Source organism: Schistocerca serialis, chromosome 5 (assembly GCF_023864345.2).
Source record: "Schistocerca serialis cubense isolate TAMUIC-IGC-003099 chromosome 5, iqSchSeri2.2, whole genome shotgun sequence".
In the NCBI taxonomy this organism is placed as follows: domain Eukaryota; kingdom Metazoa; phylum Arthropoda; class Insecta; order Orthoptera; family Acrididae; genus Schistocerca; species Schistocerca serialis.
In genome coordinates this window covers 510,503,266-510,647,444 of record NC_064642.1, presented here as the reverse complement: position 1 = coordinate 510,647,444, position 144,179 = coordinate 510,503,266, and the positions used below count along the sequence as shown (strand labels likewise).

The window sequence follows — 144,179 nt, the reverse complement described above, 5'->3', positions numbered from 1 at the left end:
AGTCAAGGCGAAATGGCTGCCGGAAAAGTGCGAAGAAATCTAGAAAGAAACGGTAGTCAGAAGGACAGATCCAGAATGATACAATACAAGACGAATTTTCATTTTAAATTCAGAAGAGATATCGAGTAGGCGGAATGGGTACATTAAAGGCCTTCATGAGTCGGAAGAATTGTCCAATGACATGATAGAAGAAATGGCAGTCGATATAGAGCACCTAGACGATTCATTATTAAGAGTCAGAGTTTAACAGAGCTTTGGAAGACCGACGATCAAATAATGTTGAAGGTACAGAAAACATTCCTTCAGAATTTTTAAAATCATTAGCAACCAAACAGCTGCTGAAGTTAGAATCTATGAGTTTGGAGACATATCACTGGTCCTGCACAAAAATATCATGTACACAATCCCGAAGATAGCGAAAGAAGATAAGTGCGAGAACTGTCTCACAAGTAGGTTAATATCTCATGCTTCCAAGTTGTTGACAAGAATAGTATACAAAAGAATGGAAAAGAGATTTAAGCACCTGTTAGATGAAGCTTAATTTGTCTTTAAAACAGACAAGAACACCAACGAGTCTTGGCGGTTCGGTTGATAGTGGGCGCAACATATAGGAAAAATGAAGGCACCTTCATACAATTTGAGGCCTAGAAAATGTGTTTGACAATGCAAAATAATTCTTATGTTAGAAATTTCTAGTAAATTGGAGTAAGCTATAGGAAAGGGTGGGTAATATCAAATATGCACAAGAACCAAGTGGGGAAAATGAGAATAGAGGCACGAACTGCTCAGATTAAAGGGGGAGAGGTTAGGCTAGGATACAGTTTTTCGTCCCTACTCTTCAATTTGCAATTCACGGAAGTAATTACGCAAATAAAAGAAAAGTTCCAGAGTGGGAGTGAAATTCAAGGTGAAGAGGTATCTATGATAAAATGCGTTGATGTCATTGCCGACCTCAACGAAAGTAAGAGGGAACGGTACACCCAAAGATAGACGAAAGTAATTAGGAGTTTCAGAAATGAGATTAATGATAACTTAATATCAAAATTGTGGAAGGAATTGTGCTATCTTGGAAGCAAATTTCCCATGATGAACGAAGAAAGGAGGACATAATAAGCAGACTTTCACAGGCGAAGAGGCCAGCCCTAGCCAAAAGAAGTCTTATGGTATCAAACATTGGCCTTAATCTGAGGCAGAAATTTCTGATAATGTACGTTTACAACATGGCATCGCATGAAAGTTGAAAGTTATTTTTTATTATTGTCAGTCTCGTAGTTATGTTTTACGTGTCTGTCAACTCACGAGCAGCGTTCACTGTGATGTCTGTACCGAGTATTCGATATCTGTGTAGTCGCTACTGACGCCGCATGGGTGGTTTGTCTTAACTATGGTCTTTGATGTGAATGGTGGATATGCCAATGAGAAATATAGGCGGCTAGAGAAACGGTATGGTCTGTTAATTTGGACATGACAAAGTTTCATATTCTGTTCAGGCACAGACGATGTTCGGCTCATATGTACCAGATGGTTTGGTACAAAATGTGGCTGCTCTGAAATAATTTTCAGAAGGAAGCAGAGGGATGTGTAACTGTAGTCTGGATTATTATTTGTGATAAGATTATGAGAAATGCTAACAATATTTATCTGTGGGCAAGCGACGACATGCAGGGTAACACTTACTGCAATCGTGTGCTCGGGAAGACATATTGAAATAAGATGTTATTTTCTGAATTGAAACATTATGAGAAATAAGGTGAGACTTGCAATTTCGACTCATATGGAGTAGTTCTTGCTTCTTCTATACAGTTTATCTGATTCTTAACCAAACTGAGTGAAGACGTTCACATGCACCTGGCAGTTCTTTGCATTTTCTATGGTTCCCAGAGTACTTTGTGTATGAAGTCTTTATCTTGCCATGGTATAAGTATCATGTGATTCTTACACCAGTGATACTGGTATTTCATATAGAACAATTATATCTTTCGTGTTCTAATAATTAGCAATTGGTAGAAAATATTTTTACTTTTATTTATATATCTCCCCCACCCTTAAATTGAGAATGTGTGTACTTTTATAACGATCGTCTTTGAAAAACCATGAGGCTGTGCACTTAGATATCAATCAGCAACTGTGGTCCTGTGCCTTCAGTACAATCATTATTGAATGAGAAATATTGCTTTTCATGTCTTACAGACTTTTCGACAGTGTACGATTGCTTCCACATACTTAGTAGATTTTTTCCAATTACTGGAAAGTAAGTTCTCATTTACATCGTCAGCTACATTTATTATGGCTAGGAGCACTATGGGACTTGACATCTGAGGTCATCAGTCTCCTAGAACTTAGAACTACTTAAACCTAACTAACCTAAGGACATCACACACATCCACGCCCAAGGCTGGATTCGAACCTGCGACCGTAGCGGTCGCGCGGTTCATGACTGAAGCGCCTAAAACCGCTCGGCCCTATTTATTATGCCAGGCCTCATTAAATATTCTATTAATGTTCAATATTATTCTTGTCCTTGTAGAAGAGAGCTTTGTGTTAATGTTGTAACTTAATCACTACAGAGAAGTTATCAGTACAGATGGCCAATTTAACCGCCATGCTAAGAAAGAGTGGTTGTAATAGACCATTCACAAAGACAGATTGCATTATAAAAGTATTTTGTTGCGTCTAAATTAATAGGAAAAGGGGCGTTTTCATCACGGCAAATTTCCATGGGAATTTGAACCTCCACTCGGTTTGTTTCTAACTGACAGGTAGCTTACAATGTGAATCATGGACTGTGGGAATACTAAAAAATGAGACAATCGAAGTGTCAGATGTGATGCTATGTTAATATTGTTGCACAGCACAATAATCTTATAGGGCTGGCTTAAAATTACGTCAAAGTTCTAATAGACGAGCTCGGAACAGAGTAAGATAGCACTGGGCTGGTGCTTCAGTCGTTATGCCAACACGACATATTGCCTATGCCACAGACCTCGGGAATAGGGCAGACAAACGCAAGCACCGCTGTACTACTTAAAAAACTTCACTGACCGAGCACGGCTATGAGGTCAAACATAGACAGAAAGAACCGAGCTCAGTGACCCAGAAACATTATCGAAATTACCACTCGGGGTAAGAACGCTAATGTGTCCGATAAATGGAGACATATGCATTCACTGAACTAAGGCCACTATGTCATAGACGCAGGCTTGACCTGTTAAATAAAGAGGCTTTCGGAACTCAAGAACATTCTACCATGCTATCGTCCTGTCCATGTCACTAGACACTCAGGGAACGACAGTCTGTTGAGTTCAAGTGAAAACATGACAAGCTGATTGATGATCGCCAACCTGCCAATTGCTTGCTGACTTAGCACCGAGGGGCAGCCAACCGATACATACTACAGCTGTGGTCTGCCACCTGCTGCTCTGAAGACAGTGCAAACTCTGCTCGACCAATAACACATCATTACAGATAATGCTATATCACTGACGTCTCCAGGCGTATTCCGGACCACCCAGCCAGTCTTCACTTGACCTCGTGATTGCAATGGGTCGCTTCAATATTCTGAAATTTAAGTAGAGCGTTAAGTTAAGAAATGTTGAGGTTCTCCGTAACAGGACAGGAACATTTGGGAGGCACTGACAACAAGAATGCACAGAATATAGCTCATGTGTTAAGATGTCAAGGAATGACTTTCGTAATGCCTGAGGGAGGTGTAGAAGGTAAAACTGTAGTAAAACTGGAGTATACGCAGCAAAATGCTAAGGACGCTGGGTGCAAGTGCTGTTCTGAAATGAAGGGGCTGGCACAGGAGAGAAATTCATGGTAGACTGTTTCAAACAAGTCAAGTGACTGATGTCGACAGACTATCACCGACGCACTTGCTAGGCTGACAAACTCAGTACATTGTGACATGTGATGGTAGAGTTGACACTACAGAATAGTCAGACAGTGGTAGTGTGTTACCGAGATATTTAAGCTATTATTCAGACCATCGACTGAACAAAGAAATGTTTCATAAGAGAGGATAGAAATCTACTAAATAAAACTAAGGGTTCAGCTGAGGAGGTCTCCGTCGTCGTCGTATTGTTGTTGAGTTTTAGGGTGCCCGACGTTGGGCTCATGACTGCCATAATGCTTGTTCTACAACGTCAGCTTAAAATTACGTTACACAAGTGGTACTGCATTGGTCTGGCATTCTTAGTTGCCACAAGTAACAGATTCCAAAATAATGTGAAAAATACCACTGCACTCAAAAAAAGTGTCACGTCACTTTTCATTATTAAGGCTAAATTGCCAAGTTTCGCATCATACAGATATCTTTTCAAAATTGTTTTGCGATTTGTTTTGATATTCTGATGACTTTACTCAACGATAAATGAAAGCATCATCTGCAACAAATGCGCAGAGAAGGCATGGATTGCGTCTTGCCTCTAACATACTTTGCATATGAACAGAATCTCTTTGGACTTTCTACCCGTTTTCGAGACAAAGTTTCTTTGTGAAAACTATTATAAGCATCTCGCATTGAATTCCGTGCTAAATTTCAAGTTTTGTAAAAGATCGTCAATCTTGGGGATTTTGCATTCGTTTAAATTTGGCATGCTTTTCCGTTGTTTCTGCAACAGTGTTCTGACCCGGTTTGTGTAGCAGCTCCGTTGTTTGTTAATTTATTTGGTGTAAATCTCTCAATTGCTGTCGTTACTATTTCTCTGAATTCAAGCCACGTCTGGTCTGCACTTACATTGTTAACTTTGGAGGAGCGGAGATTCTCTCTCAGCAAGGCGTCAAGTGAGCATCAATTATGAGAAGAAAAACATGTAAAAATAAATGTAAGCAAACGCAAAGTAACGTAATACGTAAACAGTACTCACGGATTAGGCCTTCGGCGTGATCCAACTGACAGAATGACTACTGCCACAAAGCAGTTCTTGGAGTGATCTACGATCGTGGTACATGCGATTGGCAATTCGCCAATCCCTCCAGCTATTATTGCCAGTAGATGATCCTTTTATCCAAGTAGCTCTTCATTTGGCCTGGCGAAACAGAGGGTACCCTGTTCCAGAGTTCCCTAACTCAGAAAAAATTGAAGATTTATAGAAAATCGAACCCAGGTTCTTCCATACCGAAGGCAGCGAAGCTACTTATTAACGAATTTATCTACGAAGTGTGTGAGAAAAGTAATTAAATTTGTTTTTTGTCTACCAAAGTTTTTATTTTTTTCAAACCATATTATCCCCTCCAAAGTATAAAAAACGAACCGGAAGCAAAATTACAGAAACCAATGCCTGTATGTTGAGTCACTTGTCCCACTGTGACACAAGGCAGTGAAAGGCCGTGTCATAAAATTACCAAGGCTGCGATGTTGACCAGTTCCGTTCGTGCAGCTGGAGGTCGTCGTCCGAGGTGAATCGTTGGCCCCTATGCTGACGTTCTTCTATTGACCAAGATGGCCCCCTCCTGCACCACGGGACAACAATGAATGCCCAGCGTTACTCGAAAATCTAGACTACTCTTCGTCCAAGCGATCAATTCAAAACGACCAGGCAATTTCACCCATGGGATCATTCCGCTCCACGACACTGCAAAGCCTCATACGGCCAACACAGTCGCGGCACTCCTGCAGAAATTCAAATGGGAGGTTCTCGGCCACCCTCTGCACAGTGTGGACCTCTCTCCCTGTGATACGTCATTTTATTGTCCCATTAAAAGGGCTCAAAGGGGTAAACGATTCGCCTCGGCCGATGACGTCCAGCTGTACGTGCGGAACTGGTCAAAATTGCAGTCCGGAAGTTTTATAAGACAGCCTTGTGTCACAGTGGGACAAGTGTCTCAACAGTCAGGGTCAATACTTCTAACACACAGGTAGTTGTTTCTGTAATTTTGCCTCTGGATCATTTCTTTTTGAACGCCCCTTGTACATCTATACAGCGGCGGAGCCTTGGTAGCTGCACTGAAAGGCTTGAGCAGGTAGGGTTTTTAACATGTCTGTCATGTTAGAGCACATTTTATTACTTCTCTTCAAATTACATTAATCATGGAATGGAAACACATAGCAACAGAACGTACCAGCTGACTTCAAACACTTTGTTACAGGAAATGTTCAAAATGTCCTCCGTTAGCGAGGATACATGCATCCACCCTCCGTCGCATGGAATCCCTGATGCGCTGGTGCAGCCCTGGAGAATGGCGTATTGTATCACAGCCGTCCACAATATGAGCACGAAGAGTCTCTACGTACATTTGGTACCGGGGTTTCGTAGACAAGAGCTTTCAAATGCCCCCATAAATTAAAGTCAAGAGGGTTGAGGTCAGGAGGGCGTGGAGGCCATGGAATTGGTCCGCCTCTACCAATCCATCGGTCACCGAATCTGTTGTTGAGAAGCGTACGAACACTTCGACTAAATGTGCAGGAGCTCCATCGTGCATGAACCACATGTTGTGTCGTACTTGTAAAGGTACACTCTTTGACATAAAACTTGACCGGCGGCCGGCCGCTTCAGAGGCTAAGTCCGCGCCGATCGCGACATGGGACAAAAAAACTGGCCAACTCGCTAATTCTCTAAGTCCGGTTATCTGCACAATCTGGCAACACTGTAGACTGCGGCACTTCCTGGAGGAAAACTTGTCCCATGTTAGAGACACTCTAGGCTGATTACGCCTGTGGTCTAGCGGTAGCGTGCGTTGTTTCTGTTCATAATGTCAGTGGATCGAGAGCAGCTAGCATAAAATATTTTTATAGCCTCTTCTGTCTGAATGCTGAAGACGTGAATGTAATGGTAGCGCAGATTCAATCTATTTCGCTTTGTGACACACCGATATCAAAATTTTATCCAGTAACGATTTTGCGGCAGATTTCCTGCAGACTGTCCTCCTCTGGACGCCGTATGCGGCAAAGCTCCGGGATCCATTTGCTGGCTACTGGCAGCGGCCGTGGCGACAGCAGCGGCGCTGCACTCCCCCGTTCTTTATCGAAAGCGCCTGCTACCGCCCATCGCTTTTGATGATTTAAAACGCTTTATTATTAAATATTGCTCCATAGAAAATTTCTACAATTTCCATTCACGCTCAAAAGCAACGGAGACAGACGCCCTGATTAGTAGGCGGGTATTATATTACATTAATCGGCAAGAGCTGAGTATGGCCCGAAATTAATTTTATAGACTGGGACGAAATTAAACCACCTCACTACATTCGATGAATTTATAAATGCTTCATACCTCGTTTCTTTTCCTTTCAAACTCAATTATTTATGCAACTTTTGGTCAATGTTTGGATGTTTTCGTCAAGCCAGAGTGAGCGTCTGTGGTGTAAAGTGTATTACAGTTCTTGTTTCATTCCTTATGGTAAGTTGGTTGGTTGGTTTGGGGAAGGAGACCAGACAGCGTGGTCATCGGTCTCATCGGATTAGGGAAGGATGGGGAAGGAAGGCGGCCGTGCCCTTTCAGAGGAACCATCCCGGCATTTGCCTGGAGTGATTTAGGGAAATCACGGAAAACCTAAATCAGGATGGCCGGACGCGGGATTGAACCGTCGTCCTTCCGAATGCGAGTCCAGTGCTTATGGTAAGTCTATGCGATAAACTGTGTGAATACCTTGCAATGCATGCTCTGTAGCAGTGCAGGAACACTGCACATTTGGAGTTCCATGTATGGGTTCATGAAGTATTTATTGTTGATCGGAAGTGATAGTTAAGGTCATCAGATTTAAACCAGAAAGATTTGTCGTTTTGAAGGTTTCAGAGAACGGAAAGGAATTGCTAACGCCGGTGTTAGAAAACGTCTACAGTTAAATGCTATTGCAAAAATTTAGAACAAGGGAACTACATTAATGAACATGTGCACTTCATAAACAACCTTCTGACATGTTAGACCTATATGACGAACAAAGCTCAAATTTATATCGTTGACAGTCGGTTTGAATCTTTTCTGGGTCTATTTTACAGTGAAGCACCTTGGAATTTGCAAAGCAGAAATCCATGACATTAACTTAATTTACTAAGTCGAAATCGGACGAAGATTGATGTTTAAAGACATTCTTCAGATTTCGCATAAGAAATTTTTACTAGCAGTTTGCAACTCCATTAATTAAAATGGAAAATAAAAGGTTGTAGTCAGCGGCTTCTACCGTGATTCGAACTGCTATGTCTTATAGTACAAGCACTGCAACGCACAAGGGAACCTCTGAGCTAACGACACACAGGCGGCCAGAGGCGGAATATAGTCACTGCGATGTTGCCTGAGCCTCAAAACGCAACCTTAAACACACGAATAGAGGAGATGGAGATTACTGTTTTAACGTCCCGTCGACAACGATGTCATTAGAGACGGAGCACAAGCTCAGATTAGAGAAGGATGGGGAAGGAAATCGGCCGTGCCCTTCCTAAGGAACCATCCCGGCATTTGCCTGAAGCGATTTAGGGAAATCATTGAAAACCTAAATCAGGATGGCCGGGTGCGGGATTGCACCGTCGTCCTCCCGAATGCACGCACAAACAGGTGTTACTTATGTGAAGAACGCAGTTCTTTGAGTCCAGAAATTAAATATACTTTCTAATTGTGTCATCTTGCAGTGGATTATATCGTACGAGTCTTCGATGTGGAAAACGAATGTCAAGTGAATTTAGCGAGTTAACGCCGACCTACACCCGGAAGTAAATGCACTATCAGAGTGTTGACAAATACTTGCTACGACGCTGCCATTTCTAGGCTCTCTGACGAGGCAGCTCTTCAGCGAAATGCTTGCGTGATTCTCCGATACGGTTGTTCAGAGTGGAGACGCGCGCGCACGTTTGGTTTTTATGCGGCGTTCTCCCCTGATGGTTTCTGACGTCGCCTTGTGGGCTATGTATACATATGAGACATTCAATTATCATTAATCCGGAATGATACAAGTTTCAGCTTGCGGCGTGGAAGAAGGCTGTTGACGCCGACATTATATCATTTCAACGTAGGGAAAGCAAAACGGATCATTCAATGTTTCTCATTCAACATAAAGCATGTGAGATAATTTTCCGCAACGTTCATAATCATCTAAAAATTCAAACGAAGTAAAAATACACCGGAAGCTTATTCGAATTGAATATAACGCTTTGCACCTCGGTGTCGAATTTGTCCACTTGCAATCTTTTGCAGCATACACATAGAATGTCATGATTACCACGAGAATGAAGAAATATGTTGGTAAGGATGGAAGCAAGAAGAGACGCAGTCAACAAATATTCTATTCCTCATGGCATTCATTTCTTTTGACACGTAAGAAGAGGTAAAGCGGGAATTTACTTTCGTTAACACGAAAGATATGCCGCACATATTGATAACGAAGAAGTCTGCGTCTTCATACGTTTCCTCCTTGAAATCTGTATGCTCTATTATATACTAAGTAGCCCGATCATTGTTTCAGTAATGTTACCCTCTTGTTTGACCCCGTAACGATGAACAGATTCCAAATGCATGTCTCCCTTCCTGGGTTGTTTTTTGTGTTTTATTGCTTGGAATTCCTGAAGCAGACCACTGTGCCTTCCCCCCTCGTGGGTTAGGTCTCAAAACTAAACCGCTTTGTATCCAATGGCATAATTTATTCAGACAGCATCAGCATAAGACTATCAAACAAAGCCTTCCATTTACAGTTGCAGCACTCTAACCAGCACTGACCAAAGTGTAATCCACGGTCATGGTCCTAAATTACCAGCTGTCTGCTACTGTGGCAAAGTCCGTACTACACTGTCGATTCCGCAGCACCATTTTATCTGGTAACACTGTGTAGTTGCACAGTTGTGCTACCAGGTCTGTCCTCACACTGTCAACTTTATGTATCTCACTTCTCCTGTAGCGTAGATCACGAGGAGCCGAAGTAAATGAGTGTATTCTGCATGACGTAACATTCAGTATTCCCTTCTTTCATAGCCACTCTTCTTGTGCATCGATACCAAATAGGAATGCGAAAACTCTTGCGAGTGAGAGAATGACAATAACAATCGTAACAAGAACAAGCAAATAATGAATGATGTTTATTCCAACGCAGAACGAGAATGGCTTTAAATATAAAAATCTGTATCTATATCTATATCCATATCTATTGATCTTTGAGTTGGCACAATGCAAATATATTCTTAGCATTTAGTTACTGAATTTAGTTCTGGATGTTTGCAGAGAAAAGGAAAAGTCGGTACTTCTCGCTAGTGTAATATAATGTGAACCAGCAACTACCCTTTCCTTAGAACACGACTCAAGCAGGTCCTCAAGTAGGTAGCAAGGCACTGCAGCATTCTGTTCCCTGACATTGCTCTGATGACGGTTAATGCAGATAGTTCCGATTATGAAATACAAAACGTATTGCAGGTTAGTTTCTAGGATAGTAACATTAAATTTGCGTTGTAGACGGCACATGAACGTGACGACTATCCACATTACTCATCAATATAAAAAGACAATATTTTGGGAATTTAGCAGGATTACTCAAAATGAATTCTGAAATTGGGTGACTGACTGCACAGGTGCTAAACGTCGTCAAGAGTATACGATGTCCTAATCGCATTAGGAATATGAAGATCGTCTTCGACAGCTCGCAACTTTCACATTGCTATCTCCACCCTACTCCAGACAGCCCTCGGTGGAGTTGCACTACGTTGCCGATGTTATGGAAGGCCTTCAAACCGACAACAGACCACATATTGAAAAATACAAGCGAATTCTCTTGAAGCGTAAGCTTATTGTAACTAATCTAAAAATTATTGGAGAGGAACATTGTCCTATTCAAAAAAAGTAAAATGTTACACACTGTTGACGTCAAACGGACATTATCTATGTCCTGTCTTGTGTCCTACTCATCTATAATATCAAGTGTACTATGAAAATGATTATATATAATGGATGATAGGGTAATGCATTGATACCAGATGGTGGGGGCCGGCCGGTGTGGCCGTGCGGTTCTAGGCGCTTCAGTCTGGAACCGCGTGACCGCTACGGTCGCAGGTTCGAATCCTGCCTCGGGCATGGATGTGAGTGATGTCCTTAGGTTAGTTAGGTTTAAGTAGTTCTAAGTTCAAGGGGACTGATGACCTTAGAAGTTAAGTCCCATAGTGCTCAGAACCATTTGAACTATTTAACACAAAATGATATTAAAAATTAAAGTTATTCACGAGCAGCTAGTTGAGAATATGTATGAACATTAAATGACACGACGAACTGAAATAATATGACGAAGAGTTCAGCGCTCACTGGGAATAGAGCCCCACACATATCGTTGTTGACTACACACCAAGAGACGTCAGCTACCGAATTTTTCTCCACCAGCTGCTCAGAATAGCATCTTGAACTTACAGTCATCTCGCAAATAGTTCTGTGTCTCACTGGGAGTTAAAAACGTCAGTTATCGTTAGTGTTGACAACGAATGAAAATACATTAAAAATCAAAATTATTATCCACCAGCAGATAGGTATTCTCATGATAGAGCTTGATAATACATAATTAAATCTTTAGTGCCGGGCCAGGATTCGACCCCATTCACGCGTAATATGTGAAGGTGTTGAGGAATCTGCAGTTTTGAACAAACAACAAATTGTAGCCGAGCTGTATTGCCACGAAGGGATCAAATTCCGCGTTTATGGGCGGTCTGAGTTGCATTCCCAGTTTAGAACCAATTTTATCGACATACAGAAGCTCAAATAAAAGATGGAATAAGTGTCCTGTGACCATACATAGCGTTTGTGTCGTCACTTGAAATAAATAACTAGTATAAGAAAGGTTACTGGTGATAGAGTTTCTACATGTCGCCACTCCAGACTTTATTGTGGTTCAACCTACCGTCTACTTGGTAAAGAAGGAATATCATCTTTAATGTGAATTTTCAGACCACGCAGCCATTATACCTCCTTCACTTGGTGTAGCCAGGAGAGAATGGAATCTGTCTCTCCCTATCTAAAATCATCGACGGAAGTGGGAATCGAACCCAGACCATAGGTATAACAACCTACCATCCGTCCAACAGACCACGAAATCCTCTTCTCTGCGAGTCATTTTTCTATCGTAACGCAGTTGCGCCACACTGGATGAGAATTCTGACACACAGGCTCCCTGTAGTAATTTGCAGCATGTTCAGTAAATTCATTTACTTGGTTGAGCGAATCACCATGAACTAGCTGCCTCGGCTACCCAGTGCATACATTCGACTATTTTGTAATCACAGAAATAAAATCACGTAACTGCCACCTACACACAACTGCCAACAGTGTAGGATGCAGAAGTTTAAATAGGAAGTGTTCCTTTCCACTTGAGCTATTCTATTGCGCTATCTGTTACTAGAAAACGTCGTTCAGTCCAAAAGAAAAGCTGTAACTTTTTGTCTCTCAGAAGTCAAGACCTGGCCATATGCATAATCTCACAGTGCTGTGGAATCCAAAAGTTCTGGAGGAATAGTTGCCGAGCTCTGGAGCTGCTGTAGCTACGTGTCAGCTTGTAGCATAGATAAGATGTCGCGAGTTCGAATACATTCAGTGCTACATTTTTTAAAACGCAATTCTGCTCTCTGCTGAAGGTATCAATCTAATGGAACTTTGAACATAATTCCCTTCACTTCTCAACCCAAAGTAGTCGCATGTGGAAAAAGGGCTAACTACTGTGACATTTTGTTCTATTCAGGTTTAATAGACAGCAGGCAGCAGATGCATCTCGAAGATGTGCAGGGAGAGCGCATCGTGCCATAATATGTCAGAAAAGTATTTTCTACATTAGTCGTCGTGTGATAGTGATATTTTATTCTTCTTCAAACTTTGTTTGACAGCTTTAACTCAGAACAAGTTTTCTACATGCATGTAATCAATAAACTGCATGTGCATTGTCAGACTGTCATAGGTAACATCTGAGAATTCGCATATATCGTTGATGATTAATTTCTCTCTCATGTTTACTATTGTTTTAACGACACTAAAGGAAACCTTACGAAAATTGTGCACTGTATTATAAGAAATGAAATAAAACTAACCATGATAACCTTACGACGAAAGTATCTGTACACAAGCATTCCTCTATCGACACGAATTAGTAAAATACTACACACTTAGATTTTGATTGGGTCTGTGTTTAATTGGTATGCTGTGTCATACTCAAGAGGTATGCAAATGTGGCATTTCATAAATATAGTTACGTATTCCTAGAAACCCAAAATTCGCTTGTCAGCAGCGGAAAGAGGCCTTACCTGTTGTGCAGCATTGTAAGTTTTTCAACATTGCACTATGAGCTGAAAGCATTTTCTTGCGATTTCCTTATTGATGTTTGATCTGACTGCTTGTAGCTCTTTCACAGAAGGGATAAAAACGTTACAGTCAGTGAGACTGGAACTGTGAACCGTAACAGACGCTTTTTCACAGGTCAGCACGTTACCACAGAGCTGGCGAGGAGGTATGGGTCTAAGCTTCCTATTACGAAGGTAATAGTAACTAGAACTCGTAAACCGCTATTTGAAGGTCGAGATTAGTTGCGGTTTCCACCTGCAACGACTTTCCTGGGCTGAAAACCGTAAATTTTCAATCTTTTGTTACCCTTCAAGCGATAATAACTCAGATTATTCAATGGAAATGACAGGTAAAATCAAGTGAACTTTGAGGCTTAATTCCGTGCACACCAGGAAGTAACTCGTCGATCACAGAGTTGCCAAACATACGTTGCCTTGTTGCCAAATCTCAGTTACAGTACCAGCAGGAAGAAGACGAACCGATGTGATCCTACAGCGGTCTGGGAAGTGACCATAGCTGGTGTCTCCAAGTCACGGCTGCTACGGCCTGGAATACGTAATGCGTCTGATTCGCTTTCTGTAACTAGGTTTAGGGACTGGAGCGTAGTTACTAATAATAATCAGAACTGACTGCAAACTTAGCATCATAAATCAGTAACTCTCATTGTTGTTTTTATATTTCTTTCGTAAGTGTACTCAAAACTAAGAAAGTCATTCACAGGCGTTTTCGTGCCTCGCCAATAGTCGAGCAAACTGCTAGTAAAAATTTCTTATGCGAAATCTGAAGAATGTCTTTAAACATCAATCTTCGTCCGATTTCGACTTAGTAAATTAAGTTAATATCATGGATTTCTGCTTTGCAAATTCCAAGGTGCTTCACTGTAAAATAGACCCTGAAAAGATTCAAACCGACTGTCAACGATATAAATTTGAGCTTTGTTCGTCATATAGGTCTAACATGTCAGAAGGTTGTTTATGAAGTGCACATGTTCATTAATGTAGTTCCCTTGTTCTAAATTTTTGCAATAGCATTCAACTGTAGACGTTTTCTAACACCGGCGTTAGCAATTCCTTTCCGTTCTCTGAAACCTTCAAAACGACAAATCTTTCTGGTTTAAATCTGATGACCTTAACTATCACTTCCGATCAACAATAAATACTTCATGAACCCATACATGGAACTCCAAATGTGCAGTGTTCCTGCACTGCTACAGAGCATGCATTGCAAGGTATTCACACAGTTTATCGCATAGACTTACCATAAGCAATGAAACAAGAACTGTAATACACTTTACACCACAGACGCTCACTCTGGCTTGACGAAAACATCCAAACATTGACCAAAAGTTGCATAAATAATTGAGTTTGAAAGGAAAAGAAACGAGGTATGAAGCATTTATAAATTCATCGAATGTAGTGAGGTGGTTTAATTTCGTCCCAGTCTATAAAATTAATTTCGGGCCATACTCAGCTCTTGCCGATTAATGTAATATAATACCCGCCTACTAATCAGGGCGTCTGTCTCCGTTGCTTTTGAGCGTGAATGGAAATTGTAGAAATTTTCTATGGAGCAACATTTAATAATAAAGCGTTTTAAATCATCAAAAGCGATGGGCGGTAGCAGGCGCTTTCGATAAAGAACGGGGGAGTGCAGCGCCGCTGCTGTCGCCACGGCCGCTGCCAGTAGCCAGCAAATGGATCCCGGAGCTTTGCCGCATACGGCGTCCAGAGGAGGACAGTCTGCAGGAAATCTGCCGCAAAATCGTTACTGGATAAAATTTTGATATCGGTGTGTCACAAAGCGAAATAGATTGAATCTGCGCTACCATTACATTCACGTCTTCAGCATTCAGACAGAAGAGGCTATAAAAATATTTTATGCCAGCTGCTCTCGATCCACTGACATTATGAACAGAAACAACGCACGCTACCGCTAGACCACAGGCGTAATCAGCCTAGAGTGTCTCTATCATGGGACAAGTTTTCCTCCAGGAAGTGCCGCAGTCTACAGTGTTGCCAGATTGTGTGCAGATAACCGGACTTAGAGAATTAGCGAGTTGGCCAGTTTTTTTGTCCCATGTCGCGATCGGCGCGGACTTAGCCTCTGAAGCGGCCGGCCGCCGGTCAAGTTTTATGTCAAAGAGTGTACATGTTCTAGCAGCACAGGTAGAGTATCCCGTACGAAATCATGATAACGTGCTCCATTGAGCGTGGGTGGAAGAATATGGGGCTCAATCAAGACATCACCAACAATTCCTGCCAAATGTTCACAGAAAATCTGTGTTGATGACGTAATTGCACAATTGCATGCGGATTCTCGTCAGCCCACACATGTTGACTGTGAAAATTTACAATTTGATTACGTTGGAATGAAGCCTCATCCGTAAAGAGAACATTTGCACTGAAATGAGGATTGACACATTGTTGGATGAACCATTCGCAGAAGTGTACCCGTGGAGGCCAATCAGCTGGTGATAGTGCCTGCACACGCTGCACATGGTACGGAAACAACTGGTTCTCCCGTAGCACTCTCCATACAGTGACGTGGTCAACGTTACCTTGTACAGCAGCAACTTCTCTGACACTGTCATTAGGGTTATCGTCAACTGCACGAAGAACTGCCTCGTCCATTGCAGGTGTCCTCGTCGTTCTAGGTCTTCCCCAGTCGCGAGTCATAGGCTTGAATGTTCCGTGCTCCGTAAGACGCCGATCAATTGCTTCGAACGTCTTCCTGTCGGGACACCTTCCTTCTGGAAATCTGCCTCGATACAAACGTACCGCGCCACGGCTATTGCTCCATGCTAATCCATACATCAAATGGGCATCTGCCAACTCCGCATTTGTAAACATTGCACTGACTGCAAAACCACGTTCGTGATGAACACTAACCTGTTGATGCCACGTACTGATGTTCTTGATGCTAGTACTGTAGAGCAATGAGTCGCATGTCAACACAAGCACCGAAGTCAACATTACCTTCCTTCAATTGGGCCAACTGGCGGTGAATCGAGGAAGTACAGTACATACTGACGAAACTAAAATGAGCTCTAACATCAGGGCCGGCCAAACGCTGCACAGTGTGCAGACGTGCGAAAGTGCTGCACATGTGCGCACGTGTGCGCCAGCGAGCGACAGTGACATCTGTTATTAGACATGTGTCCTAAATGAACGGCGGCGGCTCCACTTCCCTGTGTATGTGGTACAAGCAAGAGCGCAACAAACCCAGTCTCGTTACCGCTGGTAACCGTAACCTTAACAGAGAAGTACTGAGAAATGGCAGGTACGGTGAAAAAGCAAGGGAAGGGAGATCTATGTTCTCAGTCGTTTAAACATGCCTGGGAACTACAATTCTTTTTTGTAGCCGTTGGTGAATACTCACTATGTTTGCTGTGCTGCCGAAGAATAGGCGGCCAGCGTAAGTTTTCAACATCTAGAGGGTTGGATCCCCTCCTTCGAAAGCGTCAGATTACAAAGCCTGGGCTACTCTCAAGGTGGAATCTCCGTCATCGAAGATTGTGTCTGTCTGTCTGTCCGCCCGCCGCTTGCTGCTGTAGCTGTTTCGTCCGTCTGTCCGTCCGCCTGCTTGCTCGCTGTCCGCCGCCGCCGCCGCCGCCGCCGCCGCCGTCTGCTGTCCGTCCGTCTGTTCGTCGCCGACCGCCGCCACCGACACCGACGCCGCCGCCGCCTGCTGCCCGTCCGTCTGTCAGTCGCCGTTCGTCTGCAATGAGTACTCCCACCTCCACTGTCATCTACACCTCCCCCTCCCCCTCTCCCACAGTCACTTCCTGGAGTGCCGCCCCTGGCCTCCCTCCTCACACCTCCCCTCCTCTTTCCTCACTTACCCATCCCCCTATCTGCTCCCCAGCTGTATACCCACACCTCTACACGCTTCCTCCAGCCTCCACACCCTCAACAGCTCCCAGTACTACCCCCGCCCTCACGTACGCTTCTGTTGCCGCCTCTGCTGCCGCCCCCCAGGTGGTCGGCTTCCCCTCTCTCACCCACCCCGTCACTTCGCCATCTGCGTCTCCCGCACGCATCACGTCGCGCCGAGCCACCATCGCCACCACTGGACCGGCTGCTTCTCCCGGTGCCTCCACTACGCCACAGGGATCAGCCACCCGCCACCTCCCTCTCCTCCCCGTTCCTCTCCCCTCCTCCCAGCCTCCAGTCTCCAAAAAACCCCAAAAGCGCGTCATTTCCGACCCTGCTCCCGCCACTTCCCACAAAAAGTCAACACCACCTCCCCCTCCCCCTGCCGTCTCCATGGACACCACCCCTCCTCCTGCCACACATACTTCGGCCCCCACGCTCCACACCTTTGTCCTGTCAACTCCCGATCCTAAGTTCCTCGACGCTCGTACCTGGTGCTCCCATTTCCCAACTCATTCCCCGCAGGGACTCAGTCCTTACCAAGTCCCCGTCCCCATCCTTTCACACAGACCTCCTGCGAAAACTCCCAGAAGTTATGTTTGGCCCCCACGCCTCTCTGACACCCTTCCTTTCCACTTCCACTCCTCGTCAGCCCCAGCCTCCCCGTCGCCCCCCCACCTACACCGCTGTGATCACCAAGCTCAGCCCGGTGATCACAGAGGATGAAGTGTTGGCAGAACTGAACTCCCACCCGGACTTGGAAATCCGCTCTGCCCGCCGTATCCACAATGCCTCTGGTCCCACCTACCCCATGCGGGTGTTCTCTGAGTCCGCTCCATCCATTGACCATCTCCTCACCCAGGGTGCCCTGATATACCACCGTCGCCACCCTGTCGAATCCTCCAAAACGCCTCCCCAATCCTACCGTTGCCAGCGGTGCCTGATGTACAATGACCACCTGACTCCCAACTGCAAAAACCCCCCCACCTGTCCCCATTGCAAGGCCTCCCACTTTCTTAAGAACTGCCCCAACCTCGCTGCTCCTCCTTCCTGTAATACCTGCAATGGCCCCCATCCCACCTACTCCCACAAGTGTAGAGCTAAACCCCCTCCAGCCACCCCTGAGCTTACAGTCCCAGTTCGTCCTGTCGATCCCCCTGTCCATCCCAACAATTCCCTCCGTTCACCCCCCACGGCCAAGGACATCATCCGGTTCCTTACCATTCTCCTCCAAAACATTCACCCTTTTCAGTGCCCACACACCTTCCAACAAATCTCCCTTGCCGCTTGCTCCGTTTTCCAACTGAAAACCTTTGCCACCTACTCCCACAACCAAGCCCACTTCACCTTCACCTGCCTCGACACCCTAGTTTAAGTCTCTTCCCTTCTCTCTCTTCCCCCCCTCCTTCCCGCCATGGCGCGGCACAAGTATCGCATCCTCTTCCAAAACATTTGCTCCTTCCGCTCCAACAAATACCTCCTCATGCACACCCTCTCCCACCACCAGGTCGACACCTTCCTCTTGAACGAAACCTTTCTCCAGCCCCACCATTCTATCCACACCTCTCCTTATATCCTCCACCGCACTGACGCTCCTGGCCCTTGTGCGCAGGGTGGAGTCGCAATTGGCCACCTTAAGCATATCCCCGTCCGGCCACAACCTCTCCTCAATGACCCCACTGAACACCTTATCCTTAGAGTCTTCTTCCCCTCCCTCACCATTTCCTGTGCCACCATGTACATCCACTCCACTGCTCCTCTTCCTTATGACTTCATCTCGCACATTGACCGCACCTTCTCCACCTATGTGATTGCCGCCGACGTCAACATCCATAGCCGCACTCCTACTGCCCTTCGGCGTTGGCATGAGTTCCTCTCCACAATCCAAGGTGACCTTGTTCCCCTTCCCCAGCACACCCGACCCGAAAGTGACACCACCCCCGATGTTGTCATTGCCTCCGCCAACCTCCTTGGGCATATCGCTGTCGCCGTCCTTGACCCCACAGGTAGCGATCACCTCCCTGTCCTTCTCACCATAACGTCTGCTCACCGCCCCCCTCTGGCTCCGCACCCTGCACCCCCTCCCAAGGTCGTCCATGACTATCACCGTGCCAACTGGGATGCCTACCAGGACTCCATCTCCACCCAGGTCGAAAGCCACCCTCTTACCTATCGCCATCCTGACGACATCGTCCACGCCTCGTCCTTCCTTCAGAAGGTAATTACTGACGCCATGGAGGCCCATGTTCCTACTAAAACCATCCACCCACACTGTCCCACTCTCCCTCCGCGGGCTGTCCTCCTCCTCCGTGAATCCCGCCGCCTCTATCTCTCCTTCCTGCGCACTCGTGACAGGCATACACTTCAACGCAAATACAGCGACACGTACGGAACCCTATTACAGCAACGAAACGCCGAGACTGGCGCCAGACCTGCACACGACTCAACACCACCCTCCCTATCAACTCCTCCAAGTACTGGACCGCCTTCCACCGCCTTACTGGTTCCCTTTCCACTCCCCACTACTCCCTTCTCCATAACGATCGCCCCCTTCCTGCCAACCTCAGTAAGGCTAATCACTTCGCTTCCCACCTTTCCGAGGTCTTCTCCATCCCTGATGATCCCCACTTTAATTATTCTCTTTCCCCACCATCATGGAACGTGCCGATACCTCGGTCGCTCCACTTGCTCCTAGTCTCCAGTACTTGGGGCAGTTGCCCCCCTCCAACATAAACACTCCCATCACAGCACAAGACATTAAACATATCCTCCGGTCCAAACACAACACGGCCCCTGGCCACGACTGTGTCACCTACCGTCACCTTCAAGAAAGCGCCTATTCCTTCCTGACTGTCCTCACCCATCTCTATAATGTCATCCTCTCTACTGGCTTCTACCCTGACCTGTGGAAGACCTCCCGCATCCTCTTATTCCTCAAACCCAACAAACCCCCTTCTGCCACCTCTTCCTATCGTCCCATCTGCCTCACCTCCATCTTCAGTAAGGTCCTTGAATCCATCCTCTCCCACCGTATCCATCAGCACCTTGCTCAACACCACCTCCTCCCCCTAACCCAGTGTGGCTTCCGACCCTCCTTCTCTGGTGAAGACCAACTCCTCAACCTTGTTCACCTTCTGTCCCTCCAGCTCAACTCCCATCGCTCCTCCATTTTTGTTTCCCTTGACCTCCAAAATGCCTATGACCGTGTATGGCATCCCGGTCTCCTCTTTAAACTCCAAACCTACGCCTTGCCTATCAATTTAGTCCATCTGGTTGCTTCCTTCCTCTCACACCGTCCTTCCTATGTCACCCTCCACAACACCAACTCCCGTACCTTTTATCCCACAGCTGGCGTCCCCCAGGGTTCTGTCCTCTCCCCTCTCCTTTATCTCTTGTACACAGCTGATATGCCCAAGCCACTCCCACCAGTCCACCTTCTCCAGTATACTGATGACACTGCCTTCCTGGCTCTCTATCCTACCCTTCAACGGTCTCAATGTATCCTCCAAACCCACCTTAACCAGTTCACCACTTGGTGTAACCAGTGGTTCCTCTGTCTCAACCCCTCCAAAACCCAGGCAATCATCATAGGCCGCACCACTCGCTCCTTTCGCCTCCATTATTTCTACCTCACCCTTTATGGTCGTCCTATCCAGCTCACCCCCACCCTGAAATACCTTGGCCTCACCCTCGACCGACACCTCACCTGGACCCCTCATCTCCAGACCATCCAGCAGAAAGCCCATTCCCACCTCCGCCTTCTGAAACTCCTGTCTGGCCGGACATGGGGATTGCATCCTTCTACCATCCTCCACACCTACAAATCCCTCATCCGTCCTATCCTCTGTTATGCCAGCATTGCCTGGATTTCCGCCCCCACCCGCTTTTACAATGCCCTCCAAATCCTTGAACACCATGCGCTCTGCCTTGCCTTCTGTATCCGCCTTCCTTCCCCCACACGGCTCCTGTATGAACTGATCCCCTTCCCCCACCTCCTCCTGTTCCTCCAACATCTCCGCATCCTTTACATTGTCTGCAGGCTTGATCCCCCCCACCCTCTGGTTTCCTCCTTCCTCTCCACCCCACGCCTGTTGCCACGCCTCTATCGCTGTATCCCTCCCTCTCTCCACCTCCACACCCTGAATCTCCTTCATCAGGGCAATTTCCAACGCCTCCCCCTCCCGGATGACGAACTTCGCCGTGACATCTACCCTTCCTTCCAACTATAACCTGGCCTTTCCACCCCCCCCCCTCCCCAGGCCTCCCTTTTTTCCTCTTCCCTCCTTCTCCCAAGGCGGATTTTCCTCCTTGCCCCCCCCCCTCCCCCTGAGACCCTGCACCCCATATGTGCCTCTTTCCTTCCCACGTCCCTCCCTACCTGGCCCTCTTCAGCGCGCCCCCCGCTCATCTCCCCCATCTCTTCCCCTCCCTCCCTTCTTCCAGTTTCCCTCCTCTCCTTGCGCCTGGCAGATCCTCTGTCTTGATCATCGTCAGTGTGCCACATCAGTGTTGTGTTTAGTGCTGTTTCTCCTGTGCGTTAAGAGGTGTGATTTTATTTGTGTACTGCCTTGAGGTTCGCCATCAGCGTTTGTTATGTGCTACACCATCCGTCGATACCTTTCATGCTCCAGTCATACTGTGCCTTGTGTTCTTTTAATTGTCACAGTGTGTGGCTTTTTGTGTGTGCTACTTTTAAACAGTTTTAACAGTATTTATCTCCATTTTACGGTCACCCCATTTTTTGTCTATTGCCTTCCATAATGATCCCCCTTTTTTATATCTATGTTCACCATATTCTCTCCTTTGTTCTTTTCAAATGTCTTCTATTGTTTGTTCTATGTCTTTCGGCTGAAGAGCAGCGCATATGCTGCTGCCAGCCCGCCCCGATGGGGAATTGAAATACAATAAAGAAAAAAAAAAGTTTTCAATCGAAAGACACTACAATACACATCACAAAGATGAGTGTAGTGTACTCAACAGTGAAGAACGGCAAGCAAAATTAAATGTCCTTCAGAAAATGGATGAGACGCACCAACTCGATTATCATTTCTCATGACCAGTGATAAACGTGTCTGGATTTATTCCTTTCATAATTAAAAATTATTGTTTACTAACTGTGCATTATTGCCTCATTCTGCTCCATGTTACATTATTATCGGGAAAGTTAGTCATTAAACCGATTGTTCCAATGTATACTTACATTTAGGGTTTTTTTTTTTTTTTTAATGTGTGAAGGGCTACGCTCAACTGAAGCCGATAAAACATAACATTCATCTAATTGTCGGTTATTAGCAGATTTCAGACGTAACTGATGAAAGATATAGCAATAATGGTATTGAAACAACAGGTGATCATCGAGACGTCTGCGGTTATCATTCTGTTCACAGGTCAGTGAGACAGAAATTACGTGGGTGTAACTGAGGGCACCGAGAATTAGCTATAGGAAACCTAGCATTAGTTTAATGTTATTTGAAATCATGAATAAGGTTCGTTGGAAGTCGCTAAGTGCTCTCTTTCTTAAATACTAATTCAAAAACATTACTCGTATTTACGTGCCCATCAGACAAGCTGCCTTAATAAAAAAACCACGGCTGTTAACTGAATTACTTGTCGTACTGGGTTAAACTGTTAACATAAAAGTAGATGTCGCAATGAGTAGACTGTGACAGTATTACAGAGTATCCCAGCAAGTGGATAAAGCGACATCTGTGCGTAGAAACATGCACTACATGAATGCTGACGGCTGCGGCGTGCACACTGTGACCCGGAAGTTGCACATGTGCAGGAGCACCGCACACGTACAGAATGGAAATTAAGCGTTTCCGGACACATGTCCACATAACATCTTTTCTTTATTTGTGTTTGAGGAATGTTTCCTGAAAGTTTGGCCGTACCTTTTTGTAACACCCTGTATAAGGGACTTTAACAACACAGAACGTTGACTGTTTACTATGAACGACAGGAAATGTCTCGTATTTCTGTGAGACAGTTTTGTCAACACCTAACAGTTCTCAAAAGGGGCCTGATTTTTAGTCTCCTTTTGACAAGTTAGGTGAATCATGCCTATGCAGTTCTGTCTGCATTTGGATATGAGTGTCTCATTGTCGGACTGCATGGGAACGTGATGGTGTGCATATTCGTCACCAAAGTTCGCTTATACGCCGGGAATAAATTCAGCCTTTTTGGACGAATAGTGTAGATACGCTGTGAAACTTACTATCTGAATTGAGACACACCGCAAACAAACAACAGTCCACTGCTGAAGAACCCGATACTCGCCTGTATACATTACACACAGCATTTTCGACAAAGGTACAAAGTACGTGCCGGTCATTCCAAGTTGAGTGATGAAAGTTTCACTAATTGAAGCCGGAGTCAAGGAGTGAATGGAATTTGTTTACTATAATTTAAATCAAGTAGACAAGTGCAGCTGATCAACATTGATTTTTATGGAGTTCTGACGAAGAATGATTATGTAAGCACATTGACTGATGTTAAATACACTAACACAATAGACTGATAAGGAATGTACAAGGACAACGGGGTTATAGTAAATATCCAGACGCGACGGAATTAATTTACTATTACTGAAACAAAAACATACATATAGATAACGTTTTTGATTGCACACGACAAACATACCATGTTCTCTATTGTCTCTAACCACACTTTTAACAATCTAGCTGCCCTGTTGAGATAGCGGAAAGAAAGCGACGTTTCATTATGCCTTTCAGCCAGTAACCGTGCCAATGGACTAACTACACGGCTATCGAAACTTCAGCATTTTATATCTGAATGTTTTGCTAATCTGCTGCTAAGATAGATGTTTAATCTTCACACGAATGTTCTACGAGAAGCAGTGGATGCGGACATAGACGGGGTGAGATGAATAAGTGCGAAACAAAACTTGAGTCCTAATTAATAAGACACTATAAATAGAAATATGATCGCATTATCTACATGTAACAAGTTTATACCCTAATTAGTCTTAACTAAATGCTAACATGTTCATCACACTTTATATATAGTTCGCCCCAGGACAATTCATTCAGGAGAAAAGGCAGTCTCATTCTAAAAAAATCTCGGGAAGCACACTTTCATGTAAATATTGTGAAACAACATGAGGAACAAGCTACGTGAGATACAATATAGGCGTAATCCTACAAATTGTCGTTCCAGAAGCTCTGTCGTTTTCTACATACGTACTCGGTATGACAGTTACGATTTCCCCAAATCAACAAAATAACACCACTCGAAACTGTCTCAAAGAGCTATACATTTCTACACAACATCAGACAGCATCCTTATTTCATAAAAGCCGCACAGATTCTGGCTTCATTAGTCTGTCGGTGCAGTCATGGGTTATCCGTCCAAACATCTATAACTACGCGTCCGTAATACTCAGCCAGGTGTACGAAATATGAACTTCAATGTAGCAGGAACGTGTAACCAATATTTATTCGCCAATAAACACAGGAAAGATACTTGGTAATACTTGAGACTAGTTAGCACTGGAATAGAGCTTGATAAGATTCTGTCAATTTCAAGAAACAGTCGTCCTATGTATCGCTCATAGAACGTCGCAAAGCAAACAGTGAACAGACCACAACCAAGCACCTCTGGCGACTGGAGCGCTTAAATACAGCATCTAAAGATAACTAATGATTTTGTTCACTACAAGTCACAACCTGTTAGAAAAAAGGCTGGTGCTAAATAGCCTACGCAAAACTAAGAAAATTTCCAACAAATCACGAGCACACCACACATTTCATCGTAATCAATGCCGAAACAGTTACAAAATATTCTGCTGGAAAGACCTCACAGTAATAGCATATGAATTCACATAAAGTCTAGAAACTCCAATCAACATCTTGGGATCCAAATCTACGAAATATAATAATTACGTGCGGAATACATGATAATAAGACACTACAAGGCAAAGTAAACACGTAATGAATGAACAAGATAATATCAAAAGTGACTGGTTACAGGGGGCATATGGGCACCGAAAAAGACTTAGTCAAGGAAAGATCAGTAATAACAAATATAATAAAAAGCTAATTCACACTCTGTCACAAGTGCTCAGTATACAAAAGCTCGTATCACCATAGTAGTCCACGAGCAGTAGCGAGGTGAATCGCCTGTCAAAGAGGGCGTGAGTGTGTTCAGAGTAAATTGATATATAAAATAAATGAGCAACTGTGAAAGCCAATAAAAAGTATTGTAAGTAACTGATGACGTTAACGAACCTTCGTTCAAGGGTTTTCATCAAGTCCTTTACCTGAGGACCTAAAACCACTTGACGGATTGTACTCAGTTCAACAGTCATTTGTCTTGCTTAACCACAGCCAATGTAACGCCACTGACCAACACGAAAAAAAGAAATCATATAAGATTGTAAGAAATATTTTTAAAATAATGTGTACGTCTAACATGTGAAACTGACTGAAAAATTCTGCAAGATTGTTCAGAAAAAAATGTCCGTAAAGGACGTTCTGTTCAACCACAAAAAATGGACTGTTGTAAAATAGAAAAAATAGACAAGGAAAACACATAGGGCACATAAGTTTCTGAGATATTAGGTGGGCACGTTCTTGTAAATTTTACTGGATCATTTCATAACGATTTCTCTATATCGAGAAATTTAAACTTTTTTGCGACATATGCAGTATCGATGTAAAATGGAATCTTCCCGCCTTGTCTGAATGATGTTGTGTCACCTTTCTTGTGCCTGTATCAGGTCACGTGTCGGACAACTTGATGACTAGCAGACACAGTGCAGAGGCTGTTAATTTTGAAATAGGGTTCAGTTAAAATTGAAATATAAAATAAATGAGCAACTATGAAAGCCAATAAAAAGTATTGTAAGTAACTGATCACGTTAATGAACACTTTGAATCTAAAAATTATATGTGTTGATTAAATGGAATCTATGAGAACCAATAAGGGACAACATATAGTGCAGAAAATGGCTTGGCATTCTCTTACGGGGAAGTTGCTTGTACTTGGGCTTAGTGACAACATAATCGGAGACAGTCAGCAGGCGTCAGTGGTGTGTGGAAGCCACATCGCATGTTGGCTGCAGACGTAATGGTGCCCATGACTAAGCAGTTTTTTGAGTGAAATACAAGTGACAATTTGACAAGCTGATAAATTTAGTTTTGTGCCTATTAGATTGTCCAGAATCGGATGAGTCGTCTCGCAGTGTACTGTCACGTGAAACAACTGTTGGGAATGATGATGCAGCGTCTACGAATGCAGCCAATACTGTCACGAGGCTGTGTCGCTACAATCAGTGTTGTGGAAACTGTTTACAGCATTAGTAACTTCATGTGAGTTGAAAGCGGTTTCTGAAGCTAAAAAAAATCGGTTGGAAGACACGCAACCGGTCTGTGATGACGGGTTCATCACTAAAATAGTAGAATAAATTCATGAACCACGGACTTTGCCGTTGGTGGGATGACCTGCATGACTCAGAGGTACAGGCATCCGTACCGCAGGTGCAACCACAACGGAGGGGTATCGGTTGAGACGCCAGAAAAACGTGTGGTTCCTGAAGAGGGGCAGCAGCCTTTTCAGTAGATTCAGAGGCAACAGTCTGGATGATTGACCGATCTGGCCTTACTGTGCTGGTTTTGCTAATGGCTGAAAGCAAGGGGAAGCTACAACCGTAATTTTTACGAGGGCATGTAGCTCTACTGTATGGGTAAATAATGATAGCATTCGCTTGGGTAAAATATTCTGGAGGTAAAAATAGACTTCCATTCAGATCTCCGGGCGAGGACTACTCACGAGGATGTCGTCATAATGAGAAACAAAACTGTCGTTCTACAGGCCGGAGAATGGAATGTTAGATGCCTTAATCGTCCACGTGGGCTAGGACATTTAAAAAGGGAAATGGATAAGTTAAATTTATATCTTCTGGTTAGGTGAATACAGTATTACGAGTGCAAAGTGAAATAGCGGCTATATAAGAATATGTTTGATAATGAATAAGAAAACAGGAATGCAGGAAAGCTCTTATGAACACCATAGTGAACACATTATTGCAGCCAAGATAGCCTACTAGCTCGGCAGATGAGGAAGAGATTGAAGAAATGTATGACAAGATAAAAGGAATTATTCAGATAGTTCAAGGGAAACGAAAATTTAATTGTGATTGGAGCTAGAATTCGAGAGTAGGAAAAGGAAGAGAAGGGCAAATTGTAGATGAATATGGACCGGAGGAAAGGAATGAAAGAGGAAGTCGCCTGGTAGAATTTTACACAGCCAACACTTGGTTTAAGAATCATGTGAGAAGGATATATGTGAGGAAGAGGCATGGAGACATCACAAGGTTTCAGACTGGTTACGTAATAGTAAGGCATAGGTTTAAATTGTAAGACATTTCCAGGGGCAGCTGTAGACTGACCACAATTTGTTGGTTATGAAATGTAGACTAAAACTAAATAAATCGCAAAAAAGTAGGAAACTAATGAGGTGGGATTTTAATAAGTTAAAAAGAACCAGAGGTTGTTGACAGTGTCAGAGTGAGCATTTGGCAACGAGTGACTACAATAGGGGAAAGGAATACGATAGAAGACGACTGAGTATCTTTAAACGATGAAACAGTGAAGACAGCAGAGTATCAAATAGGTGAAAAGAAAAGGCCTAGTAGAAATCCTTGAATAACACAGGAGATATTGAATTTAATTGATGAATGGAGAAAATATAAAAATCTGCAACTGAAATGGGTGAAAGGGAATACAAAAGTCTAATAAATGATAAGATACCGTAGGAGATATCAAAGTTAATTCCATTGCAGTAAATGAATAAAAGGAATACAAATGAAAGTAAATAAATATATGAACAAAAAAGAAGGAAATATGAAAAAATCTGCGAATGAATGTTATGACCGAGTATGTGCGCGGCCTATGAGCTACGAAACATAATTAGTTTTCAAGTTAGTTATAAGTTTTTTACGTTGCAGCGACCTGTGCATCGACACGGCGCAGAAGAAGAGATTTACGACGGGTGTTATGGGTACCAAATGAAAAAACAGGCCGCACCTCAAAGAAATGATTTAATTATTAATATGGGTATGTGTATATTTTGGTCATCAGACAAATGAAGAATAAGAATATACATCGTCGCAGTGCAACTACAAAACATTTACGCCTACCTACTGACTACAAAGTACACACAAACACGGAGGCATGTGACGTCAAATAAAACTAATCAATTCATATCGCGTCACAGGCGGCGAATATATAAACGACGACATTTCCGGGTAATCGTAAAGAGGTAAGCATGAGGTAAAGCAAAAACTTTTGCGTTACGAACACAAAACTACACGTAAACATTTATAAGCAACACAATTGTATATACACTCATGCTCATAAATTAAGGATAATAGCAGAATGTAGTGCCACACAACGTAGTACTACACAAAACTGGAGCTAATAGCATAGGCACATAGGGGACACACACGACACAGATCTGTAAGTCTACAGTATTGGTGATAAGTTGAGAAAACCGTCCCGAAACACATGTGCTACATAACGCCACTGTTTCCTGCGCATGTACCCCTACATCAATGCGGGATATGATCACCACGCACACGTACACAGGCCGCACAGCGGATTGGCATATTCTGGATCAGGTGGGCGAACCCCTCCTGGAGTATAGCCTCCCATTCTTGCACCAGCGCCTGTCGGAGCTCCTGAAGTGCCATTGGGATTTGAAGACGTGCAACGGTACGTCGACCGGGAGCATCCCAGACGTTCTCGATGGGGTTTAGGTCTGGAGAACGGGCAGGCCACTCCATTCGCCTGATATCTTCTGTTTCAAGGTACTCCTCCACGATGGCAAATCAGTGGGGCCGTGCGTTATCATCCATCAGGAGGAAGGTGGGACCCACTGCACCCCTGAAAAGGCGGACATACTGGTGCAAAATGATGCACCTGACCTGTTACAGTTCCCCTGTCAAAGACATGCAGGGGTGTGCATGCACCAATCATAATCCCACCCCACACCATCAAACCACGACCTCCATACAGGTCCCTTTCAAGGACGTCAAAGGGGTGGTATCTGGTTCCTGGTTCAAGCCAGATGAAAACCCGACGAGAATCGCTGTTCAGACTATACCTGGACACGTCTGTGAACATAACCTGGGACCACTGTTCCAATGACAACGTACTGTATTCTTGACACCAGGCTTTACGGGCTCTCCTGTGACCAGGGGTCAGTGGAATGCACCTTGCAGGTCTCCAAGCGAATGAACCATGTCTATTCAGTCGTCTGTAGACTGTGTGCCTGGAGACAACTGTTCCAGTGGCTGCGGTAAGGTCTCAAGCAAGGCTACCTGCAGTACTCCGTGGCCGTCTGCGGGCACTGATGGTGAGATATCGGTCTTCTTGTGGTGTTTTACACTGTGGACATCCCGTACTGTAGCGCCTGGACACGTTTCCTGTCTACTGAAATCGTTGCCACAATCATGAGATCACACTTTGTGGCACACAGAGGGCCGGTGCTACGACCTGCTGAATTCGACCAGTCTCCAGTCACCCTAGTATTCTACCCCTCTTAACGTCATCAATATGTGTTCTTTGAGCCATTTTCAACACACGGTCACCATTAGCATGTCTGAAAACGTCTGCACACTTACTCGCTGCACCATATTCTGACATGCACCAACACAATTCTGCGTACGTGGACTGCTGCTAGCGCCACCGTGCGACGACCGCAGGTCAAACGCACGGCATGGTCATACCCCGAGGTGACTTAAACCCGCAAACCGCCCACCAGAGCGTTGTTTCTCCATATATCAGCATTATCCTTAATTTATTAGCATGAGTGTAGTACATGAGTCGTTAATACGTTTCGGTTCCCTGAAAAAGGAGTTCCCTGGTAAGTGATTTAAGAAAGGACGAATAGCATTTCCTTAGTAATCCATAAACCAGTAGAATAGTATTCTTCATTCCGTCCCCAACGCAGGAGGCGGCGCCAAAGCGTAGTTAAGACAGCAACGCGTAATGTAGAGTCCTGATGTAAATGTTTTTCTCAGTTTCTCCCTAGGAAAATATTCAACTCTCATAACTGATGTATGTATGACTGGAAAATAAAATGTGGATGCATTAAAGGCATATATGGTAACACAGTGTAAAGGAATGTAAATAAGTTATTTGTATTTCTGTACAAAGGAATTTTTTTTAAGCTAACAAACAAACTATACCAGCCAGCAACTGTAATTGAAGAAGGAATACTGCACATCAATATCCGATGTCAAGGTAAGTGGTGTTTGCACTACTGAAGTTTGCTGATTAATATATCAGACATTGCGTAGCATGATATTACCACAATTGATTTGTTGCACTATTGCACACGCGTTTGGATACCACCATCTATTTCGTCGTTAACTTTAGCGTGAGATTTGTTTTTAGTCCTTCAGAATTTTCTACGTTTGATACAAATAATGGGTAAAATGTCAGCCTTAGATATAAGCCATTGTAATATGCATTGTTATGTCAAAATGTTTATGTGAATTTTAAGTGTATATCGAGCCATATGTAAGAGATGAACTTGAAAAACTAACAAAAAAGGAAAAACCCTCAAGGACTAAAAACAATTCTCAAAAAAAAAAAAAAAAAAATGGTTCAAATGGCTCTGAGCACTAGGGTCATCAGTCCCCTAGAACTTAGAACTACTTAAACCTAACTAACCTAAGGACATCACACAACACAAAAACAATTCTCACAACAATGTGAACGACGAAATAGATGGTGGTATCCAAATGCGTGTGCAATAGTGCAACGAATCAATTGTGGTAATGTCATGATACGCAACGTCTGATATATTAAACAGCAAACTACAATTTTGCAAGCATCACTTACCTAGAAGTTGGGTGTTGATGTGCAGTATTCACTCCACTGAAAATGGGATACGTGGAGAAGATCCTTCCCGGGCCATATCAAATGTGAATTATCTGCCACAGCATCGGTTCTTGAAGAGTAAATGCACATGCACCGCACTCACAATGGAAGACCACGCCACAGCAAATTATTCGACGGACAGTACGGCACTCAGTGTGAAAGTGACACTAAATCGGGAGTGGAAGCGCGAACGACTATACACAATAATGAGTGGAGTATTAACCGCTCTTGCACAGCCAACAAACCTATTTCGTGCGCATGCACACAGAGACTGGTAATGTTGCCAAAAGGACAAGTACCCGCTCTCGCAGCACTCTCATGTAAACACTTAGTGAATTATCATTGCGTATGTAAATTGTGTATTTCCTGTAAGATAATGTGCAAGACAAGCTGACATCTCCAACCCGAAATACAAAGAAAAATACGCCGACAAATAAAGGTCATTGTACCCCTTTCGCCAAAAATTTAGATTTAAGCTGTACGGGTGTATACGAAACACTGCGCGCCTCCATTGCTTGTCACCGCACAGTGTGGGGGCAATTGTATAGGTACATAAGGAAAATCCCCGACACATTACGATAAAAGTTATTACCAATGACAATAAACACTAGCGCGGCCACTGTAAGCGTTGGCAAAGAGATATTTTGCTACGCTGGAAGGCGAAAGACAAATGTTGGAAACTTTTTTTTTTTTTTGACAATTATTAGAGAGACTCTGTCTCTAGTTCTTGTGGCGAGAAGACGAATTTCTTGTGATACAGTATGTTGTCTGAATAATAATTTTATGAAAATATGAAGTCTGAGAGTTCGTTTTTGTGGAAAACCACGAAAGTTTGCTTATCTTCCACGCATTATCCCAATGTCATGTCACTATAGCTGCCTGCATCAGAAGAGGAAGTCCGATTAAGAATCAATATTGTACACACGGTCAAGAATGAGAACTAATTATGGCGGAAGGAGAACCATTTAACCAACTTGTGTAAATCTCAACAGCAAAGCGAATACAGTAATCGATGCAAGATAAAAGTGAAAGACATTGAATTCGCTTAAAAATCTATAACGAATAAAAATGATAAATAGTGCAAAAAATCAATCAATTTGTTTAATTAATTATATTATATTTCAGTAATTAAAACTTCCGGGCTAAGAGGCCGTGGTCCAATAGCAGAAATACTTCTCCCTGACGTTTCGTTGCCAGCTGCGGGCAACATCATCTGAGGTGAGTCTACGACTGGCTGCTAGGCCGTGGAGGTCCTGTTTATATAGAGCGCGTAGAGGGCGCCACCACTCGTCACGTCGTAGACTCACCTCAGATGATGTTGCCCGCAGCTGGCAACGAAACGTCAGGGAGAAGTATTTCTACTATTGGACCACGGCCTCTTAGCCCGGAAGTTTTAATTACTGAAGACGCCGGCCGTGAAAGCCTACACGCTATGATTATATTATATTTTTTAAATATAAATTTGCACAATGCTTACATTAGTTGTTAGAATCATATTTTTTGTAAAAAAAAAAACAAAAAAACAGCAGAATGCAAACACTGCATTTTTCGGTTATGTATAAAGTATTTAACTTTTTAAGCTGATTTAAATAGCAAGTGGTTGAGAAAATAGTATTAAAATATCGATGTGAGAGGCTTCTCATCTTTGATATAACATCTAAAGTACACACAACTCATTTAAATAAATAAGAAAAAGAAACTGACATCATCATAAAAATTTATAGTCTTCACTTACGGAAGCCAAGTAAATCAGTTTTTGTTTTTGGGGAAGGAGACTAGACAACGAGGTCATCGGTCTCATCGGATTAGGGAAGGATGGGGAAGGAAGTCGACCGTGCCCTTTCAAAGGAACCATCCCGGCATTTGCCTGGAGCGATTTAGGGAAATCACGGAAAACCTAAGTCAGGATGGCCGGACGCGGGATTGAACCGTCGTCCTCCCAAGTAAATCAGTAACAAAGCTAACCATATTAAAAATTGAAGTATACAAACCAACAGAATTAAATACAGTGAGGACTAGACCAAGTGACTGACGAATATTCTATGCTAGAGAAAAAGTATAATTTTTGACTGACTTAGACAGCACCTCAACCATTGTCTAACTTCAGTACAAAAATTATCGCAGAGGGGTGGTGATATGTAGTGTGTCAAACAAATAACACACCTTACATTGAATACCTGAAACAAGTCTGGTTAACTCGATATGTCACACAACACAGTTATGTGAAACTGAACGAATTTGATTAATATGCAGATGTAATAAATTAGCCATCATTTCATGAATATAAACCACTAACACTCACACTAGTAATTGCATGCAAGTAATTTTCGCAATACAAGTTACGAGACGCAGTTATGAGGGAAAGGAGAATTTTACGACAGCAATGCTCATCCCATGTAGACCGAGACCTTCGCCGTGGGGCACCTAGCGGACAGAATGAGATACCGTAGGCACTGCATAGGCCATTGGCAAAAGTCGCCCCTTGTCGCTACTTTTAAAGACGGACTTTCAGAGAGTCCTTCTACAGGATCATGGCGGAAGATGCCGGATAAAACGTCCGGAGAAACCCAACTCAAAACTTCAGTGACTCTCTGTACCCACCTGGGTTAAAATCTCACATGAAAGGAAAATCTGTTTATCTCAGTATTACATAGCAAAAGTTAAACTCTGACCTACAAAGGAAACGACGGCTGTGGTAGGCTACAAAAACTCTAGTTGGTGGAGTTATAACAAGTAAGAACACTCTGATTGGCCAGAAAGAAAACGTGGGACCACCAGCTTTTATACAGGCAAATTCCAGACAGAGAATACGCTCTTCTCTTGCAGAAAATCGTCGAGTGTTTGAGCAAGACGACTCGCGCTGCACTGAGACGATTGCGAGAGCCATTATGTGAACAACTGTTCACAGGTTCGTCTTAACTCATAAGGAGGTAAACTGCAAAGGCTCCTAGTTCGGTAAATCGCACTGAGCTCACACAGTTAATGATTGCGAGCGATTCGGGGGCAATGACATACACGCTATTCCAGCCAAATAGCATGGCAGTTAAATTAGCTAGGGAATAACTGGGAGTTTCGGCTTCACTGAGGACGTATAAAATATATCCGACTGGTGTTTAACAGTCGAGAGAGATTTAGAATAGATTCTCAGGTTCGAGCTCGTGCCTTCAGCCGCCACTGCCACTGCTGACGTAAGGTAAACAAATCAATTAACACTCAGAACTGCGCTATACTATTGTGGAATTGTTTTAACTGAGTATTTCTTTTTGATGGGTCTTTACCGACCCCCATTTAATTTGGGTATATTCATTGAGCATTTTAGCGTAATTGATATCTCTGCCCCAATTGTATTCAAATTGCTTGTATTTTTATCGACCCCCAGACATGGTCATAAACGATCTTACCATTAAAGAACCTTATAATAGAAATTTCGCTTCACAGTTTTGAACACCTAGTATCAATATTTTACCATACTATATGTAATTTCGATAACATTGTGTGGGGCGGCAGGTGGAAATTAATTGTTGTTATTTAAAATGTTCCTATTATTTATGCTGTCTTTTGCCGTTCTCAACACTGGCTCTCTAAGTACAATATTGGCAACCAGAAGTGATTAGCAAAACGTGAAGCCTGTAATTAGAATTCCTAGTGCCCACTTCATCTGAGAAATACATTTATGAGGCAGTTAATTTTCATAGGGAGTTAAGCTGTACTCTTCCTTCCCTTTTTGTAATTAATTTTTTTTCTTTCTTTTTCCCATTTACATTTAAAAAAATGAAGTAGAGGGTGATGTAGGGAAGCAGCCTACTCACGCCGTATAAAATTCACATCAGTCTTTCCATTGTGTGCCAGCCAGTCCGCTGTAAGTAGCTCTGACGTCATAAATGTTGCGCAATACTTTAAAAGTCAAGTAAATAACCTGAAACGTTTCTAGCATGTCAGGAGTAATACTAAATCAATACATTTATAGCTACAGCTTATAGCTCTGAGGCATTAGGAGATTTTCTGGGCTTCATAATCAAAAACGATTCTCTAAAAATTTTCATTATATTCTGAAAGTCACAGACCAAAAAGAATCCACATAATCTAACTAACAGAGCAGTTCAGAGTCTAATGCGCTGATGCAACTATAACTGTTCAAATTAAATGTTTAAGTGAATGCTCGCCATAATTTGATGATAATGTTCATCAAACGCCACGCTAAATAATGGTAGAATGTCCGTCCCGCGGCGGCACGTGAAAATACGACATACGCAAACTGAAGATAGATCATCAAAGTCATCCTAGAATTAACACTTCACTCGAAAACGATTTCATGGTTACGTGTATTCCGAGTAACTTATTACGGCATCCGAGGCTGTTTATAGCAATGATACCGATGCGACGCGACCCCCGGCACAGATGGTGCGCTAATCAGCGTCTGGAGAGAACTGGGGCCTTTTTTCTCGCGCAGCGTTCTTATATATAAAATCGCGGTGCGGACGGCTAAGGGAGTGCCTGATCAAATCCTCTCTCCCAACTAGCCGCGGGGCTAGTAATGCACCACTTTAAGTTATTGAATAAATCATTGCTTCCTTTGCTGATGGCCGATGAAGCTCTCAATTTAAATGTGCAATCAGCACACAGGTAAGTAATCACAATAAAAGTCTGACGTGGCCAAGTCAAATATTTTAGGCGAGAGAATTAATTTAATTACACTACACACAGTAGACGAGCTCTGAACTTGCCCTTTGGAGATACGCTATCGCTATAGTTTTATAGTTATTCAGTTGAAACTTCTCATATCTTTATGATTATAGCGGATCTCCCTTCTACGTAAATTTAAACATCCTAGCTTTATTTATTCGCCTACTTAATCTATCTTGCTTCCTTAATTTTTTAAGACAAAAACCAGAAAATCATGAATTTCAACTAAAATTTTAATTTGTGAGATCCAGAATACTGTTTCTACTAAATTATTATGAAAAAGGAATCTAAATATAAATTTTTAAGTTTCTAACTCTTTTCTGTTGCACCAACGATTTTTACAGAAAAACATCCAAATTTCTAAAATGGTTAAAGTTATTGAACTGATATTCAACACATATTGATTTAGTATTACTCCTGACATGCTAGAAACGTTTCAGGTTATTTACTTGATTTTTGAAGTATTGGGCAACATTTATGACATCAGAGCTAGTTACAGCGGACTGGCTGGCACACAATGGAAAGACTGATGTGAATTTTATACGGCGTGAGTAGGCTGCTTCCCTACAATTGCTATGTCGTAAAATCATACTTAGAGTAAAAATAAACCTTAATCTCAGATATTTATTATTGCTAACATATAGTTACGTCTGAAACTATACACTAATTTCTGTTTCCTTAACATGGAGTGTAGTGGAACCCACATTGAGATTATTGTGTGATTACGTCACTCTCCGTACTGCTGCACTCTTCTGAACTCCGCATGCATGAGATGGTGTCTTCCTACCTTGTAGGCCATAGGTTCAACACCAAATTCCTAAAACACTCACAGAGCGTCCTTTCACAACTGTGGTAGGAAGACAGATCAGAACCAGACTCACATGTGTTATAGAGCATCGATGTGGTGACATCTTGCCGGTACAGTGAAATCAATTTTCACAGTCCTTGTCATTTCCTGAAACACTCTTAACAAAAGTTTACATGAATGCATTTGTATGGAGTGATACTATACACCATTTCCAAACCATTTTCTGAAAGGTAAATTCGAAAACGAGACATCACTGTGAATTAGTTTTATAACAGCAGGAGCAGCGAGCTAGCCAGTGACGTCACAGGCATCACATGACTCGAATGGAGTAGTGTTTCAGCGGGCTTTCAAATTATTTGAATTTCATTTCCGTTTTTATGAAAGAATACTGAAACTAAAACAAAGAAAAAAGCTTGTTATGAGCATAAAATGACGTAATTAACAATTTAATACGATTTCCGGGAAACAGTCGAATACCCTATTCCAGCGCTGTGACGTCACCCCCTATTACACGCGTTTTTTCTATCTCAGATCCCGGTGGATAAATGTATGTGGGGCCGCAGCCTTGTCATTTACATACCCGCCGATAGCGTGTACGGGTTTCAAGTTACAGAGCGGTTCGACGATGGTTTCTGCGTGCTTCACCTTTCCTGTCAGGCAGCGTAACACCAAAACAATAGAGGATAACCGTAACTAAAACTTTTATGCTCAGGGATGCACGACATAATTAATTTAAATGTCAACACCGGTCGCAACTCCGTATATTTCAGTTACGTTGCCAAAATCACTTCGATTGAAAAAGTTTCAAATAAAGTAGAATTTACAACAATAACAAAACGTGACTCATATACTCAAGCGTTTATGTAAGTACAGTTACTTGTCATTCATACTAATACACACACACACACACACACACACACACACACACACACACACACACACACACACACACGAAATTTGCAAATCATATCTTGGATATAGGTACTTGAACAACAATAATTACAGCAACAGCGCAGTACCGCAGTTGCTTTTCCTATCTAAACTTGTTTGCCCAGTGATACACAGCACAAAAAATCTTTAGCAGTTTTACTAATGAATTTAAGAACTAGGTGTATTTTTCTAACTATTCTAAATATTACAATGATTCTTAAGGACGAAGAAATTACAGCAGAACGTAGCCAATCCGTCCCCTAAAGGATTGCAGAAAAGTTGGAACCCAAGAAAGGTCAGATTATCAGAGTACCACTTTTATTAACCCGTAACATCACAGTTCAGTAGATTACAACTTTAATTTTCTACTGGAAATACTGTCTGAAATATTGTTCCGAGTTAAAACAGTAACAAAACGAAATGAAAACGTTCACACACTAAAATATCGTACACAAAAGGGTAATGTACAGTAATGCCTGTACTGTAAAATACGTCTCTACCGTACCGCAAGTTGTTGTTACTTTTAGTGAAAGTATTACGTCTCTGGCCTCAACGTCCGGCTGTAAAGACAGCGTTACATGTTTACTTTTACTTGGTGCCATAATTTAGTTTTACACACTTTAATATGTAAGAAAAACACTGTAACTGATCTATAAAACAAATGAGTGCACAATAACACTTATTGATCGAGTTATAAACAAGTTCTTTCTTACTAAAGCTGACTGAACTATACACCTGTCAATGGTCAACTGCTTACTGATCGACGTTGCTGATGATAGACTGTAGCAGCGGCCCGTGTGCATAAACAAACACCGAACATGGGATGGTTTGACTAAGCGGGGAGTCGGACCATCCGAGGTCGCATTAGCGAGATTCTACTGTCTTTCTTGTAGTTGGTAAATCATTCTACTCGAAAGCAAGTTTTAACTTTTTTATTATTAACGTTCTATATACTAACTTTAATCTCTGTAAATGAAATAGATGGCCAGTTTGCAGTTCAGATTTAATTCTTGACGTGGAATTTGTTCATAGGCGCTGTACTATCTGAACGATGTGGTGATGTAGTTGCAGTCCGTGGACACTGCCTTGCGTTTTGAGCGCACATCATCTCATTTACATCTGCGGTACGTCTTATCTGGCTGTACCCTCTGCTCATATCAGTGGACAGTTAGATGAGCTCATCGCAACTTCGGTCTACGACAGATTACAGGACACGTAACGACAAGCGTCGCCACTTCTCTTTCAACACGAGCGAACCGTACAGTTCAGTGTCCCGCGCCCGATTCTTAATTGCGCGCAGCGCTTTAACTATAGCTTTCTCAAACTATCAATACTTGTCCACTTCTACAGGCGACAAACAGAATGATCACGAAGTCCCGTTACCCCCCTATGTTCAACACAGATGTTAATGAACTGCTGTTTCGTATTGTTGCATGTGCTGATACACATCTAAATTGTGACTGAGGAGCCCTCTTACACTATGGAGGAGCAGACCGTAATGAGTACGTGGGCTGACGAACGACCCCATACCGGAAGAGCAATGAGAGATATTCGGTGTGATTTCACTATAAGGTTTCAGAAACCTCTCCCACCAAAACCAAGGACCTTGCAACTCGTTGCATAAAAAATAAGCCCCGCCCAGAACAAACACCAACATGACTGGAAACGTGTGTGGCGGCTGCAGCTTCTGTAGAATGTTCGGCGAAGAAGTCTATTTGTAAGCAGTCACAGGAACCAGGAGTCCCATCCTCGACATTACAAAAACATGTGAAGAGTGATTGAAAACTAACTGAACTGTAATGACATGCAAAGCGTCACCAGGCTTGTGGGCGAATGCTCGATGTCTTCACAGCACTTCCTTAAAGGGGGAAAGTTTTCTTTTCCCTCGGACGAATGTGTAGTATATCGCAGTGCAAAAACGAGAAACCATTCTGGAGTATAGAAAACCAACATTTGAAACACTTGAACCACGGATTATGCTCTCGGCTGCAATGTCTGCAATGCGCTTGATAGGTCCAGATTTCTTTGACGGTGCTGTGAATCACATTGCGAATCTCACTTATCTCACCTCGTAACGTGATTGGCTTATTCCACCTCTGAAAGATCTGGGACTGATCGGTCGTGTAGTTCCAACAGAGTGCAGCACCAGCCCACTATACAATTCTATTGCAGTTAGATAACAGCTCAGTGAGGTGTTTCCTAATAGATGGGTTGCATGTGGTACTGTCCATTTGCCTGCACCTTTGGCGTGGCAACCTCAAAGTCCTGATCTGTCACCTTACTAAAATTCATAATGGGGATTCATTAAACACGAGGTTACTGCCACACGTTACGAGACAGGTGACGAACTTCTGGATGCATTTACTTCTATCACGCCAGCAGTGTTGAGGAGAATTTTGTTTCGAACAAGGAGGAGAACCATAGTTATGAAAACGATGCTCTACACACAGACACTCTGGAATTAATAATAAACAATAGTCACACTACTTCAAGGTTGTCTTCTGCGTTGATCCCACATTAATACGGTTCAAAGCGACCATCTATGAACCAGAATGAAAAATGCATTTATTGTAGCACAAAAAGAGGAAAATTTACTGGCTAGAATTGGGGATGTAAAAGAACGGAACTAGCTTTCCGACTTATCTGGCAGCTTCAAAGACATTTAAATAAAAACATCTTGACGTATTCCCGATTTTTTACTTGTTGATATTAGTAGCCATGTCAAGTAAAGTAACACGAGACATGATGTCGAGCAAATCCACCCCCAGAAAATTTGTCCGCTCAGAAAATCCTTTTTAGCTATTAAGTTTATGCTCTTCAGCCATTAATATTATACACCGTTTATTATGAGTAGCAAGTCTTCTGGATTTTGGGCACAGGATCAGGAACTTTAGCTTATAGATTTCAAGATGCACATGTTCCAACACCTTGAAGCTGAGATAGCTCACTGCGCTGGGGAAGTAGGGTTACTTGTAAAAAATCGCAAATATGTCAAGACCATTTGATTTAAAAGCCTTTGAAGTTGCCAGATAAGTCGAAAAGCTAGTTCCCTTCTTCTACATCCCTAACTCTGTCCAGGACATATTAGCCTTTTTTTGTGCTATGGTAGTAGTATTTTTCATTCTGCTTATCAACTTTTACTTTAGCATAATTTTGACATTAGGCCGCCATACCTTGGCGACCGATGTAGATTTTTGTTAACTCGGCTGACGACTGATCCGGTATGGTTTTTTTATTGTCTGTCGAATCATGTTGCTTTTATCGTGGTAAGGATAAAGCTTTCCCAAAACAATACGACAACAATTAACTACACGTATTTGTGCACCTTCCACAAAATTTGAATCGAATCGCGCAAGTCAGAAACATGTTACTGGCACACGTAAAAATCTAACAAAAACGTGTTTTTTGAACGTAAAATCCGGATGAAGGTAGGTTTTGGAAAGCAAATTTCTAATTTTATCTAAAGAATCAATTTTTTATTTATTTCACTTTTAATCGTTTCTGCGCATTCAGTTCACGTGAGAATTTATCTCCACTTTACACCACCGTATTTCGACAACGGATGAAGATTGCTGGATAAAAAGTATTCGTTTTGATTTTATCCATATATCTACCTTAGTGAAAAGTTTCGATCGATTCGTAGAAGTGACGTTCTTCAATAAATCCTAGGAAATCGTGGTTTTAGTAAGTATTTGTACATAAAATCCGAACGGTGCACATACAAATGATGCCATTAGCTGAGTATTTATTTCAGTCTAATTAACATCTTTTGCAAAAGACATTAATCCAGTGGCACAACTTGCTTGGGCGCCAGCTCTGGTTTGCAACTGTAACATAGCTCTAGTACGACAGATGTAAACTAATGATCACTAAGCCGTGGCGACTGCAATCTTTCAAATCTCACAGCGTGCGCACCAGAGAACTGCGGTTCCTCGCCACGGAGAGCGCCTGCCGACTAGGGGACGCGGCTGTACCGCCGCGAGCGGTTGGCGGCTGCAGTCAGCGGCAGTGTGGTCTGTGGCGTCTGGTCAAGTGATGTGCTCAGTGAGACCCAGGATTGGTCACGTTGGCTGTTTGGATTCGGTGCGAGGCCTGTTGACAACGTGGTTCTCCGACGTTATTTCCCAGTGCGCATTATTGTAACATTCCTTGAGCGACAAAATTTATCTCACTTGTACGTTTATCTCATTTTCTCTCATATGAGGATTCAGTTTGCATGAAGTAGTGTACGGAGAGTCTGGTGTTTTAGGTGCTTCGGCCTTTGAATTACGAGATCATTGTACTGTTCGTCGACCCAGTAAGCTTCGAGCCCATCTGGTTAAGCACGTTAGAAGGCCTACGTCACAAGAAGGTGTTATTGGTGGTGTCTGGGTTTGTTTCCTGTCCCGGTATCTTGCCTCCCGCTGCTGAGCAGAATCAGGGACTGCAGTGCCGGAGATGTGGTTGTAGTAAGCGTACGCTCCGTAGTAAATCTGGCAGGGTAAAAGTGTTTAAAATTGTATAAATCATTGTTGATTCCGAGTGGGGAGAACTGTTGACTTTGGTGGGGGTCGCCCCTGCTACCTTTGTTGACTAAACACCCGAATACGGGAGATTGAGAAAAGGGTGCCGCAAATTATACTTTCCCTTAGTGTGTTCCAGTTTCACGGCTGTTGCGACGCACGCAGAAGACATCGAACACTTTGGCTCCATAGTTCTCTTGTCGGCCTGCACCCTGTGTGCATTGGTTGCGCACAACGTCTTCGCCGAAACTGCCGTCTCCTGAATGAACTCACGCCACAAGGAATTAAGTTACATAAATTTGTTTCGGGATTCTGCCACAATAATTATAATATCTTCTTTTATTCTCCTTTTTCCAAACGTGACATAATCTTATCTCGTGTTTTAATTAACGTGAGTTTAAGACTGTTCTGGAGGGCCCTCAACGGCCGTTGCCCGGAATGTTACATTTCCATAAATTTCATCATCTGGCGCTGGCCAGGTTTAAATTTATGAAAAGCCGTGATTGGCCGTTTCTTGATTTGTTGATTTTTTTTAAAGTTTCGTTATCTGGTGCTGGCCAAGATTTTATTTAAATGGATATTCAGATGTAAAGGAAGTACGTTAATGGGGATGCATTTTTTTATTACTCATCGTGTTCTAGGTTTCAAATTAGTCGGTATACCATTTCTAGATTTGAATTGTGATATAATACACTAGAATCCAGCTGGTCGTCTTTACCAGAATAATTACGCCGCATTTTAGAAACGACAGGTTTTTTTTCTTTTCTTTAAAGCGAAAAATTCAAAATTAGGCTACATTCTATTATTTCTTGTTCAAGTTTTATTTAAACGTCCTGTGGATTTGTTCTTACAGTGTTAGCGAGTTTTTTGGATTCATTCTATTTCAAATTTATCGAGCGGCAGTAGCCGGTGGTTACATACTGAAAGTTTTCTTAATATGAAACTGTAAATTTGTGCTTTATAATCAGTTTGCATTTTATAACCTTTGGCAATAAACGTTTTAAAAATGGTTAATGATGTTTACCTGAATCCGGTCCAGTCCCTCCTCGTAATTTACTCCGGGCGCTTGGGCGCTATTTGAATCACAATTTCATACAAATTGGATGATTTATTCAAGAGAAAGAGGTGAACAAATATGGCAAATCAATAACGCCTTCGTCGACATTTGACCCTTAAGCAAGGAATTATTCCGCTTGGCATTCATTGACAGGATTGCTGCTCTCCTGAGGGATATCGTGACAAATTTTGTCCAAGTTGCGCGTTAGATCCGGAGAACTTGCTGACCAAGTTACGGTTTGACAAGCAAGAAGACAAGCAATAGAAACTCTCGCCTTGTGTGGGCGGGTATCTTACTGAAATGATAGATTGCAGTGAAGGACAAAATCAGGTTGGTATCTTATCACTGTCCGGGGCGTCTCCAGACACGTCGTCCCTGGTCATCAGGGCATAATTGAGAGTGGAATTCATCACTGAAGAAAATTCCAGGCCGAAGACTTGTCTGAAGAAACGCCGACTGTGAGATACCAACTGAAGTTTGGAAAGTGGGAGACGAGGTACTGGTGGAATTAAAGCTGTAAGGACGGGGCGTGTGTCGTGCTTGGGTAGCTGAGATGGTAGAGCACTTGCCCGTAAAAGGCAAAGGTCCCGATTTCGAATCTCGGTCCGGCACACAGTTTTAATCTGCCAGGAAGTTTCATTAATCACAAGCCGGCACGGTAGCACAGCGTGTTCGGTCAGAGGGCTACGCACCCACTATAATACAAAAACTGAGTAAAGGAATCAACGATCAACTTGAACAGATGTCTTGTGACGTCTGCCCAGACCACACGTGTTAGTCTACCCGCTTACAAAATTTGTATCGAATCGCGCAAGTTAGAAACATGTAACTGGGGCGCGTAAAAAACTATGAAAAACGTGTTTTTTGATGGTAAAATCCGGATGAAGCTAGGTTCTGGAAAGCAAATTTCTAATTTGCACACAGTTTTAATCTGCCAGGAAGTTTCAATCAGGAGTGATGGTCTGGAGCGCCATTTCATTTTAGAGCAGGACTCCTTCAGTTGTCATACGCGCCATTTCAGGGTGTCCCAAAAAGAATGACCCGATTTTAACTTGTAATAATATTGAGACAAATGTCACTAGGTAACTGAAACAGCGCTAGATGTAATCGGCATGGTCTAAGGTTTCAGAAAAAATCCACTAGATGTCACTACGAGCGCTGACCTGGAGCGTGCAGCCTGTCTCGCGCAATATGGTGTCCGCGCAACAGAAGGCGTATTGTGTTATTGAATGTAGTTGTACTCAATCAGTGATCGAAGTTCAGCGGGCGTTTCATACTCAATTTCGTGCTAAGCCACCGTCACCAAAGAACATTTGACAGTGGTATAAACAGTTTGAAGAAACAGAGTGGCTCTGTAAAGGCAAAAGTCCTGGCCGCCCACGCGTTCAGGAACAAACTGTGGAACAAATCCGACGAGCATTTGAGCGGAGCCCCCGCAAGTCTATGCGTCGTGCTAGCCGAGAACTTGCGTTACCGCACATGACGGTGTGGCATTTGTTACAGCCTCGTTTAGCCTTAAACCATACCGATTACAACTGGTGCAAGCTCTTCGAGATACTGACAAAGTGACTGACAAAGTGAAGCGAGTGGACCTTAGCAATGCTATTCTAGAGGGCGTGGAAGATGGAACTTTTATGTCACGTTGATATTCAGTGATGAGGCAACTTTCCATATTAGTGGTAAGGTTCACCATCATAATGTGCGTATATGGGGGCTCGAAAACCCTCATGAAACAATTGAACACGAACGTGATTCCCCAAAAGTATTTTTTTGTGGTGTTTCGCAAAGCAAGGTTTATGGACCCTACTTTTTTGAGGAAGAATGCGTAACAGGACAATCATATCTTGTAGTGCTACGTAACTGTTTATTCCCACAACTTGATTCTGATAATTTCATCTATCAGCAAGATGGAGCACCACCGCACTGGCACAACAATGTGCAGTTTCCTCAGTGCCAATGTGCCTCAACGTTGGATAGGGCGTACAGGACCGAGAGACCAGGTTTTACACTCTTGGCCTCCTAGGTCCCCTGACTTAACACCATGTGATTTCTTCCTGTGGGGATATGTTAAACAGTGCGTTTACGTTCCCCCCTTACCTTGTGACACTCATGAACTAGAAACCGGAATATCAGCTGCTGTAGCTTCAGTGACAGAAGACACCTTACGCTGAGTTTGGGATGAATTGGGCTATTGGCTAGATGTCGTCTGTGCAGCCAGTGGAGGACATAATGAACATTAATGATGGATTTTTATAAACTTCTGTCTTTTCTGAGTAATTTAGTACGCAATTTGTTGGTGGTAAGCCCTTCTTCCTAATAAATAATTCTATTTAAAATCATGTTATTCTTTTTGGGACACACTGTATTACAGCACTGCAGTTGGTCGTCTATATTATGCGCCCCGTTTTGTCGTCCATCATGGCAAACCATCCTGGGCTTACTTTTCAGCAAGATAATTCCAGCCCGCATACGGCGCGAGTTTCTACTGCTTGTCTTCATGCTTGTCGAACCCTACCTTGGCCAGCAAGGTCGCTGGACCTCTCCCCAACTGAGAAGGTTTGGAATGTTATGGGAGGTCCCCTCCAAGCGTTTCGGAATTTCGATTACCTAACGCGCCAATTGGACAGAATTTGGTGGTATATCCCTCAGGAGAACATCCAGCAACTCCGTCAGTCAGTGACAAGTCGAATAGCTGGTTGCATAAGGACCAGAGGTGGTTCAACGCATTACTGGACTTGCTGAATTTGTGAAGTTCTTTCTCTACTCGTCCAGTTTTTCTGAAATTGTAATCATTCACTTGTCTGTATACGGACGATTACCGATTTCCGTCCTATTCAGATAATTCCTTCGTGGTGCGTCTTTTTTTTTTTTTTTTGTTTTTTATTTATTTTTTCCTGGATCGCATTTGTTATAGCGTTGTTTCTGCGCTGTAAAGATAAGTGGCACATGATAGAGGGTAATGGGTCTTTCTGATCACTCTGTACATTCATACAGCAACTTATCAGTCTCAGAGCAGTGTGGATTATTGATAATTATAACAATAAAATCTGATTTTTTCTTCCACAATTAAATATTTTCATTTACTACCGTATTACCGTATTCTTTATTAAAGAGGAGTATAAATCATGAAAAATTCTGAATGCAAGTCAGATACGGCAAATTTAGAACACAATGCCAATTAGCAAAAGCAACAAGAAAAAATTAATTTATATCTGTAGGTGTTGTCTTAGAAGCTGCCAGTGAATGTCAGACTGGAGGTTCACATTCACGATCAATGTGTATTGCGGCGGGTTTGACATACTGCATTTAGATATGAGAGTACAATGCGAAAACCAATCAAGAAATGTTATTCGGTAGACAAGCATATGAAAAAAAAAGACGATGAGGGGAGAGGGAAAAAATAAATGGGTCATACAGCCAACTGGCGTGGAAAAAGTAAGCATGGTTGTAACGAAAACGAAATGGATATCAGCTAGATAAACGAGGGTAAGTCAATTATTATCCGCAATTTAGTTATATTTTCTTTTATTTTGGTAGTACTGTCGTTTTACGTTGATGACGCATGCTTTGTTTATTTGTTGTTATATCTTTGCAATTTTCAAGCTGCTAGGTTAGTTTCGTTGTCGCTGCCCCGCTGTCTATTTGCACCAAAGAACACCAAAGAAGAGCAGCGTTCCGACATCCGTTTTTTGTGGTCGGAAAGCGTATCAGCGGCCGAGATTCATCGAAGACTTTCGTTACAGTACAGGAACAGTGTTTTGCCACAACGGAGTTTATAAGAGCCGGCCTCAGTGTGCGATCGGTTTTAGGTGCTTCAGTCTGGAACCGCGCGACTGTTACGTTCGTAGGTTCGAATCCTGCCTTGGGCATGAATGTGTGTGATGTCCTTAGGTTAGTTAGGTTGAAGCAGTTCTAAGTCCTAGCAGACTGATGACCTCAGATGTTAAGTCCCATAGTGCTCAGAGCCATTCGAACCATTTTTGGGGGTGTCTACGAATGGATTGAAAAATTTCTAAATGGTCGCACAAGTGTTACGCCGGACGACCGTTTACCGCCACAAATGAAGAAACCATTGACCGTTCACGTGAAATGATTCTGTTAGACAGACGATGAACTATTGACGAAGTGGCACATCGTCTGCAAATTAGTGACGGTTCTGCCTATGAAATCATCCACAGCAGACTTGGGCTTCATAAAGTTTGTGCAAGATGGGTGACAAAACAACTCACACTGTTGCATAAACAAACGCGTTTGGACATCTACTAAAAACATTTGTATCGCTATGGTAACGAAGGGGACAACTTCTTAATCAGGATCATTACTAGTGACGAAACATGGATCCATTATTACGAGCCGGAGAGTAAACGGTAGAGTATGGAATGGAAATATCCTAATTCGCCGTGCAAGAAACAGTTCAAGACCCAACCGTCCGCAGGGAAACTGATGCTTACGGTTTTTTGGGACGCACAAGGTCCGGTACTGGAACATTATGGGGAAAAGGGCATAACAATAAGCAGTGTATGTTACAGTGAGATGCTTACTGCCAGGCTAAAGCCTGCAATTCGAAACAAACGCCGAGGATTGCTGTCAAAAGGTGTGTTGTTGCACGACAATGCCTGTCCGCACACTGTTGCCCACACTGCTGAAACGCTCCAGAAACTCAAATCTGAAGTACTGGATCATCCTCCAAATAGTCCCGATCTTGTCCCTTCTGACTATCACTTGCTTGGTCCACTCAAACACGCATTAAGGAGCCGACGATTTACCTCGAACGAAGCAGTGAAAGAAGCGGTGCATTCCTGGCTCGCAGCTCAACCGAGAACCTTCTTTTATGTGGGTATCAGGAAACCTACACAACGATGGACCAATTGCGTTGAAACGCAAGGAGACTATAACTACTTGGCGGATAATAATTGACTTGCCCTCGTATGTTACGGCCGATTAATTGTCAGTGGACTATAGATGTTCCTTTCTGAGTTCCGAGAGATGACCCAACAGAAGGTGAGTAGATGAGGTTAATAAGAAAGTAGGAGCATCACTGACACGTATATAGCTGAAAACCGTAACGCATCGAGAAGCGCAGGAAACATCTACTTCCAGTAATGTTTTGTCAAATGGCTCAACACACATACGATGAGGGCGACCGTCACAAGTTGACGTCAACGCTGTTACACTCAACTGTAAGTCTTCACTAGGCGTTCGACTATGTCAGTCCTTGTGGTACTATTTATGTTGGCATATAATTGCGGGATTATTCAAAAATGGAAAATGACAGTGACATATCTGAATATGTGTTGTCTCAGTGAGTATTGCGTTAACTTAAAACATGGAATAAAAGGTATATGAAAGCTGAAACATGTTAGGAGGAACGGAAAGTAATGCCGTTTTTTACATTAAATTCAAGCAGATATATTTAAACAAGTTTTTGTTTTTAATCAATGATGTACTCACTCTCTTTATCAACAAAAAAAAAATGGTTCAAATGGCTCTGAGCACTATTGGACTTAACTTCTGAGGTTATCAGTCCCCTAGAACTTAGAACTACTTAAACCTAACTAACCTAAGGACATCACACACATCCATGCCCAAGGCAGGATTCGAACCTGCTACCGTAGCGGTCGCGCGATTCCAGACTGTAGCGCCTAGAACCGCTCGGCCACTCTGGCCGGCCTTTATCAACAACTTTATCAAAAATTTCAATGTCTGAAATTGGTTTTTTTAAGTAAAATATCTGGAAATGGCATTGTGGACATCATCCATATTTTCCCTTATTTTGCCGCTTAGAAAGTGTTCTAGCGATCGCAATAAATGAAAATCTCTTGGCGCAATACTGGGCGAGTGTGGGTGGTGAGGCATTACGTGCCACAACTAATTTTTTCCAGGGTTCGTATTGCGCAGTGCGGAATTCCGTTCTCGTGTTGCAGAATAGAACCTTTTCTGTTGACAATCGCTGGATACTTTTCAATTAAACATTCGTTTACTCGATCCAGTAGTTCAAATTAAAGCTCTGCATTCGCAGTTTGTCTAGGTTTCAACACTTCAAAATGGACGACTCTGAGAATACTCCGTCAAACTTACAAAAGAGCATTTTTGGGCTGTAAACCTGGCGTAGCTACACTTAGTGGCGATTCATTCGGGGAGATGCGTTTTGCGTTTTTGATTATCGTAGAGGACCCAGAGATAAAGCGACCAAACAAACGCTTCTGTACTGTGCAGCTGAAGCAATAAGTTGCATGTGGTGTATCGGTTGACACCTTTTCTCTTTACCAACCTACTACAAATGTTCTTGGATGGTCTACAGAGGCTGGTTAAGAGTGTTTAACAGTTCCTCGATTGTTTGCACTTAGTACGCCATTGTTAAAAGTTGTTGTTCTTCCAGTCGATACGAGTCGGGAAGATCAAAATTACACCGAAACTGATCCTAGAAAACCACTTTTGGCATTTGGATAAACATCGTAAATATTTCAGGTAGCAACTGCAGCGTTACTAACCCTGCAAAAAGCATACGATGGTGGGTATGTTCCTCGTCTGGTATTTGGCTTGCCATTTCACCATAAATATCAAAAATAAACATAAGATTTAATTATTCATCAGTAAATAAATAACTCAAACATTAAATTCATTTTGTACGACTTCGAAAGACACATTGAATTAATAAATGACAGACGAATGCCGACATGCGCAGAAGTGACATTACTTTCCAGTCCCACGAATAATGAGGTATCTGGAACAGAATTTACCTCCTTGAAAACGAGCATAGTTTCAGAAATTATTATCGTGCGAAACTCCATTTGTGCTTTTGTTACATGACATTCTGTACAGCGATGGATTAAGGCAATCAGATGGATTTAGCATTTCTTGCTTACAAAAAGCATTTAAATCGATACATTATTTACAAAAATACGATTAATGGGGTATCAAACAAAATTTGTGATTGCACTGAAGTTTTCATGGAAATTTGTGGTAAGGTCTTACTGGGACCAAATTGCTGAGGTCATCGGTCCCTAAGTTTACACTCTACTTGATCTAACTTTAACTAACTTGCGTTAAGGACAACACACGCACCCATGCTCGAGGGAGGACTCGAACCTCCGACAGGAGGAGCCACGCGAACCGTGACAAAGAGCCCTAGACCGCACGGCTACCCCGCGCGGTTGAGGATTTCTTGGTTAAGGAGGACACAGCATTTAATCTTGAGTGGAGAGTCATCGACAAATGTAGAAGTAACTTCTGTGGAGCGCAAGGGAACTGTGTTGGGGCTCTTGTTTTTCGTTCTGTGTGTTTCTGACCAGGCAGACAGCTTTTTGCAGACGATACAGTTATCTATAACGAAGTACAGTCTGAAAAATTCTACTCAAACATTCCAACAGATCTTGGTATATTTCGAAGTACTGCAATGATTGGCATCTTGCTTTAAACGTACAGTAGCGTAAAACAATGTACTTCGAAAAATGGAAATGCGTCATATCCTATTAGTATGTTATCAGCGATTCACAATTAGGACCTGTCAACTCATACAGAAACCCAGATGGGACAGTTTGTAGGGGTATGAAACGTACATTGAGATGACAAAAGTCACGAGAAAGCGATATATGCACTTACATACAGCCGTAGTATCGCGTACGCAAGGTATAAACGGGCATGCATTGACGGAGCTGCCATTTTTACTCATGTGATTCGTGTTTAAAAATTTACGACGTGATTATGCCCGCACGACGGTATTAACAGACGTTGAAAGCGGATTGCTAGTTTTAACTAGGCGCATGGGACATTCTATTTCAGAAATCGTTAGGGTATTCAGTATTCCAAAAGCCACAGGGTCAAGCGCGTGCCGAGAATACCAAAATTCAGACATTACCTCTCGCCACGGACAATCAGTGACCGACGGTCCTCACTTAACAGTCGGGAGCAGCGGCGTTTGCGTGGAATTGTCAGTGCTAACAGACAAGCAACTTATCGGTTAGGACAGTGCGGCGAAATTCGAAGTTAATGGGCTATGGCAGGAAACGACAGACGCGAGTATCTTTGTTAACAGTGCGACATCGCCTGCAGCGCCTCTCCTGGGCTCGTGAAGATATTGGTTGGACCCTATACGACTCGAAAACCGTTACCTGGCCAGATGAGTCCCGTTTTCAGTTGGAAAGAGCTGATGGTAGGGTTCGAGCGTGGCGAAGGCCGCACAGAGTCATGGAGCCAAGACCTTGTAAGTAGGCTGTTTATGTTTTCTCTATGTAAGTAGGCTGTTTATATTTTCTTATTGGCAACGTTACGTAGCGCTCAATATGAAAATCACTGGCTCTGCTGTGGGCAGTCTGTGGCTGCTTTGCATTGTTGTAATACTCGCCATTGTAGTGTTAGGCAGCTGGCTGTGAACAGCGCGTAGCGTTGCGCAGTTGGAGGTGAGCCGCCAGCAGTGGTGGATGTGGGGAGAGAGATGGCGGAGTTTTGAAATTTGTCATGAACTGCTGTATTTATATATGATGATATCAAGGTAAATACATTGTTTGTTCTCTATTAATATCTTTCATTTGCTAACTATCCCTATCAGTAGTTAGTGCCTTCCATAGTTTGAATCTTTTATTTAGCTGGCAGTAGTGGCGCTTGCTGTATTGCAGTAGTGGGAGAAACGAAGATTATTGTGAGGTAAGTGATTTAGTGATTTGTGAAAGGTATAGTTTAATGTTAGTCAGGGCCATTCTGTTGTAGGGATTTTTGAAAGTCAGATTGCGTTGCGCTAAAAATATTGTGTGTCAGTTTAAGCACAGTCGTGTATAATTGTTGAAAGGGGAAGTTTCATATGGTGACCCTTAGCCTAGCATACCTCACTGGAATCTTCTGATTCTTCTTGTAGTTTGTGTAATTAGTGTAGATTTTGTTTATTGCTAGCGCGTAACTGTAGAGAGAATCTCCTTTGTAGTTGCAGTCTTTCATTGTTGTACAGTAAAACAGTTGTGGCATGCATGTAGATTTGCACCAAGTATTTCGCAGCTGCGCTTGCAATTAACTAGATATTATTTTCAGTGCTATGTTAATGTGTTCTCTTATTTTTGATCTTCAAATTGTGTTTTTCTGTGTTGTCGTGTGAAATACTGTGACAATAATGGCGTGTGAAAAACGTAATACTAGGCTCCAAAGTAAACTGAGAAATGACAGTGAAAATGAAAGCAGTATGTTAGCGCCACCGAGTAATGAATTAACTGATGTTCAAAGTAGTAATTTGGTAATTGTGCATAGGGAAATGGAGCGGGCGGCAAACAATGGCGTGGACAGTGAAACAATTAGTGAAGAGGGAAGCATTATCGATCGATCGGTCGGCAATAGCTCGCCTCAGGAAGCCGAAATGACACGACACGATCTCGCAAATACTGTAGATTCAGGTTTTGGATCCTCACCGTTTTCTCAAATAAGTCAAGACACATTTTCTGCTTGTCAAAATGTGAATGTTTCCGGTGCAAGTTCACTGCCGAAAAGCACTGAGGAACATGTTTCAGACACCAATGCATTGTTATTACAATTAATACAACAAATGGGACAAACACAGCAAAAGCTTCAAAAGTTAGACACAATGGAACAAAATCAGAGACAAACACAGCAAAAGCTTCAAAAGTTAGACTCAATGGAACAAAATCTTAAAAAGTTAGACGCAATGGAACAAAATCTTCAAAAGTTAGACTCATTGGAGCAAACTCTTGAACAAACACGTGAGGATTTAACTACCGAGTTACATCACATTGAATCGAAATGTCAAAAAGTCTGTAATGACGTAAAAACACAAATTTGTGAGCATTTCCAACCTATTTTTTCGCGTCATGAAAATGCACTACAGAATCACGAAGCAGCCATAAAAGAACTGCAAACTATTGTTCATGAAAATCATGAGACCTTGCAAGCAAAATTTGACTCAGTTGCATCTACCGATACGGTTATGCAACTTGCAAAAACTCAGGAAAACTTAAAGGACACAGTAGATACGATTTCAACACAAATGGACACTCTGAAACTTGGTTCAGAAAAACATACAGAGGAAATGATTTCACTATCGGATAAAGTAGCCGAACTTTCAGATCAGTTCACTAACTTATCTACAAAGGTAGATGATGTTCTGAATGACACAACACCTGTAGCCTTCACGGACACTGAAGAGTATGAACAAATTAGAAAATTCAAACAAAATCAAAATCAAATCAATACACAGTACAAAAGAGAAATCCGGGAAGTGCAAGATCAGTTGGCCCAAGTAGTACAAGAATTACGTATTTCAGAGGACACTCGCGCTCCAGTATGGGAAGAGGGACATAGAAATACGGAACAGACACAAAATAACAACACAGGGCACTTCGGAAATTGTGAAAGAAGTTGGCAAGGTACGCCGAATTTTGAGATGGAACCGCCGAAACGACGTAACAATGACCGACATGCGACTTGCCGACATGATGATTTTGACTATAAGCTGTTCATTACTACACGTAAATTCAAAACATTTAAGAATTCTGGCAACGACATTCATCCACAAGCATGGCTCCATCAATTCTCTCATTGTTTTCCTCCCAACTGGTCATTAGAGCACAGATTAGAATTTATGTGTGGCTACTTAGAGAATGAACCAGCTGTAAGAATGCGGTCGGTCATTCACGATTGCCACAGTGAAGGAGAGTTTTACCATGCCTTCCTCTCAGCATATTGGTCTCAGGCCACACAAGACCGAGTAAAACAAAGCATCATAATGATGAAACGTTTCGAACAATCTGAATTTTCCAGTCTTATGAAATATTTTGAAGACATGTTGCACAAGAATCAGTACCTGTCAAACCCATATAGCCCCTCAGAACTTATCCGCATTTGCTTAATCAAATTGCCTGAACATTTACGACACATTATTTTGGCAGGACGTTGCAAAGACGACATTGAAGCTTTTCAGGGACTGTTACAAGAATTGGAAATTGACACTGACAATCGCGGAATGCGGAAACAGGAACACAACAATTACAGGTCACATCCGTCACAATTCCTCGATAATAACTGGACGCGACAAGGCTATTCTCACAACACAAATCGTGACCAAAACAGACACCACCCGTATGACAACCGTTGGCAGAGTAGTAATAATTACAGGGAAAGATCACCTCTCCGCGGTAATGACTATCACAGAGACAATCAGAGAAACAGACAATATGGGAACCAAAACAATTATTATTACGGGAGACAGAATAACTTGAGACGCAATGGTCCAGCGCGCAGTTACGATTCAGGGAGAAATTCTCCACCACTTAACCGACAAGAAAGAAACTACAGGAACTACCGACATGACGACAGACGATGTGATCGTAACGACAGACCTGAATTGCATCAGAACTGGCGGGATTCAAACAGAGCAGGGCCCTCTCGAGGAGGTGAATTTGTAGAAGTTAGGTCTCCAAATCCCAATAACGACGCGCGCCAACAAAGAGACAATAGGCAATGACTCACACCGCTGGCACCCACAAAACGTTCTTATGACACTAACGACGCAGCTGCCGTAGCTAGTAATTACGTAAAAATGGAAGACATTAGGGACATCTTACTCCAGGAACACGACGTAAAGCATAACAACATTGCATATCCTGTGATTCACATTACTGTAAATGACGTAAAATTTACGGCAGTACTTGACTCTGGCAGTCCCATTTCAGTAATCAGTGAAACAGCCTTTAGCAAATGCAACAAATCGAACGATTGCCCCACACTTCCGTTACGTAAGATTAAATTACAAGGTGCAATCTTTGGAAAAAGTGTAGATGTACGCCAACAAACCAATTTAGAATTCTTTTGTCAAAGCCACAGCTTCTCTATGAACTTCCTCATTGTTCCATTATTGTCGACGGAAATTATACTGGGAGTAGACTTTTTGAATGAATACAAAGCAATCTTAAACTTTCACGATGCTGAAATAACTTTAGAAAAAGAAGGTAAGTCAGTAGCTTTGAAATTTGAAGATTGGCTCTCAAACCATGACGAAGAAATTAATCGGCTTTACCTCCTGTTAGACAACAGTTCGGAATTTTCGACGGAACTTGACACTAACAATCACTCTGCAAGTACTGACAGGGGTGATATCGACGGCGCATTTGATACTAATGAGTTAATTCAGAATAAAATTCAAACAATTGAGAATTGTAATGACAACGATAGGCAAGACCTTTTTGAGATTTTACAAGCACATTCCACAGTTTTTACTCACAAAACAGGAACAATCAAGGGATTTCAATACCAATTTCGTGTTCGTGAGCATACTAAATTTTGTGTTAGACCATACGTAATTCCGGCGCATTATAGGGACCGTGTTAGAACAGAAATACAATCTATGCTTGACGAGGGCATTATTGAGCCTGCAGTAAGCTCATACAACAATCCGTTACATGTTGTTGAGAAGAAAAATGGATCGATCAGGCTTGTCTTAGGTTCGAGACAAATCAATACTATCATTATTCCTGAAACAGACAGGCCGCAGACGATGGAAGAACTTCTTCAAAATTTTAATGGTGTAAAAGTGTTGTCTTCCATTGATCTCAGATCCAGCTTTTATCAGATCGAACTTCATCCAGAATGTAGAGAATACACAGCTTTCCTTTGTTTCGGCGTTTGTTATCAGTTTCGGAAACTTCCTTTTGGTTTGAACATTTCTTCAGCAGCATTCATTCGCGGGCTAAATTCCATATTACCTGAACTCTTAAAACGTCACATCACCTTATATGTAGACGATATTCTGATAGCAGAAACCTCATGGGAACAACACAATCGCATCCTCAACAGCGTGTTACATATTTTTGCAGAATCTGGAATTACAGTAAACTTGGAAAAGTCTGAATTCGGTAGGACGAAAGTGAAGTTTTTGGGACATATTATTTCTTCTGAAGGCATTCAGCCGGATCCTGAAAAGTTAGAAGCAATCAGAGCCATTCCAGTTCCATCTACAAAAAGACAAGTCCGCAGTTTTCTAGGTCTCGTAAATTTTTACCGTCGTTTTCTGAATATGCAAATTCTTGTTACACCAAAACTTTGTTCTCTCACTGGAAAAAATACTATTTGGAACTGGGACGAACAAGCACAGTTGGAATTCAATTCTTTGAAAGAATCACTACTTAACGCGCCAATACTAACTCATCCAGATCTGTCACAAGATTTCTGCCTTAGCACAGATTCTTCTAAAGTCGGTCTTGGTGCCCATTTATTTCAAGAAGCCATAGAAAATGACACTACCGTTCAGAAAACCATTGCTTTTGCTAGCCGAGTGCTAACAAAATCTGAAAAAAATTATTCCGTTACTGAATTAGAAGCTTTAGCTATCGTTTGGGCATTTAACAAATTCCGTTTCTTTCTTTCTGGTAAGCACGTAAAAGTATACAGTGATCATCGTGCATTACAATTTCTTATGTCTTCAAAATTAAATCATGACAGGTTAAAACGTTGGGCATTGTTTCTGCAAGAATTCCGCTTCACAATAGTCTACATTCCCGGCAAGGAGAACATTGTTGCGGACGCACTGTCACGCGCACCGGCTGGGCTTGAGAAAAGTAACAAAGAAGGCAACCTCAAGAAAAATTTCAGTATTCTTTACATTCAGAAAGTCGCCTTTGAAAACTTCATCACCACATCTTTAAAAGACATTGCTCATGAACAAGATAAAGATCCGATTTGGAAAGACATCAAAAGTAAATGGCATGAAAAGACACACACTCAGATTCGGCATTATTACCTGGTTAGAAACAACATACTCTTCAAACGCTGCACTGTTGATGACAAGCTATGGGTACTTTGCATTCCAGACGATTTTGTTAATAAGCTCATTTGGTACATTCATTTCAGCTACGCACATTTTGGCCCACGAAAATGTTATCATATTCTTCGAACGACTTGTTATTTTAACAATATGGAAAAGCGAATTCGAAGAGTCTTGTCTATTTGTAAACTTTGTCAAAAGGCGAAACCATCTACTGTCTCACATCGTGCTCCGTTGTTTCCTATCATTCCTTCTAAATTAAAAGAATTTGCTGCTGTCGATCTCTTGGGACCGCTTGTCAGAACATCTAATGGATTTTCGTATGTTCTAGTCGCTGTTGAACTTACTTCAAAATTTGTTTCTTTCACTGCGTTACGTAAAGCCACTGGACGATCTGTATCCAACGCCTTTGTTAAAAATTTCTTAGGTGAAGTTGGACACGTTAGTAAAGTCATTTCAGATAACGGACCGCAATTCAGATCTGCTGTTTGGTCACACATGCTTCGCAACCATAAAATCAAACCCGTTTTTATTTCATTGTTCTCACCACATTGCAACCCGTCTGAACGGATTATGAAAGAAATCAATAAGCTTTGCAGACTTTATTGTCACAGAAAGCATCAGCATTGGGACAGATATTTACACTTATTTCAAAACGTGCTGAATGAAATGCCTCACGACTCCACTACTTTACCACCTACTCTTGTACTGAAGAATGAAGAACCACCGAACAGAATCAGAGAGCTTGAACCTTTCCCGAATACACGTAAACTTCGACACAAAGACATAATTGATTTGGCTCTTAAAAATAAAAAATCTGCAGCAGACAAAAGGAGAAAACTACACGGTAAAGCAAATGCAAAGAAGTTGTATATTGGTCAGAAAGTTCTCATTAAAGCTCATTCATTGTCACATAAGTAGAAACACTTGAGTCACAAATTCTTTCTAGTTTACAATGGACCTTACAGAATCCAACGTATACCACATGATAATTGCGTTGAAGTTGAAACTCTGCGTACTAGGAAGAATAAAGGTTTACACCACATTTCACATGTAAAACCATTTATTGAGAGATAATCTGCTTTTTAACTTAGTCTTTGGTATAAAACTTTTCACTTCACATTTCTAGTATGCTTTGTCAGACTTAGAATCTGTTAACATACAACAATGTTTGAAGCTAAATATCCAATCAAGAACCAAGAGAACTTATTTAAACAGAAATGACGAATGCATTGTTATAGTGAACAGACGCCGCAGTGTTATTGTGTGTGTACATTCTTGCTTGTTAGTTGCACAATTATGGAACGACTATAAGACTTACATACTTAGAACATTTACCAGTACTGCTAATGAGATTTTAATGCAACATTTTGGTTTACTTGAAAATATATTCTGGATTTAAAGTACTTTCAGTGAGATACCAGATGGCACAGTGGTTAGTTTATGTGACAGCTACACGATTTTATCACGACGCTACTAATGAGTGACAATTTACAATGTTGCTTTTGCAGTGTTTCTGTTTTATATCTGCACAGTTTTCTGTTTTATTCTGGAAAGTAAAACAGGTTTTAGTAGTAACTTTTGTGGTATAGCTACAATGAGACTGCCTTTTCCATAGCACAACAATACGTTACAGCACAGTACTTTCCTCATCACGGCAATAAGCGTAATAACTAAGACATTTATACGCAAAGCATTTCACTTTTGTGTATTATGAGGTAAGTACATTGACTTCTGCAGAACTTAGCTTTCGGAGGACGATAACTACGACATTTCCACACAGATTATGTTGCAACAAGACGCACATTTAGTGCTACAGTACACGTATTTGAGTGATTAATTTTGTACTTAAAACATTTATTTTTAAAGATTTTTGAATTACAAAGAAAGCTTTCCGTGATACATTTCATTCCATTGCTGTAATCTGTAACACCTGAGGGTATAATTACATTAATCCTCAGGGGGGTACACACTTACTTTGTGTACCATGTGTGTGGCAACCACAAGGAACCCTAGCTAATATGGTATTTGCTTATACAACTTTACACATCGGTACCATATTTCTCTAACACACAAATTACACAGCTATCTAAACTTTTTTTTATTACATCAGTGACAGATGTTTACGCAATTACACAGTTGGATAACTTCACACTTATGAAATTGTATTTTGTCTGTACTTTGTGAAATGCTCATATTTTTTCGGAACCATTGTGATACTATGAGAGCTTTGAATGATATATTTGGTAAGGGAGCATGATTTTAAAGTACGTTTGAGGTAGATGACATTATTGAAATGAGCAGAGAATATTTTTTTTAGGGTTTGAAATTATTGCAGAAAGCTACGACGATTTTGAGATTTGACTGAGGTGTTATGATGTTATTTTTACGACGACGATGTGTATTATGCTGCTGAGGTATGTTTATGATTAATAGGCTGATGCTATATGAGTTATTTGATTATGATACTTATCTGTTATGATGCAATATTGAAGAAGTGTCAACGAATAAGGTAAGGAGTAATGAATAGTGGGTAGGGACTCTTGACTTGTGAAACAGGATGTTGGAAACCAAGAATCGTACTTTAGAATTATGAAATGTGTGTACATATGTGAATGTATTACAATGCCGACGAAAAATTTTTTGGACACTGTTATATTTATAGGGTTTTGTTTCTACAGATTTGCAACGCTAATTCTTGACCTGCGAAATATTTTTATGTGAGTCTGTCACTGTAGCGGAAACTGCTGTCGTAAATATTTCCGTAAGAAAGGTAAGTGACCACCTGCACGTAATGCGTCGCGGGCACCCACCTGGGCGACAGCCGCCCGAAAAAAAAAAAAAAAAAAAAAGCCATTAGCCTTTCAGCGGCACAGGTAGAAAAAAAAGGGAGGCCATTAACCTCGCTTCTGACATTCCTTTGTAGAAAGCATCGCAAAAACGACACGGTCGAACTTGAAAACATACGATTACACTGTGCTCTTAATTTATGATATTTACTGAAATGCCTAATGAAATGACGAGAAATATTTTTACATCTGCACACCTGATTATGACAAGCGTCTTTCTATGAGAGTTGAGAGAATTTCTACTTACTTATGAAATGTCACATGACTATTGAATGATATTTTTATGCTTTGGTTTGCGTAATTGCTTATTTCATTTGATACCTGTTTTCCAGCTGTGTTACAGCATTAGGTTTCATAAAATAAAATTAAATGCATTTGCTAATGTGAACACTTTCTGTCAACAGATCTATTAAATAATAATTTTGTGATCCACATTCTTCAAAAAAGGAGCACTTGGAAAGGAAAGAACAATAAGAAGGAACTAGTAACAGTAACACATAATTTTCTTTTCAAGTACATGGTAATATTTCTTTTTACAATCAGTTGTTGTGGTGCACCACTTTAATTACTTAGACATTAAGATGTGATTATACATTTCCCTTATCTGCATTGTTATCTTTAGTGTACTATTTTTTCTGCTTGAGCTATGTCATGTTTAGATATAAGCTGCTGTTTGCCAGGCATAGTGCTACTGAACTTTAATTTGTGTTACTCTGCTAAGCCAGATTTATTTTTTTGTTGCTGCACATTGGCTCATATTAGTTGTAATGTTGAATTGCTTGGTAATTTAGATTTACTGTAGCTTGCTTTGCTATTTTCCATTTTTTTCCATTGCTGTTTATATTAATTGTTTTATGTGCTGCCGCATTGCCTCGTCCCTTAGTTTAGCATCTGAGCTCAGTAGATTTAAGTTAGCTTAAGAGGGGGTAGACTATATAAGAAACTGACTATGGAGAATAGGTAAAGAATGCATTGAGAAGTTATACAAAAAAAAGTACAGAAAACAGGTTTAGGTAGGATTTTCTTGGAAATAAATGTTGAGATGAGAAATGTGTGAACATATAAATACAGAAAGCATGCTTCGATAGAATTTTTATGGTGGAAACAAAGGATGAAATAAGAGGAAAGATATATGAAGTTTTGGGTTGGACTGCAGTACCAAATGTTACACTGAAAACGAACCCTATCCTTTCCTATTGGTGTTATCCCACTATGTGTTTGTGTACCCTTGTGTAGTTGTTTTCTTCCTGTCTCTGTGTAGATTCATAGAATTTTTTCCTCTTTTAATATTAAGCTACATTCACTATGATGAGGAATACTGTTATCCTCAAATATAATTTGCGTTAATAATATGTTATTTACTTTGTAAAGATGTTAGACATTATTAATTCTGTTTTGTTTTAATGCTCATGTGTAAAGTTGATGTTTCAAAAGTTATTCTGATCTTTTATGTATTTACTTATGTCATAATTCCTGTAACACTGATGTATATGTTTATTTCTATTCTTTTGTAAAGCCCCTATTACTACAAACGTTATCTGTATTATTATGTTTTTAATGATGTGTTTTGTACCTTTGTTATTGTATTCTTATGTTATAAAATTGTAATTGTCACCAGTTCATGATATTATTAACTTGTTAGTTACATTTCACTGCACACGTTTCTGTTGGTCATAGTATATGGACAATATGTGAGATGTAGGGACTGTTAGTGTTTGCACATGTGTTAATAATTCAGCAAGGGACTGGATAACAGCATTGCTGGTTCTAAGGACAATTTCAAAAACTTTGTGAGTGCACAAGTGGTGGTTTATGGACTTGCTATATTATCCGCAAGACTCTTCAATGGTGATTGTGCTCCTGCACAGTCACAACAGATGGCTGCTGGCTATCTCTACAAGGACTACAGTGGGTCTACATCTTTGATGATCCATCAATACCATTATTTCTACAAGGACTACAGTGGGTCTGCACCTCTGGTGGCCCACCAATACCGTAATCTCTACCAGGACTACAGTGGGTCTGCTCTGTGATGACCTACCTACCAATACTCTTCAAAATTTCGACTGACTCTGCTGTGGGTTTGCTCTGTTGTGGCCCATTACCTGTATGCATGTCAAGAGTCAGCACTGTCTTTCCGTTGGAAGGACAACACTACTTCTTCAGGACTGCATGGAAATCCACTACTTCCGTGTGCATTTTCTTCTACTGCTCAGACTTTGAGAAAAACACTACTATTTTACCGTAATGAACGATCAGGACTGTCTTTATGCACTGTGAGAAAATTTGAGCTTTTGACCAACATAATATCAATGAGTGTGTGCATTTGATTTCTTTGTTATTGTAATTATGAAAAATTTTATCAAATCATTATTGGCCACTGCCCAAAAAAAAATTTGTAAAATTTTTTGTGGGGAGCATGGGGGCTATGTAAGTAGGCTGTTTATGTTTTCTCTATGTAAGTAGGCTGTTTATGTTTTCTTATTGGCAACGTTACGTAGCGCTCAATATGAAAATCACTGGCTCTGCTGTGGGCAGTCTGTGTCTGCTTTGTATTGTTGTAATACTCGCCATTGTAGTGTTAGGCAGCTGGCTGTGAACAGCGCGTAGCGTTGCGCAGTTGGAGGTGAGCCGCCAGCAGTGGTGGATGTGGGGAGAGAGATGGCGGAGTTTTGAAATTTGTCATGAACTGCTGTATTTATATATGATGATATCAAGGTAAATACATTGTTTGTTCTCTATTAATATCTTTCATTTGCTAACTATCCCTATCAGTAGTTAGTGCCTTCCATAGTTTGAATCTTTTATTTAGCTGGCAGTAGTGGCGCTTGCTGTATTGCAGTAGTGGGAGAAACGAAGATTATTGTGAGGTAAGTGATTTAGTGATTTGTGAAAGGTATAGTTTAATGTTAGTCAGGGCCATTCTTTTGTAGGGATTTTTGAAAGTCAGATTGCGTTGCGCTAAAAATATTGTGTGTCAGTTTAAGCACAGTCGTGTATAATTGTTGAAAGGGGAAGTTTCAACCTCAATAAGACACTGCACAAGTTGGTAGTGGCTTCATAAGGGCGTGGGCTGTGTGTACATGGAATGGACTGGGTACTCTGATTGAACTGAACCGATCATTGATTGGAAAATGTTCGGTTACTATTTGCAGCCATTCATGGACTTCATACTCCCATACAGCGATGGAATTTTAATGGACAGCAGTGCGCCATGTCACCGGGACACAGTCGTTCGCGTTTGGTTTGAAGAACAACCTGGACAATCAAAGCGAATGATGTGGCCTCCGACATCACCCGATAGAATCCCATTGAACGTTTATGGGACATTATCGGGAGGTCAGTTCGTGCACAAAATCCTGCACCGCTAACACTTTCATACTTATGTACTTCTGTAGAGGAAGCGTGGCTCAATATTTCTCCAGGGAACTTCCAACGACTTGATGAGTCCGTGCCACATCGAACTGCTGCAGTATGCCTGGAAAAAGGAAGTCCGACATTATGTCAGGAGGTATCCCACGACTTTTTTTACCTCAGTGTAATTATGACATCATCTCATTCATAGCGAAAGCAGGTTCAAATGGCTCTGAGCACTATGGGACTTAACTTCTGAGATCATCAGTCCCCTAGAACTTAGAACTACTTAAACCTAACTAACCTAAGGACATCACACACGTCCATGCCCGAGGCAGGATTCGAACCTGCGACTGTAGCGGTCGCACGGTTCCAGACTGTGGCGCCTAGAACCGCTCGGCCACTCCGGCCGGCCGAAAGCAGATGGCACACTGCTTTATAACAACCGGATACTGGGAAAATGCGGTCAGTTTACAACGGAAACTACTTAAAAAGCACTCATGCGACCATTTTACAGTGTTGCTCAACTGTGAATTACCCGTAGCAAACAGGTCTAAAAGGGCGTATTGAAGATGTAAAAAGAATGTCAGCAACAGTGGTGACAGGTTTAATTCACGGGAGAGCGAGAGAAGTGCTGAAAAACCCGAATTGTTAGACGCTTGGACACAGACGCCAGTCACTCCGTGAAATCCTACTTGCAAAGTTTAAAGAACCAGCCAAGGTTCTAGAGATATTATCCATCCCCCTACATATGGCTCCCATAGCGATCGTGAGGAGAAGACTAAATCAATTACGACAAACAAAGAAGCATTAATGCAGTCATTCTTAAGGCGCTCCGCGAGCATTTGGAATTGGAAGAAACCTTAGCGTATGGTAGCGTAGGACGTAGGACGTACACACTTCCTCGCACTTCACAGTGCCTATAGAGTGTGCATGTACATGTTAGGGTAGATGCAGATGCGATGTAGATACTTCTGAAGTAGTGTAACGCATGGTAACTGAACTTGACTGTGCCTGTGGAAGCACTAAGGTTGTACACTTCTTCATAGCTCTATTATAAATAAAAAGTATCAGTCCAAATCGCATCAGTTTTAATTGTACTGATGAGTACCTGTTTTGGGGCTGTAACAATCGTCATTAGAGAAATTGATATTATTGTGATACAGGGTATTTCGTATTCCTATTACACGCTTCTTGAGGTTGTAGCCCGAACCTGTAGACAGGCGTAAAGTTTTAGTAAGAGACGCATGTATGGTGTGGGTATAAAATAAACTGGAAGATCAGATCACTTTCAAAGCTTCCGTTCCACAGCACGTACACAAACTGAGAAGCGGAGGCCGTCATCAGTCCCTGTTGCAATTATCACATCACGTACCAATTTAGCCCGACTACAACAACGGCTGCGAGAATGTTCCTTAAAAAGGTCTTAAACAATATTCACGAGATGCATGTGAAGGGTTTATATCAATAGTGGAACAAGTCCATTACCTCCATTTTTCTATCTATATTGCTTCTCTGACATTAATGATCCAAACGAACAGAAAGAAAGGTTCATCTCTAGCAAGAAGCCATACTCTTGAATATTTCTGGAATCTCAACTGCAGATTTTTCAGCGCTCATTTAACTATAGGACTCTGTATCTGAAAATGAACAAAAATGGACTTGTACCACTATTGAAATAAGCCCTTCATATATTAGAGGTAAAAATGTATCGTTGTCACGAAAAGTCAGAAAGTTTTACATCTTTTAAAACAAAGTTTAGAGTACTCTTAATTGCAAGCAGCACTGCAAAAATTTTTTGTCTTCTTCAATTTCATCTGCTTCTAAATTTTCAAGACACAATAAGATGCACTCACAGGTAGCGAATGTTCCTGTTCCCGAATGTCAACTAGGCTGCGGCGGAGCTTCTCTTCAGTTGATAACTGAAGCGTGTTTCCGTTTCCGACCAATACGGATACACATGGTAATATTATTCGCACCGAATTTCAGCACATGTAAAAACAAAAAAGAACATAATCATGTTTTAGAGAAATATTTGTTACAGTCCACTGTTAATTTTTCAGATCTTATTTACAAGTGTAATGCAGATGAGGGACGTTTGCAAATAGGTGAATTTGAAACATTGTTACCCCACTGATATAAATAAACATTTTCGCACTTTTCAATATTGCACAATCGTAGAATGTATCAATAGCAATCACATCACAATATAAGTGTGAAGAACTACACTACCTCCGTAGCACGAACTTGATTAAAAATTTGTATGTAACTGCTTCTCACAAATCTAGCTTCACGATAGGATATTTTCATCCGTAAAGTTTTCCTATCACATCCAGAAGTGTGGAATCACAAATCACCGGCACATTACCTTTTTAATTTAGTTACTTTAATTTATTTTGTCAGATAATTTAAAAAGAACACGACATTTCCAGTGTGATAGGTGGAAAAGAAAAAAAGAATTGAAACGCAAGTGTCTTGCTATTACACGCAGGTAACTTGTTTAAGCTGCTCCACGAGAGAAATCATATGTTTATATACTCGGAAATGGGTGGGGAGCAACAAATACACGAATAATTTGCATATGATACAGATATACTCCAATGAAAATAGTTGAAGGATAAGTGGAGATCTGTACATCATTATTATTTCGTTTCAAATGAAAATAATTACTTTTGGTTATCATGTAACTGCGTTAGACAATTACTGAAATTTTTCAACTTTGTTCAGAACACCTGACAACGGGACACCGTGATGCATCTTGCCTCATCAGGACCCAAGCTAATGTGATTTAGAAGAAAAAAATCAAGACGTTTGTCATCAAATCTTTTATTATTTTTACCTTACAAATGCTTTGTACATTTAGATAAAATGTAGTATGAACGGATAAACAGACAGTGCTAGACAGTGTTATTGTAAATGCTTAGAACTGAAAACAAATTTTGTGTGAACTTCTCCCGTTCCGAGGAGGAAGAAAAAGGCCTCGGGCTGAGTTGGCACGATATGTAACAATCTATCGGTCCCGTCGGGACAAAATTCCTTCCATTGTCACGCAAATGTAAAACCTGCATTGGCAGATGACTGAAGACAAATGCAGTCATAACCTATTTGCATAGTTTGTAGAACCTGTGTGAAGTGAATGATCTAGAGATGAAACTTCCGGGCACATTAAAACTGTGTGCCCGACCGAGACTCGAACTCGGGACCTTTGCCTTTCGCGGGCAATTGCTTTACCATCTGAGCTACCGAAGCACGACTTACGCCCGGTACTCACAGCTTTACTTCTGCCATATCTCGTCTCCTACCTTCCAAACTTTACAGAAGCTCTCCTGCGAACCTTGCAGAACTAGCACTCCTGAAAGAAAGGATATTGCGGAGACATGGCTTAGCCACTGCCTGGGGGATGTTTCCAGAATGAGATTTTCACTCTGCAGCGGCCAGGAAGTTTCATATCACCGCACACTCCGCTGCAGAGTGAAAATCTCATTCTGGAATCTAGATATATTTTTCATACCCGTACGTACTACCCTCCTAGATACGGGTAGACAGGATCGGATTAAATACAGCACGCACAGAGGCGTTGCTTATTCTTTCTACGCTCCATACACGACTGGAACGAGAAAACCACCAGCATGTAGTACCTCACTAAGCATCCTCTGTCATGCATTCCACAGTAGATTGCAAACAACTTATGTAAATGTAGATGTAGAGACTTCTCGCGCCTAAGATTCACAACAGAACTCGCGATAAACCAAAGTAATATGGCTGACACGGACAAGTATCTGAATTAAGTTGCTGTTGACCCAGTGGCAACTAGAAGGACGACATAAGAATAGACAATGGACTGCCGTAAGTTCACGTCAAAACAACTAAGGGAAAGAAGTATGACACTTAACAGTTTATTTATGCTGGAAAGATGACAGATGGACAGTGACGGGATGAAGCAGATTTGGGAAGATAAGGACAAGGAAACAATAGCTAGCTATTGAATGTACCTGCTCTTTAGAGGACTAAACTAAATAATAATAATAATAATTAATAAATAAATAAATAAATAAATAAAACATGTTCCAGGAGATCGCGAAAGTGAGATACTTAACGGTTGCACAAGAAGGGAGAAGGAACAGGTGTAAATAATCGCAGGGGAGTCTCGCTAATATTAGCTGCATACACAGAAACAACTTGATCCAAAAATTGGAGAATATCAGGCAGGATTAAGACCAGGCAGTTCGTTTCAATAGCAAATCTTGAACGTAAAGTTAATCATAAGACATCACAAATTTGTAAGGAAAATTAAGTTCGTGCATCTATTAATTTCAATAAAACCTATGACTACGGTGACCGCGAATCACTGTTTCCACATTAAAAGATTAAGGTCAATAACTGAGGACACTTTCAGTCATAAAACATACACTGAGAAACACAACGTTAAAGACTAAATTTAAGGGGAAATCTCAGTTTCAAAATGAAAATCGAAATAAGACAAGAATAAGGCTGTTTCCATTATTTTTCAACTGTGTCGCTGAGAAATTTATACAACAATGGCGCAAAGAGTAATCAATCATCAAAATTGATCAACCAATAACTTCAGGCTGAAGCAAGTTATCTATAGATTACTTAGCATTTGCAAATGATTTAGCAGTCTTAACTCGCAACATTTCATCAGTCCAAAGTCTGACCGAACTTCTGAAAGAAACTATAGGAAGAGTTGGTTTACAGAGATCTTTTGAAAAGACAGAATACGTGCCCTGCAACAAACATATGCCAAAATTTATGGAGATGAACTATAGCAAAATTAAACGAGTCCCACAATTTAAGTGTTTTAAATATCTTAGTTAATACGTTCAGAAGACAAACGAAATTCATTGCAAGAAGATGGAAACTGCTTTAACGATTTACCCAAAATGGCTACAATAAGGAATGGATTCTCAAGCACACAAAACTAAGACATTACAATGCAGTAATTAAACAAAAATGTCTTTATAGAACCGAAACAATAACTGAACAGGAAAATATAAATGAAAACATTGAGAAAGAGTAAGGTAAAATCCTAAAAAAAAGCCTGGGTCCAAAACTTGTAGACGAACAACACCGATTCATTGTCAGAGGGAATCGGGAAATTGGGCAATACACAAATATCCCTAGTGATATTAGAAAATGCAGAGTAAAGTTCTATGAACACATTAAAAGAATGAACCCAGACAACTCAAAAAACAGATAGTCGAATTCTTTAACGACAGGAGCAAGGCCGAAACGGACACGCCGAAGTGGATTGCCGAAAACAAAACTGATCTGAAATTGTCAGGGACTGCACAGAATATGTCGATAAACAGCGAAGTCTTCAAATCCTAAATTCACAATTGCAAGATTATCAAATGGAAAAACCAAAGAAAAAGACTGGAAAAACATGGAATGAACATAGAAAAGAAGCCCACGGGAAGATAATGAAAGAAATGCAGACACAAAGGACGGCAAATGCGCACCTCTAAACACTTCGCTCAGTCCTGACAGACTTGTTCGCCAATAATAGTAAATAATTGACCTGCATCCAGTTAGACCTCGTGTGTCTTGTAATGCAATGGGCATGTTACTTTTACCTTTTTCTGCAAACAAAGAATTATTTGGATATAGACGGGAAGTAGGGTTTTCTAACGTGATTAGATTATATTACATTAGATCTATTTTTCGTTCCAGTAGATTCATAGTGGCGAGATCCACCACGATGTACAACACGTCAGAAAAACAAGAAAACACAATAAATATTTACGACGAAACACAAATAAGCAAATGTTCCTTCCACAGATACTATGTGAAATGGTCCTCATGGATGTGGAACAAGTTGAAAAAATCTTAAACATGTTTCATTTAAAATGTAATAAATAACTTGTCACAAGACATGTAGATATTCAATACACTGAGTTTATATGATAATTCTTAGGCTATTTTAGCCAAGCATCATCAATATAGAAATATGATTTTAGAGCGCTTACTGCACTGGATTTGTTCAGTGGAATAGAAGGATCTGGCCACCAGAAAACCCTATAAGCTCCTCTTAATCTGAATCTTATTAGCAAGTTATTGAAAATGTGTGTTCCTGAATAAGGGACATCTTTTTGGACAAAATTAAGTGACTGAATATTCGTGAAGATTATTCTTATTTCTCTTACTGATTTTGTGTACTAAGCTGTTGGTTTGAAAAAGAGGTATTTTTAAGGATAAATTTCACTAACCAAAAATGTATTGAGGAGCAGTAGTTGATATCCAAAGTTCCCTAACCAGTCCTCTGCAGGATAGTCTTAAGGCCACAAATAATTATTATTTCAAGTTTTTGGATCCGCAAAACTTTAGCTTGGTTAGATATGTTAACCCTGAAAATAATCCAATGTGACATTATGGAATGAAAGTAAAAGCTTTCTTATTTTTGTGTCACATGCGTCTGTCAACATTCGCATTTCAAATAGTGATTTGTTTAGGCGCATCAACAGTTACGTGGTATGCTCCTACTAGTGAACTTATTATCAAGTCTAATCTCAATAATTTAACACTGTCGACTTCTTCTGTCTGGTTGTCGTCATATTTTAGGCATATACTGATAGGAAACTTCTAACAAGTACTGAACTGCATGTACTGTGTTGAAGTTCAGTGACAAAAAGAACACATACTACATGCATTTCATGCAGTGTGCATCGAGGAGCAAATTGTTACTTACGGAACACAGTCGTTGACGTCTGTGCCAGGATTGCGAGTTCAATAAAGAAGGCCAAGTATAGGAGAACTGTCTTTCACAGCGTAGCGGCGCTTGAATCATAATGCTCAATAAGAGTTGTAACACCTGCTACGTCCAAAGTACTAGTCTCGACGAATGGGAGAACTGGCAGTAGTCCACATTTCAGCGGTGGAAGACAATCGATTCATGAAAGTCCTCTGAGCGTCAAATTATTTATATATACGAGTATAGTTCTGTTACTACCGCCTATCTTCTGTTACGTCACGTTTAATCCTACGTGAAATACTCTGCTGAACGGAAAAACGGAGATCCTAATATAATACACGTTCAGTTTACCGATTCCGAGAAACGTTGCGTCTTCGACATCAATTAGAAAACAGAAGCTCAAAATGGTTAATTAATTAGCTTAGAAGACGGATTCGGTTCGAGGTACGCAGTCTGTGTTTACAATCAACTTGCAATTACGCGTTGTTGTAATCGAGTCCACTTAACTATTCATTCCTGAATTTCCTTGTCTCGGTGAGAAGCATGATTTGTGCTGGCAGTGGAATATTCCCTTTGAATAATATTTGTAATGAAGCGTGTTGTGTAGCAATATATTATTAATTCGTTGGGGACATTTGATTTCTCTCGTGGGATTTTTGAGATGCACAGTCGTTCTCGCACAGCTATTGGTGTAAACTGTGTACATAGGAGTGACGTCAAACTGGTTTCCTAGCCACACTATATGCTTTTAAATACAAGAGTGTATTATGCTAATCAGAAATTCTCTTTAACACGCAGCGAGGTCAGTCCAGCGACCTGCGAGCTGTGCAGAAAGAAATCTGGTTTGACCTTTCTGTTGATTGCCGCTCTTCGTTTATAAGAGCGTCCGCGTGTGGAGGACGGCGCAGCCGGGAGTCTTGTCTCGCCCACATCATCTGAGCTGCCGGTGGCGATACGGAACTGTAGAGCTGAAAGCGAGGAGAGTCCCCGTTTCCGGGCAGTCGCTCCCCATGGAGTGGGATTCACAGGCCGTGGAGCCACTGACGTGGCAGTACGCGGCTGGGTCCGTTCTCCAGTACAACCTGCGCTGGCTGCACGCATTCGGCGTGTGGCCGCTGTCGGGTTCGCCGTTGTTTCGCATCTTCACAGTCACCATCTCCGCGCTGAGCTTGGGACACATTGCCGAAGGCGTTGTCCACCTCTGCACGTTGCGCGGCGATCTGGAGGACTACACGTTGGCACTGTCGTGCTTGTCGATAATGGTCGTCGGTTCGACCAAGGCGACGTTCTTCCTCTGCAACGAGGCCGGCTACTGTCGTCTGGTGCGGTGGCTGGACGCGCTGGTAAACAGCCAGAGAGAGTACGTGCGGAGTCGGTCTACGCGCGGGGCAATCTTCGAGGAGGTGCAAAGACGCGGTATTCGCATCTCGAAGGCCTTCAACGCGTATAATGTCTCCCTGCTCTCTATTTGGTTCGTTGCACCACTGATGTCACCCGAAAAAAGATTACCTTTCCAGCAACTCCCAGTGACGAACACTACGATCTTGCCCATGTACGCGTATGAGCTGTCTTACGCGTTGCAGGTCATCTCGATGTTTTTCGTTGGTTTAATCCACGTGCAGATGGATAGTTTCTTCATAGTGGTTATGTTTCACATCTCAGCTCAGCTCAAAATTCTGAGCGAGCGCATCGCTGATCTTCAGCTTCTGAGAGCAGACAAGAATGAACAGTTTGAGTCTAATGAAAACAAGAGATTGCAGAAGTCTAAGGCTGCTATTGAGGCATATAAACAATTGTGCCTTTGCATCCGCACACATCAGGATATCACAAGGTACAAAATATAGAGAAACCTACACTTCTGTTTTTCCGGGAACCAATAGAAAAAGACGAGCAGTACTGAATGCAATCTTATGAAAAGGAAAGATTGCTGCTGACCATATAGTGGGGATGTTGGGTTGCAGACAGCCACAACAAAAAGACTGCTAAACAAGTAAGTTTTCGGCAAAAAGGCCTTCTTCTGTATTAGGCAAAACACACACACACACATTCGCAACCCATAAACACATGACCACTGTCTCTGGTCAGGCCTAGGCAGACGTCAGTATTTTGTCTAATTCAGAAGGAGGTCTTTTGATCGAAAGCTTACTTGTTTGGCAGCTTTTTTGTTGTGCCTGTCTGCGACTCATCATCTCCACTATATGATGATTAATAAACTTTCTTTGTCATAATATTGTCATTATTCGATCCTGGCTTTTCCATTGTTTCCATTATTTGTATTACTTTTTTAACTTTTATTCCCTCATAATCATGATGTAACGTTATGCTACTGCTGAAAAGACCACGGCTCCTGTAAAACCAACCTCAGTTACAGCACATTTATCTCGATTTACCCATACGGATGGCACACTACTTTGTTTCTGCTAACATTTACACAAAAGATATTTATATCGACTAATACGAAAAAATAATCGAAGTTTCGGTTGATTACACGGATTATTACGGTTTCTTGCCTGATATTTATGAAATACCAACGAACACTCAGTCTTTGTCACTGTACAAGAAACAAATGGATTTTTTTAAACAGTTATAAAATCTGGATATTCTTCTCCCTTCTGCCTAGACTGTCTTACAGCTGACACCGAATTTGAGAGCGTTAAAATAATAGTTAAACATACAGGCTGTTGCAGAAGTCCAGTACTCTAAATGGCGTGGCTGACTCGCTTGTAGTGAGCATGTCGTTTCTTATGAGAAGCATCGTTTATCAGAAATTAACAACAGCATGCTCGGTAACCCAGAGCGCTCTTTCTTAGGTCCCATACCTGTATACACGTACGATGCACTTAAATTCAGCAGGCCGCGGTGGTCTCGCGGTTCTAGGCGCGCAGTCCGGAACCGCGCGACTGCTACGGTCGCAGGTTCGAATCCTGCCTCGGGCATGGATGTGTGTGATGTCCTTAGGTTAGTTAGGTTTAAGTAGTGCTAAGTTCTAGGGGACTGATGACCACAGCTGTTAAGTCCCATAGTGCTCAGAACCATTTGAACCACCACTTAAATTCACAGCTGGTAGGTTTGCCTTATCTTCAACGGCATGGCTGTGTTGAAATCTGTAGCTCCTTATTTAGCTTAATAGCTCTGTTATTACAGAAATATCTGCGTGTGCAAAATTTGAGGCATTCAAATCAACCCGAAAAAATTGTTGTCGATGTATTTGTTCGTAACCTTGAAGCTCAGATTGTTATGTCTGTATTGGATGTTGCAACCTGGAGTTGCCTTCAGTTCGACAGAAACCATTTCGCGTCTAAGTTAACAGATATCGTTTAAAAGTTGTGTGTTACATAAAGATGTAAATCTTATACATAACTGCGCCATAACAGCGCCAAGAGATATTCTAAAGGAGCTGAAATGCTATCTCAAAATACTGTAATCACCAAATAGAAAATTTTTTCTCGGAGTACCCGAAACAAACAAATGTACCTCAAATTATGTCAGAAAAAGCCACATGGGAATCTCTCCACTGTCCCTTACGAATTAATACATTTGCAAGTTCATATTACCCTACTATTTCAATTAACACAACAGTATACTTAGTTTCCCGAGAACTGAATGCGTTAAACATGAACTTCATAGTTACGCCATGATTCAGGTCTTTACAAAACCGACTTTTCATCACAGATAGAAAAACGAACAGTAATAACCCAAAGATGCTTCTTTGATATGAATAAGACATTCCAGCTTGTTTCTTAAGGGGCATATATTTATTCCACATGCTACGTACATTAGACGAGTAGGTGGGACTAAGTTGTAGATGCCTGGAACACCTCACCCATAGAGCTAGAGAGAACTTTTTGCTTCCAGCCTCTTTTCCCGTTTCAATGTTGTCATTTTAAATGACTCATATGTCCTGCAAGTCAAGGGAGAGAACAGTGACCTCAACTTACTGTAATTTTGAATGTTTATCTTGCTTGCTAACACTTTTCGTGTTGACGCTCTGAGTGACTTACACTGTCTACAAAAGGATTCAGAAAATAGTAAACTGTTTTTAAATAACTATGACTGAAAATTTCATGTGAGGCAAAATCTTTATTAGTTTTATCTCCAAGTAATGGCATGGTAATGTACCGTCTGATAAACTTTGCTATGTAAATCACAGTTTATTAGAATTACCTATATTATGTGGTTGCTTTCTCTGGGCGCGACTTGCTCCTCCTTAAAAGAGACAGTGCAAGGGAGAATGGATATGTGGACAGCGCACATACGCTACATTTTGACAGAATTTCTCAGCGAGGTTTCATGGGTAACGAAAATGTGTGTGTTCATAATCCTTAAAAGATGTTTGAAACTCTTTGATAATAATACTTCAATACCGCATCCATTTGAAGTTCTTGTGCAACTACTGAATCTGACGACAATCGATCACGTTGTTAGATGACGACTCAAAGAAAATTTTTGTGGTCATTGGAATCAGAATCGACAAGTATTTGACGCATTTGACGTGGAGAAGCGGAAATCAAATTCCCTTCTGGGCAACTGCTTCAGCCATATTGCGTTTTCTTACCTGTTTTCGAACAGTAACAAAGCTTGGGACTTAGTTATGAAGTGAGTTACACTGAAAAGAGGTAGAGATTTATGAAATCTTATCACGTTATGAGTCGAGATGCAGCGATGTGTAGAACATACGCTTCAACGAGTATCCTACTTTATAATCTAGAGAAATAATTTTCTCTGATGGTGACGAGTAGGAATCTCGTTGCAACGGAACTTCAAGGCGACAATGCAACTCGACTGATAACACGAAACGATTTCATAAGTGAAACTGTCCGACAAATGCCGAGAGTAACAGATTCCATCATGTAAATTTATTCGCACAAGAGTGACACTGATGAATAATGAACACTTTCTATACTGTCTGCAGCGCATGCCAACCTATTTATTATCAGTGCCCGTGTTTTCTGTCATATTAATGTTACTAAAGTAAAATGAAGTACTCAGAGGTGCTAAATAAAGGAAACACCTGCTTTTACATTTTAGTCGCGGATTCATTCGTTTTCTACGTAAACTGCCATTCATGCTGTGTTGGTAGGTAACTGGAATTTACTGATATTCTTCAGTATATTGAGACAGAGAGATTTTAATTTGCGGGGGCTAACTGGGCTCACATATCTCGAAATATGTTTGCAAACAAGACGTTATTTTTAAGAATGCCGAAGCAAAACGTCCTAAGATCTGCTTGTCGCAGAACTAGAAATATGTTATCCATTTAAAATGCACGTAAGCTCGTCCTCCTGTCTCACATTGTTTCAGATTCTTCTGTCCGGCCAAGTAAACGTCTGAAATGTAACATAGTCGCATGTGCAGCCCGGAAACACTAAGAGCTGCGTGACCGCTCTTTCTGCTGTATAAGCAGCGAAAACTTCCTTTGCGTTCCGATCGTGGACTGATATACGTTGCGCAGGAAACACAACAAATTTCTGCGGGTCGATTTTGAGCGGATAAAGAAACAACGAAGTTCACGTCGATTTACACCTGCAAACTAATATTTTCCACGATACACGTCAATGGTGCAATTCTCTCATATGCACTGTTGTTTGTTGCAGGTTGGTTACGGAGTGGTTCAAATTGTTCAAATGGCTCTGAGTACTATGGGACTTAACATCTGAGGTCATCAGTCCCCTAGACTTAGAACGACTTAAATCTAACTAACCTAAGGACATCACACGCATCCATGCCCGAGGCAGGATTCGAACCTGCGACTGTAGCAGCAGCGCGGTTCCGGACTGAAGCGCCTAGAACCGCTCGGCCACAGCAGACGGCCGGTTACGGAGTGAATCTAGTTCCAGGCATCTGCTATCTAGGCTCCTTCTCTCCGTCTTGTGTACGTAGAATGTCAAACAAATACATCCTTTAAAAACATTTGAAATCTCTTTTTTTTTTTTTTTTTTGCATGCAGAAACACCTCTGGACTACAGCTGTCAAACTTCTATCTGTGCTATAGTAAAAAAAAGTAGTTTTGGAAAGGCTGCATGACAATGTAACAATGAGCTTTGTCTATGTTTTACGTTATACGTTCCACACCGAGTGTGGAGGGTGGTATTCCAACTGTAAATTTGGAACTATGTGAATGATTGTATGGGTTTTTTGATGCGGAGAAGGGCGAAACTCTCAGAGGTTTTCTGATCTAATTTTAAAGCGCTTATAGGTAATCGGTTCGTGTGGAGCACTCCTACTGCGTATGTTTGAGGACTGTCAGCATTGTCCACCGTGTGCAGGAGTTATGTTTTTGAAGAGTGCAGCATTTTGAGACGCTCTGTATGCCGCCATACCATTCTTAATAGGATTCTTCTATAGGTAAATTTAAAGCTTAATATCTATCAAGAGAGCAAAAAGTCCCCTTCATAATGTAAGTGTTCTGAGGTGATACGGAGGAGCGTATAAGAAGCAGTAAACGGTCAACAGGCCGTAAACGTCCTTCGCCGAAGTTTTGCAGCCATTTTTGGATGCTTGTATGAGACAGCTCTTTGGAGGGATGCTGATAATTGAGGTTATCACGGAAAAGTATTGTAAATTCTGACAACGCAAATGTTGTAGTGGCATGCAGTATAAAACTGTGTAATAATTGTCCCATCGGAGCTTCACCATCCACTAGTGGGCAGATCGTAATTTGAACGATTAGTTCTTTGTCCTGCAATGAGGCAGCAGACGGTAATTTGAACGATTTGAGACTTCTACTGCGATGAAGACACTTTCTTCAGTTTCTACATGTACATCTACATCTACATCCACATGGATACTCTGCTAATCACATTTAAGTGCCTGGCAGAGGGTTCATCGAACCAACTTCACAATTCTCTATAATTCCAATCTCGTATAGCGTGCAGAAAGAATGAACACCTATATCTTACCGTACGAGCTGTGATTTCCCTTATTTTATCCTGGTAATCATTCCTCCCTATCTAGGTCGGTGTCAACAAAATATTTTCGCATTCGGAAGAGAAAGTTGGTGACTGGAATTTCGTGAGAAGATTCCGTCGCAACGAAAAACGCCTTTGTTTTAATGATTTACAGCCCAAATCCTCTATCATTTCTGTGACACTCTCTCCCATATTTCGCGATAATACAAAACGTGATGCCCTTCTTTGAACTTTTTCGTACGTACTCCGTCGGTCCTATCTGGTAAGTGTCCTGCCAATAAAACGCAGTCTTTGATTAGCCTTCCCCACAACATTTTCTATGTGTTCCTTCCATTTTAAGTTGTTCGTAAATGTAATACCTCGGTATTTAGCTGAATCTACCGCTTTTAGATTACACTGATTTATCGTGTAACCGAAGTTTAACGAGATCCTTTTAGCACTCATGTGGATGACCTCACACTTTTCCTTATTTGGGGTCATCTGCCACTTTTCGCACCATTCAGATAACTTTTCTAAATCGTTTTGCAGTTTGTTTTGATCTTCTGATGACTTTATTAGTCGATAAACGACAGCGTCATCTGCAACCAATCGAAGACGGCTGCTCAGATTGTCTCCCAAATCGTTTATATAGATACGGAACAGCAAAGGGTATATAACACTACCTTGGGGCACGCCGGAAATCACTTCTGTTTTACTCGATGACATTCCGTCAGTTACTACGAACTACGACCTCTCTGACAGGAAATCACAAATCCAGTCACATAACTGAGACGATATTCCATAAGCACGCAATTTCGCTACGAGCTGCTTGTGTGGTACAGTGTCAAAAGCCTTCCGGAAATCCAGAAATGCCGAATCGATCTTAAATCTCTTGTCAATAGCACTCAACACTTCATGTGAATAAAAAAGTAATTGTGTTTCACAGGAACAATGTTTTCGAAACCCGAGTTGAGTGTATGTCAATAGACCGTTTTCTTCGAGGTAATACATCATGTTCGAACACAATATATGTTCCAAAATCTTGCTGCATATCGACGTTAACGATATGGGCCTGTAATTTTGTGGATTACTCCTACTACCTTTCTTGAATATTGGTGTGACCTGTGCAACTTTCCAGTCCTTGGTTACGGATCTTTCTACTCACCCTGTTGACTTCTATGGTAAATGAAACTATCAAATATTACCTTCTAACCCTCCGCTATAGTTGAAAATTACTATTTTCTCCGTTGGGAACTTATTCTATTTAAAATTACCATTTTCCCGTTGGGAACTTATTCTTGATATTGTTTACGTATCTAGAAGAACATGGCGTCTGTTTTGGAATGTTTCCAAGTTAAGTCTTTTCCTCATGTCAAATTCATGTGAGTTTCACTGCAATATTTGGCCAGCAGCGGGAGAATAGGTAGTGGTGGTAAGGCTCTTGATCACAAGACTTTGTGCTATTGACCAGGTTTAAATACCAGATCTCTCCGTAGTGTCTCATGAAGTGAGGGCATTTGACGCTGTTGATAGCGATCCGTCCGTCGGATAGGTACGTTAATCTTGACGGTCCCCTTGGTGCTTTTCGCGAGGAGTAGTCTATGTGCTGCTGCCGGGCTTCACCCTCTCCTTTCTCTCGTCATTATCATCATCATCATCATCATCATCATCATCATCATCATCATCATACAGTACAAATATTACAAATATTGTAATGGAGCATGTTGCAAATAAATAAACAAAAAAAGATACACGAGAGGAAAGAAAACGTGTGTCGTTGTCTTTCCTGCTTTCTGTGCGGAGCGTGCATTATGTTAGTCTAACTATATGGATCACACAGTCAAGCACAATATTAGGATGTCGTTCAAGCTATTTCCGAGCATCCGCTTTAAGGAACTAACTGAGTATCAGAGTACTCTACCAAACAGTAACAGTGACAGTTTATCTTATCTACGACTGATATAACGTCCCATTTCACATCTCCGCGCTCTCTACTGCCAGAATGTGAAATGGACACTTGCAGCAGTGAGCAAAATTTACAGCGAATTTGTTTTCCGGGTATTCTAGTTCCTCTTCTTCCTTGACGTTTTACGTTTCTCTACGGAGTAGCCTTGTAACATGAGTTGAGGCGGTGTTAGTGACAGTTACTGGCCGGATGCCCTTCCTGACGCCAACACATGTTCATTCACCATGAGAGCTTCACGTTATTTGAGAGCAACTGTGCGACACGGAGAGGTTTACCATAGAAATGTAAAACAAGATATAACTTCCCTCCATGACAGAAAAATCAGAGAAATTTTATGAGTTTTCTTCCTGCCCACCATTATCAAGCGAACACGAAAGGAGGTAACTGATAGTCGTCGTCCATAAAGTGGCTACCGGAGTATGGACCAGATGAATACGAGACAGATGGCAAAAAAGTAAGTAAACTGTTTATTATTTCAAAAATAATCACCCTAACTGTTAATACATTTATCCCACAGTGAGACAAGACGGTCCGTGACTTCATGGAAATGTGTTTGTAATCGTCTACGGAACCATGATTGTAGCTAGGCATACACCTCTTCTTCCGAACCAAATCGACGGCAACGAACGTGTTACTTCAGGGCTCCAAATATGTACATCGCACGGGGAGTAATCAGTACTGTATGGAATGTGTGTAAGGCCTTCTCAGCGAAAATTCTGCAGCGTACGCGAAACAAGTAAAAAAAGTGATATTACGGCATTCTGAATGTTAATTTCGAGTAAATAGATACCCCAAAGTTGATCGACAGCAATTTCAGATAATTAGCTTCCACCGACAGAAACATCCAATGCGCCAATGAAGAATCTGCACGGGATGACATTTACGAGAGCTGCACCGCGCACAGTTAGGAGGAAATCCGACGACACGACCCACCAAGGAGGATCAAGGAAGGTTCGACTTATACTAGCAAATTCCGGGTGGAAATGCTGACCAGTTATACTGTAAGTCACATATATCACCCTCTACGGACTCGCGGCTAAGTTGAGTAATAACAGTATCAGTTTAGAAGCGAGGGGATCTGGCAGACTACATGTTGCCAAGGTTGTCCCGAACACGCTGCAGGAATTTCTGTGGCAAACTCCTACGCATCGTCCATAGAGTTCCCATGTCTCCCCATGCGATTCCTTTATGTTTAGAGCCCTGCAGAAAGACATTCGTGGCCATCGATTTGCTTCGGAAGAAGAGAAGCACGCCCAGCAACATACATGGTTGCGTAGGCAATCGTAAACTTTTTCCATGCAGGCAATAACCGTCTTGTCTCACAGTGGTATAATTGTACTAACAGTTGTGGCTATTACTTTCGACATAATAAACAGTTTACTTACTTTTTTACCAACTGTCTCATTTTCATTTGTGTTGCCCTTTCCGTGCGGATAGCTTGTCCACATTCATTGTGTTGATTGGCCTAAATATTTTGTAAATATAATACATGTATGTCACTTACATATTTCTGGTCTGAAGAACATAGTGATGGTGGTCGTAATGCGTGAACAAGAAAGCACTTTTTTTCCGAACGCTCAACTTTATTTCTCAGTCAAGTAGTGTTATCACTTTCATAACGTAGGGCCTTACATACATTTTTCCGCACAAACCAGTCGGAGCTGTACAAGGAATATTATGAACTTTCCTTTGAAACTTTACATATTCTGAATAAGGTTCAGCAGAAGAAATTACATCGAATACTAGAAAGGAATATTGTAATTAACGTTCTTCATTCTTGTACGGTTTTAAATGCCTCGATAGCTTTGACGTCGCTGCATATCTAAATTGATTCGACTTTGTCATTACCTATGTATTGATTAGATAACAGACGTATTGTGTACGATACCATTCTTTTCTCTGCCTTACAGTAATTCATCTGTACTGTGGAGCGTTCCACCTGCTTTTCGTGACAACCCAACCCAACAAGCCACGACGGCTACCTCGGCAGGTTTACTATGACAAATGGATGTAAGTTTACAGAGAAACATCGCCTCCGCGCTTGTATTACATACAAAATTAATGGGAATAAACACAATTGATCTCACTGCTGGTTGTTGTTATTACTTACTTACTTATCGCGAATGGACCCAGAAGGATCACGCAAAGCTTTCTGACGTCGTTTCTTCCATACTTCTTTCATTCGTTCTCCATGTTTTCTTTTTCTTTCTTCTGTCCATTTTGTTCCTGGTCTCTTTAGTGCTTCCTTCTCCGACAATACAATCCACTTTTCCACCTTATTTCTAAAAGTTTTTCTATCTTTGACATCTTTAAGTTCAATATTTGCTTTTTGTAAATCTAATTTTACTTGGCTAATCCATGGTGTTGTTGATTTGACTTTTTCTATGTAAGTGAGAATTCTGTTGGTGAGTCGTGTGGGGGGAAGTCTAGTGACATGTCCATAAAATTTTAATCTTCGCCTTCTTATGTCTGCTGCCAGGTTTGATATAGTTTCTGTGGTTCTTCTTGATTGTATCCGGTATCCTTCTTCTGTTAATTTTGGACCTAAAATCTTTCTCATAATTTTGCGTTCTTCTTTTAGTATTTTTTCTAAATCACATTTTGTGTGGAGTGTGAGCGTTTCACTAGCATATAGTGCTGCTGGCTTAATTACTGCGCAGTAGTGTCTGATTTTTGTGTTCGAGGAGATGCATTTTTTATTGTATATTTCATGTGTCATACCATATGCTCTCTTCATTTTCTGTTGTCTGATCTTCTGTGCAACTTTCTCTCCTCCGGTTGGCTCCAAAATTTCACCTAGGTATTTAAAATGTTTTACTCTATTTATTTTTCCATATTTTGTGTTCAAACTGTGTATATGGAATTTCGTACAGAAAAATTCTGTCTTTTGAAACGAAATTTGTAAACCTACTTTATCCGCGCATTCCTTAAGGATCTCTATTTGTTTGGTGGCGATTTCTTCATCATCTGCAAGTATGGCCAAGTCGTCCGCGAATGCTAAACAAGATATCTCCACGTTGTCTTTGGTTCTACCAAGATGGATTGGTTTCCAGTAGGATTGATTTTTTAATTCTTTTTCCCATTCCTTAATGACTTTATCCAGGACTATATTAAACAGAAGTGGAGATAGCCCGTCACCTTGACGTACTCCAGTTTTTATGAGAAAAGGTTCAGAGATTTCTCCCCTGAATTTAACTTTAGATACAGTGTCTGTCAGTGATTCTTTGATAAGCCTTAGTGTTTTGGAGTCAAGTCCAAGTTCCTCTAAAATGTTAAACAAAGATTGCCGGTCAATTGAGTCATAGGCTTTCTTAAAATCTACGAATGTACAAATTATGGGGGCATTTCTAATTGCTTTGTGTTTTAATATTGTCTTTAAATTTAATATTTGTTCTATGCATGAGCGACCGGGGCGAAAGCCTGCTTGATAATCACCAATTTGGCGTTCCAGCTGCTCTTGTGTTCTTTTCAGCAGGCATGTTGAGAGAATTTTGTAGGTGACTTGTAAAAGTGAGATTCCCCTGTAGTTATTGACATTTGTTCTGTCTCCTTTTTTATGTAACGGGTGAATAAGGGCACATTTCCAATCCTCTGGTAATTTTTCTGTTTCCCATATTTTTGTTATTATTTTTGTGAGCTCTTGCAACGTCTTTGGTCCTAGGTTTTTTAATAGCTCTGCAACAATGCCATCTTCGCCAGATGTTCTATTATTTTTTAAGTTTTTAATGTGACATTTGATTTCTTCCTGTGTTGGTGGTAATGAATCCGGTTGAGCGTTGGCACTGATTTCTTTGGGAAACCTTAAACTAGGTTCTGGGCAATTTAGTAGGTTAGAAAAATATTGAGCCAATACTTGACAGTTTTCCTGGTTTGTTAGGGCTAATTTACCATCAGGTTTTCTGAAACATAAATTTTGAGGGATATATCCTCGTATTTTATCTGCGAAAGTTCTGTAGAAGTCTCTTGTATTATAGTTTTGGAAATTTTCTTCTATGGCATCCAGTTGTGCCTTTGTGTACTTCCTTTTTGCTTGCCTAATGGATTTTGAAACCTGTTTTCTAACCTCGTTAAATAAATGTAGACTTTCTTGTGATTTTTTACTGTTATATTCTTGAAATGCCTTTTTTCTCCTTTCCAATGCATTTTCACAGTCTGAATCCCACCAAGGGTGTTTGAATATCTTTTTCAAGGGAATAGTTTCCTTAGCTATTCGCGTGATTTTAGAATGAAATTCTTCCCATGTGTTTGCCTTTTCCTTCTCCCATTCTTCTTTTACTTTAGATTCTTTAATCTTCTTGGTGTCATATTTCTGTATTTCTGTTTTCTTCTGATGACTTCTTCGTGCTGTAAACTTGATTTTAATTCTAGTTAGGTAATGGTCTGAATCAATGTTTGCTCCTCTGCGTGCTTGGACGTCGTAAATTTCTTTTTGTACTGGGTATGAAATCGCCACATGATCTATTTGAAACTCGCCAATTTGTTGTATAGGAGATCTCCATGTCTTTTGTTTTCTTGGACATTTTCTTAGAGATGTTGACATTATCTTCAGGTTATTCTGCTTACATAGTTCGACGAGCCTTGTACCATTTTTATTGGTAAATTTATGTGCAGGATATTTGCCTACGGTTTTTTGGTGGATTTTCTCTCTACCAATTTGGGCATTAAAATCGCCGAGTAGAACTTTTGTATCATCTTTTGGAATCTTGGCCATTATATTCTCCAAATTTTCCCAGAACTTTTCTGTTTCTATGGGGTTTTTCTTGTTGTCACCGTTTGTGGGAGCATGAACATTAACCATTGTGTATGTTTTGTTGGCACATTGTAAGCGCATCGTCATTATCCTATTATTTACGGGAGTAACTTCCTTGATGGAGCTGAGCACGCTCTTGTGTATGATAAACGCCATCCCGAGATGGGGGGCTCCTCTTCCGATTCGTTTATCCGTCTTGCTCTTAAAGATGCGATAGTTGCCATAATCTGATGTTTCTTCATCTGTAAAACGTGTCTCCTGTAAAGCTAGTATTACTATCTTTTGCTTTTCAAGTTCTGTTGTAAGGTTTAGAAGTTTTCCTGGTTGGATTAATGTATTTATGTTAAAGGTTCCAATGTATGTAGGTGTTTTAAGTGGAAGTTTGCCAGAGAGCTCCGACTTTCTCTGGTGTAATCGTGTAAGTCCAGGTTCCCCAGAATCCGAATTCCTGGTTGCCATCTGTTGATGGGTGGATTGGTTACCACCTGGGGTAATGTTGTTATTACTTGCACGAGTCATACTTGCTTGTAATCAAGTTGGTCCAGTGTTTCCACTGGGTGTTTAGAACCAGGGATTGTTAGTTCCTGGCGCATTATGACCAGCCGCACATTGTGTGAACAGACGCTGACCAGGATGCCGATGGTTCCCACTTCAGACGCGTCCTGGATTTGGGTGTTGACAGTGCTTATTGTAATGGCGGCACTTACTCGCCATGACACAGCAACGTCTTCGGGTTCTGTGGTTTTTGAATGAGTGTGACCCTTGCCAAAAGTCACCCTCCCACACCCTCGTGATGCTGCCGCCTCGGTCCGGGACTGCTTATTTGGGTTTCCCCTTATTCGCAGCTGTCCACCATATCTGATGGATCGTTCGCTATCCGCCACCTGCGACCCGCCCTGTACCTGAGGCTCGGCTAGGGGGTTGTTGTTGGTTGTTGTTATTTATTTTATCGTATTGTATTCTTGGTCGTCGTTGCTACTGCAGTGTCAGTTTATGACAAACCAGCTACTCCAAACTTCTCTTTCCCTTTTACGTAAACTAAAGCCCGAAAATAACGCCTCTGGCTGAATTTAAGAAAAAAAAAGTACTATGGAATATTTCTAGACTCCTTGGTAAAACTGATTTTGCTGTTAGAGCGTTTTGATTTGTGAAACCGTTCAACTATTAGTTAGGCAGCGAAGGTATTTAATAAGTCGTTGTGTCTGGAGCTACAAACTTTACATGTAACTAATTATAACTATTCAGTTAATATTTCAGATACATACAGGAAATTTCAACTGTCCACAACTCGGGACCACTTTTAGTTACAATAGTAACACAACAGTTTTGTTTCAGACAAAATGTATAATTTAATGCAAATATCGCTTATACCTATGAATAGCGTTCTGAATTGGCAAGTTGATGCAATTTGCTATCGTAACCTTTACTTTTGTAGATCCACATCCTCGAGCGTATCAAAAATGGTTCAAATGGCTCTGAGCACTATGGGACTTAACATCTGTGGTCATCAGTCCCCTAGAACTTAGAACTAATTAAACCTAACTAACCTAAGGACATCACACACATCCATGCCCGAGGCAGGATTCGAACCTGCGACCGTAGCGGTGGCGCGGTTCCAGACTGTAGCGCCTAGAACCGCTCGGCCACAACGGCCGGCTTCGAGCGTATCAAGACATATACAATTTATTATCATTATACTTTTGACTCGACGATTCTCTAGAAAAGGAGGATTGAAAAAATCTATTCAAAGTCACCACTTCCTATGTATCAAACAAAAAGTTTATCAGTTATATGTAATCTGTTTTGGGAGCAATTTTTGCTACTCCATTTTCAACCCCAACCATCACAACTGTTCGCTACAAATCAAATGATTTAGACGCTATTTACTCGGGCAATAAAAAGTGCTGTTGCTCGCTTTCACTAAACATGCGTCCGATCTGGACGCTAAACGAAAGGTAAACCGCATACTAGACATTGACGCATATACATATAAAGATCCCTTTTAGTGGCGATGTTTGTTTATTACCCAAGATTACCTGAAGCTCGCAGCCTGGCGTAACTGCGATCTTACCAGGTGCCACGGCTATGATATTAAGCGCGTCTCTGTTCTTGACATCTTCCCTTACGCAACAAACAGTTATTACTTAAGTGTTACAAATAAGGGTATTCGTTTCCATGTTGACTGATGCTGGTACAAACGAAACGCTGGAAAAGGTCCTACAAAACGCAAAAAACTGAAAATGGGGCACTACAACAGTCCCTTCAAATTCCTAAAAATGGTTCAAATGGCTCTGAGCACTATGCGACTTAACTTCTGAGGTCATCAGTCGCCTAGAGCATAGAACTAATTAAACCTAACTAACCTAAGGACATCACACACATCCATGTCTGAGGCACAATTCGAACCTGCGACCGTAGCGGTCGCTAGGTTCCAGACTGTAGCGCCTAGAACCGCACAGCCACTCCGGCCGGCCTCAAATTCCTACTTGTCAATTCTTGCATGGCTTGAAAGATATCTTAATAACCCTTTCTTTCTTCGGGCAACGTTTATTCACAGATTTCTTTGCTCATTCATACTTTTTAATGGTTTCTCAATTCCTACTTCGTGTCTCCACTTCATTCCCAAACTATTTTTGTACCAAAACTTTTCAACTACGAGTGAGCGTTCATAAACTCAGAAACTAATCCAAAGAAGTACTCTTTATTTCCATTGACGTAATGCAATTGTTTTTATGTTTACAGGTTTATCGGGTACCTAGAAAGTGTTATGAACCCTATAGCAATGATGCAGTTGGCCATCGGAGTGTTCAACGGTTGTATGATGATTTTTCCAGCGGCATATGTGAGTACCATTGTTTTTCATAGTGAATGCTTCCTGTTGGAAGAATTTCCGCAACTGAGTATTATAGCAGAGGTTGAAAATACCGCTTCAGCTTCAGTTGTAATTTACTTTATTTTGACACGACCGGTTTCGGATTGTTACAAGTCCATCCTCCCCGTAGCTGTGCTGTGGTCCCCGATCTCCGAGTGTACCAGGCGCGGTGTGTTGCCTATGCGCTCACAGGCGGCACACTGCACCTGGTACACGCGGCGCTCGGGGACCACAGCACAGCTACGGGGAGGATGGACTTGTAACAATCCGAAACCGGTCGTGTTAGAATAAAGTAAATTACAACTGAAGCGGTATTTTCAACCTCTGCAACATTTAAGAAGTAAGTTGTGCAGCCTTTAGAGCGCCGTTTATCGTTTGGGAATGGGTAACAACTTAACGAGTGTCGTACAATCTTAAAGAGCATCTTTGGTCACATTCTTTGGTATGCAGGATAGAAGATCAGAAGCTACATATCTGAACTTCTGTGTAGTGAGGCACTTGTCTTACTCGTTAATGAGTAACTTTGATTTACACATCGCCGGCCGCTGTGGCCGAGCGATTCTAGGCGCTTTAGTCCGGAACCACGCTGCTGCTACGGTCGCAGCTTCGAATCCTGCCTCGGGCATGGATGTGTGTGATTTCCTTAGGTTAGTTAGGTTTAAGTGGTTCTAAGTCTAGGGGACTGATGACCTCAGATGTTAAGTCCCATATTGCTTAGAGCCATTTGAACCATTTTTGATTTACACATGCCACTGCAAATATAGAATTCAACAGGCGCCTATAATGCTGTATGTACCCACTAATTCCATTTTAAAATAAAAATTTCTTTAATCAGAGGAAGGAACCGTTGAACTAGGAGTAACAACAAAAACTGATACAAAAAGGAGAACTCTTTTAAAAGATCATATTGGCAATTACGAACATTTGGTGCAAATATGTATGTGCAGAAATATTAACGCTTCTAAATTTTAGGTAATCATGTATTTATCACTCTCATGATACAAAACGTTAACTTTTTAGTACTAAATTATACGCAACGTGGTACGGTATTGACAGAATTGCCTAAATCCTAAAATTTTTCAGCGTGATTTAAATTCATTTTCGTACAGATTTTAATGCGTTTTATTATATTCAGTACAACACTACAGTTAGGCCTACATACGTTCATACTGACAGCGATGTTATCCCCTTTTACAATTATAGGCAGTTTTATTAGCCCAATGTTGATTATTCAGATAAATAATTGAAATAAAATGAAAGTACACGAAAGCATATCTGATTTTAATACACACATCAAAAAAAGTTTTGCATCACCTCGGTGCCGAGAGTTCCGGAAGCTGTTCAGAAAATTGGAATAGAGATCAATATAAACATTATTTACGACCTTATTATTGCTCATGAAAACCACACATTACATGTTGTACCACCATACAGCGAGACCTTCAGAGGTGGTAGTCCAGATTGCTGTACACACCGGTACCTCTAACACCCAGTAGCACGTCCTCTTGCATTGATGCATGGCTGTATTCGTCGTGGCATACTATCCACAAATTCATCAAGGCACTGTTGGTCCAGATTGTTCCACTCCTCAACGGCGATTCGGCGTAGATCCCTCACTGTGGTTGGTGGGTCACGTCGTCCATAAACAGCCCTTTTCAATTTATCCTAGACATGTTCGATAGGGTTCACGTCTGGAGAACAAGCTGGCCGCTCTAGTCGAGCGGAGTCTTTATCCTGAAGGAAGTCATTCTCAAGATATGCACGATGGGGGCGCGAATTGTCGTCCATGAAGACGAATGCCTCGCAAATACGCTGCCAATATGGTTGCACTATCGGTCGGAGGATGACATTCATGTATCGTACAGCTGCTAGGCACCTTCCATGACCACCAGCGGCGTACGTCGGCCCCACATAATGCCACCCTAAAACAGCAGGGAACATCCACCTCGCTGCACTCGCTGGACAGTGTGTCTAAGGAGTTCAGCCCGACCAGGTTGCCTCCAAACACGTCTCCGACAATTGTCTGGTTGAAGGCATATGCGACACTCATCGGTGAAGAGAACGTGATGCCAATCCTGAGTCGTCCATTCGGCATGTTGTTGGGCCCATCTTTACCGCGCTGCATGATGCTGTGGTTGCAAAGACAGACCTCGCCGTGCACACAGTTTGGGTCGTAACACGACGTCCTGTAGCTGCACGAAAAGCATTATTCAACACAGTGGCTTTGCTGTCAGGGTTCCTCCAAGACTCAGTCCGTAGGTAGGGGTCACCCACTGCAGTAGTAGCCCTTGGGCAGCCTGAGCGAGGCATGTCATCGACAGTTCCTGTCTCTCTGCATCTCCTCCATGTCCGAAAAACATCGCTTTGGTTCACTCCGAGACGCCTGGACACTTCCCTGGTTGAGAGCCCTTCCCGGCACGAAGTAACAATGCGGATACGATCAAACCGCGGTATTGACCGTCTAGGCATGGTTGAACAACAAACAACACGAGCAGTGTACTTCCTGGTGGAATGTCTGGAACTGATCTGCTGTCGGACTCCATCCGTCTAAGGCGTTGCTCATGCATGATTGTTTACATCTATGGGTGGGTTTAGTGACATTTCTTTATAGTCAAAGAGACTGTGTCTGTGATACAATATCCACAGTCAACGTCTATCTTCAGGAGTTCTGGGAACCAGAGTTGTGGAAAACTTCTTTTGGTGTGTGTATGATGGAAGTGTTAGTATGAACAATGTATGAGTAGAGTATCTTAAACATCTCCTTTATAGATCTAAATCACATGTTCATACGCTCAGGTCTCTATACAATGATTCAGCTATTCATGCCTATTGGTTTTAAGCAGCCCACAACGCCTTCAAAAATCATGTGTGAGATTGGCATATTCTCTCACTTGCTATGCACAAAGTGTTAGTCCTACAGAAAAAATGAACAGGAGATTTTTCTCGGAAATTTAAAATAGTTCTATTTAATACTGGGACATGTTTCCCCTAGAGTCCATAGTTTCCGAGTTATTCAAGAAAAACTTATTTGAAGGTCACTTTTGTACGTTTTGCTTGAATAATTCGAAAGCTGCGACCTCTAGCAAAAATGTATCCCCATACATAATTTAACTAAATTAAATTTCCTACAAAAATCTCCTGTTAATTTTTTTTTCTGTAAGGCTGATAGTTTGCACGTAGCGAACGAGAGAGTACGAAGATCTCGCATGTGGATTTCGAAGGCCTTGCAGGTTACGAAAAATTCACAGGTAGGAGCAGCTGGGTCACCCTGTACACACAGCCGTTCAGTGAACTGCAGCACCAGGAGGGACAATAAATAACGAAGTTTTACTTATTGTAAGTATACAGTATAGTGACAAGAATACATGAATAAATTTGTAGTAGATCTGAGAGTACATGGGGTGCAAATAGTATGCAGAAATTTCTCCTCTCACAGTAACAGTGGCTCGAACCTGTCTGGGTATCGATTCGAACTGACCTTAACCCTCGCAATACCAAGCCATTTTCAGTAACCTGTATTACTAAGGAGTGGGCGGGATAATGTGTGTTGACCCCATCACAAAAAATTTTAAAAATGAGGAAAATTCATTAATTGTTCTTGGATTGCATTATTAACATACTTTTGAAAGGTCTATTGATGCATAATCAGGATCCAGAACTTGAATATTTCTTTTAAAATTGTTTTCAAAAATGCATTTTATATCTTTCACTTACTTAGTCGTTTAAATTTGCTAAGTCTAATTATCTTGACAAATGTTGGTAATAAAAGTAGTTGTAGTACTGTTGAGTTACACTTTACTAAAATGAAAAAATATTACAAAAACTTCTTTGTGAGAAGAATTATTCACCAATTTCTTCGAAATCTACTTCACCCTTGGAACATACAACAGTTCAAAATATGGTTCAAATGGCTCTGAGCACTATGGAACTTAACATCTGAGGCCATCAGTCCCCTGGAACTTGTAACTACTTAAACCTAACCAACCTAACGACATCACACACATCCACGCCCAACGCAGGATTCGAACCTGCGACCGTAGCAGACGCGCGGTTCAGGACTGAAGCGCCTAGAACCGCTCGGCCACACCGGCCGGCCATACAACAGTTTTTAGGCTGTGTTTACCACATGTGTACCTCTTACAATTGTTGCAGATTGTTGTTGTTTTGTTCCCTTTGTTGTACTTTTCTACTTTTGAACGGCTTTCACTAACACACAAATGTCGTCTACCTTTATCTCCATAAGCTTCCTTTGTACGAATTTCTGCTTGATTTTCCGTCCGAGAATACCCTCCGTACTTGAAACTACAGGCTTTGGCAATCTTGCAATATTTGTAGCCCTTTCTGCAATGTATGGTTTCGTGAGCTGTATTCCCAGTTCTTGAAAAAAAAAGTTGTCGCTTACTAGGTTTTTTCCTATTCCAATCCGGGAAGTTCAACAAAAATAGTGTATAACTATTTATCGCTGCTATGGCCACAATAGTATAGAAAACAGACAGCGGCCACCTTCTTGTAGCCCTCTTAGTTGAATATTTCCTCATAATTTGAGCTAACGTGTCAACGCCACCTTTGGTCTCATTATAATATAAATGGATAACTGCTTTCTCCTTAGTGTCAGTAGGAGAACCAATTGCAGCGTCATAATGTTGAGACGATACAAACAGCAGATTCCTCTGGGTTTTTCACGGGCAATTGACATTGGAATGTTTCCAGTACTAGTGTCACTGAAAGCAAATTTAGTAGAATATAATTCTCCTCTTGAGATATCTTTCAGTTCTTGAGATATGTGTTTCCTATTAGTTTGTAATGTTAGCTTGTAATTCCTCCATAGGAAGTGTTGCTATCAACCTAGAGAAATATAATGTCCACGTGTTGTAAGGTCACGTAATGCTATTATTTGGGGAGTAAGACTACTGTTGTGGGGAGTCAAAAAAATCATAGAATCTGGAAGAGGACTTCATTAAAGACGATAAACATTTTTTACAAAATTTTAAAAAATAAAGTCTCTTAGTAGATTTCACTGTTTTTAAAAGGTGGGCATAAAGTAACCCCCCGCCCCCCCATCCCCCTTTGGTATTGCGAGGGCTATTGTCACATATAGGTACGTCTTTTGATTCTATATTCCAAAGTTCATCACTCACAGAGACTAGCAAGTGTTAGCATGCCAGTCTCTCAGAGACTCAAGAGCAGACATTTTCACTCAGTATGAGACCTGTAGATTATGCTGGCCGAGTTAACAGTCTAATGACCTCTATGTCGAGGTGTGGCAGAACAGCGTGGGCGACATGGGGTCTTGCGTTGCTTTTTGAGGCTCCGCGTGACGCCGCAAGGCAGTCGATGGCACGGTGGCCAGTAGACATCCCTTGAGCGGGAGGAGCTCGTATTAATCTTTCCTTTTACATACATTCTGGTTTTCTTACTCCTGCTTACTTTGTGTAGCTTCACCGAAATGCTGATCGTTTGCGTAACCAGGCATATAGTGCACATGTCGCCAATATGACATTTGTTGCATGGAATCTTCAAGGAGTGGTACAACGTCGTATTTTCAGACAATTCCCTGTTCTGTGTGCAGTATAACTATGCACGTATCTGTGTTTCGAGGCAAGGCAGTGTTACATTCGCGTCAGGCTCCTCTCCCCGTATCCCGGAAGCGGCTCGTTTACGCACTTGGCTGTCCGGGCGGGTCGCGAAGTGAAATTGGAGACACGTACCTCATCGCCATCTCGGTGTAACTGTAGGAATAACTGTTTGAGGGATAGCCTAACTACAATATGATATGCACATTGTACAACGCCCTTTTATTGTCCGTTTAGTCGTTTCTACAACAGTCTTTCCAATGACGTAGGCTAGAAACGCAAATCGAACTTGATAAGAATTTGTACACGCGAAGGATACGATATTTAGCTGATTCGTCCACCAGCTGAGGAAACGTCAATTGTAGTCACGAGCGAGAGGCGTTCGAAATGTCAGAATTACGCTTTTGAGGACGCACACTACTGAATATTGTTACTGGCCTAAAGTTGATATTATCACATTTAATAAAAATAGTGAAGAAAAACACTTTACTAGGCTTTATATGTAACACAACGTTTTTATCTTACAGTCAGTTAATCCTTTAAGTGACAAAATGTTGTGTGTTACCCAACAATGAAACATGTCGTTATGTACTCTTTGAAAACTTAATGAGCAGAACCACTCAACTTATTACGTATTTCTAAGTCCCCCACGAGTTGATGGTGATATTATTCATGCCAATCAATCAGGGGCACAAAATCTGCACTGAAAGAATTCTGTAGGAAATTAGCAATCTCAGTTTCTATTACTAAAAATAGCCTACCCCCGCTCCCATACGTTTGGAAACACCGGCTGCCTGTTACAACGGAGCACTACGGTAGTGATTCATGTGAGTTATTGGTTAGAATACAAAATAGTGTGCTCAAATAACGCTTAATAATGAGACTGTTTTGTACAGATAATTATTATACATATACATACATATTGGTACATATTGGCATTGTTCAGCTTTGTGTAAACTGACTTTACCTGCCCAAGTAGTTCTACTATACACGCCAGGATGCGCCAGTGTATATTGTGATACAATACACACGACTGGGTAGAGGTATATTCTTTACAGTCCTGTTCAGCTGTTGTTCCGTTTGTAAAAAGCAAAAGTAGCTGAAAATCGCGAGAAGTACCAGATTCCTTATCACGGGTAAAGATAACCACTTTGCAGCCAATAATAAGTGAAAAAATGATGAAATTTCACACGTAAAAAATTTATTTTGTTGTATTTTTGAACTTCCACTGCTTTGATTGTGAATCCGCAATCCTTCCTAGTCATGCTGACAAGGTTTTATGAATTTATTTGTAAAATTATAGACAGTGGAAATTAAAATGCCTCTCCTGCTCCAAGTCGGCCCGTTTGACATCTTACCCTTCTTAAGTAAAGACGTAACATTTGCCCAAGATACGAAAAAATATGGAGGACAGTATGAAACCACTCGAAAGTCTGATGACTTAGAAATACTTCCTTGCCAACGCTCCAGATGCTGAAGGGCGGCCGTGTGTTCACAGAGTGATGAGAGCGGAGCCCTGCTCAAGGTGCTGGTGTGCGCCCCCGCGGTCAGCATGCAGCTGCTGCTCTACTGTGTGGGAGCGCACAGCGTGCGGGAGCAGGTGAGACACACGTTCATCTTCTTAACTGTTTCTTCTCTCCCTTCCAGCACGAAAAGTGGCACTACACGGAGAGCACTGTGTTAATACGACGCTGCACAATTTGCTAGAATCCTGCAAACCTGGCCAAAATTTCAAAATTGCTCCAATATTGGCGAAAATGGCTGTACTGGGATTTCTAACCCTTCTGATAACTACAAGGTGTACAACTCTACTTCCGCCGTTTGCCGGTAGGTGGCGACAACGGTAAGTAGCGGTCGAAATAAACCGATCGCAGACGTCAGGCAGTTAGCCTGGAGCCGGCCGCGGTGGCTGTGCGGTTCTAGGCGCTCCAGTCCGGAGCCGCGCTGCTGCTACGGTCGCAGGTTCGAATCCTGCTTCGGGCATGGGTGTGTGTGATATCCTTAGGTTAGTTAGGTTTAAGTAGTTCTAAGTTCTAGGGGACTGATGACCACAGCAGTTGAGTCCCATAGTGCTCAGAGCCATTTTTGAGCCAGTTAGCCTGGACCTCGGTCGACATAAACTCATCCAAACATTAGTCGATTTGTGTCTGCATCCTAAAGTTGTTCTTGATTGAAAATGTCAGTTTACGACCCTAATTCTCGTCATTTGCGGGAGGTGTTACTGTTTTGTTTCAATACGAAGAAAACAGCCGCTGAGTCTCATCGAATGCTCTCAAGTACTTATGGTAAGGACGCTATCAGTGAAAGAACGTGACGTGAGTGGTTTCAACGCTTCTAGAACGGTGATTTTAATGTCGTAGACCGAGATAGTTGTGGAAGAGAGAATGTTTTCGAAGATGCAGAATTGGAGACATTGCTGAGTGAAGACTCGCATCAAACTCAAGAAGAATTGGCACGATTAGTGGGAGTGACACAGTAAGCTATTTCTAAACGTCTCAAAGCTATGGGCATGATTCAGAAAGAAGGAACTTAGGTCCTGTGCAAGCTGAAATCAAGAAACGTTGAACAGCGTTTTTGTGTTTGTGAACAGTTACTTCAGAGGCCAAAATGGGAGGGATATCTGCATCGCAGTGTGACCGGGAACGAAAAATGGGTTCATTACGATAACCCGAAACGCAAAAAATCGTGGGGATATCCCTGCCATGCTTCCACGTCGACGACCCAACCGTATATCCACGGCTCCAAGATCATTCTCTGCATTTGGTGGCACTAGCTCGTCGTGTACTACGTGGTGTTAAAACCAAGTGAAACAATCACAGGTGCTCGTTATCGAACGTAATTAATGCATTTGAGCAGAGCATTAAAAAACAAACGGCCGCAATACAGCTGAAGACACCGTGAAGTGATTTTGCAGCACGACAACGCTCGATCCCATGTTGCAAAAGAGGTCAAAACGCACCTGGAAACGTTAAAATGGGAAGCCCTACCCTACCCGCCGTATTCTCCAGACACTGCTCCCTCTATCAACTATTTCGATCTATGGCGCATGGCCTGACTGACCAACGCTCCGATCTCATGAAGAAGTCACAAATTGATCGATTCGTGGATCGCTTCAAAAGATGAACAATTTTTTCGACGTGGGATTCGTACACTGCTCGAAAGATGGGAGAAAGTAGTGGCCAGCGATGGAAAATACTTTGAATGATACATGTGTAACCAATTTGTTTCATTAAAGCCTCAAATGTTGGGGGAAAAACGGCGGAAGCGAAGTTGTACACCTTGTATTTTTGTATCAAAATTGAAAAATTCAAAATGACGGATACAATATTGCGACAATAATATGGAAAAAATTAATGAAGTCGACAGAAAATGTTTTCGCTTACAATTTTAATGGCAAACTTTACTATGAAATTGCTCTGTTGTTCTCTTTATTACAGAAAATATATATTGGTAACAAAAACTGAAAGTTCTCTAAGTTTCCTTAATCTTCTTCCTCTTGGGCTTCTTGTTCTTCCTCTTTCTACATCTTCATTTCCTTCTTCATGTTCCTCCTCTTCGACATTTTTGTGGCCTTCATCACCCGCACCATCTTGTCCCTCGTAATCGTCTGCAGTAGGCACCAATAGGGCAACAGCTTCCTACGACAAAGTTTTCACTTTCCTTGGAGATGATTTCCACAAAGAAGAATTATAAGGATTGCTTGTTGCTAGAATTCTCCGGAAAGCATCCTTCATATTTTTCACGCGCAAAGTTTAGACGATATTGCCTTATTAACCTGTTTGTTCATTCCTGTGCATCTTCCAGCAGCTGGCCTATTGGTAAAATTGTAAATCAACAGTCTATGGACCCCTGTTGGAAAATTGCACCATTAGTGCTCTTTGGCATAATGCGTGGCTGTTGCAACAACGTAGCTTCGAAACTTTTCGACATCAGTTTTCATTTTCTCAGAGTAAATAACGGCATTTTGCAACTGTCGCTTAAAAAAATAGTCCAAAGACGGAGTTGCGGCTAGAAGCTGGATTATAAGGCTGATTCACGGAGATAATACATAGTAAATATTACTTAAAGACGGACTGTAAAAAGCCGAAATGTCGTGGAATTAGAAAATTATCCTTTTTTTCTCTCGCATTTTACAGTTTTCTAGCTTTCATTCCGGTAAGAAGCGAATTAACAAAAGCCAATAGTTAATTGATAAATAATTAATTAAGTACAAAACTCGTGGAATACCCCTTAGAAAATGTCTGATTTCGCTGACAAAAACATTTCATCCAAACGACGCAGTGATCTTCCAGCCCGGCTAGTCCGGTGCACGGCTCACAAATGAATGCCGCGTTGAACCTGCAGTTCAGCTTCGGGAAGTAACAACTGGCTGCTTCTAAGACCGGTACTCAACAGTCCCATGATTACACGAAACTTCTGAACTCCGAACATTTTTTTTACATTTATGGCCCCTTTTTCGAGGTTCTGATCGAGTATAGGTTGTGATGAGACTGTAAGAATCACGTGCAGCCTGGATTGCAGTTGTTCCAGTTAAGAATTTTTGTGAGGAAATTAAACCTCCTCAGATAAATTTCTGTAGGAGGGAGGGTAATTTTTTTTGTATAACAGGGCTCGTCGGAATTCAGGAAAAAGATTACTATATGGGGGAGTCAAGGAAGCAAGTGCTAAAATTACCGTAGCTCGATCTACCATCACCGTACATCTTGTCACTTCGCTGTTCAACGGGGTCATGTTTTAGCGAAACGAAGTGTGTCTGGAAGTGGTGGACAATAAGCTGGGAAAAATGAAGCTGTACTCTGACATATATCCTTCCGGACTCAGAAAATCTGAGATCTTTCTCATTAGCCTACCGACGGGACAACGTGTGATGACAAACGGCTTTGTGGTCCAGATAGAGGACTTATCAATGTACCACATCAGATGAATTCGCAATTGCAAATAATGACCACCATCAGCTGTAGAATGGAATGACAATGAAAACTTGTGCCAGACCGGGACTCGAACCCGGATTTCCTGCTTATCGCGACCAATCGCCCTACCATTCAGCTATACTTGCACGACTCACGGCCAAACCCAAACTTCCATACGTCTACGATCTGTACTAGCACATCCATGATATGTATTCCCGCACAGATCACACGTTGTGCATCGTCATCAGAATAATGCAGGCAATGCAATTTCGTTACCAATGTATGGTGTTTGTGGCGCATAAATTTCAGTAGACTCCATTTCAGTGTACTGTATTTCATTATGAGGAAAGAGTGCAGATGATAGTTTACCAGTTGAAGTGCTTCTATTCGGATTAGTGATGAAATGAATGTGGTACGGCTTTTAAAATTCTGCGACTATTTAACTCGCTTCTTAAATTCTTGAAGGGTAGTTTTTAATATTTTGTCGATGTGGGTGTTTCGTAGAGATTTATTGTTTCTTTTAAGAAATAAACCGACTATAAGGAGCGATCAAAAAGGCCGTAGAGTCTAGAATCGTTAGGCCAATGGACTGTGCGTCTGATCCCGGCTGAGGTTCGAGTCCTCCCTCCGGCATGGGTGTGTGTGTGCTTGTCCTTAGGACAATTTAGGTTAAGTAGTGTGTAAGCTTAGTGACTGATGACCTTAGCAGTTAAGTTCCATAAGATTTCACACACATTTGAACATTTTTTTCGTTAGGCCAACCAGGAAAAATCACTGTGAGCACTAATGCCATCATCCCACCGACGCACCAGCTTGAAGTGACCCATTTGGTAAAACAGTGTCCTGCTGCATGGAGAAGTCCGTAACGGCCTGCTGCACATCCTCTTTCGAGAAAAATCGTCGACCCTTCAGAGCCTTTTTAAGGGACCGAAGGCATGATAATCGCATGAGAAGAGATCACACTACAGGGCGTGTGCTCGGGGGTGTGTCATACTTCAGTTGGCGTGACTTCTGCGTTACGATATTTGCTTTATGAGGAGGTGCGTTGCCCTGAAGCAACAGCACCACTGGCGCACCATTCCATAGTGTTATTTTTCTGCAGACTTGCTGCCTCATACACATTCTTCTTTCTCCGCTGGATGTCTACCGATATGTGCCCTTCGGCAGCCAAGAACAGAACAATAGCATGTTGTTCCTGTTTGGAAACATTTGGTAATGAATTCCCCATTGTTCGCGTCGCTGCAGCTACCGTACACGCGTCGGAAAGACAACAATGACACACTAACCCCTTGCATGTCAGTGCTTATATACCTCCATCGGAGTCATGCTGCGTTGTATGTATGCTGCAGAAGTGCCCTCAAACTGACACTTTTTGTTCGCCTCTTATAGGCCTACAATAAATTGAGTTTTATTTCAACTATTTCGCTGTTATTGTACTCTAATTTGGGGCGCTTACAGCGAAGACAATGTTTACAGTTTTTACAGCCTAGGTGATAGTACGATTGTATCGATGACTGTGACCGAGAATGAGTGAAAGAGAATTTGATTTTAGCGGAACGTATAAATTTATGATTTTTTAAGCTTTTGTACATTTGATGTGCATTGTAGCGACTTAATTCGTGCCCCCTTCCCTAAGAAAAGAAAAATTGCCGTATTTTCTTGCTTTTAGGGGGAGCTTGTGTCCATGGCTGCGTACAGCTGCGACTGGCCAGACACCAACATCAGCTTTCAGAAGAAGCTACTGCTGGTCATGGTTCGCGGGCAGAGGCCGTTGACGCTCACCGCCGGCGGGATCTACCCTATTCAGAGGGGCACCTTCCTCTCGGTAAATTCTACTCTTCACACTGTTGACTGTTTTGGCTATTGGTGCATAATCTCTCCATCGCGAGATCTTTATTGCATGTTGTAACCAACTTGTATTCCTTTTTCCGTGATGATTTAACATCCAAACAATCTACCTCTACCTATATAATATCATCATGATTTACGTGTACAGACATACTCCACATGCCGCAATACAGCGCTTACAGTCTTGATGCCGCATATAGTAATACAATTTTCCACTACAGTGGTGAATTTAAGACTAGTGTGCACTAAACCTCTCTCTCTCACTCTCTCTCTCTCTCTCTCTCTCTCTCAAAAAGGGGGCGTCTGTAAAATGGAGACAAAAAACTTAAAAAAGTATTGCACACAGAAACCCTCACACTGGGACAATTAAAAGAATACAAGGTGATGTATGGATGGAGCATAAAAGTAGCGATGGACGGCGTAGCGCATAACTATCACTGTCAGTAACACTATGTCCAAGTCCAACACACAATTAAAATCACAGCTCTGGACGCACAGGAGAACAGCACCAATCACAACACTGACGTAGCACACTGATGACGATGAGCAAACACAGGATCTGCCAGGGACATGGAGATGAGGGAGAAGGGAAGAAGAGAAGAAGGTAAGGAGGGGTGGAGAGGGGGGTGACAAGCAGGGGCGCGTCGATGAGGGCTAGGGAGGGAAGAACGTGAGAGGGACAGTTGAGGAGGGGATGCGGGGACTCTGAGGGAAAGGAGGAAAATCCACTATGGGAGAAGGAGGAGAGAGGAAAAGGGGGGCCCTGTGGAGGGGAGGGATCAAGGCCAGGTTACAGTTGGAAGGAAGAGTTGATGTCATGACGTGGTTCAACATCTGGGAGGGGGAGGTGTTGGAAATTGCCCTGATGAAGGAGATGGAGGTTGTGGAGGTGGAGAGAGGCAGGGATACAGCGATAGAGGCACAGCAACGAATGGGGGGTGGAGAGGACGGAGGAAACCAGGGGGTGAGGGAAATCAAGCCTGTGGACAGTGGAAAGGATGCGGAGATGTTGGTGGAAAAGGAGGAGGTGGGGGAAGGGGATGAGGTCATACAGGAGTCATGTGGGGAAGGAAGGTAAGGTGGAGTGCATGGCATTTGAGGATTTGGAGGGCCTTGTAAAAGTGGGGGGGGGGGGGCAGAGATCCAGGCAACGCTGGCATAACAGAGGATAGGAAGGATGAGGGATTTGCGGGTGTGGAGGATGGTGGAAAGATGCAATCCCCATGTCCAGGCAGACAGGAGTTTCAGGAGGTGGAGTTGGGAATGAGCTTTCTGCTGGAGGGTCAGTCTGTGAGGGGTCCAGGTGAGGTGACGGTCAAAGGTGAGGCCGAGGTATCTCAGGGTTGGGGTGAGCTGGATGGGCTGATCATAAATGGTGAGGTAGAAATCGTGGAGACAGAAGGAGCGGGTGGTGCGGCCTATGATGATTGCCTGGGTTTTGGAGGGGTTGAGACGAAGGAACCACTGGTTTCACTAAGTGGTGAACTGGTCGAGGTGGGTTTGAAGGGTGCATTGGGACGATTGAAAGGTAGGATAGAGTCCCAGGAAGGCGGTGTCATCAGCATATTGTAGAACGTGAATATATCAGCAGTGTACAGGAGGTAGAGGAGAGGGGAGAGGACGGAGCCCTGGGGGATGCCAGCAGTGGGATAAAAGACACAGGAGTCGGTGTTGTGGAGGGTGATGTAGGAATGACGGCGTGAGAGGAAGGAAGCGACCAGATAAACAAAATTCATAGGCAGAGCGTAGGTTTGGAGTTTAAACAGGAGACCAGGACGCCATAGGCAACCATAGGCATTTTGGAGGTCGAAGGAAACAAAAATGGCGGAAAGACGGGAGTTAAGCTGGAGGGAGAGAAGGTGGACGAGGCTAAGGAGTTGGTCGTCAGTGGAGGAGGCTGATTGGAAGCCACACTGGATAAGGGGGAGGATGTGGTGTTGAGTAAGGTGCTGATGGATAAGATGGGAGAGGAAGGATTCGAAGACCTTACTGAAGACAGAGGTGTGGCAGATGGGTTTGTTGGGTTGGGTTTGAGGAATAAGAGGACGCAGAAAGTCTTCCACAGGTCGGGGTAGAAGCCGGTAGAGAGGATGACGTTATAGAGACTGGCAAGGACAGTCAGGAAGGTGAAGGAGATTTCTCTAAGGTGGCGGTAGGTGACACAGTCGCGACCAGGGACCTTGTTTCATTTGGACTGTAGGATAAGTTTAATGTCGTATGCTGTGTTTGGAGTGTTGATGTCGGAGGGGGCAACTGCCCCAAGTACTGGAGACTAGGAGCAAGTCGAGCGACTGAGGTATCGGCGCGTTCCATGACGGTGGTGAAAAGAAAATAATCAAAGTGGGGATAATCGAGGATGGAGAAGACCTCAGAAAGGCGCGAAATCTTACTTAGGTTGACAGCTCCACCACTCCACTACCCTTTTATAACCTGCATAAGCGATACTACCGCCATCTGCATATGTGAATATCGCTATCTCATGACTTTTGTCACCTCAGCGTATTATGACTTTAGCACCAATAAAGAAAAGATCATCATGGTGTCTCATTTTGTTATTATGGTCCCCGTGCGAAATATAAGCTTATAAGTTCAATAATGTTTCAATTCCTAAGGGGCCAAACTCCTGAGGTCAGTGGTCCCTAGAATTACATACTGCTTGTACTAAATTACGGTAAGGACAACACATACAGTCATGCCCGAGGGAGGACTCGACCCTCCGGCGGGAGGGGCCGCGCGATTCGTGAGATGGCGTCTATAACCGCGCAGCCACTCCGCACTGCGGTCCTAAGTCAACTGGCATGCCAGTAAGCGTGTTAAGCCCATCTCCCAGAGAATAAGGTTCCCCACAAGTTTGCTAGATGGCTTGCATGGCTGCTGGCCAGCCCTTGGGGGTGACAGCTACCTCCCTTGCTGAACGCTCCACACGGTGTATGATTCGGCGTGGAAGCTAGCTGGCTGTCTTGACCCTGTGAACGGCAGGGCGCGCAAGCCATTAAGACTGTAATCTTTCTCAAACGATTGTAAAGAAGCTGTTCAGTAAAAAAAATCTTATAACTTTATTCGTCAGCTTCATGATGAACTGCCTATAATTTTGCTAATATTTATTATGATAATTCAGGATTAAGTAAACTACTGCAAGAAAGCAAGGGGAAACTACAGCCGTAATTTTTCCCGAGTACATGCAGCTTTACTGTATGATTAAATGATGATGGCGTCCTCTTGGGTTAAATATTCGGATCTCCGGGCGGGGACTACTCAAGAGGACGTCGTTATCAGGAGAAAGAAAACTGGCATTCTACGGATCGGAGCGTGGAATGTCAGATCCCTTAATCGGGCAGTAGGTTAGAAAATTTAAAAAGGGAAACGGATAGGTTAAACTTAGATATAGTGGGAATTAGTGAAGTTCGGTGGCAGGAGGAACAAGACTTTTGGTCAGGTGATTACAGGGTTATAAATACAAAATCAAATAGGGGTAATGCAGGAGTAGGTTTAATAATGAATAAAAAAATAGGAGTGCGGGTTAGCTACTATAAACAGCATAGTGAACGCATTATTGTGGCCAAGATAGACACAAAGCCCATGCCTACTACAGTAGTACAAGTTTATATGCCAACTAGCTCTGCAGATGGTGAAGAAATTGATGAAATGTATGACGAGATAAAAGAAATTATTCAGGTAGTGAAGGGAGACGAAAATTTAATTGTCATGGGTGACTGGAATTCGTCAATAGGAAAAGGGAGAGAAGGAAACATAGTAGGTGGATATGGATTGGGGGGAAGAAATGAAAGAAGAAGCCGCCTTGTAGAATTTTGCACAGAGCATAACTTAATCATAGCTAACACTTGGTTCAAGAATCATGAAAGAAGGTTGTATACCTGGAAGAATCCTGGAGATACTAAAAGGTATCAGATAGATTACGTAATGGTAAGACAGAGATTTAGAAACCAGGTTTTAAATTGGAAGACATTTCCAGGGGCAGATGTGGATTCTAACCACAATCTATTGGTTATGAACTGCAGATTGAAACTGAAGAAACTGCAAAAAGGCGGTAATTTAAGGAGATGGGACCTGGATAAACTGAAAGAACCAGAGGTTGTAGAGAGTTTCATGGAGAGCATAAGGGAACAATTGACAGGAATGGGGGAATGAAATACAGTAGAAGAAGAATGGGTAGCTCTGAGGCAGCAGAGGATCAAGTAGGTAAAAAGACGAGGGCTAATAGAAATCCTTGGGTAACAGAAGAAATATTGAATTTAATTGATGAAAGGAGAAAATATAAAAATGCAGTAAATGAAGCAGGCAAAAAGGAATACAAACGTCTCAAAAATGAGATCGACAGGAAATGCAAAATGGCTAAGCAGGGATGGCTAGAGGACAAATGTAAGGATGTAGAGGCTTGTCTCACTAGGGGTAAGATAGATACTGCCTACAGGAAAATTAAAGAGACCTTTGGAGAGAAGAGAACGACTTGTATGAATATCTAGAGCTCAGATGGCAACCCAGTTCTAAGCAAAGAAGGGAAGACAGAAAGGTGGAAGGAGTATATAGAGGGTCTATACAAGGGCGATGTACTTGAGGACAATATTATGGAAATGGAAGAGGATGTAGATGAAGATGAAATGGGAGATAAGATACTGCGTGAAGAGTTTGACAGAGCACTGAAAGACCTGAGTCGAAACAAGGCCCCGGGAGTAGACAACATTCCATTAGAACTACTGATGGCCTTGGGAGAGCCAGTCATGACAAAACTCTACCATCTGGTGAGCAAGATGTATAAGACAGGCGAAATACCCACAGACTTCAAGAAGAATATAGTAATTCCAATCCCAAAGAAAGCAGGTGTTGACAGATGTGAAAATTACCGAACTATCAGTTTAATAAGTCACAGCTGCAAAATACTAACGCGAATTCTTTACAGACGAATGGAAAAACTAATAGAAGCGGACCTCGGGGAAGATCGGTTTGGATTCCGTAGAAATGTTGGAACACGTGAGGCAATACTAACCTTACGACTTATCTTAGAAGAAAGATTAAGAAAAGGCAAACCTACGTTTCTAGCATTTGTAGACTTAGAGAAAGCTTTTGACAACGTAACTGGAATACTCTCTTTCAAATTCTGAAGGTGGCAGGGGTAAAATACAGGGAGCGAAAGGCTATTTGCAATTTGTACAGAAACCAGATGGCAGTTATAAGAGTCGAGGGACATGAAAGGGAAGCAGTGGTTGGGAAGGGAGTAAGACAGGGTTGTAGCCTGTCCCCGATGTTGTTCAATCTGTATATTGAGCAAGCAGTAAAGGAAACAAAAGAAAAATTCGGAGTAGGTATTGAAATTCATGGAGAAGAAATAAAAACTTTGAGGTTCGCCGATGACATTGTAATTCTGTCAGAGACAGCAAAGGACTTTGAAGAGCAGTTGAACGGAATGGACAGTGTCTTGAAAGGAGGATATAAGATGAACATCAACAAAAGCAAAACGAGGATAATGGAATGTAGTCAAATTAAATTGGGTGATGCTGAGGGGATTAGATTAGGAAATGAGACACTTAAAATAGTAAAGGAGTTTTGCTATTTAGGGAGTAAAATAACTGATGATGGTCGAAGTAGAGAAGATATAAAATGTAGACTGGCAATGGCAAGGAAGTCGTTTCTGAAGAAGAGAAATTTGTTAACATCGAGTATAGATTTAAGTGTCAGGAAGTCGTTTCTGAAAGTATTTGTATGGAGTGTAGCCATGTATGGAAATGAAACATGGACGATAACCAGTTTGGACAGGAAAAGAATAGAAGCTTTCGAAATGTGGTGCTACAGAAGAATGCTGAAGATTAGATGGGTAGATCACGTAACTAATGAGGAGGTACTGAATAGGATTGGGGAGAAGAGAAGTTTGTGGCACAACTTGACTAGAAGAAGGGATCGGTTGGTAGGACATGTTTTGAGGCATCAAGGGATCACAAATTTAGCATTGGAGGGCAGCGTGGAGGGTAAAAATCGTAGAGGGAGACCAAGAGATCAATACACTAAGCAGATTCAGAAAGATGTAGGTTGCAGTAGGTACTGGGAGATGAAGGAGCTTGCACAGGATAGAGTAGCATGGAGAGTTGCATCAAACCAGTCTCAGGACTGAAGACCACAACAACAACAACAACAACTGCAATAATTTCGGAAAGTTTGCCGTGGAAAGTAGATGTTACGAATTTAGGTCCTATGTTTCTGTGTATAAATTTAAACTTTGGATGATATTACTTTGCCGGCCGGAGTGGCCGAGCGGTTCTAGGCGCTACAGTCTGGAACCGAGCGACCGCTACGGTCGCAAGTTCGAATGTCCTTCGGTTAGTTACGTTTAAGTAGTTCTAAGTTCTAGGGGACTGATGACCACAGCAGTTAAGTCCCATTGTGGTCAGAGCCACTTGAACCATTTTTTCGATATTACTCTCTATTACGAGTCTCGAGAAAATGGATCATATATAAGGAAGTTCATACCGAACCCTCGCGCCAGTGAAAAAGCTAGAAACAAACATTCACAAAATTCATTGTATCTCGTAAACGGCTTCATATAATGAAACAAGATTTTGGCAAATGATACTATGCATAGACGAGAGTATTTCGCTATATAATTAATTTGTGAAACCTCCTCATCGAGCGTAATATGAAGCAACTACAGATTTTTCAACTAAATAATGTAATATTTAAGAGTCATCGATATCTAGTGAAACGAGAATTACTTGGATTTGGAACGAAATATGTGAGGAAATTGCAGTTTATTTTTATACTGAGAATGGGCATTTTCATAAACTATAGGTTGGGTAACTCGAAACAAAACTGACTAGAACTATGGGATGGGACGCACTGCCAACCTATAAGTGAAAGCACAGTGTTTACTATCACATTCATCCCTACGACAACCACCCTCATTGCTGTCTGATTTGCAGAAGGTACCTACGTATGTTGAAAGCCTTGCGTAGTTTAGTTTCAGGATGGCAACAGCTACAAGAATTAAACAGCCTGAAGAGCAAGTCAGTCCAGTTTTCTTCACTAAAAAACAAACAGGATCATACTTAATTCGGGAAAGATTGTACTCAGTTACAATATCTTCTGTTCACTATTCCCTATCAATATGATGGTACCCTCTAAATGTTAGTTTACAAGGGAACCAAAATTTTCGTAAGGTCCACACACTTCACCTATCATTTCCATTCAAACATTTTTACTTAAAATTAAGTATGAACAAATGAGAGAAGCAATCAATTACACAATAACTATACATTATAAAACACAGCATCAAAACATTTCTTATAAAGTGAACGTCTCAGGTGAATTCATAAATATGCTAGTAGTTTACAAAGAAATCCAAAAAGTAGTACGTTGAGGTTCTCAGCTTTGCAACAAATCAAGCATATACAACAATTACAAAAACTCATAATAATAAATTTGGAAGTACATCATATTGCATAATATTGAGAAATAATTGAATTACATAATGTTAAAACAAATAAATTACATAAAGCTTTACAAAGAATTCCAGAACAGTCTTGCTGAAAAGGAACATTCACCAATATATATATATATATATATATATATATATATATATATGTTGTTGTTGTTGTGGTCTTCAGTCCTGAGACTGGTTTGATGCAGCTCTCCATACTACTCTATCCTGTGCAAGCTTTTTCATCTCCCAGCACCTACTGCAACCTACATCCTTCTGAATCTGCTTAGTGTATTCATCTCTTGGTCTCCCCCTACGATTTTTACCCTCCACGCTGCCCTCCAATACTAAATTGGTGATCCCTTGATGCCTCAGAACATGTCCTACCAACCGATCCCTTCTTCTGGTCAGGTTGTGCCACAAACTTCTCTTCTCCCCAATCCTATTCAATACTTCCTCATTAGTTATGTGATCTACCCATCTAATCTTCAGCATTCTTCTGTAGCACCAAATTTCGAAAGCTTCTATTCTCTTCTTGTCCAAACTATTTATCGTCCATGTTTCACTTCCATACATGGCTACACTCCATACAAATACTTTCAGAAACGACTTCCTGACACTTAAATCTATACTCGATGTTAACAAATTTCTCTTCTTCAGAAACGACTTCCTTGCCATTGCCAGTCTACATTTTATATCTTCTCTACTTCGACCATCATCAGTTATTTTACTCCCTAAATAGCAAAACTCCTTTACTACTTTAAGTGTCTCATTTCCTAATCTAATCCCCTCAAGCATCACCCAATTTAATTTGACTACATTCCATTATCCTCGTTTTGCTTTTGTTGATGTTCATCTTATATCCTCCTTTCAAGACACTGTCCATTCCGTTCAACTGCTCTTCAAAGTCCTTTGCTGTCTCTGACAGAATTACAATGTCATCGGCGAACCTCAAAGTTTTTATTTCTTCTCCATGAATTTCAATACCTACTCCGAATTTTTCTTTTGTTTCCTTTACTGCTTGCTCAATATACAGATTGAACAACATCGGGGACAGGCTACAACCCTGTCTTACTCCCTTCCCAACCACTGCTTCCCTTTCATGTCCCTCGACTCTTATAACTGCCATCTGGTTTCTGTACAAATTGCAAATAGCCTTTCGCTCCCTGTATTTTACCCCTGCCACCTTCAGAATTTGAAAGAGAGTATTCCAGTTACGTTGTCAAAAGCTTTCTCTAAGTCTACAAATGCTAGAAACGTAGGTTTGCCTTTTCTTAATCTTTCTTCTAAGATAAGTCATAAGGTTAGTATTGCCTCACGTGTTCCAACATTTCTACGGAATCCAAACCGATCTTCCCCGAGGTCCGCTTCTATTAGTTTTTCCATTCGTCTGTAAAGAATTCGCGTTAGTATTTTGCAGCTGTGACTTATTAAGCTGATAGTTCGGTAATTTTCACATCTGTCAACACCTGCTTTCCTTGGGATTGGAATTATTATATTCTTCTTGAAGTCGGAGGGTATTTCACCTGTTTCATACACCTTGCTCACCAGATGGTAGAGTTTTGTCAGGACTGGCTCTCCCAAGGCCGTCTGTAGTTCCAACGGAATATTGTCTACTCCGGGGGCCTTGTTTCGCCTCAGGTCTTTCAGTGCTCTGTCAAACTCTTCACGCAGTATCGTATCTCCCATTTCATCTTCATCTACATCCTCTTCCATTTCCATAATATTGTCCTCAAGTACATCGCCCTTGTATAGACCCTCTATATACTCCTTCCACCTTTCTGCTTTCCCTTCTTTGCTTAGAACTGGGTTTCCATCTGAGCTCTTGATATTCATACAAGTCGTTCTCTTATCCCCAAAGGTCTCTTTAATTTTCCTGTAGGCGGTATCTATCTTACCCCTAGTGAGATAGGCCTCTACATCCTTACATTTGTCCTCTAGCCATCCCTGCTTAGCCATTTTGCACTTCCTGTCGATCTCATTTTTGAGACGTTTGTATTCCTTTTTGCCTGTTTCACTTACTGCATTTTTATATTTTCTCCTTTCATCAATTAAATTCAATATTTCTTCTGTTACCCAAGGATTTCTACTAGCCCTCGTCTTTTTACCTACTTGATCCTCTGCTGCTTTCACTACTTCATCCCTCAAAGCTACCCATTCTTCTTCTACTGTATTTATTTCCCCCATTCCTGTCAATTGCTCCCTTATGCTCTCCCTGAATCTCTGTACAACCTCTGGTTCTTTTAGTTTATCCAGGTCCCATCTCCTTAAATTCCCACCTTTTTGCAGTTTCTTCAGTTTTAATCTATATATATATATACTATATATATATATATATATATATATATATATATATATATATATATATATATTAAATTCACAAAATTCACTCTCCTACACTGAATTAGAGATGACACACAACATACAGGACAATTTTTTTCTGTACTTTTGGATACTAAGGGATAACACAGTTATTATGTGGACAATGTATTCATTCCAGCTTGTCTGTATGGGTGGGTGGGTGGGTGAGGGGCTAGGGGGGGGGAGGGGGGGTGAAAATCAAGTCGCTCGGCGAATAGGCGTAACATTGTCCTGGCTTCTTGCCGACGAGAAACTAGTCACCATTGCTGCCGTTCTCCATCACATCCTCACCTATTAGTGACAGCTGGCATGGTCATACTCATGCCTCATTACCGAGGAGTCAGGTTCTCAGTAGCACGTAGCAGTAGCATACACATTCTTCTTAGTCAACTGGACTGCAGTACTCCACCCTCTATAAGGAGAGGTCTTGTGTTGGCTGGCATTCCTTTTAACCTATTAATTAAGAAGCTCTATGAGTTGTTGCATCTTGGATGTACGAGTGAAGAGTGTAGTTGTATGAGGTATTCATAATGATATGGTGCAGGAAAGTAAGTATGGCATGAGATACTGGAATGGCTAACCGGATGTGCTGTTTTTTGAGCCTACAGTTCACAGTGTCGCACAAAGTTAGCAATGATTTCACTTTATGGAGTCGTTTAGCTTCATTTCATGTGATGCCAACTCACGTCGTTGCTTCTCTTCCGCTGCCGCCTGCAGAGTTGTTTTGGTCAACGTCAAACTACGCCATCGGCGGCCATGAGGAATCTAGAATGCAAACACCATTCAACGGTTTCGCAATACAACATTAATAGGAACGGTAAGACCAGTATCGTCGAATCAAGAGAATGTGAATGATGTATTCCTTTGAAGAACAATTCCATATGCTTCTCATTTACGGAGAATACCGACGTAGTTCAGTGAGAGCTAGAGACTTATACGCTGAAAGATATCCTCAACGTACTCACCCTACACGTCGTACATTAAAAGATGTGTATGATAAACTGAGAACAACTGGATATTTGATGCATCGGAAACATATCCGACAAAGGAAAGTCGCATCTAACGCTTGTGGCTGTGGCGCCTGAGCAGGGGGTGAGGGGCATGTAGGAATACATAAATTCAACAAAAAGACAAGGCAAGCAAGCAAAAAAAGCAAAATTTTCTGCAGCACCTGCCTGAAAACACTGCTTAGAAAAAACGACAAGAAACTGTTAAGTCAATGAAACGCCCCTGCTAAGAAAAGACAAGAGAGAATTAAGGCACCAGCAAAAAAAAAAATCCCCTGTCCGTCAGGTGCGGAGTTCGGTTTTAAGACCTCGTCGCCAAATGTGGGGTCCCTTCCACCCTTCTCGTATAGGGTGCCTAAGGATGCATCGTTTCCGGAATGCTATACAACAATTCAAGCAAATCACATTAATAATTTTTATTACTGTAAAGAATATAGACGATAATTAACTTTGAAATTTCAATGGTGTCGCAAGCGATGGGCGACAAGTAAACAATCAAAGTCGTTTCATCTATACAAGGCCCATGTAAGCATTTGGTATGGAGCACACGTCAGTGATATCGTAGTGCTCTCCTTGTACTGTGCCAGTACTGAGCTGGTCTGCGAGTCCTGGTCTGGTACTGTGTTAATACTGTGAGGCCGAGGCTGGTAGGAGCGGCGCTTATATTCCCTTCTTGTAGAGGCCGCTTCTGTCGTGGTGCTGTATTAATCAGCGCACCATTGGCCGACGACGTCTCACCGCCTTCTCTTCCCTTGCAATCTTCATCTTCGTTCTGGCGCTTGTGCTTACGCTTGAACACCCAACTTCTTTCCTCCCATATTCCTTTAACATTTAGTAGAAACGTACGTTGGCATGGCCTACATAACCCTTCTTTCCTTCCCTACCTATATTCTGGTGCAAACGCTCCTCGCCATCCCCCTCCCAGTCTTTCCAGTCCGTTAATCTCTGTCCAAATGCAACCTTGGCCTCTACCTTAATACCATAAACATCAATTCCACATCCCTACATTCTAAGAACAGCCCTATGGAACATCAAGCGCATAGCCGCTCTTGATACTTTAGGTAGCAGAAACCTTCTCCACGTTATACCCCCTTATCACAAAAAATAACCGTCTTTCGCCTTCCTATTGCCGTCTACTTACTTCTCCGATCTTCACATTCATTTCTTCCTTAAAAATCATGTTACCTACCTTATATAGTAACTGTTCACTTCTTTTACAATACCTCGGCAACTTTTACAACCCTACCATGTTTTCAGCGACTGTGACTAATTTAATTGCTGCATAAATACACTGCTGCCCATTAAAATTGCTGCACCAAGAAGAAATGCATATGATAAACGGGTATTCATTGGACAAATATATTATACTAGAACTGACATGTGATTACATTCTCACGTAATTTGGGTGCTTAGATCCTGAGAAATCAGTACCCAGAACAACCACCTCTGGCCGTAACAACGGCCTTGATACGCCTGGGCATTGACTCAAACAGAGCTTGGATGGCGTGTACAGGTACAGCTGCCCATGCAGCTTCAACACGATACCACAGTTCATCAAGAGCAGTGACTGGTATTGTGACGAGTCAGTTGCTCGGCCACCATTGACCAGATGTTTTCAATTGGTGAGAGATCTGGAGAATGTGCTGGCCAGGGCAGCAATCTAACATTTTCTGTATCCAGAAAGGCTCGTATAAAACCTGCAACATGCGGTCGTACATTATCCTGCTGAAATTTAGGGTTTTACAGGGATCGTAACACATCTGAAATGTAACGTCCACTGTTCAACGTGCCGTTAATGCGAACAAGAGGTGACCGAGACGTGTAACCTATGTCACCCCATACCATCACGCCAAGTGATACGCCAGTATCGCGATAGGCTACAATCCGACCTTTATCAAAGTCGGAAACGTGATAGTACGCATTGCTCCTCCTTACACGAGGTATCACAACAACATTTCACCAGGCAACGCCGGTCAACTGCTGTTTGTGTATGAGAAATCGGATGGAAACTTTCCTCATGTCAGCACGTTGTAGGTGTTGCCACCGGCACCAACCGTGTGTGAATGCTCTGAAAAGCTAATCATTTGCATATCACAGCATCTTCTTCCTGTCGGTTAAATTTTGCGTCTGTAGCACGTCATCTTCGTGGTGTAGCAATTTTAATGGCCTGTAGTGTAGTAACCATGACAGAAGGAAAATACACAAAACTCTAAGTTAACAGTCACTACTTCTCTAAGTTACTAATCTGTTTTTTGAGTTCGCAACAATTTATGAACCAAATGTTTTCCATATGAGCTAAATGATACTCGTTCTTACAAAATATAATGTAACATCGACTTTTGCGCCATTATGCAAGGCCGATTACCTCCTGTTTGCATTTAAATTCTGCATTTGTTTGTTCCACACACAAACTCCTCCTTATTCCGTGAAGTGCTTGACACTGCTGATATGGTTGGGACCAGTTGATTTTCCTTTATTCATGGATCCCAGTTCCAGCATGTTCTCGTGCGCCGTTCTGTGGATTCGTGTGGGTCCTTCATAGACCGAAAAAAATTTGTGGCAGAGCGCTTTTTGTTTGTTCAGGAGACGGTGACAACGTACCAAAAATTTCTGTCCTAATTGGAACTGTCTAATCCTCGCTTTCTTGGCTGCCCTTTCCTTATTTTTCGTAACTTCCACCCTGAGGTGGACAGCGCTTATTTGACAATGTGCTTGCGTCGTTCCTTTTGTCTCGGAGGGTAATAAACTACTTCTCTCATCCGATCTCGCGGTTACCGGTTATTCAGTACCGCGATGGGCGGAACCTTGGTGGAGCTGTGTGGTAACTCATTCATAACATCTTGGAAGTCTGGCAAGAAAACGTCCCAGCTCATGTCCTGCTTCGATCAATAAATCCTACGTAGACTTCCTAAATCACACATAATACGTTCTGCAGGGTTGGAAGCAGGTCTGTAGGACGAAATGAAAATAGGTCTATCCTATGCCTTTTTAACATTTCCACCCATCGTTGCGATCGAAACTGTGGACTGTTATTCGATAAAAATCTCTCCACACGACCACCCTGTGTCAATAAATTCCTCTCAAATGCTTTTGAAACCGCAGCTGCCTTAGTCAGCAAACGACCTTGCCGCAGTGGTAACACCGGTTCCCGTCAGATCACCAAAGTAAAGGGCTGTCGGGCTGGATGGTTGACCGTCCGGTCTGCCGAGCGCTGTTGGCAAGTGGGGTGCACTCAGCCCTTTTGAGGCAAACTGAAAATGGTTCAAATGGCTCTGAGCACTATGGGACTTAACTTCTGAGGTCATCAGTCCCCTAGAACTTAGAACTACTTAAACCTAACTAACCTAAGGGCATCACACACATCCATGTCCGAGGCAGGATTCGAACCTGCGACCGTAGTGGTCGCGCTGTTCCAAACTGTAGCGCCTAGAGCCGCTCGGCCACCCCGGCCGGCAGGCAAACTGAAGAGCTACTTGACTGAGAAGTAGCGGCTCCGGTCTCGTAAATCGACATACGGCCGGGAGAGCGGTGTACTGATCACATGCCCCTCCGTATCCACATCCAGTGACGCCTGTGGTCTGGGGACGACACGGTCGGTACCGTTGGGCCTTCGAAGGCCTGTTCGGACGGAGTTGCTTTACTCAACGGCGTTAAGTGTCACGTATTTCGAAGATTATTCTGTAACAACAAAAACACAATAAAACCTCGCTTTCACCTGGGAGGGGGCCCTAGAAGGACACAGGCCACGAACTGCTTTAATTTCTTCGTAATAATCGGAAACATAGGTGCCTGCATACCTTGTGTCAAAGGTTTACCCTTTTGGCAGTCCTTACAATTAGCCAATATCTTTCAGATCATCCTGTCGTACCCCGACGAAGGTCGCAACATTCTTACTTGAATCCCTCAGTAGAACTGGAAGTGAGGTGGGATTTTTCAGGTGTACCGAATCTTTGGTACGCGAGTGGCTTCGTGCAAGCGAATAAGTCGGTGAAAAGGTCTTGCTGAGGTTATTAGGTCTCTACGGCTGGAGACAGTACAAAAGACTCGGTTATCAAATCAAGAAAAGCTTCTGTGTTGGTACCTTGTTCTGATTTTATTGCGTCTTCCCGAGTTTACATGAACTTGTCGAAGATGACAGACACTGGGTCATAATTTCAGTGGCCTGGAACATACATGAGGCTTACTAGGTAGTCAAATTGCTAGAACAAATAACCTCCCTGTTCTATCACTTTGACTCGAATCATGAAAAGGGGCCAGTTTCTTATTACGCAAATCGAACCCTCACGTTCCATCACATCTCACAATGTATGTGACAGTCAGTCATAGGTACAAGCAAGCGACGACAGACTGACTATCCACAGTCAAGAGGTACGTATAGGCATGAATCGATGTCATTCTTAGTGTACAAATTTAACTGAATACATTGTTTCACTCACAACATTTCGCTGTCGGCTGACAGACACCCGATGCTCTTCTGCTGGTAGGAACTCTCGAACTCTCGAACCGTTGTACTCTGCCATGCGAACTGGTGGCCTCTTTATACAGCCATGGGGCTGTTTGCTTCTAGATGGTACCTGACCGCGTCGCATTTTTATCCGTAATTCGCATCAGCCATTTTAAGTCAGCTATATCTTAATACTCGCGACCTCATGTTGGTCTGGTGAAAGTGTCAAGTACACTATGTGATCAAAAGTATCCGATCACCCCCAAAAACATACGTTTTTCATTTTAGGTGCATTTTGCTGCCACCTAATGCTAGGTACTCCATATCAGCGACCTCAGTAGTCGTTAGACATCGTGAGAGACGATGAACAGAATGGAGCGCTCCGCGGCCTCAAGGACTTAGAACGTGATCAGGTGATTGGGTGTCACTTATGTCATACGTCTGTACGCGTGATTTCCACACTCCTAAACATCCCTAGGTCCCTGTTTCCTATGTGATAGTGAAGTGGAAACGTGAAGGGACACATACAGACAAAAGCGTACAGGCCGACCTCGTCTGTTAACTAACGGAGACCGCCAACAGTTGAAGAGGGTCGTAATGAGTAATAGGCAGACATCTATTCAGAACATCACACAGGAATTCCAAACTGCATCAGGATACACTGTAAGTACTAAGGCAGTTGGGCTGGAAATGAGAAAACTTGGATTTCATGGTCGAGCGGCTCCTCATAAGCCACACATCACGCCAGTAAACGCCAAACGACGCCTCGCTTGATGTATGGAGCGTAAACATTGGACGATTGAACAGTTGAAAAACGTTGTGTGGAGTGACTAATCACGGTACACAATATGGCGATCCGACGGCAGGTTGTGAGTATGGCGAATGCAGTAACATTCAGAGGGTGTGGTGTTATGGTGTGGTCACGTTTTTCATGGAGGGGGCTTGCACCCCTTGTTGTTTTGTGTGGCACTATCACAGGACAGGCCTACATTGATGTTTTAAGCACCTTCTTGCTTCCCACTGTTTAACAGCAATTCGGCGATGTCGATTACATCTTTCAACACGATCGAGCACCTGTTCATAATGCATGGCCTGTGGCGGAGTGGTTACACAACAGTAATATCCCTGCAATGGTCAGAGTCCTGACCTGAATTGTATAGAAGACCTTTGGGATGTTTTGGAACGTCGACTACTTTCCAGGCCTCACCGACCGACATCGATACCTCTCCTAAGTGCAGCACTCCGTGAAGAATGGGTTGCCATTCCCCAAGAAACCTTCCTGCACTTGATTGAAGTATGCCTGCGAGAGTGGAAGCTGTCGTCAAGATTAATGGTGGGTCAAACCATACTGAATTCCAGCATTATCGATGGAGGGCGCCACGAACTTTAAGTCATTTTCAGCTAGGTGTCCGCATACTTTTGATCACATAGTGTATAAAATAACAAGAAGACACATCCATATGCTCTAGATAATTTGATGAATTTCTATCAGTTCTTCCCCCCTCCCCCCCCCCCCCTCTCCCCGCAGACCAAACCCTCTCTTCCCACAGACCAAAATCCTGACTCTTGTGCGGTTCATTATGTATTGTGCAAATGATGAATAGAGCCTCAATCAATCACACAGAATTTTGGTTTCGTTTCGGTGCGATTTATGTATCAAATAAGCATCATTCAAATTTTGTTTATCGAACAGAAGCCCTGCAGTTCGTAGAGACTATACGCCTGTCACAAATGATGGTTAAAGTGTCCAAACACTTCTTTCTCCGAAAATTTTCTGCTTCGGAAGATTTACTACTGTTACGTACGCTACATCCTCAGAATATCTGGCTGACCAAATTTCAGGACCTATAATTTGTTTCTATGCTCTTTTTATTACATATATGTGTGTAATATAGTGGAGATCTACTGTCAACGTATGTGTATCCGGAGCATCGTGGGTGTTTATAAGTCCAGGTGCTGGGCTATGAGTTCCACGTTTTAATTATATTTGGGTTTCTGATTATTTGTTGGGTCCTAGTAGAGGTAACTCTTGTTATTGCAACTCTTGTTATCTTTTTTCGTTTTGTATTGATATCTTCACCTTCTTTCCTACTGCTTTCGTCCTCAAATTCTGTGATTGTATTTCTAAGCTTAATCTTAAGCTGTTTGTTCATCTCCTCTTCTTTTAGCCTACTCACATGTAGTCTTTTGGGTTCTTTTGCCACCTTTCCTCTTGGTTGGTTGTTTAGGTTATAAACTGGTTCATCTTTATTAACACAAGAGAATGGTCTTATCCGGCCTCAGCCACTATCATTGTCCTAATGTCTGTCACTGTAATTTTATGTTTCTTCTCTTTCGATACTTGGTCTATTTGGTTCCTAGTTAGCCCATCCGGTGAGGAGATATTAATAATAGCAATATCATACACAAACAATGGTTCTTTGAAACATGTTTAAAAAGCAGTTCAGGACAGGAAGACAAGCAAACAGGCAGTGATGATCAATAACAAATATGAAAACCAAATAAAATACAGGGCATTCGCCACAGACATGAAGAGAACAATCGGGCGAGAGAAAAAAATCATTCATAAATAAACAGATAGAGAAGGTAAAGGAGGATTATAGCCAGAACAATTGTAAACTGTTTTAGAGGATAATGAGACGCTATATAAAAGAGTACAGAGCTAATCCTGTGATAGTGAAGGACGATGACTGATCTTTACAAATGAAGGTAACCTAGAGAACCAGATGAGGTACTTCAAAGAACTGCTGACAAACCCGGTTGACACCTACGACGACGAAAACACGGCCGACGACAACAAGAACGTAAACCATTAGCCGAAGGAACAACTCTGATGGATATGGAGGTGAACGAGGCAATAACAAGAAAAACGGGCAGACCCCAGCAATAGGTATAATATCAGCAGAATTTACCAAAGAAAGAGGAGACAAGACATTTGAATGGTTAGACGAAATGATAAAAGAGGTGTGGACGAAAGAATTAATGCCGGAGGAAAGGAAAACTGCTGTTGTATGCCTCATATACAAGAAGGGAGACAAAGTGTTGACACAACACTATAGAGGGATGTCGCTACTATGCACGTGCTATAAAATAATATCAAGAATCATACTGAACGGGCTGAGCCCGTACGCTGAAGAAATATTAGACACAGCCAAAGTGGGGTTCAGAAAGAGTAAGAAACCGACCAAATATTCACACTAGATAAAAACTGGGAACACAATCAGGATTCCTTTTTTATGTTTATAGATTTCATCACAGCATGACAGCATAGTGAGAGAGTAGACGTTGGGGATAATGGCAGAGTGGGCGATTCCTAACAAGCTGATAAAACTAACTAAAATGTGTGTGATGGAATTGAAGTGTAGAACGAAAGTACAGGGGGCGATCTCAGAAACACTTGAGGTAAAAACTGGAGAGAGACGGGGAGATATTGCATCACAAACCCTGTTCAGTATGACACTCAACACCCTGAGGAGAATAACACAAGAATGTGCTGGAGTCACCACCGGAAAAAATATGAATGTTCTGGCTCTCACGGATGATATTGTTGTGGTAGGAAAGGGCATGGAAGACCTCGAGAAAATGTGAACTGTGCTAATGAAAGAAGCTGAAAAAGTAGGTGTAAATATAAATTACAGTAAAATGAAGTTCATGGTAATACGAAGAAGAGTTCAGTTAGGACCAAACCATGTAGCAATACGGAAGACAGACACATTCATCTACCTCGGTGTCGACATCAACGAAAATACATGCCGGACGGTGGGAGTGTAGAGGGTGGCGGAAGGGGGGGGGGGAGATGTCTAGGATCTATACACAATATCATAAGATCTAAGTTACTGTCCAGGCAAAATAGACATGGATCCTGACACACACACACACACACACACACACACACACACACACACACACACACACACCTCTACACACAGACAAACTATTCACTTTTGGAAATAAAGTATTGAGAAAAATATATGGACCAATGAAAGGAAATGAACAGTGCAGAATAAGGGATAAGACACTACCTGACATCACAACAAGTGTGAAAACTAAAAAAAAATACTTACGTGGTATGACCATGTGAGGAGAGGGGCGACTACAGTAATAAAGGCAATATGGATGGAGAACCCGAAGGAAGTAGACGACTAGAACGGTCGAGAACGAGGTGGAAGGACAACACCATGGGAGAAATGCAGATACTGGATCTGGGAGATGAAGATGCAGCTGACAGGAAGGTGTGCAGGTCTGGACTGACTGAGGCCAAGGACCATCTGCGGTTTGTGTAACCAGTATAAGTCGATAAGTTTTGATTATTTACATTAAATATTCAATTAAAATCTTCACAGATGACAGTTTACATATTTCTTCCATTTTTAATTTCCATAATTTCGGCTCTTTAAATGCTCAAGTTGGGTATTTATTGCATATACTGACCACCCGTCTACATCTCATCTTATTCTTCTTTTGAACAGAGAGCGTAAGACGGAGTGTTTAAGAGAATTGCAGTCGTGTCAGATCCCTAGAGCTGTTCACGCATTAGAGTGGCAGATAGACCTGCGTTCATAGATGTACACTTCTTGTAACAAATCAGTGCCAGTTAGTGGGGCATATAAGAATTTTTAGAGGCATTGTATTTACACATTAATGTTAGTTAATATTTGAAAAACAGAGGTGTGAAGAGTTGAACAGCTGCTTCCTCTTTGTCAGTGTTTGGTACAACATGACAACTGTCCCTTAACATAGACAAATGTAATGTATTGCGAATACATAGAAAGAAGGATCCTTTATTGTATGATTATATGATAGCGGAACAAACACTGGTAGCAGTTACTTCTGTAAAATATCTGGGAGTATGCGTGCGGAACGATTTGAAGTGGAATGATCATATAAAATTAATTGTTGGTAAGGCGGGTACCAGGTTGAGATTCATTGGGAGAGTGCTTAGAAAATGTAGTTCATCAACAAAGGAGGTGGCTTACAAAACACTCGTTCGACCTATACTTGAGTATTGCTCATCAGTGTGGGACCCGTACCAGATCGGTTTGACGGAGGAGATAGAGAAGATCCAAAGAAGAGCGGCGCGTTTCGTCACAGGGTTATTTGGTAACCGTGATAGCGTTACGGAGATGTTTAATAATCTCAAGTGGCAGACTCTGCAAGAGAGGCGCTCTGCATCGCGGTGTAGATTGCTCGCCAGGTTTCGAGAGGGTGCGTTTCTGGATGAGGTATCGAATATATTGCTTCCCCCTGCTTATACCTCCCGAGGAGATCACGAATGTAAAATTAGAGAGATTAGAGCGCGCACGGAGGCTTTCAGACAGTCGTTCTTCCCGCGAACCATACGCGACTGGAACAGGAAAGGGAGGTAATGACAGTGGCACGTAAAGTGCCCTCCGCCACACACCGTTGGGTGGCTTGCGGAGTGTAGATGTAGATGTAGATGTAGTAGGGAGTTGGGGGTACAACCACAATTTTGATATCAAATTGATGTGCAAATTAATTAAATTGACCATTTAATCATTCGCCGCCCCCAACCATCACAGCTCCCGACCACGCCCATCCCAGCCCCCGACCACCCTCTTCCCCAACTCCAGATGACGTCACACGTTTTTCACTGCCTGCACGTGGGCAGCAGCCCCTCCCCTTCCCCTAACTTACCCTACTGGCGAGGATTACGAATTTGGGCAGGAACTTCGAATTTTGGCGGGATTACTTTATCCCAGGGTTGTGCTGACGTTCCACCCCACTCCCACTCAGGAATTGGCCGGAAATTAAAATTGGCAGTACCCTTTCCGCTACTCGAACCCTGAACACTGAACGCAAGAGACGCTCTCAGATCATGTTGAATAAGCTGAAAGAAATTTCTTAATATAGATCTTTTTTTTTCTTTGGGGTTTAAATTCTCGCTTTTTCTTTACTCCGATGAGGGTTTCGTGATAATGAGGCCATTCTGCGCTGATTGGAAACTTTCACAGAAAAATAGTCTAAGTTTTTTTCCTGATTTTACGCTGGGTGGACATGTCGCTGCTGATCATTTGTGATCGGTGGCAGCGCACTTCATTGGACATCACAAAATAATGAGATGCGAATTGCATCCTGCAGTCGAACATAAAAACTAAACAAAATGGACTTTGCTTATTTTTGTGAAAAGAAGACATTTATTATCATGGCGATTATGTTTTCCGAATAGGTGGGGTTGAGCTTCTACATGTCCCTTTTGTGTTGTCTAGACCGTCGCCTTAAAGCATGCCTCATACCGCTGAGGTTGTCTGAGGGCCTTGTGAGGCCCATAGCCCCAGAGGGGTGGCAGAAACACCGCAAAGGGCGGCCAGCGGCCAGCACGTACGGCGAGGTGGTCGGCGGAGCAGCTGGCCGTTTGAAAAAGCCTGTGTCCCACCTGTAGATGGATGGACGGAGGAAGGGAGGGATGGATTGATGGAGGCAGGGAGAGGGCCTCGATTTTTGGCAGTTTGTGATTCTACATTGAGGAGAGTGCATGTTCAACTTCCACCCCCTTTGCATTTTTTTAGGACGACGATTTTCCCCAGTACATGTGCTGCATTATGACTTATTCATTACGAGTGCTGGCTTTTTCACGACAAATTTCGAAGTGTAATTAGAATTGTGATGCATTTTTCTCCATCAGTTACAGTATTGTGTACTGGTTTCAGTTAGCTGGGCTGCAGGGTGGTTATTGAGAAGGAGTATGTAGCGTATTCTGACATCAAACAACGATAGGTACTGCTTGCTTACAGGTAAAACTCCTCTCTGTCCAACAGCATCATATCGTCAGTTGAACTTATTTCCGCCAAAAATGCCTTTTTCCATCTAGCTTTCAGGTGAAGGGTAGAGTATGAGTGCGTCTGACGCTAGTTTTCAATGGTATTACGAAATATTTTCCCTGCTGGATAACACCAGTTGTATGGTATCGTCAAGGTTTGAGCTGTACTGCAATTATAGGCCGTCCAGTGTGGCGCTATGCATATAGTTGTGCTATTAGGCCCAATCATTACGATTAATTACGCAATTAGGACCGATCTTTACTTCATTTTTCCGACCAAAGTAAATAAAGTACACGGACCTAACCTTCTTTTCCTGCATCTGGACAGTTGTCATCTGTTGCGGGGTGCACTTGAGCTTTCTATCCAGTACAATCACGGTTCGAGTCCCGGAAATGGCACCACCATTATTAATTTTCCGTCAGTGCCAAGGGCCTCTAGTGATATTGTGTTAGGGGAGTGCTCTTGGGCTTTCTATCCAAGAGAACCAGGGTTCGAGTAGCGGAAAGGGTACTGCCAATTTTAATTTCCGGCCAATTCCTGGGTGGGAGTGGGGTGGAACGTCAGCACAGCCCTGGGATAAAGTAATCCCGCCAAAATTCGAAGTTCCTGCCAAAATTCGTAATTCTCGCCAGTAGGGTAAGTTAGGGGAAGGGGAGGGGCTGCTACCCACGTGCAGGCAGTGAAAAACGTGTGACGTCATCTGGAGTTGGGGAAGTGGGTGGTCGGGGGCTGGGATGGGCGTGGTCGGGAGCTGTGATGGTTGGGGGCGGGGAATGATTAATTGGTCAATTTAATTAATTTGCACATCAATTTGATATCAAAATTGTGGTTGTACCCCCAACTCCCTACTACTTGTGTCATGTTATACCAAACACTGACAAAGAGGAAGCAGCTGTTCAACTCTTCACACCTCTGTTTTTCAAATATTAACTAACATTAATGTGTAAATACAATGCCTCGAAAAATTCTTATATGCCCCACTAACTGGCACTGATTTGTTACAAGAAGTGTACATCTATGAACGCAGGTCTATCTGCCACTCTAATGCGTGAACAGCTCTAGGGATCTGACACGACTGCAATTCTCTTAAACACTCCGTCTTACGCTCTCTGTTCAAAAGAAGAATAAGATGAGATGTAGACAGGTTGTCAGTATATACAATAAATACCTAACTTGAGCATTTAAAGAGCCGAAATTATGGAAATTAAAAATGGAAGAAATATGTAAACTGTCATCTGTGAAGATTTTAATTGAATATTTAATGTAAATAATCAAAACTTATCGACTTATACTGGTTACACAAACCGCAGATGGTCCTTGGCCTCAGTCAGTCCAGACCTGCACACCTTCCTGTCAGCTGCATCTTCATCTCCCAGATCCAGTATCTGCATTTCTCCCATGGTGTTGTCCTTCCACCTCGTTCTCGACCGTTCTAGTCGTCTACTTCCTTCGGGTTCTCCATCCATATTGCCTTTATTACTGCAGTCGCCCCTCCACTCACATTCACGTGTGTATTACAAACATTTCAGACACTTGAAGTAACATTAAAGAATACAATTTTTCACGCCATTGACTCATACAACAGAAAAAACACAATCATTTTACATCCGTCAACAACAATCTATAATTCAAGAGATTTTATACTATGACCCGGTCTCCTTTTACCAATTCAGTGCCATATCATAATAGCAATTACGAAATAAATCGTGAGAGCCTGTCTCGCAACGGAAAAAAAAATGCATGTCATGAATTATTCTGTGACGCCCTAGCCATCCCTTCCACCTGCCAGGCGGCACGTCATTGTTACCAAATAGACAGGTTAATTAATGAAATTGATCATGAGAGTCACTTTGCATGGCGAATAATTTTTTTTTCAGTGGTCGGATTATACTCACCAGGCAGGGCAACTGGGATCCATGGAGGGAACACAATGTTCTTTTCGAGGAACGTTATTGAGAAACGACGTCTGAAGTTGACCACAGAGGGATTCTATAGGCCACAACATACCTTTCACGTAAGGACCGCGCTATTAAAAACACGATCATAGTGACTATGTTACCATAACCCTGCATAAAAAACAGTCTTGAGTCTACAGGCGCAAATGAGTCAGTGATAGCGTTACGCTTTCTGGTAGAAATGCTGTCTGCGATTTGGAATCAAGCTTATCCATTCTGCCACATGTTTGCGTTGGATCTTTTAGAGGCGTCTGTTAATGATTACATCCACTGGTGAATCATGTCCGTGCTGTACCCATATCTCGAAACGAGTCAGGTTTTTCGAACCTATCTGCAAAGATACCATATAGCAAACACTCCAACGCTGTATTTTAGACAGTCCCTATGCAATCTTCCCAATTTAAGTCAGACTTGAATGGAAGTTGGAGAGCGCTATATCTACCAACTCCTGCATTTCGTGGAGAAACAGGACGAGCTGAGTTAATGCAACAGGAGTGCGTTTCGTCCACTCAGTGGAAATGGAAACACGTGTACAATGTGTCAGGCCAGCGGAAAACGAAGCTTTCCCCTGCAACACGAGGTAGTAGAAAAGATAGTACAAGCAGTTATGGTGGTGTTTCTTGTTTGGAAAATTAGGAAGATTCCACATCATACAGGGCTGGAGGAAGGACGAGGATTTTGCTATTGCATTGCAACACATCTCCAAACTTCATACAGGTCCTGCAGTCCGAAGGAGATCTGCCTCTCTCAGGGTGCATTCATATCTATCACATAAACATTCTCTCCCACCTCGGTATTTTGTACCATCCAACAGAGGAAACCTACGAACTATAAAAACCCCACTTACGTCATCCATTAGAGAACTCGATAAGATACTACCACGTCCCTGGCTTCTGATATACCAGAAACAAATACTGTCTGTTTTCCGAGATTGACCATATGTGGCGATCCTATTAAATATACCAGTACTGGTTCATTGGAGCCGGTGGCTCATGAGCTAAGTCGCTTCCACAGACCAGTGTAAAGTTTCGTCACCTATACAGTTGGAGGATCATATCCAACAGACTATCAATCACACGAGAAGATTCCTTCATAAGCAGTTCAATACATTCTTTTTCCTTTTGTAACACATCCAATCAATGTACACCGCATACGCTTTGTTTTTTCTACCATGACTTAGACATCCATATCAGCTATCAACATTAACACATTTCGATCCTTTGGCTCTCACAGAAAGCTGAACAAAGAAATATATGATGGGCATCGCAGCATATGGAAACAGGACAAGTCTGTAGCAATTAGGAACGCTTCCAAACAACTGTATGAAGGTGATGACTTCTATACTTAATCCCATGCTCCACAGCTACAAGTAGCAGGTACCCGGTGTTCCGCCAAGGCTCCCTACATCTCAACAGAGTGGTGTCCGTCAGTCATTCTGCGGTAATCAACAGTGTACTCAGTGAATGGTCGGGATGGGAAAGACACTGTTGATATGGGAAAATGTAGTGTAATACACATCGCAGTTGATAGTGAGATCAATTTTAGCAGTTTTACCCAGAAGTCGGAGAGAGTGATATCTGCCACATTCTACAACTCGAGTAGAAACAGAGTGAGCTGAGTTAATGCCTTAAGACCGTGTTTTGACCACTCTCTGGAAAATGGAACATGCTGTTGTGGCTCCACCAACCGTGTACGATGTGTAAGGTCGGCGCCAAACGAAGCCTGCTCCTACTACACGACTTAGTATAAAAGACACTACGAACAGTTACGGTGGTGTTTCTTAACGGGAAAATTAGGAAGACCCAAGATCATACAGATACTACAGTCTGAAGCAGATCCACATCCCTCAGGGTCCATTCACGTCTATCACCCAAACATCCTATCATCGTTATTTTGTACCATCCAACAGAGAACTAACTTCATCTGATAGATTTTTACAGCATCTCTCACTTCTGATATATCGAAAACAAATACTGTCTGCATCCCGGCATCAGGCATATGCAGCGATCCTATTAAATATGGAGGTATTGGTCCGTTGGAGCAGGTAGCCAGTGATCGACGTCTCTCGCACAAACCGGTGTAAAGTTTCATCGCCTGTACTCTACGAGGACCATCTCCCACAGATTATCAGTCACAGGGGAGGGTCCCTGTTTCTTTGTTTGATGCACCGCTTTTTCTGCTGAAACACGCTTTGCACATTGCCATACTTTTTTTTCCACCACGATTTCGACGTCTGTGTCAGGTTCTAAACTGACATTAACACGTTTTAGTCCATTGGCTGCCCCAGGAAACTAGACATCGCACAGTGTAAATCATGTTGATGCTGCTGATCTCACATCACACCCACACACTGGGTGATTGAAATAGAAGACAGTCACAACAAAAGAAAACTGGAAGAGTTTTGAGGCATTGTGGCGCATTTCCAAAGTGCTGTCTGAAGGTGATTGATGACCTCTACGTCTAAACTCATCATTCACAGTGACGGGATAGCCGATGGCACTGTGTTACGTTTGATTGATTCCTCATATTGCTGCCATGCATGCGACCACTGTTTCGGTGATATCCATCCCCGAAAGGTGTTACCCCTCCACCAAGACTCTTTCTCCATCCCAAACAAGCGATGTCAGTCAGTCAAAGACACCGTCGATGTACCGTAATAATAAACATCATAGTTGATGGTGCGATCAATTTTAGCAATTTTATCATAATTTCGGCACCGACCAATGACGCGGCAGAATGCTTACCAATTTCTGTATATTCGCTAAACAGCCCCTTCACTACTTTGCGAGCACCATTACGAATGTAAACAGATGACTGTGCAGTACATTAATTCATTGTTAATTATACACCAAAGTATACCAGACAGCGACCTACATACCTCTAGCACTTTGGTCATAGTGCGTAATTTATGATTTTTCTCTGTGTGGATGTGAGTCACGGGGCATTCTCGCATTCCTAGAATAAAGTTAGAGAGCGTAAGATCTCCTCGCATTGTCTTTGACCAACGCTCTCTGCAGCTAATCGGAAGTAGACCGCAGCATTCCACATTTCGTGTAGGAACAGTGCGAACTGAGCTATAACTGCTGTCCTGCACCCATCAAAGAGCACAAGATTTCTTCAGATGCGCGAATGTCGAGGAGGTTAGCACCACTTACCAGTGTATAATAGACATGCATCTGTTGTGACGATATAACAGACGGTTAAGAACAAGAAACGGATGGTTTTTATGTGTGATGGAGCTCCAGTCAGATGGAGTTTGTAGCATTCTATGTAAATTAACTGTACTATAAATTCTAAAGTATTGCCCTAGTGTCTGGAGTCATTAACAAGAAGGTATTGGTAAGAGAGAACATAAACACATACACTTCTAAGGCTACAAAATTGGAAATTTGTGGTAAGGTCTTATGGGACCAAACTGCTGAGGTCATCACTCTCTAAGCTTAGACACTACTTAATCTAACTTACGCTAAAGACGACACACACACCCATGCCCTAGGGAGGACTCGAACCTCCGACGGGGGAAGCGGCGCGGACCGTTAGAAGACACCTCAGACCGCTTCGCTACACTGCGCGGCAAAGGCTACAAGGCTCTGCACTTAAGACATGCTGTAACATTAGATCGTTGCGGTTTCTGACCTCTTAGTCATACGGAATGCAAATTTGTTACTATCCAAATGTAAGAAATATATTTCTAGCGCATGACATACTCTCTCCTTGCAGGTTTCTCTACAATAGACTAAGGTGACAAACTGTAAAATGAAAAAAACATCAATTCCTTGTGATATATGTACAATACAGCTTTCCAGAGGTGTATAGCCCCCACTATTCACATCCAATCATGGTTCAGAAATTATACTGTGCTCGCATCAGTCCTGTATAAAATGATCATTAGTAATGAGGAAAGCCTCCAACAACGAAAGAAATAAACGCATAGCAGTGGTGTGTGACATGTGAAATTACACATCATGCCGCCATTAGCTCCGTAAACAGGATATCTGTCAAGCAGATTTATACACGGGGATTGTAGTACCTCACAAACAGCTGTCGCTAAATTAGAATCACCATAGTTATGAAAGTGAAGACTCGATTGTATGCCCAAGATGCGCAGGAGAATGGAGTACATTGCATAAATCTTCGTTCGTCTATAGGAATGCGTCGAAACAGGATGGAAGTCCTCTGATGACCGAGAGGTCTGCTGTTAACGATCGCAAGTAAGCTGTGCTCTAAGTCACACAAAGAACACGCAATTGTATGAGAGTCGAACGCAGGTTATGTTAAACAACCGTTGCATCCCGACAAAACAATGGAAAAATGGTCAAATGACCTGCAGCAACATGTCCCTCTCTCTCTATAATGTATCATCAGTCTACCATTAAATCCTACCTCGTTACAATTCCATCTCAACCGATCACTCCATCCACTGTCTGTCATCCTTTAACGCATATACAAGTACGTTTAGAGCAAGATGGTAGTCTTTTTTCGAGGAAAGCATCAAAGACCTGAACCTTCCTGGCAGATTAAAACTGTGCCGGACCGATACTCGAACTCGGGACCTTTACCTTTCGCGGGCAAGTGCTCTACCATCTGAGCTGCCCAAGCACGACTCACGCCCCGTCCTCACAGCTTTACTTCTGCCAGTACCTCGTCTCCTACCTTCCAAACTTTATAGAAGCTCTCCTGCGAGCCTTGCAGAACTAGCACTCCTGAAAGAAAGGATATTGCGGAGACATGGCTTAGCCACAGCCTGGAGGATGTTTCCAGAATAAGATGTTCACTCTCCAGCGGAGAGTACGCTGATATGAAACTTCCTGGCAGGTTAAAACTGTGTGCCGGATCGAGACTCGAACTCGGGACCTTTGCCTTTCGCGGGCAAGTGCTCTACCATCTGAGCTACCCAAGCACGACTCATGTCCCGTCCTCGCAGCTTTACTTCTGCCAGTACCTCGTCTCCTACCTTCCAAACTTTACAGAAGCTCTCCTGCGATGGTAGAGCACTTGGCGAAAGGAAAAGGTCCTGAGTTCGAGTCTAGATCTGGCACACAGTTTTAATCTGTCAGGAAGTTTTATATCAGCGTACATTCCGCTGCAGAGTGAAAATCTCATTCTGGAAACATCCTCCCTCCAGGCTGTGGCTAAGCCATGTCTCCGCAATATCCTTTCTTTCAGGAGTGCTAGTTCTGCAAGTTTCGCAGGAGAGCTTCTGTAAAGTCTGGAAGGTAGGAGACGAGGTACTGGCAGAAGTAAAGCAGTGAGGACGGGGCAAGTCGTGCTTGGGCAGCTCAGACGGTAGAGCACTTGCTCGCGAAAGGCAAAGGTCCAGAGTTCGAGTCTCGGTTCGGCACACAGTTTTAATCTGCCAGGGAGTTTCATATCAGCGCATACTCTGCTGCAGAGTGAATATCTTATTCTGGATAAACAAAGTACACTAACCTAACCTTCGTTTCCTGTATCTGGACAGTTTCCATGTGTTGGAGGCAGTACTTGGGCCTTCCATCCACTTCAATCAGGGCTCGAGTATCGGAAACGGCACCGCCATTTTTAATTTCCTGTCAATTCCAAGCGCCTCTGGTGATATAATTGTGTTAGGAGGCTGCACTTGGACATTCCGTCCAGGAGGACCAGGGTCTCAGTTGTGGAAAAGGCTACCACCGATTGCAATTTCTTGCCAAATCCTGGGTGGGGGTGGGTCGTCAGCACAGCCCCGGGACCAAGGAATTCCTGCCAAAATTCGAAATTCCTGCCAATAGGGTAGGTTGGGGGAGAGGGAAGCGGCTGGGGCCCATGAGCAAGCTGAGAAAAACATGGCGTCATCTGACGGGGATGGGCGTGGTCGGGGGTTGGGGTGGGCGTGGCCGGGTGTGGGAGTGATTAATTGATCCATTTAATTAATTTACATATCAGTTTGTTATCAAAATTGTGCTCGTGCCACAACTACCTACTAGCGACCACATTGATTTGTAGCAGACCCCATTACATACTTTATGTGATTTGGGTTACGTAATGCATATGGTGTGTATATGAATTTTCCTCGTTTTCTTTCATTTTGGTGCTCTGAGACACATTTATCTTTGTTCTGCTCCTTCTTTTAAACACTATCTTCAAATGTATTTCAAGTTCAACACAAAATTTGGCATACTTTGTACCAAAGTTTCACCTCATTGATTTATTTAGAAATAGTCATTTTGTTTGTTACTTCCTGAGTGCTTGGGGTTTGAGTTTCTTCTGTGTCTCAAGATTTCGTGTTCTTGTCTGATGTTCTGTCTGCTTTGTCTTACATCTTCTTCTTACAGGATCTTTTTCATTTGCTGAATATTTTCACGTAATGAATGCCGTGCGGTATCTCTATAGTTCGTCAGAACAGCTTGTTTGTAACGTTTTCCTCTTTTTCTTATCCGGGAATATCAAACTAGTCTTAGGAGCACAAAATTTCTGATATTGGAATTCGGCTAGACATGATTGGAGGTGACGTTAATATGTAAATGATCTGGGTTGCGCACCACATATTACGACACTTCTATTCTCTTCAAGTATTACATTGACTGTTTATACTTCTCTAATAATACGGAGTTTCTTTATCCAGCCACATATCAGGTACCTGATGTTACATAAAAGTTTATCGTTTTTGACCTCAAATGCTCTCTGATATTGTTTTATTATATTTCCAATAATTTCATTACATATTTCACGTAGTTAAAACCTTATTTTTAAACTTTAATTTAACAATATTACGACGTTTGTTTACTATATTCAATTAATTAGTCGTATTTTTCAATTAAACATACAAGATCCTCGTCGTGTTGTTGTGCTGATTCAAGCAAAATCTTCATCTACGGGGTGAAGTATTTCGTAAATTATATGAATGTATGGTTTCAGTTCTTCTGGACATGTCTGAAAGAACAGACACCACACGAAATCCGCAGCTGTGAACATCATGTAAATTGTAGGTGGAGGGAGGAGAAAGGAAAGGAACTGTCGATGTCAGATACATTGGGACTGACAGCACACATTCAATCGTTGCAGAACATGTAATGAACAAAAACCATAACCACTAATATCGAAAACGATCTATACATTCTGAAAAACAGAAAAAGTCTATACCGACAATTAACAATAGAAGAAAATCACTACGTACAAAAGGCTATAGTCGAGGGGGAAAATGTAATAAACGAAAACATAACACTTTGTAGCAACACACTCTTTACCGCTCTGAGAGAACTGACCAAGGACACGAAACAGAAACCACACACACGCAAAAGAACTACTTCCCCATCACACACAAAGACATAAATAATGAACATAAGTCGTCGTAATTCGCGCTACAGTTTTTTATAGCCTTTCTCGCCACATGCGATACACCTCTCGCGACCCAGGCGAACAGCAATATGGCGTAATGTTCTGCATCAGAAACAGAGTGCGAAAGTTTTGTTTGTGTATAAAAGCAGCCACATACCATCCAACGAACGTGAGTACACGAATAGCTAAGTAACAGCTCAGTACACACCAAACAACTAGTTTCCACAACACTACCACAACCCCAAGTATATATTGCTGACATACGAAATTCACCTTCTAGCTCACATGGTTGCAAATGACATGATGTTCGCTAAGAAAAAACGGCAACAGAAAAAAGCGCACGGAAAATATGTCGCAGACAGCGACAATAATTGCTTAAAACGTGCTGTAATATACAATAAATATGGTGGTATAAAAGTGTCCACAGAAAATTATATTTCAAAAAACTAATAGTAAAAATGTAATAATGTGCAACTGTGTTTGTATAATCATGCTACTTTCTGCGTGGTTTAGATTAAAAAAGCCCCACTGATGATGGTGATATTTGTCGCCAAATCTAGTTTGGGAGAATAAAGAAATAAACGAAAAACAAGGTGTTTTGCATCAAGGCGGACTCAATTTTCTGATATAACGTGCAGTCTCTTTTCCATATACAACAACGATAAATGTAAGACATCGTAAGGAAATAATGACTAGAATGAAAACTTCGATGAACATCAAATTTCGATCTATGAAATTGGGCAAAATAGCGAATTATCACGCTGTATTATTTTAGTGACGATTTATTTCCAGGTTTACATTTTGGTGCCATATGTTTACTCTTCGTTTATCCTTGTAGAAATTAAAATATTATTGTGTGGCAACTTTTAAATGAGCATAATTAATTGGACATCTGTATAATGAGTATGTGATGCTTATGCTGTATATTATAAATCTCACAGTCTTGTGAAAGAAGGAAAATTAGGCAAAAAATTCGTTGAGCGTCAAATTTCATACAGTTGTAGAGACGAGTGTAAGAAACTAACTACAAAAAATTCTTGATCGGCGGGTTGTCAGCGTAGTGGTGGGATTGGTGGTGGGGGTGGGGGGGGGCGGTGTCTCAAGGTCACTTTCTTACGTTTTACTTGAATAACTTGAAAACGGCGGCTTCTAGCGGTAATGTTTCACAGTACAAACTTCAACTACACTAAAATTCGGAGAAAAAGGTCGTATCACTTTTTCTCTATGACAAGTAATTTCCACGTTACAGGGGATAGAGAACCACAGATAATTAAAATAGTGTCTTAATGGCATAAAGTTAATGTATGTTGCTCAATAACAAATAACAAAGTAGAAATATTAACTGTTTGTACCACATATAATTGCAGTAGAACCATTGTTCTGGGTATGTGACAGGTTGGAAAGATGGTGTTGGAAGGTAGAAGCACGAGGTAAGGTATGTTGCCAGATTGTGGTCATTCACTTCAGTTCTTCACAGTTCAGTAAAATGACGAGCAAAAAGGCAATTCCCCACTCTTTCTACTGCATCGCGTCACACATAGCAACTACAGGACGTTTCACAAAGTTATGCCGGCCCTTCCGCTTGTCTTATGAATCAGTGGTGATGCAGTGAGCAGACATGCCTGGGGTGGTTGTTTTCCACAAAGTGAGTTAACAGTGCATTGAATACAAAAATGGTTCAAATGTCTCTGAGCACCATGGGACTTAACATCTGAGGTCATCAGTCCCGTAGAACTTAGAACTACTTAAACCTAACTAACCTAAGGACATCACACACATCCATACCCGAGGCAGGATTCGAACCTGCGACCGTAGCGGCGCGCGGTTCCAGGCTGTAGCGCCTAGAATCGCTCGTCCACTACGGCCGGCCATTGAATACAGATATATATTACAGTAGCACTAATGCATGAAATCTCTTCACACTATTCTGCAACGTTTGAGGGGAAATGGTTCCTTAGTCATCCGCTGTAGCGTTCATGAGGGGAAGGCAGTTTCCGCCACCACGAGTGCAGCTCGCTTTCCAGTTTAGCTGGCCACTGTGGCTGAGTGGTTCTAGGCGCTTCAGTCCGGAACCGCGCTGCTGCTACGGTCGCAGGTTCGAATCCTGCCTCGGGCATGGATGTATGTGATGTCCTTAGGATAGTTAGGTTTAATTAGTTCTAAATCTAAGGGACTGATGATCTCAGATGTTAAGTCCCATAGCGCTTACAGCCATTTGAACCATTTTGAACCTTTCCAGTTTACAGTCAGACTATACCTCCTCAGCGTACCGTATCCTGTTCTCTTATGTGAGTAGACAAAATAATTTCAATGAGCTTGTGTTTATCATAATGGAGCTACTTTCAGTTTATTAGGTGAGTATTTTATTTAGTTGTTAAAAGTGCTATTACGTAAAAAGCTCAACAGCTGGAGCTGTCAACTGTCTATCACACAGAAGGGCCTACCCAAATGTAACATATTGTTATATTTATTCGGCAATGTCGATTTCATTGTCTTCGCTATCAATGTCTGGAATACTTTTCGTTGCTTGAGGGTATCAAATGCATGAAACCCAGCCTCAGCTCTTCCAAAATCGGAAGAGACCCACAGGCTTACGCTGGCTCTATCTGTACCACAGGTAGGTCGCTTCAGTGTTATGGAACTTCAGATATTTCAACACAGGTCAAGCAGGTTACTCTTCTAGATTTAAACATTGTCCGTCCTATTCCAACAGAAATACTGGCACACACATGGCAAAATATTACTGTGGAAGTCTGGCATGTGTCTCAACTCAGTGCAGTCAAACGTATTAGTACCGGTAATTCCTCAATGGGGAGGATTTATGCAGTCCACCAGTAACAATGGTAAGCAAACTGCACTTTCTGGTCATTCATTAAATCATCACCAAGCGACTACAATATGGTTATATGGCTTTACAATATGCTTTCAGCGACCGACAAAAGCAAGATGTCACACTTACCAACATTATATGAGTCACTGACAACATCACAATCACAAATTAAGTATTTCTCAGACATAGCTTATAGGAACTTACATTACATAAATGCTCATTTAACAACTGCAAATAAGTACTCAATAGACTGAAATTAATTCTACTAAATAAACACGAGCTCAGAGAAATATTTTGTCTCATAAGAGAAATGGATATGAAATGCTGTGGAGGAAGCCGCGTTTTCCAGAGGAAGGCTACATCTGCCATACTGGTTAATTACGATTAAGAATCAAATTCCCCTATAGCACTGTGGCACTGTGCGCATAGATTTACGTAGAATCTTTCCGGAGGCTTTTCTTACCTTATCGGTATTTAAAGTAGTGTTAACAGACTTTGTAAAAAATAAACATATCCCTCTGGACGTGTCTGCATACCGCTTCGCCTGTGGTTCATGAGGAAAGCTCTAGAACGGTCGGTATAACTGTGAAATTCCCTGTGCATGCTTTTCATGCGGTTGTGCGGAAGAGAGAATGGGGAATTGTCTGCTCACTCTTAATATTGCAGACGTATGAAAGAGGGAAGTGCATGACCATAATCCGCTGAGCTACCTTTCCTCACGCCTCAAACCTCCACCCCCGTTTTTCCACCCTGTTTAACCCATAGAACCCAATTTATCCCTTAATACGGTTCTACTACACTGAGATGTGGTACACATATCTAATATTTCTTCCTGAGCCACTTCATTTAACAATGAACATCAGTTTTATACCGTTGGAACACAGTTTTTTTATAATCTGCGGGTCCTACATCCCCTATTAGTCCTAGGTGAAAGATAAATACGACCTTCTTTGTAGGACATTTAATGTATTTTACGTTTGTACTGCGCAGTATTCGCTAGAACCTGCGGTTTTCGAAATACTCAAGAAAAACCTTTAAAAAAAATGACCTTTACACGACTGAACCCTCCGCCCCCCCCCCCCCTCACCACCCAGTGACATGCTAGTCAAGACTTTTAGTATGTTGCTCGTGACCTCCCCCCCCCCCCCCCTCCCCTAGGCCGGCCGGGGTGGCCGAGCGGTTCTAGGCGCTACAGTCTGGAACCGCGCGACCGCTACGGTCGCAGGTTCGAATCCTGCCTCGGGCATGGATGTGTGTGATATCCTTAGGTTAGTTAGGTTTAATTCGTTCTAAGTTCTAGGGGACCGATGACCACAGATGTTAAGTCCCATAGTGCTCAGAGCCATTTGAACCATTTTTTGAACCTCCCCCTTACCACCTCAACCACCAATGCACAAACATGTGTGACTACATTAATTCCTCCGCCCAGATGACATTTTGTGTTTTTCACCAACTCAGCTACTATCTACAAATGAAAATTGCTCTAAATGTGCATATATTCAGCAGACAGACTAGCAGGACAGTCCCACATTGCCAGATTTATATTTATTAGAATATATCGCTATACAGCTACACAAATGAGGCCTGTGATATCAACTCTGTATTATCCTCTGTCTCGAAATCGTTTCAACACTTACATGCCTCTTACTGGTATGACAGCCGCTGTATTCTGTTGCTACTGCATCTGCGTGTGAGTGCGCCGGGGTCGACAGAAGCGTCCGATCCAACGCGTCGGCTTTGACCCGTGACGTAAGGGTGTTGTGTGTGACGTCATGACGGCGCGGAGTTTAGTTTGAGTGTGGCTGTCTCCAGTTCTGTTTTATCTTATTTTATTTACTTTTCTGATCTGTTCGCTCTATCTCGTGAGATTTTTTTTTATTATTTAAAAACACTTATTACTTATTTTAATTATCTGTTTCCTCGAATTTCTGTTTTAGTTTATTATATTTATCTTTCTGATCTGTTCGTTCTATCCCGTGAGTTTTTTTTTTAAAAAGACAAAAAACACTAATCAGCTACTGAAGCATCTTTATCTTCTATGGGTTGCAGGGGTTACGACCCCTGGGGAGGTGGGGGGGGGGGGGGGTATTCATGCATGGCTGTCTTCACTTACACGTTGTAGCTACGCAAGACGTCTAAATTTGTTTATATTTAGTTTGCCCCCACCCAAAACACCCCATTTCCTGCGCTTGTCCCGTTAGTGTCAGTAGGCTTCTTGTGGTAAGTGTGTGTGTTTGTTTTTGTTTCCGCCATATTTGTGACGTCATGGGTCAAAGCAGACGGGTGGGATCGGACGCTTCCGTATTTCCGTGCGCCGAGTACAGTGTCGCCTCGCGTGTGTACTTAATCAACCAACTGTATGAGCGCGAGCCGGCCACCAGAGGCCGCCTTAGGAAGTGTGCACACGGCCGTCTACCAGCGACTCGCGCCTGTGTATGCGTGGAGCAGCGCTGACTCTCACCCTCACTACGTCCTTTTAGGTTGCACCGCTCGCGTCAGTTTTGTGTATCGCTTATGTTGCACTCACTGTATGATTTTCTTGTCTTGATTCGTGAGGCTTATTTCCCTTATTGTTCAGAGATTCGCAAGCAAAGCCATAAGGTGTTACTTGGATCGGTTTCACGTATTACTTCGTTACTACATCAAGTCCAACAAATTAGACGTTTCCAATAAGAAACCTCTTTGACTTACTTCGATTTGCATCTATAGTAGCAACAGCTGTGAATCATCGCTGTTACTAATAAACAAATATGTAAAAAAAGGCAAATAAGTGTAAATTTAAGTTCAACTTTTAGCCCAAATGTAAACGAATGGCATTATAAACTGTATAATCAAAACTGGAAATATTCATCACAAGGCAGTTACATGTGATGCTTTTTTTATCAAAATAAGCTTATTTTTATGTCTGTCGATCGCTGTTCTTTTATTTAAAAAAATCTGATAAAAAAACATCCGGACACCTACTAGAAGGCATTAATATGGGGTGTGTCCACGCTTTGCCTTTATGTTGGCTTTCAGCGAGCCGTCGGAATGTCTGTTGAAAAACGGCAGCCCGTTCTTCCTCAAAAGCCGAATCCGTAGAATGTAGTGACGTGAGACGCTAGAGTCTGAAAAGAAGTCGACGGTCTAACTCATTCCAAAAGTATTCCACTGGTTTCAGATTTGGCACTCTGTGCAACCCTGTCCAGTTCATTAATGTTATTGTGTACGAACTATTGACTCACAGACACTGCTCAATGTGAGGTTGCATTGCCATGAACATACAGTCGTCAACATCCATCTGTTCCTATGCCGTAAGCGGTACATGGTGCCATAAAATAAGTCCACATCCTTACGCATTAGCGTCCTCTTGCGTGAAATAAGGGGCCCGCATCCTAACCAAGACAAACAATCTTATACCGTAATACAACCTTCACTGTACTTCACCGATGGCACTACACACCACGGCAAGTAACGTCTTCAGACATTCATCAGACCGAAACCCCTCCATCGGCTGTACTTCACCACGTCAAATCCCTCCGTTTCCAGTCAGGCACTATCCGGTGGTGTCGCTCTTTACATCACCACACGCGTCACTCAGCATAGACTACAGAAACTTCAGGCTCATGGAGAGCAGCTCGATCAATGTACCACATTCTTTTTAATACCTGCGCAGTGTCATTGTGCTATCTGGACTGCCGGACTTTGGAGCTCACGACTGGTTGCTTCCACTGATTTCATGGGACTCTTTACAACCACCCTCGCAAAACTGAACTATCTCTTTTCATCTGTATTTGAGGTTTGCCTCGTCCTGCTTTAGCTGTTGTTATTCTTCCGCAATTCCCCTTCACAATCACACTAACAATAGTCGACCTGAGCTGCTTTAGAAGGGTTTTAATGTCCATGATGCGGTTATTACCCACGCGACATCCAATGACTAGTTCTCGTTCTAAGTCACTGAACTCTCCTCTTACTTCTGTTACTGCTTCTCTCTTGATAGGGCGATACTCCCCGCCTCCTTTTTATTTTGGCGGGCCCACCTCTCGTGACATTTAGTGGTCGATTCCGCATTACATAGGGGAGTCCAAATACGTACTTTGGAAGTTAGTGTATACGGATGTGCATGACAATCCCAGTCTGTATTGGCGACACGCGCAGTTCGTTGTACATACCAGATATACACTGAAGAGACAAAGAAATTGGTACACCTGCCTAATATCGTGTAGGGCCCCCCGTGCACGCAGAAGTGCCGCAACACGACGTGGCATGGACTCGTCTAATATCTGAAGTAGCGCGGGAGGGAACTGACACCATGAATCCTGCAGGCCTGTCCATAAACACATAAGATTACGAGGGGGTGGAGATCTCTTCTGAGCAGTACGTTGCAAGGGATCTCAGACATGCTCACTAATGTTCATGTCTGGGGAGTTTGGTAGCCAATTGAAGTGTTTAAACTCAGAGTAGTGTTCCTGGAGATATTCTGTAGCAATGCTGGAATTGCCCAAGTCCGTCGGAATGCGCAGTGGACATGAACGGATGCGGGTGATCAGACATGATGCTTACGTACGCGTCACCTGTCAGAATAGTATCTAGACGTATCAGGCGTCCCATATCACTCCAACTGCACGCGCCCCTTACCATTATAGAGCCTCCACCAGCTTGAACAGTCCCCTGCCGACAAGCAGAGTCCATGGATTCATGAGGTCGTCTCCATACCCGCACACGTCCATCCGCTCGATACAATTTGAAACGAGACTCGTCCGACCAGAAAACATGTTTCCAGTCATCAACAGTCCAATGTCACTGTTGACGGGCCCAGGCGAGGTGTAAATCTTTGTGTCGTGCAGCCATCAAGGGTACACGAGTGGGCCTTCGGCTCCGAAAGCCCATATCGATGTTTCGTTGAATGGTTCGCACGCTGACACTTGTTGATGGCCCAGCATTGAAATCTGCAGTAATTTGTGGAATTGTTACACTTCTGTCAAGTTGAACGATTCTCTTCAGTCGTCGTCGGTCCCGTTCTTGAAGGATCTTTTTCCGGCCGCTGCGATGTCGGAGATTTGATGTTTTACCGGATTCCTGATATTCACGGGACACTCGTGAAATGGGCGTACGGGAAAACCCCATTTCACCGCTACTTCGGAGATACTGTGTCCCATCGCTCGTGCGTCGACTATAACACCACGCTCAAACTCACTTAAAACCTGATAACCTGCCATTGTAACAGCAGTAACCGATCCAACAACTGCGCCAAACCCTTGTTGTCTTATATAGTCGTAGCCGACTGCAGCGCCGTATTCTGCCTGTTTACACATCTCTTTATTTGAATACGCATTGCTATAGCAGTTTCTTTGGCGCTTCGGTGTATATGTGCACTGTATGGTTACAGCTGCGTCTTGGTTTGACTGAACTGTTGCAGCTGCTGAATGCGGGCTACTCCTACTACGCGGTGCTGAAGAACTTCGCCGGCCGCTGACGTCTCGCAGCAGAAAATCTCCACAGCAGCACACACGTTGCTTGCCACCAGGAGTAGAGCGTCATAAATATATGGAACATACACGTAGCTTATCATACATCAACACGAAGCAGTTTGATGCTCCCTTGTTTGTCACTGAAACCTGCCGCCATACTATTACATCACTGTTCTTAGTGAACCCATTGCACAATCGTACTTGACACTGTAATGAAGGTTATGATGTCACTTATTCAATACTGAACTAAAATAAATAAAAATCAAATACAAAAACGTTTTATGTAAAGTTTCATTTATTCTTAGACAAGGGCTTAACATCCCGTCGACCGCAATATCATTAGAAACGGAGCACAAGCTCACATCGTAGATGGATGAGAAAGTAGTACGACCTTGGCGTTTCGAAGATACAACTCAGCATTCGCCTTTATGGAGACAAAGGTAAATCTAAATCTGGGTGGCCGTCTAGACTTGTATCTTTATTTAAAGTTTATATGTCTGTGAATATATTAAGACCCGAAAATCAGCTCAGTTATCATAAAGATACAAGGACGAAGTAGCATTGGATGTTTTATAATTCTCTGCCTCGTGATGACTGGGTGTTGTGTGATGTCCTTAGGTTAGTTAGGTTTAAGTAGTTCTAAGTTCTAGGGGACTGATGACCATAGATGTTAAGTCCCATAGTGCTCAGAGCCATTTGAACCATTTTTTTGTTTTATAATTATATTCGATTTTCAGCAAGACAGGGTGGAGGACACACCTGAACAGCAGCGCGCGTTGACACGTCGTTTCTGGGACTCGGGGAGACGTGGCGATCGCAGATCGAATCCGGATGGACGTTACAATACTTCGAAAAAACCTTATGAAGTCCAAAGTTCTCAAGTAAAAGCAACTAAATTAGTCACAGTTGTTAAGGAATGTTATGTGGATACACATATACGTTTTCCTGCTTATTGAAGTTTCCAATTTTTTAATTATAAACGACTGAAATTTTTTCAACAACGTGAGTACAAATGTTCCTTTCTTGAAAAATCTCTCAGAACGATAATTAATGTATTTTTGCCCAAAGTTTGAAATACCTTGTTACATATAACTGTTGAACAGAATATTGATATCTTCTTTTCTGAACAAAATACCAAATCTTAATGCTTTTCTCTTACTTAAATGCCTTAATGTTTTTGTACATGATAATTTCTTCCACATAATGTTTCACTATACTACTCATTGATTGTATGGCACATTAAGCGCTATAATGTCAGTGGTTTGTGAGGAAAAGATACATGAAGTTGCTAAAATCTAAGTTACGGGAAACCTAAATCAAGGATTTGACCGTGTCTGTATTAGGCCTACCTTATCTAGGTGAACTTGGGCAAACCATATGCATTCTTCCCTTCATTCTCAAGCAGCCTTTTCTTTGCTTGTCCTCTTAGATTAATTTGTCTTTCAAATTAAGTAACAATAACGTTGGCTGCATCAATCCTCTTGTTATTGATTTCCATCAATATCGACAGTGTGTAAGCTCCTGGACCAAATCCTAGCCTTTGTAAAGTCCGTAGAGTGCCAAAATTAGCACAGTTAAAAACTAAACACGCATCATACGCCGCAACGTCATCAGCAGTTGTGAAAACAAATGTTGTCTTTGGGCATAGGTTTCCTATCAGAGAGTTGTAACTTTCATTACCATTTTCAATTTTTCTATGCACTCAACTTTGTATAAGTTCTGGATTTGCTAAACACCAAAATATTCCCCACACTGTACTCCAAAAAACCAGAAGAAAACACCTCAGAAATAAATAATGTGAGGAAACACAGAACGAAACAGGGGCGTGGCCCCGTGCATGGTTTTGTTAATTATCATGTTTATCACACCTAGAAGTGAAACTGGAATGTAATATTCAGGAATTTAAATTTCAGTGTCACGTAGAAAATAAAGTAACAATAAAAAAATCTTTCGCAATTTTGCTCGCTGTCGCGCACGTCACCGCGTAACGATGAGAGACGGTGTGGCGGCCAGCCTGAATGTGGTTTTCAGGGGCTCATATCCAGGCCTCGCCTCTGTTGTACGATTCACAAACATTTAGAAAACGTACACTTTTACGTAGCATAACACTAGACACAAACAAGTGTACACAAATTCCGTCCCAATGTGCGTGTAGAGGGGGCTTGTTGATGGGTGTCAGAGGTTGGGGAGGCGGGTGGAAACTGGTGGCGACGAAAGGGCATCGTGCTACCTTCTACCAGTAATATTGCCAAATCCATAAAATAATATGCCGACCCGTGAAGACGGGGGATAAAGGCCAGGAACAGTAAGAATAATTCAACAAAGACACGTAAATTTTAGGAAGCCTGCGACGGAATTCTTCTCTGTTTGTTACACGCCTTTAAAAATTTATCATTCCGTTACGTTGAAACGCCACCGTCAATCTTCCGTAAAGGCTAAATGAGGTGACTCACTATTTATCATATTAGGTTCAAATGGCTCTGAGCACTATGGGACTCAACTTCTGAGGTCATTAGTCCCCTAGAACTTAGAACTAGTTAAACCTAACTAACCTAAGGACATCACACATATCCATGCCCGAGGCAGGATTCGAACCTGCGACCGTAGCGGCCTCACGGTTCCAGACTGCAGTGCCTATAACCGCACGGCCACTTCGGCCGGCTATCATATTAGGCTCGTATTCTGAGGGAGGTTATTTTAAATATCTGTCCAGCCATACTGACTGCTGTTTTGAGTGCCCTCCTCAAGCTACTCCGAGCAAATGGAGGGATGGATCACTTACCAAGAATTTGGTCGACTCAGTCTTATCCAATAAGGGCAATGCTAAACCGGGAAAAAATATAAGTATGGCATGTACGGCACATATGCACCTACATACACTATGTGATCAAAAGTATCCAGACATCTGGCTGAAAATGACTTATAAGTTCGTGGCAACCTCCTTTGGTGATTCTAGAATTCAATATGGTGTTGGCCCACCCTTAATGACAGTTTCCACTCTCCCAGGCATGCGTTCAATCAGGTGCTGGAAGGTTTCTTGAGGAATCTTCACGGAGTGCTGCACTGAGGAGAGATATGATTGTCGGTCGGTGAGGCCTGGCACGAAGTCGGCGTTCCAAAACATCCCAAAGGTGTTCTATAGGCTTCAGGTCAAGACTTGTGATGTCCCCACAGCAAATACCCTCTACCACGCACCAATTAATCATTTTCAATCAAACCATCCACATTCATTCACTTTGGGAAAGTTATCCGATCTGATTTTCTCGTAATATATAAGGCGACAGCTCGTCGACGCCAAAGTATTTTCTAGTGCGTTTATTCTTTGAAATAACAGAGATGCATATATGCATTCTCCATGGTTGTTAGAGTGGTAACTAGGACAGCTTCTGGAGTATCTGTTGAGGGATTGACGTGTTTCTGAGAGATGCATATTCTGCTTTTCTTCTCGTTAAAGCGAGCCAATTAACATTGGTGCCGTCGGCGGTTTGTTTTGAAGAGAAAGAGATTGTAAAAGGAAAATAATTAAGGCGTGGAATCACCGGAGATCTGGACATGTAATGGAGATGGATTTAATACACGATTTGCTCCATAAATAAGGTTTGTGACTTTTTTGTTCTGGAGTGAATGAACGAATGAGTTTTTTTCTGAATCATTTGTTGATCACGTTGGCCCTGTAATTAGTGGGGAAGTTTCAGCTGTGTCGAAGAGAGCCTGCAATCACTGAGTCTGTGTTAAATCGTCCAAAAAGGCTTCGTACACATCTGGAATTTGCAATCTTTCGTAAAAGGAACAAATTGTCCAAACGATTGATTCTCCTGACTGACTGCAGTGTTTAACAGTAATAATAAATGTAAAGATCTCTTACAGCAATCCAGCCGCTGATTACCAAGACGAAGGACTCCACCAAAGATTCTATTTGGCTGATTCTTTTTATCACGTAATGAAATCTTACATTAAAAACTATACATAGATAAAGGAGAGAAAGAGAGAGAGCGAATGAAAATAGAGATAATACTAATAATCCTCCATTAGTCTAATTTTTCGTCTGTCTTATCACGGATCAGCCAAGAACTGGGAGGGCCTTACTTTACTGTATAAACTTGTGTGTGAAGGTGAAGGGATTTTAAAGACAACAGATACACGTCCTTACAGACAAGACATTACACAGAGATAGCGGCTAGCTGCATTGATCATCTATTCTTAGATTAAAGAGACGGCAACTTATTATCCGAACAATTAAAATGTTAAAGACCCTGTGCAGGCCAGTCCTTGACAGGGATGTTATTGTCCGGTAACCACTCCGCCACAGGCCGTGCATTATGAACAAGTGCTCGATCGTGTTGAAAGATGCAATCATCATCCCCGAATTGCTCTTCAGCAACGGGAAGCAAGAAGGTGCTTTAAACATCAATGTAGGCTCGTGCTGTGATAGTACCACGCAAAACAACAAGGGGTGCAAGGCCCCTCCATGAATAACACGACCACACCATAACACAACTGCCTCCGAATTTTACTGTTGGCACCACACACGCTGGTAGATGACACTCATCGGGCATTTGCCGCACCCACATCCCGCTATCGCATCGCCAAATTGTGTACCGTGATTCTTCACTCCACACAACGTTTTTCCACTGTTCAGTCGTCCAATATTTACGCTCCTTACACCAAGCGAGGCGTCGTTTGGTATTTTCCGGCTTGATGTGTGGCTTATGAGCAGCCGCTCGACCATGAAATCCTAGTTTTCCCTACTCCCGCCTAACTGTCATAGTACTTGCAGTGGATCCTGATGCAGTTTGGAATTCCTGTGTGATGGTCTGGATAGATGTCTGCCTATTACACATTACGACCCTCTCCAACTGTCGGCGGTCTCTGTCAGTCAACAGACGAGGTCGGCCTGTACGCTTTTGTGCTGAAGAGGAGTGCCTGAGTTGCAGCATAAACCCGTACTTGTCTGTGTCGTCGCTTCTAAGCTTATGTGCAATGTCGCAAACACCTAGCTGCCAGAAGTACAGCGCCTGCCATCGGAAATTTGCATCATCAAGACTACTCTTTTGTTTCTTCTATTACAAAGACCTTACTTTGTCTTAAATATTGTTTTGTTGATTTAGCGACCTGTAATTTGTTTTTTGTTTTATTTGGTAAGTAATTGAAATATTGTTGTAATATCAAAACTAGACATGATTGTCTTACTGGGATATCCGCGATAGTTCTTTGAATAAAAATATGTCATTTCAGTCTTTGATCGCTATTTTTTATTTTCAATAACCGGTTTCAGGCTAGCTGCTCATCTTCAGATCATATGTTACAGCTACAGAGTAACCTGTCAGTAGAGAACTATTGGTTCATATTATGACAGCGAACCAATAGTTCTGTACTGACAGACTAAAATCGGACTGAGTAGCTTTATAACAACAACAATCAGACATTTGCAGATGTTACAGAAGACTCCCGACCTGCAGAATTAGGTATAAATTTATGTAAACACCTTCCTAAATGTCGAGAAAAATGTGTGCACTGAGACTGAAAGTGTGATTTGTAGCCAGATTGCAAGGAACCTCATTATTGCCTGGATATTACTTACTCCAAGCTATTCAAGAACGCTTGTGGATGTATGTCTACATGGTTTATTGGTCGTGATCTGTAAGAAAAACAATCAGCAATTTCCCTTGTTCTCTTCAATTCATCCGACGTCACGAAGCTGATGAGATCCTTGAAAGTATTCAGAACCTCTCTAACTGTAAAAAGTGTCTGTTTCAGTGCCTCCAAACAGATTTCACTCTTCCCTTTATGGTTTATATTCGAATGCTACCCGCATGACAAAAAGCTCCACTGTCCAAAGTATCTTACAATTTTATTAATCATTATCAGTGTTCTGATATTTTGTGTAGGAATAATTACTTCATTGTACGGTTTACTTTTAGGCAACACTACATTCGATATTGAGATAACCTTAAATTATTCTTTGTCTTAACACTTTGCTTAAAAATGTTTAGTTGGAAAAATGTCATTATTATTTCAGTATTCATTTTTTAAAGACTCAGACAATGTCTTATTTTCAGTAACTTAAAAGTTCGAATACTTTACCTCTAATGAAGTCCAATGGTTATTTTTATCAAATATCTGTAATCACCTGTTTCATGAATGGTGTGTCTCCTTGTGATACCAATACTTG

At 42.1% G+C, this 144,179-nt stretch overlaps 1 protein-coding gene across 1 annotated transcript; it reads left to right on the top strand.

Moving 5' to 3' along the window:
- Positions 1 to 70,666: 70,666 nt before the first annotated feature.
- LOC126482037 (odorant receptor Or2-like) lies at positions 70,667 to 138,119 on the top strand. Its single transcript, XM_050106010.1, has 5 exons — positions 70,667 to 71,487; positions 86,002 to 86,101; positions 93,203 to 93,304; positions 98,284 to 98,439; positions 137,956 to 138,119. The coding sequence occupies exons 1-5, from the start codon at positions 70,667 to 70,669 to the stop codon at positions 138,010 to 138,012; spliced, it is 1,236 nt and encodes a 411-aa protein (XP_049961967.1). The 3' UTR covers positions 138,013 to 138,119.
- Positions 138,120 to 144,179: the final 6,060 nt, after the last annotated feature.

Coding starts and splice junctions, on each gene's coding strand:
- LOC126482037 (XM_050106010.1), top strand. CDS start 70,667: ATGGAGTGGGATTCACAGGCCGTGGAGCCACTGACGTGGCAGTACGCG. Junction 71,488..86,001: donor ACACATCAGGATATCACAAG/GTACAAAATATA, acceptor TTATGTTTACAG/GTTTATCGGGTACCTAGAAA. Junction 98,440..137,955: donor AGAGGGGCACCTTCCTCTCG/GTAAATTCTACT, acceptor GAACTGTTGCAG/CTGCTGAATGCGGGCTACTC.